Source organism: Epinephelus lanceolatus, chromosome 17, assembly GCF_041903045.1.
Source record: "Epinephelus lanceolatus isolate andai-2023 chromosome 17, ASM4190304v1, whole genome shotgun sequence".
Classification (NCBI taxonomy): domain Eukaryota; kingdom Metazoa; phylum Chordata; class Actinopteri; order Perciformes; family Serranidae; genus Epinephelus; species Epinephelus lanceolatus.
Window position 1 is genome coordinate 32315275 of NC_135750.1, and position 144179 is coordinate 32459453.

A 144179-nucleotide genomic window follows, 5' to 3' on the forward strand; every position below is an offset into this window, starting at 1 on the left:
AGAAGAGACTGGAGCACACAGATCAATTTACAGCCTTTAATACTGCAAACGGACCCACAATTCAACACCACTGTGTCTTCATCAGAGTCAAATGTACTGATGAAGACACAGTGGTGCTGAAATGTTAGTCTGTTTGCCTTAATAAAGGCTGTAAATCGATCAGTGTGCTCCAGTCCCTCCTTCTCCCTTGGAAAACATTTTGTTTTATGTTGTGTCAACTGTTTTAGTCCCATTCGCTTACCGTAGTTCAAGCCCACCCTCTGGTTGCTTAGTAACGCTCCCTAACTTCAGACACTGACGGTTGGATAGTAACGTAAAGGTGAAGCCAGTTGTTAATGAAAGAAACGGTGGTATATTTATATTGACAACGCATTTAACATTTGTACGCATGTCTTTTCTAGCGGTTTAACGATTTTGCATTCTTGTAGACTAGATAGTTTCACACACCTGTTAAGTTGTATTATGGTAGCGCTAACACTAACGTAAAAATTGGCTGTCGTAGCGTGATTAGTTTTATGCTAACTAGCTAACATTAACGTTAGCTAACGGACACAACTCGTTATTAGCTCAAACATATCAGCTTACGCCAGTTACTCTCCCCTGACATGGACCTGGATATTCGTCAGTATCTAAACAAGGCAAAGGAGCACCAAGGTTTGTTGTGTAACATTAACTGGGGCAATTGCAGGTTTAACAAGTTGTGAAGGTACGCAGTCACTGTGTAACATCGTGTAACGTTAATGTGTGTAGACTCTGGAGCGCTGCAGTCAGCGTACCGTTTGCTGAGGGACATACCTGTTGCTGGAACCAGTGGACGAACTCCACGCGTTGCACCTGAGTTGTACGTTGTTTGTGCGGAAGCAGCTCTGCAGGTGAGACAGAGGCAGGGATGAGTCACTGCCTGTTAATGTAGACTTTTTCAGGATATAGTCAGCAGGGTAGACATTAACGTTAGGCCATGAGTCCCCCTTAGTATGTGACTAAGGACAGGGGTGCTGGAGGACATACTGTATTTTCTGCGACAGTGAGTAATTTCCAGTGAGAGGAAATAACGTCATTAAGAAATAATGTCAGTATATACAGTACAGGCCAAAAGTTTGGACACACCTTCTCATTCAATGCGTTTTCTTTATTTTCATGACTATTTACATTGTAGATTCTCACTGACGGCATCAAAACTATGAATGAACACATGTGGAGTTATGTACTTAACATAAAAAGGTGAAATAACTGAAAACATGTTTTATATTCTAGTTTCTTCAAAATAGCCACCCTTTGCTCTGATTACTGCTTTGCACACTCTTGGCATTCTCTCGATGAGCTTCAAGAGGTAGTCACCTGAAATGGTTTTCCAACAGTCTTGAAGGAGTTCCCAGAGGTGTTTAGCACTTGTTGGCCCCTTTGCCTTCACTCTGCGGTCCAGCTCACCCCAAACCATCTCGATTGGGTTCAGGTCTGGTGACTGTGGAGGCCAGGTCATCTGCCGCAGCACTCCATCACTCTCCTTCTTGGTCAAATAGCCCTTACACAGCCTGGAGGTGTGTTTGGGGTCATTGTCCTGTTGAAAAATAAATGATCGTCCAACTAAACGCAAACCGGATGGGATGGCATGTCGCTGCAGGATGCTGTGGTAGCCATGCTGGTTCAGTGTGCCTTCAATTTTGAATAAATCCCCAACAGTGTCACCAGCAAAACACCCCCGCACCATCACACCTCCTCCTCCATGCTTCACAGTGGGAACCAGGCATGTGGAATCCATCCGTTCACCTTTTCTGCGTCTCACAAAGACACGGCGGTTGGAACCAAAGATCTCAAATTTGGACTCATCAGACCAAAGCACAGATTTCCACTGGTCTAATGTCCATTCCTTGTGTTTCTTGGCCCAAACAAATCTCTTCTGCTTGTTGCCTCTCCTTAGCAGTGGTTTCCTAGCAGCTATTTGACCATGAAGGCCTGATTGGCGCAGTCTCCTCTTAACAGTTGTTCTAGAGATGGGTCTGCTGCTAGAACTCTGTGTGGCATTCATCTGGTCTCTGATCTGAGCTGCTGTTAACTTGCCATTTCTGAGGCTGGTGACTCGGATGAACTTATCCTCAGAAGCAGAGGTGACTCTTGGTCTTCCTTTCCTGGGTCGGTCCTCATGTGTGCCAGTTTCGTTGTAGCGCTTGATGGTTTTTGCGACTCCACTTGGGGACACATTTAAAGTTTTTGCAATTTTCCGGACTGACTGACCTTCATTTCTTAAAGTAATGATGGCCACTCGTTTTTCTTTAGTTAGCTGATTGGTTCTTGCCATAATATGAATTTTAACAGTTGTCCAATGGGGCTGTCGGCTGTGTATTAACCTGACTTCTGCACAACACAACTGATGGTCCCAACCCCATTGATAAAGCAAGAAATTCCACTAATTAACCATGATAAGGCACACCTGTGAAGTGGAAACCATTTCAGGTGACTACCTCTTGAAGCTCATCGAGAGAATGCCAAGAGTGTGCAAAGCAGTAATCAGAGCAAAGGGTGGCTATTTTGAAGAAACTAGAATATAAAACATGTTTTCAGTTATTTCACCTTTTTTTGTTAAGTACATAACTCCACATGTGTTCATTCATAGTTTTGATGCCTTCAGTGAGAATCTACAATGTGAATAGTCATGAAAATAAAGAAAACGCATTGAATGAGAAGGTGTGTCCAAAATTTTGGCCTGTACTGTATATATATATATATATATATATATATATATATATATATATATATATATATATATATATATCATACTGTATAATGATGATTCAATATTAATATGAGACTGACATTATTTCTTAATGACGTTGTAACAATAGCAATAAAGAACAGGATACATACATACCGTTTTTGTCTGGTCTGAAAAAACGACCAACTAATAAATTAGGCTTGCATAAGATCTAACTCTTAATACCAAAACTACTACATGTCATACAGTAGAACTAATAAAAATAATGTCACCGGGTTCATATTGAGTCATATAGGCCACTGTGTAGGTGTAAACATTGGCCTAATGCTGCCATCAGAGTCAGTCTGATGCTGAAATCCTTTGTTTGAAAGATTGATATGAGAAAACACAATGCTCTGACTGTGCCTCTAACCTTGCCTCCCAAGTACTGTGAGGAGTGTTTTCATGTTGTGAGGAGTTCATGACTGCTGAGATGTCACATAAGACATGATGCTTCAAGCATTCTCCAGAAATGAAAGATTCACATCTGACTGTGAAAAATGTGGAGCTCATTTATATTAGTAAATGCCTGCTACTGTGATGATGCGTACACTTCTTCATCCGTGGAAACTTCAGAGTTATTACTGACATTATTGGCATATAGAGAGGATTTATTTGGTTTGATTAAATAAAGCAGGAACTAGATCCTTTTGGAGTTGTTGATTGAATAACACCAATGCTTTGTTGATGGCAGTACCTATAAGCACTGATATGGAAAATCATGGAAATAAAAACCTCAGCAGGACCCCGTCTGCTAGAGGGTCTAATCTCAAATTTCATGATGTCACTGTTGTCGTACAGTAACTTAGTTAGCTAAATCTATCTTTTCTCCCAGTCAGGGATAATGATGAATATTCACTAATGTAGACTGAACTGTCCTAGGGCGAATGAAACATATTTGAATAATGAAACACAGTGATATTCCATAATGTGATTTGTTCTTTATATCATACAGCAAGTGAAAATGCAGCTTGCCTTGGAGTCTCAAGCTTGTTTGAATACTGAATCAGTCCCCATCCTCAGCAGAGCTACCTCACAATATTCTTCAGTTTTCTGGAGAAGCATGAATATTCCTGTTGCATGAAGAAATTTTTTAACACACTGATGCAATGTTTATAACTGTTAAGCTCACCTTGTTTTATGATCTGCCGGCATGAGAAAAAAAAAGAAATACTTAATGATAAAGTACTTAAAAGCTTACAGTATACAACATTTCTGTTACAGGATTAGGTCCCCTGACAGCACTACAGTTCCTTGAATGAAAAGTACACCATGTGAATTTATCTAACAAATAGCAGGAGGCAATATATACCGCAGTACTGACATTTTCAGGGGCAACAGCCTGCAATTAGGACAATTTTTGTCATGCGTAAAATAAGTGTGTATCACACATACATTAAGCTGTCTCTGAATTGTTTTAATAATGCATCAAGCATTAAAAAAAATCAGTTGACACAACTGTGGATAACGTTTAAATATTTATTTTGTTTGGCCTTTATGAGTCTCTTTTTCTGTGTTTTCAGCTGGGTTGTTTGGAGATAAGCACAGCGTGTCTAAAGATGTACTTTGAAGGGAATCCGCCGGCTAATCAATTTTTGTGTCGAGCCTACCTCTGCCAGGGCCTGCTGAAGTCTCCGCCGGCCACTGGGAGTGTGGTGAGGACAGTAAATTGGCCACATCTCCTTAGGGGGGTTGTGTGTATTTGTGTGTCTTTGTGTGTCTTTGTCAATGAGCTACACAAACACAGTTACAGTAGAGATATACTGTTGCTTATTTGCACTAAAAGCGGACATACTAGCTTTGTAAACAACTGTTTTTTTCACAATGTGATTCTTCAAGGCATATAGTAGCTCTTTGTCTTTTCAAAGTTTAGTGCAGTTTGAAGTTTTTCTTGGTATTTTATGAAAATGTGGCATTTATTGAATAGTTGGATTGTCTGATCTTTGCATGTTTGTACGATGTGACAAGGTCTCACTTTCCCTTTTCCATTATTTTCTATTTTAGGAAGACTTTGAAGCGGCTGTGCTGTGTTTTCTTAAAGCTATTGAAATTTCAAAGAATGAACCAAGGTATGCAACCTCTCAGAACAGCACTTGGCTTTGTTCTAACAGTGTCAAGAAAGTTGACCAATTTATTCCATGTACAGCTGATCATCTCTGATATTGCTCGCAGTTGCCATTACAGTGCCAAGGTGTGCCTGTAAAAACATGCAATGAAAGTGAAATATTCACAACAGGGAATGTTGTTTTAGATATGATAGGTTATGAAGGTTCAGTCTGCTGCATAAGATATATGCTGGGACATGAAGGTTTGATTTGCAGAAAGCATTGTTGAAATATAACGTGATTTGTCATGCTTAACCCCGACCCAGTATTCACAAGTGGATGATATTCAGCATGTTTGCTTCTAAATTCTAACAGCTGACTCACAGTATCTGCGAGCTGGGTAAAAAGGATGATAAACATAGATATAATAATAGAAATTGTGAAAGTTCCTTGTTCCATGCTCTGAAAGATGTGTTGGGAGATAGCAGCTTAGCATTTGCAAGCAATCAGCACTGAATCCCTTTACTAATGAACTCATAACCTGTCAATAAAAAGACTGAATGGGCAATCTCAATTAACACCAATGGGAATACATATCTAATACATCCAGCCCAGACTAATGCACAACATACTTTCTGGTGAATAAATTAGCAGCACTCAAATAGTGTGTTCACACAATTTGCTCTAAAACAGCGCAGTGAGTACATTAATTTCCCTCATTTTACATAGGAAGGCTTATACAGGATGCTCTCCTGAGGCTCACTGGGCGATGGTTAATCCATGCACATTTGCAATTCACAGAGATTCTACATACAGAGTTGACACTGAATTGAGTTGTGCTTAGAGATAAAATGGCTTGCATGTGCATCATATAAATAATTCAGTGCCCTCTGTCAACTGATTTTGCATGTGGGTTATTTCTTGCAGATATTTCTACATTGTGTTCAATGCCTCAGTGCTGTACTACCAGACAGTACGTCCTCTGCTGCAGCCAGGGCGGTGCCTCCACCTCGTCCCTTCCTTCAGACAGGTGATCCAGAGTCTGGAGGAGGTGGTAGACCAGGACCACAGCTGGAGGGCTGAACTCATGATGCAAGTGACCCTGCAAATGCCCTCTTACTTCTTTTTCATGAATAAGTCCAGTCCTGATTGTGTCCAATCACATGGTGCGTTCATAGGGATGATGCACAGAGCTAATTAACCATCAGTCCATTTGTGACTACAGCTCTGTGGCTCTCTAGTTAATTTTTGAGCTTTATTTTCCTAAATGGAGTGGAGAATTGTTCCAGAGTTGTTCTTATGAAAGCTGTTTTATTATGTTTTCCCATGACACCTCATCCTCAAATGTTAGTTAATTATGTTCAGAGGTCCTAAAGTACCAATAGTGAAGTGTAATATCAGTAATACAGTTAGTCATGGTATTAAAGGGAAAATTCCCAACCTTTTATGTGGATGTCCAGTCAGTTTTGATGGTAAATGTGGTTGAAGCAAGAAACCTGAGTTTGCAGCTGTAAAATTTGTTGTTCCTCCTGCATCCAGCACCATTATTTAATGTGTCAGTGACATAGTTAGAGGCTAGAAAGAACTACAGGCTATTTCAGCTTGGATTTCTAGCCTCCACCTCCAGGTAGCCAGGGTGTGTGCACTGGATGTTGCTGGAAAACTGAACTTCCTTGTTCTCTTCTCTTGTATTACGAACTAGCTACGTTTCCATGAACCAAAAATGGCATCTCCAAATATGAGTGCAGAGGATGTTATGGACAAGGACACATTACAGTGTTTGGCTGCCAAAGAAATGATTCAGAAAGAGTTCGGACTTCAGAAGCTCATGCGCAATGCATCCTGGTACATGTAGGCACTGCTGGCATAGCTTCACAAGATGGATAACTCAGCTTTCTCCATCAATATAGCACGCTTTGAGGAATTTATTGCTCCAGTTGACTACATTTATCATCAACACTGACTGAGCATGCACATAAAATTTTCTCTTTAATAGGATTGGTTATAGAGTATCTGAAATTCATAGATAAGTATCCTCTGTGTAAGAGTGGCTGGCCAGCAAACATGGCCTCCTTACAAATTCACTGACAACAAAATATGGGAAACAGCTTTTAGTAGAATACAGTGCAATTCAACACCATTATATCTTATTACATTTGATATACAGGAGCTAGGTGTCTGTACAGTACTTAACAAGGAAATTGGTATACAGCATAGAACAATGGAGACTAGTAAAACGCACGAGTAGTGTCCATATGCTGTGGAAATACTCCAGTAACCATTGCAAAGCACTGTTCTTTCACACTGAAATAGTCTCATTTGCTCTCTGTTTCTTATACAGGCATCTTGTCAAATGTCTCGTGGACTCAGGGAAAATGGAAGATGCTGCAAGTTTTGCCAAAGTGTCAGAAGAATTTATCAAGTCCCATACGCCACATCTTTACCCAAGACTCTTTACGTTACTGGTAAACAGCATATCTGTGTGACTTAGTAAAATCACTTTTAGAGTTAAGAATTTTGTAGTAGCATTTATTTGGGGAGTTAATAAATCCAGTAAAAACCATGTGTCTCCAAAATGTAAATTTGTCATGAGAATATGACAATAAGAAAACCAGCTTTGGTCTAACCTTTGTAGCATATATTTAAATGCTGTTAAGGAGTTTTTAGGGTGTTTTTTTGGCAGGAAAATTGTCTCAACACACTAAAGACCATTTAATACTTGAATGTATCTGAATACCAAACAGTCATCAAATATATAAATACATGGATTTCATGGGACAGCATTGATATACTATTATGACTAACCTGGTAATACTTTACTGAAGTAGTTGGTACATGACCAACAACCAATACTCATTTGCCTATTTGTTGCATCTTCATTGATTGTGTAACCACAATCCTGACTTTACCTATACCTCAACCCTGACCCTTGGTTTAACCCATTCATAACCTGACCCTATTTGTAAAATCTACCCCATCCTGTACCAGCCTGAACACTGGCTTTGTGTGGACTATGTGGAATTCTGGAATGCAGTTAATTGCCAGAAACATTTTAGTAAAACATTGAGGACAATAAATAAAGAGTAACTTTGACCTTTTATCTTCTCTTTATAGGTACAACACAAGCTGACAGAGGATGATGTCCTCATTGAAATGAGCAGGCAGTGTACTACCTTAGCAGTCATTTACAAAATACAGGAGTTTAAAAAGTAAGGAAAGTTTCTGTTTTATATTTAGGTAATGGTGTATGTTTTGTCGGCTCTGAAATTGCCGGAGGATTTGCTTTGCGGAAGCATTATTTTGCTGTGCTTTCATGATGAAAGCAAATTCCATCTATCTGCAGTAAGATAAAAAAGGAGTACTGTAGCTCTATTGTTCCAAGGATACAACCTTTGATCTGCTTTAATTGTGAAGGCAAAGTTGTGTTTAAAGCATGTGTGTCATTGATTGATTGTATGATCGCTTTATAGAATCATTTTCTGCTAATGTAAGAGGCAAGTTCAGTCATGACCTTTATCAGTTATGACCTTATTAATGGTCAGCCATGGTTTGTTCATAGTTTTGCCATTTTGTAACTTGCAAAGTCTGTTTTTATATATGCTATATTTTCTTAAGCTGTAGGATTTACAGAGGGATATTGGTGCATTTTTGATCCTGAAGGATGTATGATTTCAGCTAACTTGGAAGCTCTTCAGACTTGATCCACTGGCTCTCAGCATAGCCTTTGGCAACCCATAGTCAGCAGGTTTATCCAGCTGTCTGCATACAGTAATGGTATAGTATCATGGTCTCTGGTGTGGCATAATACAAACCCAGTCCCAGCCCCCACCATCTTTCTGCAGGCATGTAGTCAACATGTCAGAGCGCCTTATGGTTCTTCAGCTCAGCTATAAATGCTGGCAGCAGTCTGACCCAGCCATCTTTGGCATTATATAGGTTATTGTGCTTTAGGTTTGTGCACTATTTGGTGTGAGTATATTAGGGGGCAGATGAAAATACAGATGCATGCATACTCTTGGATGAATAAGTGTTTGTATATTTTTGTAAACAGTTGTTTTTTCATGTTTTTTTTGTAGCAGGTTGAAGGAAACAAAGGAGGATGAGCCAACAAGAGAAGAACTTAAGCAGATTTTTCATCTCCTGGTGGATGGTGCCAAAGCATCTGCTGCACCCGTAACCTCCAGTCCTCTTCAGAGCTCAACACCCATCCAACTAGCTGACAGGTCTGTGACCCAAAGTGTCCTAAACAAATCTCCTACCCATCAAGCTTACCTTTGTTGCTCCCTGTCCTCTTCCTAAACCTTCCCCCATCATAAAACCACATATGGATATCCCAAGGGCAGTACATGGCTCAGATTACTGTACTGACGTGTTGTGAACTGTATAAATTATGTTTTATCTGGGATTTGCAGAGTTGCCTTCCTCCTGGAGTTGGCTCTGCTGGCCTTGCAAGTGAAGCATCAGGAAGTAGCAGTCGACTGTTTGAAAGAGCTAAAGTCGGCGGGAGAGGCTGTGAGTGTCCGATATTCTCTTAAAACCTCAGGCAGTAGTGTGGCTCCATGCCAAAACTGTACATAAACATGCAAATTTATGCATGGAATTTGACATCCCCTCTTAAGTAGCCACTTGACAATAGATGAGATTAATTAACTGAGCTCAAGCCCTAGAGCTAAAGAGGTTGCTGTACTTCTGATTTCTTTCAGCAATGTAGAACTTATGTCATGTAGTTTTAATTCATAAATGCCACTTTTGCTCTTACACGCTTTGAGAATTAGGGGAAGTGATAACATAATAGCAACATTGCATGCTCAATAACTTTGGCATAAAATATGAGCGCTTATTTGTAAATTTGTCATCCTCCTCTCTGTGCACTGCCGACACTTTTGTGTATTTGTCTTTTCAGAGTATTGGACAACGCATAATAATGGAATGCGTCAACTGTGAAATCAACCTCCTGAAAAGAGAGGCAAAGATGAATGACTATTCCAGAGCAAGTGTGGAGGTGCTCAATCATATGTCTGAATTATCAGCCATGTGTTTTTGCTGCATGTTATGCAGGCAGTGGACCCATTGTCAGAGTCCTGATTAAACAATAATTTCTATAATCTCAGTCTTTGTTTAAAGGCAGTGAATCCAGAAATCCCTCTTCACTGGAATATGTGTCCCTGCCTAAGAATTGTTAACCCATTTAGAGGCACTTTATCAGTTAGATTTTCAGTGGAGAAGTTCAGTTATCATACACCTGTAATCACCTCAGTATATTTTTGGGGAGTTTTTCCCTCTCTCACAAGAAAAACAATTCTAGGGGGATTCAGGATCATGTAATCTCATTTTGTACCATTTAATATTTTGGTGTGAAAACTGTCACATTTAAAAATTGGCACCACATATTCAATCTAGTTCAATCCAAGTATACTTGCCAAATGATAGAAGTGTTGTGCTGTCACTGCTACAGGACACACTCTCAATCTGTATTCGTTATCCCACAGGCCCGGCTGAGGGAAATAGGCAAGCTGGATCAGTGGCTGCAGACTGCAGTGAGGGAGGGGGACCCTCAGGCCATGCAGGCAGTGTGTGCTACCCAGTGGAACTTCTGTCTGCCCCTCTTGCAGCACAGCCTCCGAAAACACATCAAGACACCTCTGCTCAGGCTGGCCCAAGTACTGGAGGACATGCAGAGGTTTCTCACTTTCTTGAAATTCGTCGGTATACATGGTTTTGTATAAATGTCTCAGGGCGTTCCAGTTTTTATTGTTGTGTTTGCACTTCACTGAACATCTGTTCGGCATAGTTCACCAAAAAAATGACAGACCTTTTTTAACAGGCATGTCCAAAGGAGCACTATTTTTAGATAAAGTATACGGCATGATCATTTTAATCATGTTTTCTTGGTTTTTTAAGGTCATGCAGACAAAGAGTTTTAGCTTTGAGGAAAAACACATTCATAAATGCAGTAGCTGGATGTTGCTCAGGAGATAGAGTGGGTCGTCCACTAATATGAAGATCAGTGGTTCAATCCACGGGCCCTTCCCCCATTCTGCATTTGAAGTTTCCCCAAGATAGTGAACCCCAAATTGTCCCGACAGCTGAGTCTGTGTAAATTATAAACTGATGAGCACCTTGTATGGAGACCTTGGCCACCAGTGTATGAATGAATGTGTGTGAAAGGGTGAATGTGGCATGTAGTGTAAAAGCACTATGAGATATATATATGGTTTCTATTCATTTATACTATATTAGTTCATGCTGGAAGTGTTTGTGTGTTATTTTCCCAGCATGTTGCTGGAGATGCGCTGTCAAGTCCACTCAGAGCTGGCAGCGATTGAAGAGGAGGACGGGCGCCTTGAGGCTTCTTTGACTCACCTTCAGAAAGCCATGGCGCTGGATAACGGGACACAGCGAGAACGCCTGTCGTCAGCTCTCCGCCTCCTGCAGCTCAGAGGGAACCTCTACCAAACGCCCTCCCGGATCGAGGATAAAGCCGCTATGCTTATGCAGCAGGTTTACAGCCCAGCATCTGTGTCAGACAGTCTAACATTACAAAATGAAACAGTTCTTTAAAACCTAACAAGGCAAGACTTTTATGCAAAAACATACTTGGCCTATCAACAGCAATCATCCAGAGGTACCGTGAGAGCATCCTATCCCCCAGAACTTAGCTGTTGCTTGATGTTTGTGTGTTAAAGTCAAATCAGTCCAAGAGTTTACTCACATTCAGTACAGATTTAATGCAACAAGAGTAAGTGTAATTCGTATGCCATAAGATAAAACTTTGTTGTGTTATTATGTATGTTGTTGGACTTTAAAGTCACAGAGGAGTGTGCTTGCTTAGAGTGCTTAAGTAAAGGCTTCAAATTAATTCTGACATCAAACTCTTTCCTACCTTTTTCAGGCCAGGGACATTCAGCCTCAAGATAAGATAGACAGTCGTCCCATCCTGGTTGCTGTGGGTCTTCTTTTGGCCCCTGATGATTTCCAGATGGTGCTGGATGCTGACGACACATCAATAGGTACAGATTTCCCTTCCTCACTTTCAGTTTTCACTGAAACATAATAACTTTTTCTTAAAGGAATACTTTGGTAATTTTCAACCAGCTTTTTATCATAACAGCATGGTTAGCATGCGTAAATGAACTGTTGTAAACGTCTTCCATCTTATCAGTGGCCAGATCTCCCTGCTCATTTATCAGCTTAAATCTGCTAGATGAAGCATTTTGTGTCTTTCAGCAAATTTTTGCTCGTTCTAGGGCTGTTGCTTGGACTACAGATTATACTTCCCCATGATTTGCGCACCACCACTGACACAAAGGGTATAGAAACAGACTGAGAGAGAGAGACAGCACCTCTCCCTCTCTCAAACTCAAGACCAGACTCAGATAAAACGGTAAAACTAGGCAGTGCTCATCAGATATAAACCAAGATTATACTACTGTATCCCCTATTTTTCAGAAAACATATTTTAGTGCACTGTTTAGCTGTAATACAAGAATTTTTGATCAAGATATGGCTACCATACTGTTTACTGCATTGTAAAAACAGAAGCTGAAAAAACTGAGATTAGAAGGTAAAACTAAGCAGTGCTGCTCAAATTTGAACCAAGAGTCTGTCACTGCATTACCTATTGTTCACCTCACATGTTTTCAGACATATTTTAGCTCCCTGTTAAACTGTAATTTGAGATACTTTGATACTAGCTGCCCGCCACGTTGTTTCTTTTGGAAAAACAACCAACCACACATTGCATCACCAGCGGGACAGTAATTCGGTCTGGTGTGGTGCAGTGCATTCTGGTGTTCTACCTCTTGGGCAAAAGGAAATGCCTCAGCCCTTGTTCTCTGTTTTCTCTGGTCATGTAGCACTGATTTCAAAAGACAGCTTAGTTTTATCAGAAGACCATGTTTCCAGCAGTGAAGTATTTCTTTAACGCATCTCCCATTTGCAAGAAAATTTTCACTTATCAGGATAGCTGAACACACACTTGATATTTACTTAGCCTCCTGGCCCTTGTATCTCCATGAGGAATCTCACATTTCATTAAAATTTTGCAAATGGATAGTTTACTGGCCTGTAAGAATATACCCCAGATACCTCTTATCTGTTAAAGCACACTTTTTGCCTTCACACATATACAGTTACTGGAGAAACGAGACAATATGAGTATCTGACTACTTTATGGCATCAAACCATGCTGGAGCAAGGGCTGGTGGTTTTGTGTTCATTATACTTGAACTTAACATTCAGTCAACTGTAAAATGACTTTAGGCTTGTAATTTTATTCTTTTGATAAGACACTGTACATTTTGTTCACCTGCTCTGCTGACCCAGCTGCTCGGTCCCACATAGCTCTCTCTCTCTGTCTCTCTGTCTCAGCTATATTTGCACTCATCGTGGTGGCTTTGGTACACAGCAAACAAAGGGTTTGTGTCATTTGCTTTGAAGTGTAATCCAATGAGTCTTGTTGCATTAATGATAGGCATACAGATCAGGGGATATTACAAATTACTGAATAACAAAACATTGATCTTAGGTGTTGAAGTGTGGCATACGTAGATGTTTTGGAATCTCGTTAGTTCATTCATGAGTATTTAAGTTCAGTATGGAGACTTTAAAATTTCTTTTCTGTACTTGGGGATCTCTGATAAATCCCGCCACTTGCAGAATCTAACTGGAAGGCAGTCCTCTGTGCTGATTGTGCAATGGGCTGCTGTCTCAGTAAAGCAGGCACTGATAACATGCAGATTGTGTATGCATATTGACTTAACGTCAAAGAGCAAACATGTTGTGCACTATCTTGTATGTAAATTTGTCCCTCTGTCTTTAAGCCTGGACAGCATGTCGTTCAGTGGTTGTGTAAAACTTTTTTGCTAGTTTAAAAATAAAAAAAATTAGGGAATCAGTATGTGTTCCAGTGTACTGTAGCTCACTGCAAAGCCCCATCGACTGGGTGCAGTGGATCATGCAGCAGAGGGGCCTGAAGTCAGGGAGTGCCTTTGATCTTAGACTTATTCCAGGCTCCTTGCTCCACATCATCAAATGAACATTCAGCAGTCCTAATGACCCAGGGAAGTACTTGCCTCAGCCCTTAGACAGCCCGTCTTCTACTGCAGGCATGGGTTAAAAACTTTGGTCCTTAGAGACACCTCTTGTTTTTGTCTATAAACCTGAAGCATCCCCAAGATGACACCACTTAACCATTGTGTTTGGAGCTTCAAAGCCCGCACACCAAGTATCCCTTGAGCCTAGCGGGTTTAATTAATTGTGGCATGTATTTTTGCCACAACTTTGTGTTATCCCTCAGATGTTCATCAACAAGAGGTGTGTGCATGAGAATGTGTGTGTCTGTATCCTCAGGGTGAGCACACAGGAACTGGAGCATTTTATTTCTTTAAAACACTCCAGTCAAAGTCACTGACCTCTATTTATAATTCAGTCCATCAAACAAATGCCTGAATGTCCCTGCTGCTGCAGAGGGGTCTGAATAAAAATCTATTACATGCTTTTTTGTTTTTGTTTTGTTTTATGTTTTTGGTCTGACATGTCTAATCTGATTGTGTTGTAGTCGGTGACATCCTTGTTTGACAGAGTTGGTAGTGTTGGAAATGGGTCATTTACTCTTGTAGTCCTTTAGTCGTGTCTCTTTGCGTACATGGAAATGGCATAACAAGGATAATTTTGTAACTTCCAAGGATTCTCACTATGTGTATTAGTTTGAATTTATTCCGTGTTTTACAAATTGTAGACAGTTATTTAGACCTAAGGGGTTGTGTAACAGAATGACCGGAGATTTTGTTATACTAGCGGGAAAATTGTATTGATTCATTATTCAGAGAAAATGCAGAAGCTCCTCCAATAGCATTAATAAAGATCGACTTATGTATTCAGTCCTCCAACAATTGTCTAGTTCCCGTAGGCAGTCTTGGATGTGGACCAGTGGCTCAGCTCTCTGCTAAGGCTCAGCATCATTCTACATCTGTACGGAAGGTGGAGGGACACCTGGCCAGACAAGGAGATGACACAGTCAACACAGAAAGGTGTGTGTGTGTGTGTGTGTGTGTACATTTACATGTATTAATTAGGATTATATGTGTATGAATAAAAAATGAAAGCCTGTCTTCTTGCCATTGTAAAGTTTTCTTAGTAATTCTTTTTGGCTGTCAGGTCTCCCAGAAACCCAGTTGGAAAATTGCCTATATAATCAGCAACCTGATATAATCAGCCTTTTATGCCTTGTTGGATTTATCACTGGTTGCTGTTATTGAACATTACATACTAATGAATGTTCGATCTATTTGTCCTCTCTACAGTTAAAGTTGTTGGGTGAATAAAGGAGTCTACAACCTTCTATTATATCTCCTTATTCATAGTGCAGAGCTGAATTCCCCTGTCTGCCAATATCATTACAGTAAAAAGTGTGTACATCAGAAATTGCCCGTTTAATGGTCAGGAGAGAGCAGAGACTTGAATATTCCCCAAAGGAAAAGTGTATTATTCACGACTCTGCGAACAAATAACCTTAGATCATGCACGGTGTGCTGCCGTGCTGTTGCCCTGACCTTCACCTCCGAAAAAGGAATCATCTCTAAGTGTTCTGTATTTCTTGGCTGCTCCAGGGTGAAGTTGTGGGCAACACTGGTTAAGACAGCCAGGAAACAGGAAATTTGGGATGTGTGCCGAGCTGCTTGTCGATTCTGTTTGCTTTATGATGACGGGAGATGGAAGATCTCCAAGACTGACAGTAAGATGATGAATGATCCTCAGACTGACGGTAAAATAACAAAAATATTTCTCTAATTTTAGAATGATGGACAGGAAGTAGTTGCAGTTGTATTCATCATAAATCCAAGAAGGACAGGATTGACTTCATTTTGAGAAGTCACATGACATATTTGTTCAATTTGATCCAGAATGTACCTGCTCAGAAGAGGGAAGCTGTGCAGAATGTCTTCATGGTTGCAGTAGAAGCCGTGCCTGTGTGAGGGACTTGCTGCGCCTTTTAGCTGAAATCTGCTTCATCAGTGCTGAGGTGCGTGCTTATTAATTCAAGCCTCCCATACAGACATTTGTCTGTAACATCATTTTTTTCCTGTGTTGTTCCATGGTTGGATAATGTTGTAACCCTTAAGGGTTTTTGTCCTGGTTGATTTGGTGACATCTTTGGCTGCCATGGTAAAGGCAGTATGATATTGTAGCAAACACTCATTGAGTAGCTACTTTGTCAGAAAACCAACTGCTGAATATATTTATAAGGCAACCAATGAATGATCATTGTGATGGATGGGGTGGGTCTGTGGCCCCTATTCAGGTGAGGAGCCACGCCACATGAAAGTCAGCACACACATGGATTGCTCAAAATATATACAAGTCCACCAAGACAGCACAAATCCTCAGTGAAATGAAGAGATACCACATGGACATCTTGGGTATAAGTGAAAGTCACTGGACTTCTCCGGACATCAAGTGCTGCATGATGGATTTGTTATCCTTCATTCAGGTCATGAGAATACCCGGATGTGTAGAAAGAAACAACAATGGTGAATGTCTTGTTTTTAATGCTGCAGGAAAAACAGCCTGGTCATTGGCGGAACCATCTTTCAATTCAAAAGCTCACATGGAAGTCACCTGATGGTAGGACGTTCAACCAAATAGAGTACATTATATCATTGTCGTAGGTCAGTATAAGATGTTGGATTATACCAGGTTGCAGATGCCTATAGTGACCACTACCTAATCGCTGCAACAATTAAGCTCAGGCTAAAGAAGTCGATCCCACAAGGCAAGCAACAGAAGAAACTGAACATTGCTAAACTAAGTACCCAAAGGAAAAGGAAGGATTTGTGTTAGAACTTAGAAACTGCTTTAGCACACTAAATGCTGCCTCTGAAATGAAAGAAGAATCTACCATTAACCATATACCAACAGTAAATGGAATGTTATCAATACTGTATAGTCTGAAACAGCAGGAAGAGTCCTGGGCTTCAAACAAAAAGGGGCCAAAGAATGGATATCAGCTAACACTTGGAAGTAAACTAAAGACAGGAAACAGCTGAAGGCAAAAATACTGAATACCAAGTCTCAGCGACTCCTCAAAAATGCCAAAACGTCTTATAAAACCAAGGACAGAGTGGTGAAGAAGAGTACCAGGAGAGACTCGAGGGTCTTTGTTGAAAACCTGGCAAGTGAAGCTGAGAAGGCTGCAGCCTATGGAAATTTGGGCACTGTGTATTAGATCACAAAGCGACTCTGTGGCAAATGTACAAGCCTAACTACCCACTTTAGGGACAAAAATGGCACTATCTGTACAGAAGAGCATGAGCAGGCAGCCAGATGGGTTCAACATTTCCAGGAAGTGCTCAACCTCTCTGAATCAGAACAACCTGCCAACATCACAACAAAAGGCGATATCCTGGAAGTCAACATAAACCCTTCTTACTCTGAGGGGGGTTCTGAACTCAGAACTGCCATCCTAACCCTAAAGGGTGGCAAGACATGTGGCACAGACGCTATCCATGCTGAGATGCCGAAAGGCTGACATTAACACATCAACACGTGTGCTGACAGATCTCTTCCAAAACATCTAGAGCAGTGACACCATCCCTGAAGACTGGTCCCAAGGTCTTATCTTTAAAATCCCCAAGAAAGGCGACACCTGGTGAGGAATCACCCTTCTATGTATTCCATGCATAGTGTTTTGCAATACAACATTAAAACAAAGATGTTCTTGTATATGAGCAATGTCAGGTCTGTTCTGCTGTACAGTTGAGAGAGTTGGCAAGTGGTTAAAACATACAGTGGTGGAAAAAAGTTTTCGGACACCCCATGCATTTGTGAAATATTGCATTAAGAATCACTCTTAGGTCTTCAAGTGCAATCTCTTTTAGTACAGTCACAGCCAAAATACTAAATAAATCCTAAAAAAAAGCCATTAAAACTTAAAATTGATTGGTTCCATAAAAATACATAAGAAATTTTGAGTATTGGGTCATTTTGGTACCAGTGATGAAGGTTGTTCTTTTTATTAAAAGACACAATTTTTATTGCCAAGCTTCGTGTCTACATAAAGCCAGCACATTTGAAAGTTCTTCAGACACAAAAATGGCTAAAACAAGGAACCTAACGCAGGAAACACGCCTGAAGATAAAGATTCTCAGCCAGGAAGGGTACAGCTGCCGCCAGATAGCCAGGAAGTGCAGATGCAGTCCTTCAGCAGTTGGATACACTCTGCAGAAATACAGACAAACCAACAGCTAGGAAGACAAACCAATTTTGTGGTCAGATGAGTCCAGTTTCCAGCTTTATCTTCCTCCTACCAATATGAGGGTACGCAGAAGGCCAGGCGAAGCATTATCTCCAGCATGTACAGTACCTACTGTCAAGCATGGTGGAGGCAGTATCATGGTTTGGGGATACATGAGTGCTGCTGGTGTTGGTCATCTCACTGTCTGTGATGGCACATTGAACTCTACCAAATATTGTACCATTCTCGAAACCCACATGCTCCCTTCTGCGCGTGCACTGTTCCGTCGAGGTACACTGCTTCTTTACCACAGATTTTCAATGGGGCTCATGTCCGGGGATTGAGCTGGCCACTCTAAGACCTGGATACTGTGCTCCTGCAGCCAAGTTCTACTGGCCTTGGATGTGTGGCAAGCTCAATCCCCGGACATGAGCCCCATTGAAAATCTGTGGTGGATTATCAAAAGGTCTGTTTCAAAGCATAAACCAAAGAATTTAGAAGAATTAAAAGCAGTAATTCAAGAAGAATGGGACAAGATTACCCCTCAACAGTGTGAAAGGCTCGTGGGGAACATGCCAGCCAGGATTAGAGCTCTTCTACGTGCCAATGGCAGGACTACTAAATATTAATTTGATGATGTGATGGTTTATTTATTTTTTGTTCAGTTTTGAACACATTCTCTGTTATTTGTTGACTTTGATACCGACAATGTTGAGAACTGACATATTGAAACTGTCAAGAATTTAGTTTTGTTAGTTTTTCTTGTAAACAAAAACAAAAAAATATAATTTGTATTTGTTTGTATCTGTCTAATGCAGCCACACCTTTTGAAACACAAAAAAGATTTTTCCACAAATATTTCATGATAATATTTGAGATTGTGTAAAATTTTAAGGGTGTCCGAAAACTTTTTTCCACCACTGTACATGAGGAGAGTGGAAGTCTTTCAAAACGGATGCCTCAGATGAAACAAAATCTCCAGCCTTCAGCTGTACAAGAAACAGGTAGCCTGAGCATCATCAAGGAAATCACACACAGACGTTTGAGATGGCTAGGTCACGTACTGAGAATGTAACAGGGCCAGATCATGTCGCCTTAAAATGGACACCAACAGGCAAAAGAAAACCTGGGAGGCCCAAAAGCACCTGATGCAAAACTGTGACAATGCAGCTGGAATAGAAGAAACTCATGGGGAGAGGCAGACACATGCTGCCAATTACCGAATGCAATGATAAGAGCTCATTGGAGCTTTATGTCCCCTAGGGGATGAAGAGGAGTAGGTAAGCAAGTTCTTCACAGTAAAAGCTGCCCTGTGTTTTGCCAGTGGAAAACTTAATAATGTGAAGCAGCAGCAGTAGGATGTTTCCTGTGCATTAATAGTAACTTCTTACAGCCATGGTACATTGTATACAGAGTGAAGCTTGAACCTTATTAATGACATGTAATCACACTGGATTACATGCATGCATGGTTTCCTGTGGAGGTAATTTGAATCCAGTGTTGGAATGGCGGACCCTGCCACTAACAATGAAAACTACCATATAGAAAGGTAATGATTTAATGTGAATACACTGAATGGCTATTGCTGAGAAAAAATGACCATAAATAGTATGAAAAATGAGGTTTGAAAATTTTGAAATTAGAACCAAGGGGGCATGATGCCACATACTGACTGGTGACTGGTGGATCTTAAGAAACACAGTTACTGGTTTTGATAACAACAGAGAGTTACACTCAGTTTATCAGTTTAAATCTACAGATCAGACACAAAAACTTCAAGCTGTCTGACTTTTCTTATGTCCCTTTTCCGTTATTGATGCTAATGTGCATAATTTACCAAGAGCAGTGTAAAGTCTACTCAAGATCTATTGCATTTTCTGATCTACCAGCATTTTATTTCAAGCTTCTTTGGGTGCAGATGTTTTTGTACTGAGGTGTTCGCATTCACAAAAACTACTTTAACCATCTTAGATCATAGGAATATTTGATTTTTTTTCATCTTGAGCCCTACTTTTGAAATATGAGATGAGGAACAAAGACTGCTTGGAGTAGTAAACATGCATTATGGGATTTTAACAAGCCTGTGAGGTAGGTGTTGATTGGTTGGAGTCAGAGATTGTTGTGCTCGTCTTATGAGCTTGTCTTATTGTGTAATCCACCTCCCCATCAAGCCTGCAGCTTGAAGTCTTTATTAAGTCCATAGAGATGTTAACTTGACAGCACTTTGAAGAAAATGGAGACAACTATCCATAGCAACTTACATGACCTTGTCAAAACTGACTCGCAATGTAGCCTCTGTGCTTGCTTCTCTCATGTTCTCTTTGTTCCATGACACATGGGTATTCTTTTTTTAAAATTGGGTCATAATTCATTAATGTAAAAGATACCTACGTCTCAGTCTGATGATGAAGACAGGTTCCTCTTGTCTTACCTGAGATGTCCGCCACTGGAGTAAAATGCTCACCAGTCGCTTCTATTTCTTTGATCTATCACAGCTGAGCTTTTACGGCTCTAGAGAGACTGTCATTCCTATGGCGTGAGGTCTTCTGTTCTCCTTTTATTATGAAGTTATCAGAACAGGAAGTCAATGTTGATATTATCTTTTGAAGCTGAGAAATGAATGTACTCTGTCTTTCTCAGGCCACCGTCCAAAAGCTGCTAATCGATGGGGTGCAGCTTAACAGCCCTGCTGTCCCTGCAGTGGAAAGTAAGCTGCATGTGTCTGAAGAGGATCCACACTGGGTTGTTTACAGGTAAACATCCACGGAGACATGTTAACGTCATAAAACTAGAATGTTTTGTCTCAGTTGTATGTCTTTCGTCAAGGGTTGCAAATTGTACACAGTTTCCTTACTTGATTATTGGTAACAGCAACAATCAATTCATCGACTACTACGAATTAAAAAAAAAGTGTGGTGACAGCGAGGTTATGGACCCAAAATGCAGACAGACCGAGGGAAAAGGGTTTAACAGTTTTATTGAGCCAGAATGATGCAGAGAACAAAGGAGATCCAGAGTCCAGGTGCAGAGTGGGATAACCAGGTGAGAGTGCTGGGCTGTGGGCTGCTGTGAGGCACGGAGGGAGACACTGGAAAAAAGGTAGGAGAACGAGGGTTAAACACTCGACGAGCAAAAAACACAATCAAACTTGCAAGATTACTCAAATCACTGGAGGAATAGAGGAGCCCAGATACCACTGCGTGCAGTCGCAAATACTCTGGCACTGAGGCTAGAGTCGGTGGCAGTCTTAAAGCCCATTGATTGTAGATGACTCTCAGGTGTGCACACTCAGCCTCAGTGCAGGGCGGGGGAGGGAAGAAGCCTCTGGAGACAGGTAAACACAGCAGCACACAACCCACACAGGAAGTAGACTCCGGAAATGTTCATAAAATAAAAGCCAAAAATCCATGCTCACCACAAAAAGGACATAGCTATTACCAGACAATAACAAATTCGTTTTTTCCTCAGTTAAAGCTCACGGCAACATATTGCATATTCTCTCACAGCCTTAAACACATAAACATTAAGATTAGATTAAGAGGCCTAGACACATGAAACACATTCAGTATAACTAAGTAATGCTTTGCTCTGCCCGCTTCATTTTCCAGTGATGCGGCTGCGCTACGCTTCCAAACCCCCAAGATGGCTGCCTTGTTTATTTATTTATTTATTTATTTATTTATTTAAGTTAGAAGGGACAGTGCACATTAATGAACATTTGCATGTAAATATGCCGGATTATAGCCCCAGGCTAATTTTTATCCGTAGTCCCTTGGCAGGTTGATCTTAAAGAGTAGTAAAAACGTTAGAAGAAAGGAAAAGAAGAAAAACGTGATAGTGAATACATTAAATCACTGAGGACAAAAGGAGAAAAAAATACATACCGTATAAGAGAAAACATAACAACATGGTGTACAAACATCAAAAACCGGGGCCATTGAGGTGAATGTCTGTCCAGTCCAGTGTATGAAATTGAGTCTTAAAAATTGTTTGCACCCGTTGTTTACCAATGCTAGTTATTAAAACATGCTTTCAAAATACACCATTCTATGAGTCGCTAGAATGTAATAGGAGACTACACATTGTTAATATTTCAGAATCAGAGGTTTTTGGGGTTTTTTGGGGGCATTTTTGCCTTTAATTGATACGAAAGCTAAGAAAGAGGGGGAGTGAGAGAGAGAGAGAGAGAATGACATGAAGCAAAGGGCCACTTGCTGGAGTCGAACCCGGGCCGCTGCAGCAACAGCCCTGGACATGGGGCGCCATCCACTAAGCCACCAACCCCTTCAGAATCAGAGTTTTATTTGATTGATTAAATTTCACATGTTCGATCACATTCTTAACAACCAATTGATCAATCATCGATTTATCGTTATCGTCAGTACATTTGCCTTTGGCTATGTTTCTGCTTCATTATTTACATATCATGGAGTTTACACATTTTTCATTCACTCTAAATCCAAATTTGTAACACTGAATGCTTTTACGTTGTACTGCATTATGGTCGTACCATGACCATATCAAGGAGTTTTCAGGAGTCCAGAACGCTGGCTTTAGATAGGGTCATGCGCATTTTCGCATCAGCCACCTTCGTTCTCCTACAAACTTTGCATGTGGGAGAAGTTTCAGTTCTGCAACCTTGCCACCAGATACCATTAGATCCTAGACACTTGACCTTTAATTTAATTATAAAAAAATGTGTGGGTCCCAAAAAACTTTTAAACCCAATGTTCACGTAGATAAAATAAATAGTCATTAACTTATATCTCTGTGTGCATTGTTACCTGTATCATAGTCTTTGTTAGTATGGTCGTAAAAGGTGAGTGTATACAGAAACATTTTTTGTACTTTGGTGTCAGTGGATCCTTTGACTGGATAGTGAGCAGTCTTTTAATGTGAATATGTTAGCATAACTCATCAGAGATGATGACAGACAGTGGTGGAAATGAAACAGTCTCTTTAACTATACAGACCCATCACATCAAAGATTGTGTGTTTCCTTATCTCTGAAACCAAAACTGCACAACAGATCTGAAACCATTCCAACACCAATTACACAGTTTAAACAAGGCTTCAGACATCATCAGTAAGACCAAGATGTTGTAGATAAACACACACCAAAGCTCCAGGATCAAACTTAGTCTTAACAGCCTATAATCTTTATTGAGTTGTAAAGACCTGACATATCACATTAGTGCACTGCTACACTGTCCCTGAAATTGGCCTGGAGTTTACTTCTAGCACATTGTAACATAATGCGGGCTGAGAGCTACCGCTGTGCATCCAGGTGCTCAAACAAATTGGTGTTGAACGCCTCATTAGATAAAACTTGTTTGACATTGTCAAGGTGGGGTTCCACCCTCCCCTGTGCATCATGCTGAAAAAAAGTCAGCAAATGGGATTATTCATGTAAAAATCCTGCGCATTGTAAGTTTAAAAAAAAGCAACTTTTTCAGAATTCATTGACCTTTTCACCTTTAGTTTAATTGCTCACTTGAGCCAACACCATGTGGCCATATACCCACTTTCTCTTTCACACACAAACATGACTTTCTCTCTTCTTTTAAACTCTCTACTGTACCTCTCTACCTCTTTCACCCAGGGACTGGATTCAGGCTCTGTCTGCCTACGCCACCTCCAACTTTTTGCGGGCAGCGGAGCTTGGAGCAGAGATCAGGGAGCCGTGGGTGATAGCAAATGCAGCCATTTACTTGTGGAACTACAGTAGCCACTTGTTGGCAGCTGGGGAGTACCAACGCCTGCTTCCCACCTTCCAGAGTCTAGTGGCGATGATCCAGAAGACAGAGTTCACTGGGTAGGCCGGGACCATAAACTAGTATCAGTTGTTCTTACAGGGTATAGTATATACCTATTAGACAGAACAGTTTGCATGTTGGGCCTAGAGTTCCTGGAAATATGAATTTGTTCCTCGACTAATAAAGAGCCAAGCTGCTCCATGCATAAAAGACAAATGTGCAGTGGCTGATGATGTGAACTTTATCATACATCAGTGTGAATTTGTAAGCAGGGCTGAACCATGATATAATACAGTAATATGTTTGATAAAAATTCATTCACAAAATGTCAACATTTCAAGAAGCGTGACATACGCTGTTTTTAGACTGATGACTGTGCATTTTTTAAATTACTCAGTGAGTTTTGAAAGCATTTCATCAGCCCAGCAGTCATTTACTCAACCCTCAGTGGACTACAGTGCAAACATAGTCTTTCAGTTCAGGTGAAACTTGAAAACGATTTAATTTTCAGCTGATAACAGCAATATATACACTTGTCCTCAGAAAATCATTTGAGGCATGGTCAAAGTTGACTTGTGAAAAATGTTTGTTAATTTATTCTCTGTGGCACTGTAGCTCACTTACAGAAAAATGGCTTATGCTCTGCTCTTATTCCTGGCTATGGAAAGAAGCAGTGAGTGTTCATGAAAACAGACCAAACTGTCCTCGGGCATCGAAATAATTACGTGTATGTTGGGATTTAGTGATATCCCCCTGAAATGATGTAGCAAAGGAAACATACATTTTGCCGTCCAAATCTGTGCTGAGGGTTTTTACTTTCAGGAAGAACTAAACTATAAAAGCAAAGATGTTTGGCCTTCAAGCCCAACTTTCAGTCCTTGTTTTTCCAGATAATGTCAGTTTGGTGCATTCTTTGTTTTGCATTTCTCAGGAATCGGGCTCTATTTGTGCTGCTGTGTGATGCCGTGGCCCGGGGGTTGATCCAGCCTCTGTGTGGACCAGACAGCGTCAGGCCAACCACACCAGAAGACAAGGGCAAAAACAGACCTGAGAAGGGGATGGAGAAGGCTGCCAGTGTCCATGGGGTTTTCTTAGACCCTGTTGCCCTTCAGGATGTCCGCAAGGCATCAGAGGTATGTCTGTGTGTGTCTGTGTGTGTGTGTGTGTGTGTGTGTGTGTGTGCAGGAGAGGGATGTATGTGGACAATGGGCGGCTGCTTTTGTTTAGTTTCACTTGCATTATTGAATTCTTCAGTCACATAAAATGCTCTTTTAAACAAACCTGCCTTGTTGGCAGTAGCAGAAGTGAATCGCCACCTACACCAATTCCTGTGTCTGTGTCGCAAACATGTGCATAAAACCTTATATCAACATATTTTTGCATAAAATTCTCTCTGACGCCATATATGTTTATAAAATCATGAATAAATGTTGGATACAAACTCTCTATGTCACAGTACATTTGCATAAAAGCTGCACACATCACTGTACATTTGCATCAAAACACCCTCTCTTACCATACAGTTACATTAAAATTCCCTACATCACCATTCATTTCCCCCTATGCCATTTCATTCATTCATTTGCAAAGCAATTAATTATGTCGTCACATTTGCATAAAAAATTAAAAAAACACAGAGAACTACTTACAGGGCAACTATCTGGTGAGGCTCTAGTGGTAATTGCACAGTCACTAATTCTGTCCAAAACCTCTGTAGAAGAAATAATCAATCCTGGAAAAGGACTGATGAGGTACAGAGGGTTTAGAAACCTCTAAATATTATGCAACATGAAATGAAGACATCTCAGAAACCAGCTTTTCTGGACATCACAAAATAAAATTTAAGGAAAACATGTTTAGTTTTTTGTGTTGACTGGTTACATTTTGTTGAAGCAAACATGATTGACCCTCAGTTAAATCCCTCCCAGACTGATTGGGGTGTTTTGAGCTGCTCAAACATTTCTTTCAGTTTCTGATCTTTCCACTGTGAAAACAATGTCTGAAATTCCAGCATTCAAAGCTTTAGACTCTCTGAAAAGAGCTGAAAGGAGTGTGTTGAGACTCTGAAAGGAGTGTGCGTATAATCTCTGAATGGAGTTTGCTGAATCTTTGTGTGTTCAGAAACTGAAATTTTAATCTTTCTTACAGATATGTATGAAACAGTTTACACACTGTCAACTCTTTCAAAGTCTGAAACTTTCAGATTCCACAATTATTTTTTTCAAAATATAGTTTAAACCAATGACCTTTAAATAACATCACCTCCAATTTTCCCCTTTCCCCGTTCATCCATTTACGAAACAGATGATGAACAGCCTGAAGTGTCTTTTAAGTTCAGTTCAATATCTCAATCTTTCCACAATCAGTCAGTCTACCACTCACTGTCATTACATGTGCATTTTTTTCATTCATTTCCACTCGTGTGTAGTGATGCTTACATAACCACACCAAACAAAAAGCTATTGCAGAAACAAGTGAAAGGTGTGTGTCCATTTAGCATTTTTCTTTGCCAGAAAAGAAGAGAGCTTCATTCCAGTGCCTCATATGAAAAGAGCTCCCAGTGCTTTTCAAAATAAATGACACAGCTAACAACAAGCTAACAACACGAACAGTGATAGAAGCATGACACTCACCAGCAGCATTCAGCGTCTGGCCGATCTGCTCCCACAAGTGGGCTTTTCTGTCTTTGTTGTCAGACATAATATACGACCTGAAACAGACAGTAGCTAAGGGAGCATTTGTGATGGCACTAGTACCTTTCTGAAAAGTTCAGAGATTCTCAACTAGAAGTGCTCAGAGCAGTCGCACAAAAAAGCCAGCCACAGGCCCTTTATTATTCCCTGCTTTACAAACCATTACCCAAATTGAAAGGATTGACAGTACCATAGTAATAGGTTTCCACCAATATTGTTTTTAGACAGAAGTCAGATTGTTTTGTACTAAAGCTGTTGATTAGCAATATTTTGCACAATACTCAATATCTTTAAAGGAGAACTTCCCATTTTCAAAATTCATACGAAAATCCTAGGGTTTGAGACAGTCCAGAAGTATAAGTAAACATGGATATCTCTCTCTGAACCCCAACAGCTAAAGTGGTAGAACTCAAATTTGTGATGACAAATTCAGGCCCGGGGGCCAATTGTGGCCTGCGGAGCAATTATAAACCGCCTGGGGCTCATTGACCAAATATAATGTATTCAGCCCACTACACAATATTGTTTAATCAAGTAAGACCACCTTTCATTTTATCCGTTCACTTCAAGATGGCATGACTGTCATACAGGTTGTAAACATGCACCAAGTAGGAACTATGTAGGTGGAACTATTTTCTTTATCAGACAGTAACAAGCAGTTAGTTGAATGACAGTTTGTGTCATTTATGGTGGATAGTCTTTTAAATAACCCGTATGAAGCGAGAAGCAGCTGGATCGTACATATTATCTCATTATATAATCTGGCCCCCATTCAAAAAAGTGAGCTGGTCCGTCGACAGTAATTTAAGAAAGATGTTCTAGATCAGAGTGAGAGCACCAAGGGGAGCATTCTAAGCATATGGGTACATTTTCTGTTTCACAACCGAGAAAACTACAAAGAATAAAGCTCATTTGCGTATAAAAAAGAGAAGATAAAGAAGAGAAGAAACATTTTGTGGGTCCACAAAATTAGTCTTCTATTCATTATCTGTGGGGCAGTTTCAGACCTTGTACTCGATAACATCAAAGTTTGAGACTTACTTCTTTGGTTTCTGACTTTGAGAGAGAGCTGCTCATGTTCACCAATATTGATTAAGGCCATGGAAATAACACAATGGAATTCTCAATTTAGGTGGTGTTCCCATTTAAATATGACCACAATATGTATTTATTGATTTTTCAGAGAATTAAACTTGCATCTGAAATTTGGCACCACTTAGCCTTCACAAGGGCATAGATATTGCAGAGTTATCCAGTGGGCTGGATAAGAACGCTTTGTCCTCTTTGCTGGTCCTGGTCCACAGGCCATTTGTTGGACATTTTAAGCCATCACATCTTGCTTTCAACCTTCAAAATGGGCTCTCTTCATTTCATGAATTGTGAAACATCAGTTTTATACTGCCCTGTCTCATAGAACTTTTTTCAATGTTATTATGGAGCTATCAAACTTCATGTCATCCTCCATAAAATGGGGCTGGCAAGTGAGCCTCTCATACATCCATCTCTGGAATTAACTGTATTTCAGCCTGTAGGTACAGTATTATGATGTCAAAAAGGATATAGGGTTCAACAGCAAAACAACATACAAGAATGCAAAGACAGAACCCTATTTGCATAAGCTGAGGCTTAGAACTCAAGGCAAAAAAGGATCATAGACATGTATCTGTATTTAAGATCTATGAGGCCTCTCAGGAAGCATTGATTCCGCTGAGATATGATATCATGACAGATGTTAGAGCAGCACAGGTGAAAAGTTGAAGCAAGTATTTTGTTATCTGCTTCATCCTTTGACACACACGCACATATACATACACATTCACATGTAGCTTCCATGACAGTGAATGTCTCTGTTCTCTGACTATGCCACAGTTGCCAATTAAACCCAGTTTCCTTACTCCTTTTCTATTCAAAGGATCCACCATGAATATCAGCTCTAACTCCAGATGAAAGGCACTTTATCAGTGAATTATTAATTAAATTTCATCGTGTCTGTTTCCTTTTTGAAGGAAAGATAAAAAATGATCCGTTCCACTACATTTTTTCTAAATAATCGACAGTACAGCAGGGTCAGATGCAGTGTCTGACTTGAACAAAGTCTTACTGAATTCTGAGTCTTTAGTGTATGTCTGTCGTGTCTGCAGCTGACAGGCTGGCAGAGGGCCTTGGGCTAGAGAAAGTCCTGGATCTGCAGAGTCTTGCAGATATGTATCATAGTGCATTTGATAGACACTTTGATCCATATTAACATTTTTAATATAATTTAGGATTATGCATAATCCTGACTATGTTAATGTTATGTTCTACTTATTGAGCTTCTCAGGCTGCCAATACTCCACCAAGCGTAGAATTAGATTTTTATCATTTCAGTGGTACCATGTACTTCTAGATGATGGAATGCAAGCTTATTGTTATTTTCTACCCTTCCTCCTAGCTGTGTGACTATGCCCTTTGCATTTCCACCTGCAACATCCCAGGGGAGACAGTTCCGATCGCAGCAAGGAAACAGGTGGTGGCCACATGGGTGCAGATCAAGAGGCTCCTGCAACAGCAGATTGGCTCAAAGATGGACACCAAAGATGAGGTATCATTTTTTGCGTCATTACAAACATGTCTATGGTACTTTGTGTTAGGTACTAATCCATTTTTTGGTCCTAATTAGCATTTTAAAGGACATTGTTGTCCAGGATTGATTTGCTCCAACTATTTATCAGTCATTACTAAATCTTAATGTAAAGTCCTTCCAAAGTTCTTAGTAACTACAAGGTAGTTTCAAACTGTTTATTTACTTAATCAGGTAGCATCTTTAAAAAGAAGAAATGTCATAGGAAAGATTCAAAGTCCCCATAAAATGGATGCTTGAGCGTTTTTACTTCTGCACTGTGATGTATTTCCCAGCAAAACAGACTATATGAGCAGTGTACAGTTACAAGAGGCATTTAAATCAAATCATTTACATGTGATTGGACCCCTAAAAACGGGGCAGTCTTAGAGTTAACTGTGATAAGGAGCAACAGTGGAGTCCGCTGCTGGGTGGACTGTTGGCTCCTCACACACCTTCCTAGCTGTTAGATCAAGAGGAGGATAAGGGAAAGATGAATTAGATCTCAGCCATATTGTTTTGGAAATGAAAACAAATGTTTTATCCACTGATATCCTCACATACATGTCTTCCTGTCTCTCTTAATATCACTCTGTTAGCTACTGTACAACAACCTACAAGTGGTGAAGTGTGGTTTTATGTGACCGGTGTGGCTAGCTAGTCCAAAATCTCATTCGATTGGATGAGCTTTTGTAAATGCCCGTGGGTGCAGGATGAGGTGAACACCATTTTAAACCATTTTACCTGGTGTTACAGGAAGAGAAACAATAGTGATTTTGATGTAAAAAAATATTCAGATACTGATTTTTTGACATGGTTGGCATGCAGCAAGAGATGAATGCTCACTTAACACAGGGAAACAGAATTTATTTTAAGTTCACGGTGTAGTGTAAAGTAATGTGTTAATAGCATCACAAGCTTGCATATCCCCTGGAAACTATTATTAAACAGCATTTATCAAGTCTCAGGTCAGATGTGTTGACCATACCGCGTATTACCTCATTTATTCTCCACTCCAAATGGGTGATATTTCAGCAATGGGTGATATTTCAGCAAGCTTAGTTTCGTCAATTGGTTCATTTAGCTACACAACAGTTACATCTGGCAGTTAGAGTTACAACTAATTTCTACATAAGAAGTAGTTTATATGATGCAACGTGTTTTGATCCAGTGAAACTTCACTTCGTAAACTCGACTAAGTTTGAACTGGCAAACATTTAGTGCAACCAGCTTCGGGGGCTGGCAACAACCTTTTCTCTGCTAATGACTGTCAATTTTTCACAGATGAAGACGCCTGGTGTGCCAGAGGCATTTGTTTACACGCACATATTTTTTCAATGTATGCAATAATAGTCAGTTAAACTGTAATTGTTAGTTTGACCTTGTTTATCCAGTAGTAATAATAGAGATGCTGGGCTATTATGTGCCCAGGATCCCCTCTGTCAGTTACTTATTCACACATGAAAAAGCCAGGTTGTGATGTAGTATACTAGTGAGTGAAATGTAAACTGGGCTTACCAATTAATGCCATCCCTGTTCCTGCCTTTTCCTGCTCAGTTATGCTATGCCAGGTCTGCACTCTCAGCCACACACCATGCCTCTTAATGGCCTGTTGTCAGCCGGCTTCAAGATGGATTCAGCACAGTCTTGAAGTGTAAAAAGATCTGACACGTGTAGGTGGATCTGAATGCAGAGATTAATGCAAACGCCTCCTTCTTCAAAGAAGCCTTGAAGTCCGTATCCTACGTGCAAAATGTTGCTTTACACTTGACATTCCATACACCACATGATTTTAGAAGTTTGATGTTGTACAGACCAGGATTTTTATGCAAGAGTCATGTGAAAAGTAAAGAAGCAGAAATAGTTAAAAGCTAAGTAGATGCACTGTATCGCTGCATGTGCAGTTTTAGAACATAGTTGTGCATCAAACAGTGATGAAAAAATAACAAAATTGATTTAAAAGAAGTGGCAAACACACCAACAAACTTCAGTATTGCAAATTTATACTATTTGTATGTTTTCCTATGCAGTTATTTTTGGCTTTCTCTTGTTCTTTTTGATTATTTCTTGCAGGGGCTGATATCTTGTACAGTATGTGTACTGTGTCTAAGATAAAAAAAAAAAAACCTTTTATTGCACTACAAAATATGTAAAATGGAAAGGAGGTTGAGACAACTGTATAGCTCATTTTCATAACACAATCATGTCACATTCATAATGTATGCTCTATTATGGTCTTCTCACAGTTCCTCTATAATGTTCTTATAATATTAGAGGCTGATGATGTGTGACATTTTTATTAATCTTCTTGATGCGGTAGGTGTTACTTCAGCCTTATCCCTATTACAGCATTGTGTCCACTGGTCTGTGATCATCTCCACATGTCATATTTCCCGATTGTATGGCTTTACAGTGGGACAGAAATGCGGGGAAAATGCTCATTACAATTTGTCAGTTAAACAGACTGTTTGATTAGTCACCATAATCCTGCGACCATTTGTCAGCCAAGAATTTCCTGCCCTACATTAGTCCCTTCAGCCTGATGTGCTTTGAGTCACAGCTAAATGAGGTTTGTTTCTCGCAGTGCAAATTAAGGAATGCAGTGTAAACATAAATGGGATTTATTCTCTAATCTCGATAAATCATTTATCAACTCATTTTCCACACAAAAGCAAGTCATACATTATCGACGAGGTTATCTCTGCGCTATTTGGGACACATACGGTATGATAGTACTGCAGGTCCATTTATAATTTATAAACAAATAGTAATACATGTATATGTCTTTTCTATAATTAAACTTAAGGAACTGCTGTATACTGCGTTGCTCAGTATACATTGTTTTCCTTCCCGATTGCAGTGTGAGAATGAGGAAGTGTCAGTGATGACGCGCGTGTTGGTTGGAGTGGAGATGCTCCAGTGCAATAGGAACCCAGGGCATATGGAGTTCTCCGTTCCCAGTCTCTCGACAGTATGTACTTTTCTGTTCATGTTTTCCTACAGTAGCTGTTGCCCAGATGGTAACAACAGATGCCAAGACGGCCCATGAGCCCTCAGACCCCTTTTGCATATCATCATGTGTCAATATCTTCAAAATACTGTAGCTGCCTTGATCACCATGCTTTGGTCAGAAATAAAAAGTTCCTTGACATGAGATGTGCTGCATAAATCTGTGGAGAATCCCTTTCTCTGACATTTTGGCCCTTCGGCTTTTTTCCTCACCGATATCATCTTTCACTCTATCTCTCATCCATCTATCTCACCCTGGCTCTCCTCCTTCCTTTTGTCCCATTTTCATTCACTACTTCCTCTCCTACATTCTGCTCATCATCTCCTCTTATGAATTCTATCCACTTTTCCCATTTTTATCACTCTTCATTCCTTTTTTTTCATTGTTCTTCTTTTCGTCATTTTGCTTTTTCATTTTCACTTGTCCCTAATCTTAATCTTCTCCATTCTAATCTTTCATTTTCTATGTACATCATTGCACCCCTGATATCTCTGCCACCTTCCTCTCCATCCCTGATTGCCTCCCACTTTTGCTTTATACCTTTCCTCTTCTTTTCCTTTTTCTCATGCTTATCTTTACTTTTTTTACCTGAACCCTCTTCTTCCCACCTCCTGTCTTTTCCCTCGCCAATCCTTTCCTAATTTCTGTCCTTCTCTTTTTTCTTCCTGTCCTTCATCACCATTTTTGTTTTTTTCCTTTTTACTAATGCCTCCCAATTTCCTCCATTCTCTGCTTGTGTTACTTAATCCCCCCCTCCTCTGCGTTTTCCCTCACTTGTTTTCATTCCCTCCTTCCTTGCCTCTCCTCTGCACCCTCTCTCCTCTCATCTTTTCTCTCACTCAATCCTCCCCTCTTTTCCCACACCCCCACTTCTCCTCCGCCTCTCCTTTTTCCTCACCACCTCCATTTTCCTCCCCTCCCCTCTTCTCTTTCCTCACCTAAAGCTGGTGAGCATGGCGTCTGAATGCAGCTGGACCGACGCCGTGGTGGAGTTGCAGGTGTGGTGCCAGCTGGCTGCCTTCTGCCATTATGCCAAGGACCACAGCTTGGTATTGTGCTGCACCAAGAGTGCTCTGCAGCTGGAAGAAGCAGCAGCAAAGAGCCTCAACACCATGCCCTGTGTTTTGTAAGTGTAGTTGGCTGATTACATTTTATTTAAACAAAAAGAGAATTTCACAAAAGCCTGAGAAAATATGTTCTTTTTTTTCTAATTCTTTAAAAATTAGGCAAGAGAGAATGCTCTTGATCTGAATGTGTGTGCTTTGTTATGGAAAGCTCTATATGTAGGTGTTAGGTATGGTTGAGATATTTGCTTCCAAAGTTCTCTGAGTACCAGGTGACATCTTGTGCATATTGAAGAGTATTGCACTTAAATGAGTGAGCACTGCTTTCCATTTGTGCAAGAAGTCACAAAGTATGAATAAATATGCAAAGTTTCAGATTTTCTAGGGCATGCCAGTTTTACATATTGGTTGTTTGATTGATTGACAGCTAATACATTTCCTCATATCCCTAGATATGGCCTGACGGCTGTGAATGAGATGCTGAGCAGTGCTGCTTGTTTAAGGGGTTTAAGTTTAGTCCATGAGTCCAGTGGAGATCTGCAAACTTACAGAGAGGCTTTAAAGACGCTTCTGTGCAGTGTCAGGTGATGTTTACAGTCAGTATGTATTGACTAATGCCTCGGGCAGCGACAAACTTTTTTCTAAATTCTCTGAAACTCTACATTTTTAATACTTTACTGTAAATGTGCTTGCTATCTTCTCTTGTCCACAGCCATGCAGAGAAGGCTAAGAATCCAGCATTGTGTGTCACAGCTGCAAGGCATTACTGGAACACCTGTCTACCCCTGACACAGACTCCTGAGGAAAGATGGCAGCTCCGAGAGCCCCTGAAGAAAATCCTGATGGCTCTGACTCAAATGAACACGAAACATGCCAATGTATGAATCTGAATTTAATTCATATAAGTTCTGCCAATTCTGTGTTGGTTGTCATGTGTAAGCAAGAGCCAGAGTTGATTTTTTTCTTTTTTTTTATTGTGATACTCAACAGATGTTGCACTAGACATTCTCATTGTCCCTCATTTTAATGGACAGGGTTGTAAAAATTCTGTCATAATATATTATTACCCATCATTTTGATTTTTATTTTTTAATGATAATATGTATTTAGCATCCTTTGATTCTCTCACTCTCTCTCTCTCAACACTTTATTTCCCAATAATAAATATACAGAACAAGTTCATAGATTATGCATTTATGGGCATGAAGTGAAAAGATGAACAGAGACACCAACCATTCAAAGAGACACTCAGCTGCTGTGATATTTTGCAATGGTATATAGCTATAGTATATCGCCTACCAGTGTGATGGCTTAAGCCAGCTAGACAACAAGGTCATGCACGTGAGACCAAAGACAAGACTAGACATTAGCCAATTAATATGCACATGCCACAAACTGGTGTGTGAATTACTTAATTACAACATCTAAAATACTGAATTACTTAAAGTTACTGTAGATTGGTTCGGTCAACGCAACCTTTGATTCTCCCACAAATATTTCCGTACATTTTCCGTACACAAAGCAAAACTAAACAATTTGTGAAAATGTATGTGATGTTTGGACCCTCCCAGGTCATCATTAGGGAAATGGCCAACATCACAATGAACAATGTACTGCACATATAGGCACAACATTATTGGTATGTTGTAGTCATAGCCAAGTGATAAATTAGAAATATACTTACAGAAAATAAAATAGTTTCAAACTGCAAAATGTGCAAGAGAAGTACAGCATTGTCTCATACAGATTTTGGGAGCTTTAATTCAGTGTGCAGATACTCTATTTTTATTCAGCATCTGTCTTTAATATAGGAAAGCACACAACTTCCTTTTTGCAATTGTGTTATGTTTAACAGGTAAACATTATTAGTGGTGCAACTTAACTCCTAAGTAGGAGCAATAAAGCAGCACAGCAACAAGGGAAACCACAGAAACACAGAGTCTGCCCCTCTGTTATGGGAAATGTCCCACTCCCTTCCCGGCCCCGGCATCAGATAAGTCTCCAACATGTTCAATTTTTAATCATACCAACTGCTGACAGGACAAAAGTTTGGCCAAAAAAAGTTCTAGCAACAACATGAAGTGCAAGTGAGCAAAACAAGAACTGAATGACAGCCAAACTGACCTGTAATGCTCTGTGTTTTTAAGAATATTTTTTGCGCATTTAATGCCTTTTTTTTTTTGATAGTGGAGAGATACAGGAAATGTGGGGAAACACAGTAAGGGAATGACATGCAGCAAATGGTTTGGCTATTTGGGAATCGAACCAATGACTTAGTGGGGGCACTTGGGCCCATGTGGTATTATGCACATAAGAATCAGCTGTTGGATGGCTCATGTTTTGCTGTTTTCAACAACTTTAGTTTGGTTGCTGGGTCAAATAGACTGCAAAGTGCTAGATTAGTCATATTTAATTAATGATAGAATTGACGTAACATTTTCTCAGGGGTGCTACAGGAGAGAAGTGTGAGAAAACATCTCCATAGTGCTGCCTGTGGACAGCAATCCAGCCAGTGGGATAAACACTTGTTCAAATGCAAAATAACTGAAAATCTATAATTAAATGCAGCTTACAGTATGTGACAAATCAGAATGTTTATCCGTGGTGTTCTTTCCAACTTCACACTGTGTAGTAGTGCTGCAACCCACAATAAACAGGAACAAGCCGTCCCACACAACTGCGTCTTGTCTTAACCGGCTCGAAGTGATGTTGTTTTCCTGTATTGGAACTCAAATGTGAACATCAAAAATGACGACCTCACCCGTAAAAGTGAAACCAGGAATGTTGCAGGCTCTGGGTGTGGAGGGGGATTTACAGATAAAAGGGCGGGGTGATGTACAGGGCAAGGTCAGATAGCAATTCATCTGATACTGTAGGCTTTGACTACAACCAACCATCCACCACTACTAGCAACACTCTCCTCTCACCCTTGTAGTGATTTAAGTATTAATCCTTTCCCTTTTTATTTCAGAAACATGGCAAAGTGAAGGGCTTGCTGGCCTCGACAGCATTGCCTCTTGGGAGTTGTAAACATGAAGCAACAGGTGAGTCATAAAAAGACCCTGATGTGGTTCTGCTGTGAAATTCCTTTCTGAGATTTTGCATATGGCTTGATGTTTGGTTTTGCGTCCTGTTATGGAGCTGATTGGTTTCCATAGACTGTATAAAGTAATAAACATATCTATCGTGATGTCACCCATTGATTTTGGGACTCCCATTTAGATTCGTAAAGTGAGGCATTCTGGCTGTAGCTATGTTTGAATTTTGGAGCCAGAAGATACCATATTTGGGCAACAGGGTGGAGCTTATGTTAGCTCCTAGTTTGGTTAGCGCAGTGAATTTAATATGGGTGACTGGGATAATACTAATGTGAAAGCTAATTTTTGCTAATGACAAGAACAGGCTTAAAACCATTAAAACAAAATGCACTTACCAGAAAAAAACATAATACTCGACTCTTCAGAAGGTCTTTCAGTGCAACCAATTGCTGAACAAGACGTTTTTTAGGTGCAAGCTGAAAACGCACTGAAATAGCCTCAGCTACAGCTATACTCTGTGAATCTGTGGTTACACCGTAGTTGTGTTACCTAACCAACATTACTGTGGTTGTAGACAGACCACCTGTCATTCAAAGCAGCCATACCCTTTGCTATCCATAACTTTAAGCTTTAATAATATTTAAATGTGTGAGTTATATAAAGTTGTACTGAAAGGGGGAATTAGCTATAGAGACCAAAGCAGTTTTGTATAACAGACTGTCAACATGTTTATTTCTGCTTCATAGTTAGACATTTTAACATGGGGGTCTTTGGAGCCAGCCTCAAATGGCCATTAGAGGAACTGCAGTTTTTGCTACTTCCTGATTGGCTTCATTTTTCAGCCCCAGAGGTTGCTGCTTATTGGTTTCCTGTGTACCTCTACTTTGTGAATAATGGACGGAACAAAAAATGTTATTCATTCCATGATACACAACTAATCGTTGGCATTTTTTATTTGGATGGGCTATTTTTGACAGCAAACACGTTATGAATACACATTTGCTTAAATTACATTACAGTGATCTATTATGCATTTCTGTGTATCTATTTATGTGCCTCTGTTAGTAGATAAAGACAACCTGACCCTGAGAGCAGCCATTTACAATTTCTTGCTCCACATCCAAATTGATAAATCAGACTGGAAAGGTGCTCTTCAGCTGCTGGACCAAGCTATAAGAGACATGCCTCGCACTGAACACCGGCTGTGAGTAAAGAAAAGTAACACTGTTGAAGGGAGGCTGGGGGACATTAATGAGAAGGACTGGAGACGAAGAGAGACAGACAGTAAATGTATTGTCCTCTGTGTTTTATCAGAACTCTGCTGAAACACCGAATACTGGTAAAAGCACGCCTGGGGGAAAATGTACTGATGGACATGGAGATGTTAGAGTGTGAAGGAGAGCGGTGCTGTTCATTTACGTGGCGCCAGGTGGCACTATGTGCTGGCAGTGTAACTCAGCAACTTGCTTGCTACCAGAAATCCATCACCTCTCTGTCGGTAATACCTCTGCTCTGGCACCATTTTCACATCATCACCCAAACTTGACATGTCAGCAGATTCCTGCAAATAGAACATATTGAAATCCGTCACACTCAAAAATTTAAGTCATGAAGTGCATCATTTTAATTCCTGTGTAGTCTTTTGCACTGAGCAAAGGCAATATTTCTAGTAAAGTCTTTAGCACCATCATGTGGCGCCTTCACATCATTGCATCTGTGTTTCCAAGTGCCCTTGCTGTGGCCTGGAATACGGGAGAGCTTGTTTGGTCATGGTTACGTTTAGTGTAAGTATTAGGGAAAATATATATACAAAAAAAATAGAGTAAGATTTTACAAAAATAGATAAATAAATATATATTTATAAAAATATGCATATACAGAAATAAATGAAAAAATAAATATGAAAATAAAGCAAAATGCTTACAATTATGTTTTATGTTTTCATGTTTCATATTTTGGTAATCATTTTTATTTTATATTATTAGATTCTTTTTTGTAATGTATTAATTAATTTATTTACTTATTACTCTATATATATTTACTTTCTTATTCTTCTTTATGGCAGTCCTATGATTTCATAGTTAATAGTTAGGTTTAGGATGAAAAAAATCTTTTATACCATCCAAAGATGTCCTTTCATCCAGGCCATATACAGTATTGTTTCCCATCTACTATCAACAAAATGAAAAAGAAAAAAATATATAACATGTGATTGCCTTTTGTGTTTGTGTTGCCACTTGTAAATAGAGTGAAGAGACTCAGTGGCAGAAGGTCGGCCTTCTGCTGGAGTTTGGAGAGTGGCTGTACTGTCACGACTTCCCCAAAGTCGATGCCCAACACCAGGTTCAATGGGCCATAGACATCCTTCTGCACTCGAAAACTGAACAGACAGAAAGAGCAGGTAGAAATTATTGGCTCATCTTTTTTTAATTTCATTTAAGACAGAACTGTGTGAATGACCAGTTAGTTTATCAAATTATCTAACTAGAATCTCACTAGTTGACAGATTCTGAGAATTACCCTTGAGAGTATGTGGGCATGAAACAGACATCTCAGGGTTTTTTTGCTGTATGGATTCAGTTTGTGTGTGTGGTTTCACATGAACATGTGCTTGTGTACTTTTGTTCAATGGCAGCCCTGAAGTTTTACACTGTGTTAGTCTAAGGGGAATACAGTACCTTCTGATCTGTTAGATCCAGAAAAGAGCCATTGCCACAGTTTTTGATAGTTGCATCAGCAATGGAATTCAGTGTTTGTACTTTCAGTCGTTACCCCGTGTAAACATTAAACCAAGCAAATATTGTTCAGAGGAAAAGGAACTGACTGGACAAAGACACTGATTTCTCAACATCACACGTGGGTATCCACTGAGAATAGCAACGCACTATTTAAAAGGCTGCTGTGAGAAGTGTTTTTAGTCTCCTGCTATGAGCCCTATTAACTACTCCCTGAGAGACAAACTGAACGCTCAAAAGAAGAGTGGAAACTCATTTCAGAGATATGTGCCTCTGTATTATAGGCTTTATTTGTGAACACCTAACTTCCAAACCATTATTTGTAAACCCCTAACTTAAAACCCAAACACTTAAATTTTAAAGATGCTGTTAAATTATATTTACAGATTGTATCTATCTGTCTTGTTTACTGTTAAACTCTTTGTCATAGTAAATGTTATTATGTTATCTTTCCACCAGCGGATGAGTCCAAAAAAAGACATTTGAGCTCAGTGAAATGTGAGTCCCTGGTGGGAGTCCAGAGCTTGTTACCAATACAAAGTTTATTGAATCTGAAGGAGGTGCAACGCCTTGACAGTTTGGTGCGAGCACACACTCTGCTTGCTGTCATGGCAGACAAAGCTTCACCTGAGCACCAGCTCAACCTACTCAGAGCCTACATCTTTGTTCTTCAAATATGGCAGGTACTGCATCTTTACCACCAACACACCTATTACTCAACTTTGTCAGTGAGGATGAGGCATTTCTCTTCAAATGCAAATTTTGTTTAAGCTGAGTAGGAGTATGCCTCTCTGTGGGCTGTTTGTCCCTCCAGGTGTCCATGGCAGTGTGTTGTGTGATTTCCAATGAAATGGTAAAGAGCCAGCCACCCCAGCATCCTGCCTCTGCAGGATCCAAAAAAGGCAAAGACAAGGGCAAAGGCAAAAAAGCAAAAGATGTAGGTCCTATAGCTCAAGTTTGATTCATAATGTTGTTGATTTACACAAGTTCTAGTAAAGTGTACTAGAGTACTGTACTAGATATTTACTTTTAAGAATTATACTTGCCTTGTCAATAACTGTATCTGTGTGTCTGTATGATGAAAAGAAAAATAGTAAGGCTCAGTTCACACCTTACCTCTGTTTTGTGGGTTTTTTTTTTTTCAAGCCTTCCCCTTCAGAAGAGAGACCTAAACCTGTTGTCTTGGATCTGGTACTTCCTTCCACCCCAAAGGACTGGGCTCGTTATGCCTGTCCTGACCAGGCCAGGCAGATCTTCAGAACCAACAGTAACCCCCACTGTATCAACACACACAGCATTACAAAGCAGGCAAGACCACCTGCCTCTCCTTCACATTTTCCCAGTGTCATAGACATCTACCTTCTGTGGTATTGTCTCTGATTTCAGTCTTGTTTTCAACACAGCAGGGTTTGTATCTGTTGCTTATGTGGGTTTACAGGCTAAGTTGCCAGAAGCGTTGACTTGGTATCAGTGTCGCTCTAAGAAGCTGTCATTTGTTGGTCATTGGTTGGTTTGTAATCTGTGTGGGTTCAATTAAGATGTTGTAAGAGGGTTAAACCTCAGTATTCAGAATTTTATATGTGTTGTAATTCATTTATGGATCTACCACCAGAATGGGATGGAAGTATGTGATGAGGTTGGATTTATTTAATTAGGGAATGGTGCAAACAGGTCCAATCCTATCCTATTCCGATAAACAGTGGATAGTTTTAATATTTACATTGTTTGTAGGAATCTAATATTTATTTCTTTTTCCCCCTTTGTTGGTTTGGCTGTAGACTCAAAGCCTGTTTTATCTCAACCTGCTGGAAAAAGAGCTTCACTCACTCTCACTCAACCACCTGACCCTGCCCATAATGCATCTAGCTGAGACCATTGCTCATGATCTTTTGGACAGGAGGAGCCTCTCTGACCTCTACCGACTAAGGTAAGAACTCTGATCAGTTAAAGGGGTAAACTCCATGGATTTGACATGTTTAAGTCTGTTTATGAGTCTTGGGGAGGATAGCAGCATATGCAAGAATAATGTGTAAAGCCTTTTGTGGCACCAGAGGGATACCAGGATACTTCAGCTGCTACTTACATCACACGCCCGAAATCCAACCAAGCTGTCCAGTTCCATTGGGGAAATTATAGGTCTCAGGTTTTGCTAATGAAGAAGAATGCATGGAATTAAAAATACAATATCTGTGGTTCTACTACATCAATTCATATCCTTTTTTTTCCCGGCTGTGGCTCAGAGGTAGAGCAGGTTGTCCACTAATTGGATGATCAGCGGTTCACTCCCCGGCTCCTCCAGTCTGCATGTCAAAGTATCCTAGAGCAAGATACTGAACCCCAAATTGCCCCTGATGGCTGTTCCATTGGTGTGTGAGTGTGTTAAAAACAGAGTAGCAGGTGGCACCGTGTATGGTAGCCTCAGCCACAAGCATATGAATATGTGTGTGAATGGGTGAATCTGACTTGCAGTGTAAAAAGCACTTGGAGTGGTCGTAGGACTAGAAAGGCGCTATACAAGTGCAAATCAATTACTGTACAGTGCAAGTCTGAAAATATTATAGAAGTGTAATGCTAAAAAGAAGTACCGTACTCTTGATATTTTATAGGGATATCATCAGCACTGAAATAGGTCTGCTTTTTTTTTTCTTTTTTTTTTTAATTCAGACCATTTCACTTCAGTTTACTTTATTTAAACTGTGTGCCACTGCAAGATAATGATTTCCATAAAGTCAGCTGTCATCAACTTGGGCTGCACTGGCTACTTCAGAAAGCCTATTAACCCTTAATAATTACATTTTATTTAGTAACTTTGTGTGTTTGTTGTTCTTTCTTTTCCTTCATTAGAATTGTGAGGACCTGTCGTCAGCTGGGTTTGGAGACACTTTCACCATATCAGGAAAAACTCCTGAATCTGTGTAGAATCCAAGAACAAGAACAGATGGGGTATGTTATCTCAACTGTTTGTTCCTTTTCCTTTATAACCTATGATGATATTATGTTCTTGTTTCCAGGTGCCACAGAGCGATTGCTTTTTCACAGGAGAAGAGAGGCCTTCACAAAGCTTACAGTCAGGTCAGGCCTGCTTCTCACAAAATGAATATGTCTATGTTTTTAATTTTGCTTCAGGTGCTCTACATTCATAAGGATTTACAAGTTTAAGAGGTGATGGATGATTGGCAAGTGCTCATAAGTGAATTATATTGATGAAGGATGTTTACTATATGCTGCAGTTAGTACTTTTATGATGTTATACTGAGTGATGGTGGACTAATAAATGAGGTTTACTACAGTCAAATTACTTGTCTCATAAAATTAAAATGAGTCTTAACTCTCAAGTCAGATATGTGAGATAATCAGATGATATTTTATGATAGTTAATAATGGTTATAACTTATCTTGTTCTTCTCCTTGTACAGTACTCTAGCCTGTTAATGAGTGACTTTCACATCAACTACACACACTTTAAAGCTTTAAAACCCTAAGAGAGCACATAAGAAAGGTTTTCTTTGGCGTTGCACCCATTCCCTCTCATGGCAATGCATGTGTGTGTTTTTGCACCTATGTATGTGGCCCTTTCCTGGATGATGTTTGTGCATACAGTACTGTATGTCTTGCATGTACTCAAACTATTAACAGGTTGACAGCTTTAAAATATATATTACCTGTTTACAGTGTCAATTAAGACAAAAAAGTGAATTGTCCTGTTTTTTTGGTGATTTTTTAGAAAGTTAAGGTGGATGAGAAGGCTGTGTCTGAGCAGCAGAGTATGGATGTGCATGCTCAAGACATCTGGCTGGACAAAGCTGAGGTCTGCCTCAGCATGGGGCTGTTTCAACCAGCCAGGCAGCTGCTGGCTGAGGCCCACTTTGTGGCTATGGTGAGTTGAAACAGAAGTAGACCACAGTGTCAGAATTAATTTTGCTCACACTGAATTTTCAAAAACAATATTGTTTTACCATCCTGAACCTTGTACACATCTTTATACATCAAATTGTTTCTGTAGTTAAGCTAAAGAAAATGTTAGCCTACTATGTATAATCAAAACTGATACACTAGGTATAGGCCAATAATTTATGACCACTAAATCATTAGAAGTATTTACTGTAATTGTTCTGCTAATTTTCCACTCGTTTATAACTTTCTTTTTCAATGTCCCTTGTTTAGGAGCTTGGAGACCAGAAAGCAACAGCTAGAAGTTTGCTCAGTCTGGCCAATCTGGCTTGTGAAGAGCAGAACTATGCCCAGGCTTTGATCCTGCTGGACAAAGCCCCACCCCTGGGGGGGGATGAGGAGTTCTGGTACCAGTTCGTCCTCACCAAGGTCAGAGCTGTAGTGGGCCAGAGAGGCAAAGATGCACACACCAAGGTATAGAATCCTTATTTTTTAACAACCCTCGATGGTACATTTACTATTTTTTCTAGTGACTAATTTTCCCATCATGCCTTTTTCTTTCCCAGGTTGAGAACATTATAAACCAAGGCTGTGGGACTCTAAAGCTGCTTCTGGAGCAGCGGGTAAACCGAGTCCCAGAACTCACATTCTTCATCACCTCATTAGAGATGAGGTAACCCCAAACTTTTGTTGTCAAACCTGCTAATATAATTTTTTTCTGATTAAGATGACCTTTATCACCGTGTTGCCTTCGATTAATATTTCTATCACTTTTACATAAGTATTTTAAAAGTTCCACTGTCTTTCCTACACTTACATTAAACCATCTTTGTAAAACCTGTGATCCACACTACTTTATAAGGGTTTGCAGCCCTGTTTTAGGCACTAAAACTTTAATGGGCCGACATGTAATCCTGGTCTAATGGGATGTATTGTTTTGTGTTCTAGAGGTGCCATTGAATGTATATGTGCTGTTGGTGGTAGTGAACCTGGAGAGACACTCAGCACCGAGGCCATTCAGAGGATAATGGACGCCTGTGATACACTCAAAGAATGTGCCAGTGGTTTCACTAAACTCAGCTGTAAAGAACACGCAGCAGATGCTCATGCAGAGTATGCATGTGGTCTGAGGTTAGTCAGGAGTTATTCCACATTTGAATGTTTCCTTTAAACCCCACTATATGCTGTATGCAGATATTTTTTTAGTCTACAAAGGTGCATGTAGATAGCTTTGTCAATTAAATTTTGAAAGTTAGCACATAATATTTAAACTAAAGAATAATTTCATTCTTCTCTTTACACCTACAGCAAAGTCACACACAATAGGCCTCATGCAAGAACACGTTCTCTTTAACTTTCTTCTGTGAGGCCTTATTCATTTGAGTGTTCAAAGTTGAATTCACCAAAAAAGAAAAAAAGTGAGTGCTGCACTGGGTCAAAATTGTCAAGAGACAAAAAAAACACTCAGGTGCTCTTCAAAGACAGGGAATGAAATAGTAATAAAAACAGTAGGACTGTCCTCATTGTAAACTGAAAGTTTCAAAAGATGTTCAAAAATGCAGTCCAAACTGAAAAGTCTGAGGCACTCCGGGGTAATATTAAAAATCCTTTAATAAGCACAGGGATATCAACGCGTTTCGACTCAACGAGTCTTCATCAGGATATGAACCAGTCAAATTACAGGTTTAAATCACTTTAGGAATGTGTGAAAAATCATGTGACTGGATCATGTGACAGATCAAACAGCCTATGCTGAAAATAGAAGGAAAATAAGTAAATAAATGTATAAATGACAACAATTGCATGACTGTGTGAATCACAGCAGTCGTCAGAATAATGAAAAATACAAATACAAAATTTATACACATGTGACTGTCAGGTTTCAACAATAAAGGATGACAAGACATTGATGCAGAAATATATAAAAAACAGCATCAAAGGAACCTGTGACCAGCCGTTCAAAATACGACCACAAGTAGAGACAGGTAGGAACAGTACAACACCAAAGTTAAAATATCATAAAAGGGTTGTCAAGCAGAGTATACATAGGCAACTATCACAAGATAGTCAGCACAGTACATATGTAAAAGGCCATTGGTACGTCAAGAAAACCCACAAAATATACTCAGTGCCAAAAAAGGCTGTCTATAATAAGCAGAAGGGCAGAGAGACTAAATTAACGGAGACAAAATGTCAGTCGTACTGCAAATTCAAAATGATGATATATGAAATATTTAGACTGAACATTTCATAACAAAGACTACAGTGACTGAATGATCCATGTGACCCTGCAAATAAACAAATAATTCCTGTCACTTTAAATATATTGAGTAGTCCATATAGTTAAACATATTAATACCTGTAACAGAAAACAATTATTACCAGCAATATTACAAGAAGGGAGAAAAGTCTATCTCTTCATTGAGACCAGGATGAGCAGTGGCCTTCAATGTGTAAATCCAAAAAGTCTCATGCTGTAGGAGGTGTTTCAGTCTGTCCCCTCCTCTTAGGCTACTGGGGACTACCTCAGTGGCCATGCATTTTAAAGTGTCAGGACTGGTGTGACCAGCAGTTTTATAATGTTGGGCCATAGGGTAGTTTGGGTTTTGAGTTCATATGGCGTATTTATGTTCAGCCAGTTTTTCTTTGAACTTTCTTTTTGTGCGGCCAACATAGAAGCAGCCACATTCACACTCCAGTCGATAGACAACATATGTAGTGTTACAATTAGCAAAACTGCGGCAATGAAATGTCTTTAATATAGTCTTTAGTATAGTATTATAATAATACAATAATTGTAACACTGTAGTGTTACAATTAGCAAAACTGCAGCAGTGAAATGTCTTTTGACTGAAAACATCAAGGAAGGTATTGTCTCTATTGTCCCACACCTAAAAGTGCCTTAGGTGTGGGACATGCAAACACTGCCACAATATGAAAAGAGAGAATACCTTCCTTGATGTTTTCAGTCAAAAGACATTTCATCTGAAACGCGTTGATATCCCTGTGCTTATTAAAGGATTTTTAATATTACCCCGGAGTGCCTCAGACTTTTCAGTTTGGACTGCATTTTTGAACATCTTTTGAAACTTTCAGTTTACAATGAGGACAGTCCTACTGTTTTTATTACTTTTTGAATTCACCAAACCTACCTGGACAAACTTATCAAAATCACTTGTTTTAGCCTGATGAATGCCACCTGTTCATGAGGAGGTGCATGTACATGAGATTTGCATTAGCAAAATCAATACCTCTAAAGCTGCAATATAAGGATAACTGTTCAGCGTATCCTCGTATAACGGTTTTTATGATATCTTACAAATTGGCGGCCCACAAATGATATTACGTACTTAATGTAAAGTTGCGTATGTTAGGTTTAGATAAAGAAACATGGTGACAATGTACCTTAAAATCACTCAAAATTCTCACGGTTCTAAACACTGGTCTCCACTGGGAAAGCCCTGTGTTTCCTTGACCAACCCACCACCAACCTGAATCCTTACACGGACTTTATATGGTCTTTACACTTCTTTCATCTTTATTTCCATCAGTCTACTGGTCACGTGATTCACTTCCAGATTAAGTGGGTTATACACAAATTACTGTCTCATAATTACATGGGTTATATACAAAATGTGGCGCATTACTTTTCATAGTTATACATACGAGCAGTGCATGACAACAGCCTGAACTGCTCTGCATCCATAGTACAGCTGTCCATTTGAGCAGCGCTGTACTGTGATGCAAATGAAGACTGAATGGTTTGACACAAAGTAAGATTGTTTAGTTTTAAAAATGTCTTTTGTGAAGCAAAGCAGTCCATGACTAGTACGAGGTGGTCAGAGGGATGTCACAATAATGGAGATGTTTTAGACAAGAGAATATTACAGGTGTTGTTACACTATCAGTGCAACAGAAGGTGATACTGGACAGCGGGCGGCATAAAGACCCTGAAGCAGCTGTTGCAGTAAAATAATTTTTCAACACTGAACTTACTATGTTGCTGTGCTGAAATATGCCATATTTCTTAAAAGTAGTTTGGCATAATATTTTCACCAGGAGCAGGACGGGAAATAATTTTAAAAGAAATATAGTTGTAGTCTTGCAAATAGAGACCCTGCAAGATCTTCAGTCTTTGTAAAATCTTACTGTCTGTAACTAAAATCTCACACTGTCTTTAGATTTGATAGAGGGACAGACTTTAGTCTTTTAAAACTTTTTCAAAGCCTTAGTGTATGTTAGGAAATTCTAAGTACAAAGTAATTAGTAAATGCCACAAATTCTTTAAATCACTCACACTTGCTACATAAGAACAAATCTGTTCATGTAAGTGGCTCTTGCTTTGTTGTCTCAAGCACACAAATGTACTTTGTTTTCTCTGTCTTTGTTCACCCTTAACAACATTGCTCTACAGAATCCTAGTCAACCATGCTACTCACACAGAAAACAAACAGCGCTTCCTGCTTGATGGCCTCTCCCACATGCAGCTTGCTGTTACAGAGCAGGAACATGTGGCGCTGAATGCTCAGAGGCTGCTTCCATCACAGGAGGAGGTAAATAAAGTGCATGCATGTTCCTTTAAAATCCATCTCTTGTTGTGACGATGCCCTTTCAAAAACCTCGGGAGGCATTTCATCTCTCACATGTTCTGAGAAACACTGTGTCTTCTATTATCCACACTTTTAACCAGTCACAGCCACTCTACTGAGTGTCTTTTCAGGACACTGATCATAAGAGAATGTGGCTGAAAATGAACATCAGCAACAGGGGACCGAGGAGAAGGCATTACTCACTGTAAAAAAAGAAATTGCTTTGAAAAAGTACATTTGCTCAGCTTAGAAGTTGAGTTCTGGCTAAAATTTCTGGCCCATTAAGGACATGTGCAGATGGCAGAATGTTTGATCCTATTTAGAGAAGTATCTGAGAGTGATTTCAGTGTTGAGAGAAGAAAGGATTTTCCTGTGAAAAGCCCATTTTATGGCTAAATGACAGAGAGGCTTTGTTTGTGCTCTCCGCATTTCATTTGCTAAAGAGTCTAATTGACCGAATTACAATTAAGCTGCTGCATGAGGTTATTAAGGCCCTGTTGTGCCACTGCCATATTCCAGGGTTCTTGGCTGTGTGATATTCTACCTAAATATTTGTGTGTGTTACTGTTTATATCTCAGAGATGTTCTGACACGAACAGATAAAGCCTCCATTACTGTTACTTGTCACCAGCAGATGGGTGTTGGGATCCTATTTTATCCAGACACTACACAAGCTGTCATACAGATGAGGTTATCTGAGGGCTTCAGTGCCGGGTGTGACACTAGCTGCAGCCTTGATTTACATGTTGATAGAATCATGAAAGAGAGATTGATTGAACAACTCTCACACCTGCTGCAGAATCTTGCTCTATTGAGTTTTTGATTAAATTGTCTGTGGATGTTTGATTGAGCTGTTTGAGGCTGGATTGTAGCAGTGTGCTTTCAGCAGATGGTGCTGCTGCCCTGGTATGTTGTGACACCCAGTCTTTATTGGAAACAAGAGTCAACAGCTGTAATCACTGAAATCATTTATTCATCTTCATGAGCCTGGCTGTCTTCTTATCACATATTCAGTTCTATCTTGTTTAAATTAGTGGTTCTTAGTCTCATTCAGATCTTTGCTCAAATGTCTCATTTGCTATTTCTCACAATATCTGATCACACATCCCATCTAAGTTGCAATTTGTCTGTGAACTCATCATCGCAGCCCACTCCTGCACCCTAACCTGCCACTTAAGAATGATTGTTTCTGATTACCACTTTAATAGTAGTCAGACTTTTTAATATTATAATGAGGAGGTGCTTCTGATTTCAGGTTGGCAGCCCATTTAAGTGGAAAATCAAATGGACTGCTGCAGAGTTGTCTTTATCATTTAAACTTGAGTTCTTTGATTTGGTCCCATGCCTCACACATATTGACGTGCATGTTTCAGGCATGTGTTACATTTTCCTTTATCATCTACTGTATGTGTGTGCCTGCAACTTTGAGTGCATTTTCTCTCTTTTTTTCCATGCTGGCGCTGTCATCCTTACTAGGGCCATGACCTGTCACTGGCAGCCATGCGAAGGCTGCTGCGCCTGCGGCTGGTCCTGGCAGAATTTTGTCTTTCCATGCTGGAGGAGCACTGTGCTGAGGAGAAACGCCGAGCTCTGGCCCGCCAGAGGAAAACCTCTGCTGAGATAGCACTGGAGGAATTTACACGCTGCACACCTGAGCCCAACTCTATAGAACAGGTCAGACAGTGCACATGCACCTTTAACCCTATATCTATTAATATATAATCAAACTTGTCTAATGATGTACTGTAGTCTTCTCATATAAGTCCAATTAGTTTAATTAATTACCGATTATGCCGAAGTTGTAAATAACTAATGCATTAACTGGCTATTTCTTTATTATAAGGATGTAGCATCTTACTTTAAAGGATAAGTCAGTATTTTATCTTCTCATCATTATAGATAAAAAGACCAATGCTAACAATAGTTGGGTTTCCATCCACCTATTTTTATTCGCATTTTCAACAATTGCAAAAAAACTTGACTGGAAACGTCAGAAATTTGAAAAAAATATCGCAAAAAAGTTTTTACGCTTGGAGGGGGTGGAAAAGTCAGCGTATCGATATTAGGAAATGCGACTTTTGGCAGTGGAAACAGATTTAGCGAATAAACAATGACGTAGGCTACCAAATCCTACTTCTACTTCACACACACACCTGTGTGAACTTAGAGAGAGGTAATTACTCCAGTGTTAGGTGAGTGTAGGCTACTTCACAACTTACCTGAATAAACTGGACGTGTTGAATACTGCTGCATCATGTCCTGGTGTACCAACACAGACATCACGGCATTATGTAGGCTACGCTGACAACGCTGATATGAGTGTGATGAGAGCTCTCGCAATAGCCAAGAAATTCCCAAGGAATCTCTCCATCTCGTCGTAGTCATGGATGTGCCGGTAATTGCTTACATCAGTTGTGGACATGAGACGCTCTCAATGACGTCATGTCACGGCGCCCTCTTCTTCTACGGGTGTTCTTTTGCATTTTTATTTTTCATGAGAAGCGCCACCTTCTGCTCGACCTGTTGACTCCCAATACTCGCAAAACAATAATGAATGGAAACGTGCATAAATTTGCATTTTCTTTTGCCCATTTTCACAAAATTGGCTTAAATTTTGCGATACATTTGGATGGAAACCCAGTTAGTGACTTTATCTTATTTAGAAATACAGTTTATACCTGTGTCCAGAAGAACTCCATTGGCCTTGAATTAAGTCACATATTTTGTCATTACAACAAACATGACTGGTTTATGTCAACACATACAGTGCCCTCCAAAAGTATTGGAACAGTGAGGCCAATTCCTTTATTTTTGTTGTAGACTGAAAATATTTGGGTTTGACATCAAAAGATGAATATGGGACAAGAGATCAACATTTCAGCTTTTATTTCCAGGTATTTACATCTGGATCTGATACACAACTTAGAAGATAGCACCTTTTGTTTGAACCCACCCATTTTTCATGAGAGCAAAAGTATTGGAACATGTGACTGACAGGTGTGTTTTGTTGCCCAGGTGTCTCCCAATTACATTGATTATTCAAACAATAAATAGCACTGAATGTCTGAGCTCAGTTTCAGATTGGGTACGATAGGTTTTGCCTGTGCAGACTGCATTTAGAGATGGAACCAACATGAAAACCAGAGAGCTGTCTATGGGTGAAAAAGAAGCAATTGTGAATCTGAGAGAAGATGGACAATCAATCAGAGCCATTGCACAAACATTGCCCATAGCCAGTACAACCATTTGGAATGTCCTGAAGAAGAAAGAAACCACTGGTGTACTAAGCAATAGACGTCGAACAGGTAGACCAAGGAAAACATCAGCAGTTGATGACAGAAACATTGTGAGAGCTGTAAAGAAAGACCCTAAAACAACTGTTAGTGACATCAGCAACAACCTCCAGAGGGCAGGACTGAAGGTATCACAATCTACTGTTCGCAGAAGACTTCATGAACAAAAGTACAGAGGCTACACCAGAAGATGCAAACCACTCATTAGCAAGAAGAATAGGAAGGCCAGGCTGGAATTTGCCAAAAGGTACAGAGATGAGCCTCAAAAATTCTGGGAAAAGTTTTATGGACTGATGAGACAAAGATTAACTTTTTCCAAAGTGATGGAAAGGCGAAAGTTTGGAGAAAGAAAGGATCTGCTCATGATCCCAAACATACAAGCTCATCTGTGAAACACGGTGGAGGGAATGTCATGGCTTGGGCTTGCATGGCTTCTTCTGGGACGGGCTCTTTCATCCTCATTGATGATGTAACACATGATGGCAGCAGCAAAATGAACTCAGAAGTCTACAGAAACATTTTGTCTGCTAATTTAAAGAAAGATGCAACCAAACTGATTGGGAGATCCTTCATCATGCAGCAAGATAACGACCCAAAACACACTGCCAAAACAACAAAGGAGTTCATCAGGGGCAAGAAGTGGAAGGTTTTAGACTGGCCAAGTCAGTCTCCAGACTTAAACCCAATAGAGCATGCATTTTACCTGCTGAAGAGGAGACTGAAGGGAGTAACCCCCCAAAACAAACAACAACTGAAAGAGGCTGCGGTGAAAGCCTGGAAAAGCATCACAAAAGAAGAATGCAAAAGTTTGGTGATGTCAGTGGGTCACAGGCTTGATGCAGTTATTGAAAGCAAAGGATTTGCAACTAAATATTAAGTCTCATTCACTTTAATCTATTTTAAGTTTATATGTTCCAATACTTTTGCTCACCTAAAAAATTTGTGTTCCATTACAAATAATGCTATCTTCTAAGTTGTGTATCAGATCCAGATGTAAATACCTGGAAATAAAAGCTGAAATGTTGATCTCTTGTCTCATATTCATCTTTTGATGTCAAACCCAAATGTTTTCAGTCGACAACAAAAGTAAATGAATTGGACTCACTGTTCCAATACTTTTGGAGGGCACTGTATGGATGAACTCGATTTTTTAGAGCTATAGTAATCAATACATACAAAAAATGTATACACCTGTCTGACAACAAGGCAGGCGTGGAGCAGATAAAAACATTCCATCCAATGTAACTCAGATTTGCCTTGTGTCTAAATTATTTCAAGTCTCAGACTCCTACTGTAAGGATAAAATGTCCTTAGGGCACAGGAAGGGACACATTTACACTTCAAAGAATTCAAAATATTACTCTAAACATCAACAAGTGAAAAATCCATGTTGATGAAGTCTGGCTTACTATGTAGGTCAGAAAGTTGGTTGCGTATCATTGCCACTTGGGGACACTAACATGCAAAGTAACACCAGGTTATTTTATACTTTGTAACCCTTATCTGTGACCAGTCTTGAAAACAAATATCATGTGGCTAGCCAACAAATTACAATGAGTGTTTAGCTCACAGGGCGTTCTCCCTCACAGCACCCACTCTCTGTCTTCAGATGATGACATAAAGTGCTTTATTGACAGGTAGTTGTGTGGTACCATCACTGTCATAACTAAACAAGTGCAGCAACATAACATCACTCTAAGGTGGCTTCCCACCAATTTGTTCATTTTGGGAACCACTGCCAAGGATTTAACTTATTGGTAGTGTTTCATTTAGAATATCTATGTACTATTTCTTAATTAGAGCTCTGGGTTTAGGAGAGTTGTGTGTATAAGATGTTTGAAAAGTTGCCAACTTGAGATCCATCTTAGATCCTCCTCAAGAAAACAGAGAGCTAAATAACAGGAAGCAATGGATGTGCTGTGTATCAGCCTTCCAGAACATTGTAAAACAACATATGTTGCTCTTTACATTGTAATTTTGAAACAAAAATAAGGTTTGGATTTCCAGAATTGTCATACATACCCATCTGACAACACTAAAACGCCAGTCTCATGACAGTTACTGGAAGTAAGAATATCTTCCATTCTGACTGGGCTTAGTGCCGGTCAACAAAAGTTTGGAAAGCCAAATAACTTAGCAACTGCAACACCAAGAACTCTAAATTAGAAATTTCTCATTTAATATTAATAGTTTAGATTAGGGAGCTGAGAAGGGCTTACAGGGCTGTGAGCATGGCTATTACTATTTTATAGTATTGAAAAAGAATTCACACTTCATTAATCCTTTGAGAAAATTACATTTTTTTTTACAGACACATGCACAAACACCACTATGCACATGCATTAATGTATGCACCTTTCCCACTGTTCCATACATGGTCTGAGCTGGATTTGAACTCTCCAGTTCCCAAGCCAATGAACTGAGCTACTTTGTGACAAACAAAACTATTTTCTTCGTGTTTTCTCCAAAGACACCACCCATCCCTCCGCTCTGCCAATGCTGCTTCTGAACAGCTTTTATAACAGCTTTTCCTGGTAAAAAAACAAACAAAAATAAATAAACATGGGTTAGGATTTGCTTCCAAAATGAGATTCTGTTCAGCCAAGTACTGAACATCAATCAATGTGTCCTGTCCAGTTTAGATTTGTGTATCCAAAAACCTGTCAGATGGAAGTACAAGTAAGTTCATTGTTTGTCCTCCCTCCATCTCCTCATATGACCTTTACTTCCCTGTATCTTGTCCAGGAATGGGGGAGTGTGGGCAGTACCTTGGGGCAGGTGGCTCTGGGCCAGCTGGCTGCAGTCACTTCTTACTCCCTGGACAACATGGAGACCAAAGCTCACTGCCTTAGTCTGATGGGAAAGTACCTCAGACTGCTGGCTGTGCAGGAGGACCCCGTTTACCTGTGTGCTCTCTGGGACAGACACAAACAGGTAGACAACACAAATTTACACATAATACTCATGTATACATATGTCTGGTACGTAGAGGGTTCTCGTGGCTGTAATACAAACGGAAAACGATGGATTTTAAAAGATTATTTAGAGAATGACGGACGAATATGAGGGAATTTAACGATTAGATGTGAAATGGAAACCAGACTGTTGGCAACACAGAGCAGTATATTAAATTTTCCACTTTCTTACTATTGAAATACAAGTCCAGGGCCAAATAATTTTGTGGCTCTACCGTTTTAATTCAGTAAGTCCCCCTTAATAACAACTTTAATGGATTCCAGACTAAATTATTAAAAATCACGACAAAACTGTCTTAAAGGGCCACTTAACTGATAAAATGTCTCCTGTGGCTCTGGAGGAAATTGTGACAGAGATTCTACATTGTAAAGGGGAGTTGTGGGGTTATGCAGGACACAACATATGTTTCCATCCACATGTTGTTATGTGCATTTTCAATTTGCACACAAAAAATCAGTGCCAAAAATCAGTTTTCACATTTATGGAAGGCAAGAAAGTTGGTGTATCGCTAAAAGGTAAAGGAGATTAAGTGCAATGAAAACAGATTAAATGAATAAATGTTGATATAAAGTGACCATCATTGCACAGGCCAACGCAGGGTCTCTTTGTCTTCCCTGGAGGGTTTTAACACGCTTATGCACAAGACTGTTATCAGAAATCTTCCAAGAGTTCGGGGCTGCAGTATTACTCATTCAAAATTCTCTATTGTCACTGTCCACTGTTACATAACATCTGTTGTTTACCTCTGTTTGAAGTTTGACTGACGCTCTTTTAATTACGTCATCTCAATGCACCCTCTTATTCTTGTGTCTTATTGACTGCTGCTTATCTCGATGACAAAGACAACAAATCAGAGAAAAACAATCACTTAAGTTTCGTACACGCTATTACTTAATGGTTGGAAGTCATTAAAAATCCCACTGGGTTTTATTTGCAGGCCTTTGTGGGAATCCTTATGCAGACACACATGCGCACACACTTTGTAACCTGGAAAAAGTTGCTACACAGGGTGAAAAGCTTATAATGATTAGAGAGATGGATGTCTGCTTACATAATTTAAGACAGAAGAGCTCAGGTCTTCATGGTTTGTGATTATGAGGGGATTTTATACTAATCATGATCATTGTTCTGTGACCTTGAAATAACTTTGTGCAGAAGGAGGCCTGGACTGACCCTAAAGCTGTTTCCATGGAGGAGGAGAATTCAGAGAAAGAGAAAGATGGAGAATCAAGCAGAAGAGTGTCGAGGGTGACCTCTGCCAAAAGTGCTGAGCTGCAGGTACATACCTCCTGACAAGTGACCCTATCTGACTCATCTCTAATCTGAGGTCTTTATTCTGAGGTTCACCTCGCATCCCAAATCCCCCAGAGGTAAATCTCTGGGCGCTCTGCATAGTTCTCATATTGAAAGTCAGCGCAGAAAGATCTACTGTCCACGTCAAACTTGGTGTGGAATAAAAAGAGGACAATGTATTATTAATGTGGCAACATTTTGGAATATTAAGCAAGATACAGTAGGTAATGTTGAAAAGTTTTGACTGGGGTGTCTGCATTGAGATTAACTCTGATGATACAAAATGTATTATGTCTTTTGAGCCATATAAAAATGAGATAAATGTTTTCACAGACAGCTTTATTAGTTATTTGCTGTGCCTTTGTCATTGGGGGACTTTGCCAGACAAAATCACATTCTTTTGAATAGCATAAAACTCCACAACTTTATGAAGAAACATAACTATAAATGTGAAATACTATTTTTTTTAAAACTATTTGTCTTACCTACAAATGTAAAAATATAGCATTTAATAAAGCCTTGTTACAGTGAACACCTGACTGAACTGCACATCGATGCAGGAGAGGTCTTTATGTCTTGGATAGAGAGTCCCTGTTTTGGCTGAAAAAACACCAGTGCAAGATTTAATTGTCCTCTCAGCTTGACTGAAAAAAATTGAACCATGGAAAAATGTTAGAAGTATGATTGCTGTGACTTTCATTGTGTGTTGTTGAATAGGACTAGATATGTTCGTCAACAACCTTTTTTCCATGATGATGACAAGATGGCACCAACGCATTAAATGCTAACTGTGATTATATCAAGATGCAATATCATTGACGAAAAAAGATGAGACTAAAATGTAGTCTGAAGGATAATGACTTGAGTACTATACTGGCTGCACACGATGAGCACAGTCAGGGGGACTCTGAGTAACTTAAGTTAAAGTTAAGAATAAGGACAGGGTAAAGCAGAACATGACTGAATGTATTCCTTAAATTGATACCAGCAGATCACTGGACCAAAAACTTTCTGTAAAGTTGTATTCTTAATCATTCAACCTGTTTCTGTTTTTTTTTTTATCATTTAATAAGGCTAAATCTTGTGCGAATTTAGCTTGACTAAAATGAGAAAATTATGGGTTTTGGCTTGGCTAGATTGCCTGAAATGTTCAATGAACACAGCCCACAGACTCTGAAAAACAGCTTAAAAGATTTGTTTGGTTTTTTTAATTTGATGGAATGGAGATACCACAGGCAGGCAGGGCAGTGTGACTGTCCTTTTGGCTGACCCAGTGCCTGAATGGACGGGAAAGAAGAGATGGGTTTGACACCAGAAAAGGCAGGCAGGGCCCAGTTGTTTAAAAAAATAAAATAAAAAAAATCTTGGATCAGATTTGAAAATCCCATGTTTTGCTGCCCAGGATCAGTTGATCCATCATACTTTTTCACTGGTTTTTCAAAGCAGCACTGGGCTGGATCACCCTGATCTTGACACAAACTTTTCATTACCAAGTTACCAAGTTCCGATAACCACCTACACATAACAATGTAGGCAGTCTGCCAACAAACACACTGCAATTACCACTTATCGCTAAAGGTGATCTTCAAGATTATAGCTTTGAATAATTTTTGTTTGATTTTGACAGCTATTTGGGGGATTATTTTATGGGAACAACATTTTTTTTTACTGTAGTTAAAGGCATCGTAGGTAGCCTAATGTCTACTTTATCTACTTCATCACAATAACTGTTAAACAAATCAAATGCAAAATGAATGTAAATAAATGTATACATATTTGACCATTTTAAAAGTTTTATAGATTTTGTTCCTGAAATCCACTCTGAATCCACTCTTCTACTGGGATCAGGATAATCTGGATTTTTTAGATCAAAGGTATCCCAATCCCTCTGACAAAGAGCGTGAAGCTCTTAACATCACCTGGGAGCATAGTTTAGTGTGCACACTCTGTTTTTTCAACCCAATCCTACCAAAAAGTTCTGAACACATACTGACATTTTGACCTAGATCAAAACCAAAACTGGATTATGTGGTTTTATCTGATTTAGAATCCTGTTTTCTTTTTCTTTTGAACAACCCATTTTAAGGATATACCTATCTGGTAGCGGAAATCCGATCAGATTACATCTGAACATCTGGGCCTGGGAGACTGGGGATCCAGAATGGCAGACTGGCAGGCAGAGGAGAATTTAAACACAAGGAAACCGGATATTAACTCAGGAACAAAGTACAGGAACACAGCAAAGTACAACTAGGCCTGACAGCGTGACTACCACTACAGTAGCTGGTATGATCTGGGGAAGACTGGATGGAAAACCAGGGCTGATATACTGCTGCAGTTGAGTAGATGAGGACACTCAAGTGTACCAGCTGCCAAGGCTCAGGAGATGGAGTCACCACGCCCATGAACACACACACATACTCACACACACACACAGGGTGAAAAGAGGTCAGGAAACACACACAGGAACACATGGCAAGGGTAGAGGAGAGGCAGAGACCACAGTGACCAGACCATGTTCCAACAAGGACATTTAACATAGGACAAAGACTAAATAAAAAAATAACAACATAATTAACACTAGTGCGCTCTTAGCATGGCGCTCACTTTGACATGAGATGTAACACAAAAACACTAATGTTGTCATATTTTTCAAGTCTGTCCATATGTACATTTGAACAGTAATTTGTTGCTGTAATTGTTCCTCTTGGTCATACTGGACTTAATGTTATTCCAGTGCAAGAGGTGGGGGACAAAACCCACAGTCATCACTCTGTGTTAAACACATTATAAAATTCAGTTAAAGCTAATTTGAGGCTTCAGCAGTTTGTGTCAGACAAATTAAGTTGCAGTCTCTTCAGTCCTAGATTTCCATTTTGTGTTAATAACCCTCTCCCTCAGCTCACCAATGAAACACTGTCCAGGGAAACAAAACAGTATTATAATAAAGCCAGTAGCAAGCCTCATATTAGCTTCAGCTGAACATTGGAATGTATTTATGCAGGAAAAGAGGACTGTGGATATTTTTGCCCCATTACTTGTGTTGGAGACAAGTTAGGAAAGAATCTTTTAACAGTCAGTACGGAGATGAGGAATGATAGCAGCAACTTATAACTCCTTTAATGTACTAATGGTATTGACATTCTAGAAAAGATTTAAGATAGAATTGATAGAATAGAAAAATGCAAACCGAGCATTTAAGAAGAGAGACGTTAGATAAATACATTTGCATTGCAGTGTACGTATATACTGTACACAGTGTTACATGCATGTATGTGTACTGTATGTTTGATAGATTGATTTTGGACTTGGATTGATGGTCATAGTGTACATTGATGTTACTGTAATCTGCCTGTGTGTGTGTGTGTGTGTGTGTGTGTGTGTGTGTGTGTGTGATGTCTCCTAGCAGCGGGGGAGACTCAGAGCCCAGCAGCTGTTGGCACAGGCCAGTAAGGCCTTGGCTGAGGCCATCAGCCTTTGTCTCCAACACAAGCTGCCCTCCTCCATCCTTGCTGATGCCTCTCTCAACATGTTGGAGTGTCATGGCCAGTCTGACCCTGCAACAGCAGGTCAATATCTTGCCCTGTTTCAGGTATTGTACATCAGATCATATGTGCCAGACATTGTTTTTTGAGTATGCAATGTTTGTATAATGAAGAGTAATGACATGCTAATCATCAGGTTTCACTTTTAGTCTCATAACTGGTATGTATATGCACACTGTACAAAGTTATATACAGAGTGTATTGTATGAAACAGTAGTCCATGTACTGCTACTGTCCAGCTGTATGCAGGTGGCTCTATGCACAACACAGTCCATTGCATCTATACCCACACATCATCATCACTTCCTTAATGGTGTTTCTCAGGATATCATTGCCCACTATAATTCCTAGTATTACCAGCAGCTCCTTCATCCATCTTCTGTTTTATTCCCAGAGCTGCTGCACTGTTACTATGATGGCTGAGGTCCTAAGTTCAGCTTGTGCTGGCACCACTTTGTCCCAGCTCTCCGCTCTGCTCAGCCTTCGCAGGAAACTGCTTCTCTCTCACGACGAGAGGCCCAGCAGCATGCTGAAGGGAGCGGAGGACTCCCTCAGTAGCCTTTCCAAGGTACCAGGTCACCTCCCCACACTTATGATTTATGGATGCTGTCGTACTCAGCTTGGTAAAGTCCCTTGATGAGGGACACATTATCGGTACTACTATGGCCTTTGTTCTGAATGCACTTCCAAAACCACACAGTATTTGAGCTGCAAACACAAGGTTGCACCAACATGTACAGTAGCTGGTATGTGGGACACCTTGGTGGTGTCTGCCGGCTTGGGATCATGATACATCAAGAAGTTGCGCCCTAAAGAGAAAGATAAATCTTTCAAATATTACCAGTAAAAATAGAAATAAATAGTTGCCTCATAATTGACCTTAGTAGCATTACTCATTATCAGATATATCATATGATGGTGACTATAGTTCTCAGTTCAACTCAAATAAAGTTAAGTTGCCCTTGTTTATGTTAGGCACAATTATGTCTTCTGATGTACTTAAAATTACGTTTTGTAATTTTGTAAATCTAAAATGAGGGTTTGGACATCTAATCACATTTGATAATTAAGGTAATGAATAGATAATTTACTATTGTTGTTTTAATGCATTGCAAATGATTTCAAAATCAAGGGAGTAGGTTTGGTCCTTATTTTGGTTCAGTATATTTTTGTTGGATGGCTGATATGTACAGTGGTGTATGAGAGTACTTGCTGTTCCTTTTTTCCCCTCACACAAAAATAGCTTGATTGTGAAAAATGTTTACTTCATTTCATATATCATTATTCAGATTATTTTTTCTTACAATGACTTTCTGGTTTGCAGGCCTTCAGCCACCTGACCATCTGTCCCAACCACCTAAATATCCTCGCAGAGCTCCCACCCAACCTGAAGATCCTGCTGCTTCAGCACTCTGAAGATGGGTAATTTCTGATTGTCCTTTTCTTTTTCTCTTGCTATTTCCCTTTCTCTGCCACGCTATACATTCTGTTCTTACCTGCCTCTGACAGTTTTATGGTTCATAAGTAATTGTCTGCAGGTCACACAAGTCACAGTAGGTTTAGGCTGAAGTAATACTCTGGAAGAGAGTGTGCCTGCTGTGTGCTACATTTGCCACTAGAGGGCTGATGGTTGAAACTGCTGTAAATGTACTGTGGCTAGAGATGAAAATCATCTATGTTACTTGAAATGTAAGGTATTTAAAGAAAACCTGTGAAGCAGTGCATACAGTATACAAGTAAAGGGTAAAAACTCTTTTTGTGTTTGTTTTGTTTTTAGGTCAGAACTTTATGGGGCTTTCTATGAGATGACCAAAGCTCCAAATCATAAGGGAAAGACTACACAAGTTCCAGGTTAGGGGTTTGTAAACCTTTAAAATCAGTGTTCACAATATAAACAGCTGTCAGACTTCTGACTTGTATGAGAGATGTGAGCCATTTTAAACCAAAGATTTACTGCATTTATGTATTTTTATACAAAATCTAATTTGTTCCATAGCCCTGAGAAATATTGTCTTCATCACACATACATTGTTGCGCATAGCATTGTTGTCAGCATTTAAATGGAGCCAGATTAATTTAGTATTCCCATGTAACATTTATTTGCAAGGCAGATGAAAAGTTCAGATTTAATGAAGACAAGGAGAGAGAAAAAGACGACAAAGTGTAGAACAAATCTGCTGAAATTCCCTCTCACCTCTGTGCTACTGGCCTGGCACGGAACACCGGCTTGCATAAGTCATCACAGGGTATTAGCATACTGTATTACCTGCTCGCATGACCTTTCCTGGGACTAGTCTGACATAAGAATTTGTAGGAATTGCTATTGACTATAGCTATTGAGAATGAGGATATCAAAGACTGCAAGTATTCAGGCACGAGCTGAGAAGATCTACACTGTGAATGAAAATGCAGCTACTGTCATGCTATAATCTTGTCTTTCCAAATAAAGATATAATTTAAAAAAAAGAGAGAAAATGAGGATATCAAAGAGAAAAGACAGTGGGGAAAAAAACAAGTTGAGACGAAAGAATAGAGAGAGGGAATTTACAAAAGGACCAGGAGTCAGAGGGAGTGGAGATGCTCATGGGGACCAATTACGAGGCCTGTATATGTCTGTGAGTATACAATGTCTGATTGTGTCAATACTGTTCTTGCAGGTTCCCTGACATGCTCCAGGGTGGCAAAGGTTTCAGTCTGCCCACAGGCTCTGCTGGCACTGAGGGAGAAGACTCAGATCTTTGGCCTGGATGCTAGACATGCCCTCCTCAATCAAGTCTGTTGGCACAGTGCCAAGGGCAGGCTGGAGGCCTCTGAGGAGCTTCATGTTTTTCCCTGTGTATGTCTTGTTGAGACCTCGGCTCTTCTCTCACTCTGTTAACATTACACACTGCAAGCATCATAAATAAGCTCACTCCACTGCAGTTACTATCATCTTATGTCTCATCTCACTTACTGAGGAGTCTTGGGACATCTGACTTTGACACCCAAGCATTGTGTTGCCACAATACAGACATATATGAAAGTAATCAGTGGCCTGAAATGATTAATACTTCATTAACTGTGGCTGAAAGTCCCTTCTGCTTTTTCTTATATACAGAAAACTGCTGCAGAAGAAATGCTAGCACCTCGCTTCAGAGAAATTGTACAGGATATGAAGGACTACTTGAATCCACTTCTCACACAGTTTGACTTCACATGCTTCAGGTGAAACACTGTATATGTCATCAGATTCCCCAATTTGTCCACTACAAAGGTATGACAACTTTGATTTAGTTTTCGTAGCCTGAGGAAGGAAAAATTGTTGCTTTGAACAGAAGATTTTTACCACTGTAGCAGGTACAAATGTCCACTCTGGGAAAGGTCTTTTCAAATATGTGTGAGTTCAAAATGAAGTGAGACTGCTTTGTCTCTTAATCTTGGTCTGTCAGGTTTGTTCCTCTGTCTGGGTTCACAAACGCATGCAGCAAGCTTACACAAGCAATTTATACATGTCTGTTTCCTACACTGGACTACATTTTACGCCATCTGGTTCTATCTTGTGTCCTTGACAGACCTACTGATCCTCACTTGTCCTTACCTCCCTCAGGCCCCAGGCTGCATCACTACCACTCTCTGGGATGGCCAAAACCAAAGATAAAGAAGAGAAAGGCGGCTCAGGTAAAGGAAGAGTATGTTGGGTGTGAGCTTTCTTGAGTCTGTGACGCCCTAAGGGCCATGTGGTTATCTTAGCAGTGTGTCATATGAACCACTATTCCAACATCTGCTGTGATTCCTATCTGTTTATTGCTACCCCATCAGCAGGTTTCTATTCGAGCAGGCTGCAACTCATCCCCCTCGGGCCAGTGTTGTTGCTGTATATGCGATTTGATGTGATAAACGTTGATTTACTCACACAACATGATAACTCAGTACTATTACAAGGCACAGTGCAGATTATTGTGCCACTAAACTGTTCTCAAAAGACTTCATTCTAAATTGTTGGAACAATAATACCCTACCAGATAGAATTTGTGGACTTCCGGAGTGAAGCAATAGCTTCTTAAAGGTTGTTGTACATCATCTTGAGGATTTTAAGTTCAAAAGAAAAAGGTTACACTGTCATAAATACAGAATATATGAGAAAATGTTTGTACTTGTGTGTGTATACAGATAAATTGCCCGCAGAACCAGGGGAATATGTGGTGTTGCTGGCAGACAGAAAGTTGCTGGAGTTGCCACTGGAAGCCTTGTCCATCCTGCAGGGCGAAGGCCTAAGTTCTGTGTCACGAGACTTTTCCCTCCAGCTTCTCCACAGTCGCCTGAACAAAGAAGAACCAGGCAAAGGTACCACGGACAAGCATACACACTCAGTGAGAGAAACGATTGCAAGCACTGCCCAGGGTTTCATAACCGTTCCAAAGAACATACAACTTTAAGAACAACATAAAGCAGTTAGTCTTGTAGCTTCTAAATCTCTCTTGACTGGCTGGCAGCTACATCATCTCAGACAGGTCTATAACCATCAGGAGAATTTCTGCCCAACATTATTTCACCCTGTTATTACTGCCCTAATTAAACAGGCACCCTGTTTAAATTGTTACTGATACATTTTCAGTAGTCCCATGAATGGTTAATCCAGACCTTATAGATTATGACCAATGATCGATTATCAGTGAGTTACTCACGGCTTGCAAGAAAAAAAAAACAACAGACCAGATGCTGAAACTATTGCTGCAGATTGGGAGCTGGCCAGAGAGCTTGGCGTTGTGGCACATACAGAGTTAACAGCCTAGTTGGTTAACACAAGAAATCAGTACACTTCACAGCTCTTCCACGTCCTGTGTGAACCTGGCATAAGACATGCTTCATTAGAGCTCTGTCACTAACTCGCTCATTTTCTTTTTGTTTTTTGTTTAATTAAGTAAAATTATGTAGCATAGATACTCACAAGTTCTTAGTATGTTTCTGTAAACAATATTGCATACAAGATAGTAGCAGGAAACAACAAAGAACATCTATAGATAGGTCAGAACTACAAAAGAGTTTTTAATGTGATTTACCTCACAGTGATAGATACTGTAAGAAACAGCAGGTTTCTGAGTGGGGAAATAAGACTGTGCAGTATAACCATCTTATCTATTAAACTGTTAATAATTAGAGTGGGTTTTTTTGCACTGTGTAAGTGGCTGTTTGCCTCCCATGATCCCCCATCATATCTTACTGAATAATAGCTTACACGTATGAAAGCATCTTGATGCCTGGATCTAGACTGCAGGCAGCCATCCGTAGAATTGGAATTTGTTCGGGAGAGAAAGGTCATTTCACATCCTGCTAGCATGCAGAAGTTCATACGGACATCCATGAACACCACGGCATGCTTTGATCAAGTCGATGCCCATTCAATGTAGCCATTCTCGCTGTGCCTGCCAGAGCTATTCAAAGTCAAGAGTATAGGTTTGATTGTCCAGGGGTAGTATATGGAGGCCATGTAAGCAGACCGTGTAGGGAAAGAGTTAAAGTTTAATGCACAGAGTGGAAAAGATGCCTGACATCATTGGCTTTTTTGCCATTGTTAATTGTCCAGATGAGTTTGGTTTTCTGTGGTGATGATTACGTGGTAAGTGGTAGCTTTCATGGTGCATGTGAAACGTTAGCTCACTTTCAACGTTGTCTTAGGCAAGCTGCTACACACATCTGCACAAATTGTCGCCTTGACTCTAACATTTTACGAACCGTATTTGGGCCCAAACAGTTGACAGCTGATTGTCAAACTGACTCATCCTAAAATAAGCCTTGAACCAACCACCAACCAGTCGAAGCTCTAGGACCAGATGGTGGTACTCGCAGTGATTTCTTCTCCTCCTCCTCTTTCTCTGTTTCCCTGTGACCACCATACTTTTTGGGAACCACCTCACAACCTCAATCATAGTCAGAGCAAGTGCCCTCCACCTGTACACTTTTTATGCAGATCTGAAGGTACAGATCTGTGAGTTTACTTCACAGCAAAATAGCGGTTAATCTAAGTATAGGTGATGACATGGTTGCATAGCAACCATTTATAAAAACATTCAGCAGCTGCAAAATGCATCTGCCTGATGAGAGCAAAAAAAGTCCATGTGGTGCATCTCACATTTTGCAACCTGCAAAACGTGCTCTGACTGATCGGAGCCTACAGTATTTTCTGCCTGATTTTCTCTTCACTTTGATACTGTATATTGCAATAATTGTTTACTGTTTTTTATTAGAGCAGAAAACAAACAAAAAAGCATGTATTAGTATTAGTAGTATTTTTTTTAGTAACAAGTATTTTTTAAAAGAATAAAAATCAAACATTTTGTCCTTCTGTAGTCTCGTAGGGTTGCAATGGTGCTTCAGTCCTCTGGGGAATTATGCACATTAATATTTTGAAAAGAAAAGAAAAGGGAGTAGAAAGAGCAACGAATCTGATGCTGCAGACATCTTTACCTTTTTAAAGGTTGAATCATTTGCATAACTTGAGTGAATGTTCAAAGGTTACTGTTAAATTTGTGTGTGTGTGTGCGTGTGTGTGTGTGACTTGACTATTGCATATGACAGAGGAAGGAGACTATAAGAACATGTGTTACCTACGTCTTTGGGTGCCTGAAACAAATATAGGCGTCTTTTTCTGGATCATCAATTTTACAGTGTACCATTGTGTCAAGAAGACAAAGTGTTTGAGAACACTTTTAAAAGGGTTATTTGTTATTCTGTTTAGTGTTTTGCATGAATTTTGCACAGGACAAAATAGCACAAACAATAAAAAGACTGCTTTGAGGCCGTTAAAGTTTGCCTTTGTGATTTAAACTACACAGATCTCGGTAAAGCTTTTACATTTGCTGGCTTGTTGGTCCTTTTAAAAAGTTGTACATATTAGCAGTGATAGTGAACAGTGGGAGCTACAAGTGGTGGTGGCTTGTCTAGTTGTAATAGCAAGAAAATACTGTCAGCATTAAAAACTCTAGTAGTACTGAACACACTGATGACATGTGATCAGTAATGATCTGATCCTTATTATGTGCAGCATGGTCTATGGATAGAAAAGATGTGTAGGCACTAAGTTAATACATCACTGGAGTTGCACCGAAGTGTAGAATCAACAAATCAGTCATGTCTAATTAGAAGCTCAGTAAAGGCATTTTTATTTAATAATATCAAAATCATTTAAGAAAGACATATTGTGGAGAGAAAAAAATACATTTTTATGTTGTGGACCATTTTACTTAATCGCCTACTTCACTGTATGTGTAGGATTTTAAAATTCCTGACACACACTGAAGTAGACATAGAACTGTGACCTTTGTCAAATGTATTCAAGCATTGTGCTGCACAGTGTTCACTGTGGCAAACTTAAGAACTTAGGGCTTCGTGGGCAGTAAAACTACCATAAGCTGGCTAAAAGTTCTGGCAGAAAGCAGACTGAAAGGTCTGAAAAGTTTGTCCTGTGCTCAGCCTAATCACCAGAATGAATATTTGCATTGTACAAATCTGCAAACCACAGATATGTTACAGTTGTGCGTTTCTTTATGTTTCAACAAAGTCGTGGTTAATGTGTGGTAAGGTTTAGACACAAAAACCACTTGGTTAGGGCTATGAAAACATGTTATGGCTTACAATATCCAGTATTGGTGGCACAATCCTGACTGGAAACACAGTGATGTCTTGGGAAAAAAACAACCACTTTTGTGGCACTATTGTGGCTGGAAATGCAGCAATGACTGTGGAAAAAAATGCTTTCTGTGCTAATAACAAGACTGGAAACATTCGGATTTCCCAGTTAAAAAATTAATAAATAAATAAATGCATTTTGGGGCACGGTCCTGACAGGAAATGTGCCAATGTCTCAGTAAGAAAAAAAGAAAAAAAAAAAAAAAACTCTTGTCATGGCACTGTCCTGGCTGCGAATGGAGCAGTGTTTTGTTTAAAAAAACAACAAAAAAAACAAGGGCCTTTCATGGCACTATTCCAGCTGGGAAAGCAGTGATAAAGAAAATGCTTTTTAGGGCACTATCCTGGCTGGAAACATGGTGATGTCGCAGTAAAAAACAAGTGCTATTCAGAGCACTATACAAAGTGGCAGGTCACCGAAAACACCCATGTTTGGTGGCTAAAAACCCGCTATAGCTCCCTGAGAAGCAACCAGTGTTATCGATTGTTTGTTTTAAACACTGGTCAGCAGCTTGGCAGCTATCTCACTTAGCTGTTACACCATCTGCCATTCTCTCCACACCCTAGTGACAAAGTCAGCTCATGTAGTACGTCATTTTAGAAACACTGATATGGTATGTATAAAATTTACAAATGTAACATAAAATCATTGATTCATTCTCTTTACACATAAAATTTAAACAGAGAATGTTGTAAGAATTCAGTCATTAGTTTTCAGTGAACCTTTGATGAAATAAAGTGTTAGACGGCTGGAGGTTTGGTTCTGCTGCTGATGGTCGATAAAAAAACGTCAGCATTAATTTTAATACATCCTCAGGTAACTTTAAATGTCTGCTTAGTTTCAAAGCATTGTTATACTGCATTACATTCCTTTGACAAACACTTTTGTAAATGCAAGAAAGTTGTAATAAGTGTACTGTAACTCAATAGACACGAGCTGGATGTCATCCGTAATGAGAAGTGTTTGGAGTGGTACAAGTGTTTAGGGATTTTCTTCTATATTTTCATACACAAGGACGTGCTGGCATGGGGTGAGGAGAGGTAGAGGGTTTTTATCTAGTGGCAAAAGATGGGTAGTCAAGTGACAAGTGTTGGACTGATTGACCAACAGATGGACTCCTCTCCAACAGTCCCGCTGCTGGCATGGCCTGAAATGAAATGAAAGATCACAGTCATGGACTTTAAGATAACTGCTTCAGTATGTCTGCAATTAGCTGTTGATTATACCTATTTATTTATTAATGTGTTTGAAAGGGGGGGGGGGGGTGTTAAAACAAATTAATCTGGTAATTTAATTGGTGATCAATGCTTAATCAATAGTCAGAGCTTTCATTTGCAGAGGTTTATAGATGTTGCAGCCATGGGGAAACTTTCAGAACTGTTCTTCAGTCACCAATAAATGTCATTGACTTTGCAGATACTGAGAAAGTTTTTTTTTCTTTTCCCAGTTCAAATGCTGTGTAATCTACCCTGCAGACAAGTGTATGTATTAATTCTGCTTCCTGTCTGTGGCAGTTGAAAGTGACAACAAAAAAGAGACCAAAGGTGGCAAGCCAACTAAGGGGAAGGGAGATCAAAGCCAAGCCATCAAAGTGGTGAGTTCAGTAAATTAATCTGGGCCTGCCAGATACAGACAGCAATATTACTTTCACCTGCTGTCAGCACTGGCAATTATTTAAGTTCCTCTCGCCTCCCTTTTAAGTGTGTTTTTTCAATCAATTACATAATGTGTTTTCATAAAGATCCTATTTCTAGCTTCTGAGCATTTATCCTCTGTCATGCACCACTTCTGTTTTTTCCACCATCCCCTTCCCATTGCTTCTATTTCTTGTGCTCTGTCTCCTCTGTCTTGAAATCCACTCTCTTGCAGCTGGTGTTTGCAGATATATTTGCATGTTTATTGCATGTATGTTTTTATACTGCATACATTTTATGTTTGTAAATGTCTTTGGTATAAGCTGTAATAACTCTAATTTATTTACCCAGGTACCTGTGAATCGTGTGTTGCCTTCTACCACCTTCCCAGTGGATATGCGAAACGTCAAATGTATCCTTTTTGTTAAATATTATACCTATTTCCACAGACGCTAAGAACGATTGTGCCTTCAGTTACTTTTCAATGCCATTATCGAGATCAGGAGTTCATTATTTTGTTGTTGTTGTTGTTTTAAAAAAGCTATGTTAACTAGTAGGGTTGTCACAATACTAAAATTTCAAACTCGATGTCGATACCCAGGAAAATATTCAATACTCGATACCAATTTCGATACAGCAGCAAAAAATTAAGAGGCATGTCATTTTTTAAATAAAGATCAGAGCAGTAACATCAATGATAAAAACAAAAAATCCCCCCAAAATAAATAACAACCAGACAAGATCTGTCCATACAAATGTATTTATCTACAGCCCTATTTATTTTGTGTGCTTCTGGTGAATTGGCAGCATATTTTCGTTGCTGATCAAATAGAGTTGGTAGTTTAGGCTCAGGATGCTCTTGTTTCTACCTCACTATGTGATCAGAGAACCAGGGGTTACGGGATAAACCAAACGTTTTTTCAGCTTCTATCTGTGACTTTACAGTTGACGTAACTTTTCAGACACATAATTGTGTTGTCCTGTTAAACTAACATTGTCTATTAATGTTACAGACGGGCATGACTGATAAAGTCTTGTGCTTAGCTCCCACATTAACGTTAGAAGTTATATTTTAGTTTGATGCTGGCGACACCAGCTGCTCAGCTGCTAGTGAGGGGAGGGGCTGTAACTGCCGTCTGCAGCGTGCTGTGTTCACTTCACTAAATATTTCCAAAAAGCGCTTTTTCCTTTATCATTTTTGACCAAAACTGTCTGCTCTGATCCTCCTGCAGCCGCGCTGGCCATATTACAGCAACAGAAATGTGTGCATGCATGCACAGCGATGACAACAAGCCGGGTTGCAGCGAGGGCTCTGTGCCTGCCAGATGCTGCCTGCACAGTGCGTGTCCGTCGGACCCGTCGCGCACACCCAACAGGCGCTGAGGTGGCGTGCACTGTTAGTATCGATACTTTTGTTAATTAATATTGTATCCGGATACAGCGTTTGAGTATCGATACTTTTCAGAGTATCGATACTTTTGACAACCCTATTAACTAGAGATAATGACTTAATTATGTTGTTATCTTGAGACAACAAGGTTTGTTATCTCGAGATAACAAGATAATATATCAATTATCACAAGAAAACTAAAGGTTGTTATATGTTGTCCTCCCAACAAAATGAATTTTGTAATCTTGAGATAACGAGGTAATTACAAAAAGGTTGTTTCTTTTTATTGAGCTACTTACAATATTTATTAGAGATCAGGAGAGCCTTGCCAGCATGTATTGATGGGGTCTTGACAACTGAAGCAACTGATTTAAGCTGAAAATATCAGAACAGGGAGTACAGTAAAGGCCCAAAAATTATTCCAGTCCCAATTCCAAGAAAATAATAAATTTCATCTGAGTAAACCTCTACAGGAGATTCCCAAACTGATTGAAGTCGTATGAACAAAGGGGGTGAATGGGGAGTGTAATAAGCCATGATTGTCACAGCCTCTAATTCATCCGCCAACAATGCATTCTTTTTGATCCCACCCATTGCCCAAGTGTGCTGCAGGTGTGTCACGATAGCCTGGCCACAAAATTAGTAAAAGTGTGTTCGGCATGCACTCGATGCACTTGGCAAGGCGCACCTGACTGCGATATGGCCACTCTTGTGAGGACACAGAGGACACCGCGTTAAGACCTAATTACCATTACCGATCAATGAAGCGATCAATAATATCTATAATGTGTGCTCCTTGATCTGACATTTTTAGCTTAAATCTGTTGCCACAGTTGTCAAGATGACAGCTATGCATGCTGGCATGATGTCTAATAAACATTTTAAGTCGCCTAATAAGAGGAAACAACCTTTTTGCAGTCATCTTGTTATCTCAAGATAACAAAGTTTGTGATTTTGAGATAACAGGATGAAAAAATAACTGGAAGCATGGGCATTGTCGGTTTGTTAAATAGCCTGTTTTATTTTTGTCATTGAAATATAGTTATAGCACTTATAAGATTATTCTACTTAACATGCCCCCACAGATATTGTTGACCCTCACAATGAAGGCAGCTTTGGTAAGTAACTGTAGAGGATTCAGTCACTTTCTTTATTATATACCTTACATTACATATTTGCAGAATTAAGAAATTAGTATACTGCAAGTATCAGTGAAGGTGGAAATGCACTGCACTGTGTTGTTCTTAATGATCAGTGACAGTACTGTATAGCTTGAGCTGCTTTTCTTTTAGGTTCTGTATGGATGCTGTGTTTTGGACTCAAGTGTAGGAATGCTGGGAGTACTTTTGAGACCTAAGTTCTGCAGTGATTAATGTTGTCTTTATACTGTATTGTAGTCAGGCAGTGCCACAGCCGGCCCTGGATGGCCTCTTCTCACCTTGTAGCCTCTCAAAGCATCCTTCCCTCTCTTATAATATACTATTTTACAAAGTCTCTACTTTTGTGACCTTGTATGAGTCACATTTCAGCCCAGCTAGTGTCACCACTTCAGTGAATGGAAGGTTTCCTAATATTTGCATGTTGTTGTCTATCTGGCACAGAGGGGACCAGTCTGAGCATAAGGATGAAGGAGATTTTAGAAACCCACAGCCAGCATTTGACCCATCTGTGGGAGGGCTTCATGGGCAGCAAGCAAACACCCAGGTTAGAAGGCAGTGCAGCAAGTCTTGTTTGGTTTGGTTCTCAGTATGCTCAGTACAAAGTGTATTTATTACAATGCAACATGCCTGATCATTTTTTAAACCGCTAACCTTTCTCCAATATCTGTCAAGTCTGTCTGAGATGGAGCAGCTGCTGTGCAGATGCAGTGCCTTCATTTACCTGGGGATGGAGCGCTTCATGGCAAACATTCCACCTGCCAAAGTGGCAGCCCTCAATCTGTCTGGTACTGTGCACCCATGCAGCATTTTTATTTAATAGCACGTATGTTGGTTTTACAAAATGACAAATGTTAAATAAGCGCTGTGAATTTGTCCCCATTCTTGCATGCAGATATGACACAAGCAGCAGCCCACTTATAAATCACATGAATTCATTTCAGCTTCACTTATCCAGTCAGCACCACCCAACCAGTAAACACAGGGATTAATCAACCACGTGAACCCAACCTGCTAACTGTCAGGGATGGGCAGTATTTCTTTTACTTGTATTTAAAATACATATTTCAATTACATTTGAGTATTTTGTAATTTGTATTTGATAAGGCTGATAAAAAGCAAATGTAATTTGTAACAAAATACTTTTGAGTGGAGTAATTTTGTATTTAAAATACTCAAAATACTTTCTCCATGAATCAAAAAACAAAAACAATAGGCTACACATTCTTATAATATTGGATGTAACAATATTTTGTACTTTTTTTTAAAATATATTTATCTATATGTTTTTTTTTGTTTTGTTTTGTTTTTTTAAACTTGGGCCATTCAGCTTGCCCTTCAATGACCTAGTGGTCTGTTTTACTGGACTGTGCATAACATAGGAAATTGTTTGTTGTTATGGTTGATGCTTGGGATGAGTATGCTACAAAATTAATTGCCTCATGTCAGATCAATAAAGTTGTCTGAATTAAAATCTGAATCAATAAATAATATTTTAGGGTAGCCTACACCAAATTGTGAGAAATGCTGCTACCAAATTTGCTAATATCACACCATTAATGGATGAATCATGGTTGTTCTTTCTGGCATAGTTAGGTCTCATATTGCACCATGTAAATTTTGAGCATTTTTGGTCAAGAACTTTTTGAGTTATTCACAGAAAGATTTGAATTGGTTAGTATAGCGCCACCTATGGACAAATCATGGGTATTCTTTCTGATATAGTTACTCATGGTCTCTAGTTGCAGTATGCAAATTTTGAGTTATTCACGAAAAGTTTTCAGGACCGACTGACCGACCGACTGCTAAGAAGAAAAAGGGAAAAAAGTATTTTCTGTGTTTGAAAATACAAAATACATGTATTTTTATCTTGATACATTTCCTGGCACCAGTATTTTGTATTTTATTGTGATACATTTATTTGAGGGGTATTTTGTATCAAAATACATTATGATGTATTTTTGCCCATCTCTGCTAACTGAACTGAGAACTTAATGCATTATGGTAGCATGATTGTCAGGACTGAGGACTAAGGCACAGACAGGGACACAGAGTGTGTTGGTTGCATGTGTGGTTGATATGGTATATGCTTCTGTAAGTCATTAATAACTTACTCAGGATGCTGCTTTCTCACTTTGTGACATTTGATATTTTGACATTTTTGTAGTAGGCCTAAGCACTGTATCACTATCGCTATTAACAAGCTGTCAGATGGATTTATAACAATCTTAGTTTTCTGGCTCTATTAATATACTGCAGGCTGGATGGAAAGCTTAGGCGGCCCGTTTGTGGCCAGTCGACAATCACTGCCATAATGTGTCCGTCACTTTGCTGTTGATAATGCCAGTCTACTATCTGTTTTAGGCTAAACACAAGTAAAAATGTCATTTAGCGTTGTCAGTAAAAAAATAGAAACGAAAAACAACTAAGATTTCACTTGGTATTGCTCAGGCTTATGTCTATGACCCCCATTACTGCCTTTACTGCATTTAGCTCCCCTCAAACAAATAGAAACAACAGATATAAACATTACTACATCATATAAAAAAACAAAGTGATGAGAATGATGGAGAAGCAGTCTATGTCACTGAATGTCTTTGAGTATCTGGTGTCCCAGTAACGTACAGGATGTTATGAAACCACAGCTTATTGAGTTTTCTGCAGCCTTTAGTATGGTAAATTACGAGGAAAAATGGTGGCAAAATACTGAAGTGATTGAATAACAGACATTTGGAGCAGAGCTGTTTGTAGGTTATGTAAACAGTAAATGGAGCAGGAGACTTAATCTCTTCAAACCCATCAATCTTTCTCTGGGTGGGTATATATATATATATCCCAGTTCTGCAGTGAGAAATCAATGAGGTTTTACTTTCAGATCTCTGCTATAATATTTCCACAACTTCACTGCCTGTAAAAAATAATTTAACTGAGAAAATCAGAGGATTGCTTCAGAATACTTTATTTATTTCAGTCTGGATCCCACCAGGTTTTTTTATATCTAAGAAAAATGAAAAAACTCTGGGATTGTAATTCATTCTGGATGTAAAGAGCGGCCGTCTTAAAATCTTTAAATTCCTTTTATATGGGAAATTTGATTATGCCATGAAGACATAGAGGATACCACTCAAACTTTTGATTTTTTCTTTTTTTTCTTGGAGTAGTCTTAAAGAACCCCTGGCCATTGTAATTTATTGACAGTCTGGGGACAAGAAGACCCAGCTCCCTCTTCTCAATTATTAGAGGAGGCCTTTTCTCTCCCTAAGTCCTCTTTAAATAAATAATAACCTGCCCCAAACCACCTTTCAGCTCTTCCCACCTTCAAAGATATTTCACACAACCAATATAGCTCCATCTTCATGGCTTCTCTCCTCTCTTTCACCGCCATACAACTGTAGTCTGAGAATGGGTGGACTTTGAGTGGACTTGAGTGTGATTGACAGAGTGTCAGGTTGGCCTGACGCATTGCCCCAGGCCAGACACATGTGCCTCCCGCTAGCCTGGCGTTAGTGCTGCTAACTATAGTGTGGCTGACACCATGGTCTGAATTCCAGCTGTTACCTGCAAACAAACCAGAGCGTTCCTATTTAATTGGCCACCAGGATAAGATAAGGCGATGGCAGATTTGTGTTTCTCAGAAAAAAAAGGTGTCATGCTTTACATGCAGCACCATCTGCACTCATATCCTCTTTGGGAATAGTGCTACTTAAACAAGATACAGATGCAGTGATATAGTAATAATATTACTTCCTAATAGGGCTGCCATGATTAGTCGACTAATCGATGACTAATCGACTATCAAAATAATCGGTGACTATTTTAGTAGTCGACTAATCGGTTTGTGTCATTTTTCCATAGAAAAGTACTATAAAAGTACCCTAAAATACTCCTATTGCAGCTTCTTATGTTCAAATATTGGCAGCTTCACACACTCTCCCATTACGGTGAACTAAAACCCTTTGGCGTGAGTACGAAACAAGACATTAGATGACATAATTTTGGGGTTTGGGAGAGACAGACCGTCATTTTTCAACATTTTAACACATTTTTTGATAAAATGATTAGTCGACTAATCGAAGAAATAATCGACAGGTTAGTCAACAATGAAAATAATCGTTAGCTGCAGCCCTACTTCCGGCGGGACCCAATCCCAATGCAGCCCTCTATGTCAGAGTACAAAAGTTACCCGGGCCATGGCCCCCCTGGCCCCCCCAGTTCCGCAGTCTATGGCAAAAGGGCATGGGGGGCAGCAGTGTCTTGCTTCAGACAGACATGATTGTCACTGTACACACACCTGGTCTCTGACATTTTCTCACACCTACAGGTCTAGTCCAATTGCTTGTATTGTAAAAGCCTATTTTGTGTACCAATAAATAGATGGACTGTATTGAAGTTACAGTGTTTAACAGTGTGCTAAAGTCTCTTTGGCTCTGTGGCATGACTTATTGCTACAATATTCTGAAGTGTTTTTCATTGGTTTGTTTCATCTCCTTGTGTAAAGTATGCTGAGCTTCCGAAGAAGGCCCATGGCTAAATGTTTGACAAATAGTGTTCTACAGTAGATGCGTAGTGCCTCGTTCTCCCACCTCGAATTGATTCCAGGAAATATGGAACATCAATAAAACCAGAAGTAGCAGAGAAAAACAAATGCTCCCACTGAGTTCTGTCATTTGATACACCTTCACATACTGTACATGCACAACTCAACTTTACCTATAAAGTTTAAAGATTCTGTATATGACATTCAGATCATTACTATAGCAGCAAACCACTATTTAATATGTGAATTGTGTATTGATATATCGAAATAATGGTGTCCTCAGCAGAGAAAGAAGTCACACTACCTCTGTGTGTCGTAATCCGAGCTTTGTTGTTGTGATAGATGCATTTTAATACATGTGTGTATTCCACTGGCTAGTTCATCGCTGCCGCTCTGCACTACACTCAAACAGCTGATATCTAGATGGTGTCGTCACGGAAGCATAGAGCCCACCCTCCAGTTTCTCCCAAGATAACACTGTTAGCTCTGTCAACAATGTTGCAGTTGTTAGCCTCATTTATAGAGTAGAGTAAGCCCCGTTAGATGCTAGCTGCCAGCTAAGCCACCTCAATGTTGAAAACCATGTACAGACAATCCTGCCCCTAACTCTGAATCGACGGATTATCACCAAGTCTGAAGAGTAAAACCAGTGTGGAAGTACCTTAAACCTGCATTCTTTCTAATGGCCACCAGTTGGTTACTCTACTAGTTGCAAAAAGAAGTCCGACTGTATACAAATCAAAGAGCAAATGACCCTACTTTTCACTTGATTTATTACTTCAGTCAACAATTTACTTTTGAGTTTATGGTCTCAGTCACTAGCAAGGCATGCTTTAGGACAGGGCTGCCTTGTGATCAGCAAATTGCTACCACAGTGGTGTCCTTGGGTTTTCAGTCAGATCCACCCCTAGCTCCTCCACAGCTCCTCCCTCTCATCCAAATGTGGTCATTTCTGGCTCTAAATAACTAGGGTTGTAGTCAACCAAAGAAAATCTTGGTCGACTGAAGTCGTAGCACAAGCCTATGGCATTTTACATTGTATGAATTAGCCTAGCAACTAACGATCTTTTCCTCTTCTCATATAAAACCAGGGACAACAGCAACATTTAACAAAGCTAAAGGCACTCAATTTGGCCCCACTACAACCCACAACATTCACCAACAAAACAACTGTCACACTATACACGTTTCCCAAACAAATACAACATGCTAACGTTATTAGCACCAGCATATGGCATTTTACATTGTATAAATTAGCCTAGCAACGAGCGAAGATTTCCTCTGTCCATATGAAGCCAAAATAAATCCCGAAGTGTTAATCCCTAAACAATAAATCACAAACATGACTTAAAATGCTATTTTAGTGGAGGCTTATTGTCTTCACAATTCATTGTTTCTTATCTGTGAAATACAAGTAAATACAAGCTTCGTTTCCACTGAGGGAAATGGTTTCATTATAGAGAAACTGACAGGAGGTCTGCGTCACCGCGACGCTGAGCGTTAGGGTGGGCGAGTTCAACGTTGTGTAAACAAAGGGGGAGTTTTCAAAACACCCCCATTCTCACAGGTAACTTAGTCTGTCCCTCCCGTCTCAGGAAATAATGGATTCATTCTGGAAAGCTGTTGATGTAGCACTTTTCTCCTTATGAAAGTAACATGGCGATTATTTGACCAATGAGAATTTGGTCAGACGAGCATATCGACCAAATAATCGACTAGTCGACCAGGAGACTACAGCCCTACAAATAACCAAGATAGCGAGGGACAAAATGCCAAATGGGTGACATCACAATGGCTACATCCACTTTTTTATACAGTCTCTGAGGCTCTGAATGTTGCATACAGCTCCTTTAAACACTTTAAACACATCCATTGATCCACAGAGAGCAAAGAGAACAAAGGGCAGGAGGAAATGATAAACTGAAACTAAATACTGTACTTAAACATTAGCAAGGCATCTGCATTTGTGTCTGTTTAATGTGACAGTTTTTGTCTGTGTCACATTACAGGAAAATGGCTTATACAGCATATTGTGTTAAATACTTATTACTTGTCCAGGCAGTATCCATGTAGAATTCTCATAACTGTTTGTTTTTACCACTTTGCTTTTCATAATAGGTTTTGGGACAAAGGTGTGTTTCACCTTTAGTATGGCCCTTTTCCATGCCTCTGTTTCATTATGTATTTTTGAATGTTGTTTTTCTTCTTAAATGGCTGAAAGATAGTGTTTGGGTTTGTTTATCTATATTTTATATTTATATATATCAAATTAATGTGTTATTATTATTACTATCATCATCACCATTATTAAAAGCACCTTTGATATTTCTATCACAGTTTTTTTTACAACTGTGCTTTTGTCTTTAACAATCTGGCTCTCTTTTAAGACTTCAGTCTGCCTATACACACTTAAACTCCAGCTGTATCACCTTTATTGAATTAATATGGAGCTGAAAACAGCTGGTTATTTGGGACAGAACATGATGGGCATCCTCAAAGCTGTGTTTGAATGACTATGAAAAAGTTTCATATTCGCTGTTCTAGAAAAGTTTTACTTATTCTGTGGTCGGATAATAACAGTGATGTTTGCTCTCCTCAGAGTGTCGCATGGCTCTTCTCTTTGACTTGGTTCAGAACAATGCCAGTGTTGTCCGCCAATCAACCCTTGACATGTACAAGAGGTAACGAAATAACTCAGTGAAATAAAGCTCAAACTCTGTTTGTCAAATTAATTTATATTTACCACTTATATCTGTTGCTCTTTTTACCTTCTTAAGTTGTTTTTATTGGATTCGCTTACAATAGTAACAGTTGGTGATTTTTGTCTTTGCCTTTGACAGTATTTCAGCTGTTTACTTGGTCACAGTTTGTAGAAACAGGGCTTCCCCTCTCTGTGTCTCTCGTGATCTCACTGTTTCTTTCCTTTGCAGTGCAGGACAGTTAGCCCTGGAGAAACCCCTGGAGACTGCTCTGCTGTTGAGTTTGGCTGGTGTTAGCTGTATTGTCCTCAACCAGTGGCACAGCAGCCTTCAACAGAACACACACAATATGGTCAATGTACTAGATAGTAAGTCTTTGACATATCTCCTCTACTTTTTCCATTACTCACTCTCAACCTAATACGTTGTAATTTAATCTGTTTAAACATTTACTTAATGCCTGTCAGTTACAGTAATGCAATCTGTATGTGCCACCATGTGTTACAGATTTACTGAGGGTAAGACAGACCTCTGGCCATGCCATCCATGCCCTGAGGAGAGGGGAGAGCCCAGAGACACCACATCACAAAGCTACAGGATCAGGTACTATATATCCTGATCATGTCCCTATTTAGCCTCAAATTGTTTACTGTAAACGGGTATTTAGATTTCCTTTTTTATAGCTGCATCACAGACACCCACACATCTGTCTGTCTCTGTATGTGAGGCTTGTTTTTCTTTGCAACAAGAAATACATAAACGTCAAGCAGAATCATTCAAACTATGAATCCAACTGAGCTGGCTTTCAGTATACCTCTCAGATATAGTTATTGTTTTCTCTGGTTTCCCTTTGCAGATCAAGTGCTCCCCACCAACTCAGAGGAAGGTGATGTTCACCACAAAACGCTCCTCACACCATCAGCTTTCAACTGCATTCTTTATGGACTCCCTAACGTAATTGTCTCATAATATACTTTCTATCCTCAATATTTCACGCTTATATTTCACAGTTGTGGATGATTACAGGCCTACATGTCATCCAGCTTTGCAAATATTACTGTATGCAAAAAAAGTAAAGCTACTGTAGTATGAGGGGGTAGATATTTCATTAAACATGATCCTTGATTCTTCGCTTCCACATTTTTCACTATATCATTTTATGAGAATACAGATTTTATCATTGATGTTTTTACCCACAGCAGACATAAGACACAATATATAACATACCTGATTCCATAAGATAAGGCTAGAGCTTCGTATGCTCTGAGAGAGGGCAGCTTATAGAGATTCACCCTATACATGTCTTGTATTATTAAAATACCAATGTTTCTACTCAGGTTGTCCTGACAAGTTGTACCTGCTTTGCAGATAACTCTCAACATATTGAGTGTTTAGAGTGTACTGTCCGCTTCAGTCACCATGATTACCAATGTGTTATTGATGTGGGTTACTGTCAGACTGAATGAGAGAAATGAATTCAAGCCAAATAAACACTCTGACATGACTAACAATCCTGTTGTGATAGAACAAAAATGAATGAAATCCTACAATAAGAAGACTGAGCTCAAAAACAGAGGCTCTCACTCAGGTGTGCTTTGACTGTAGTAATGCAGCTTCATCTTGCAGCTGTAACTAAAGTTCTGTTCCTGCCTTGTTTTCTTAATAATTGTAGCGTTCCTATCAGTTACTGCAAATTAAGTCTAGTTGACAGCATTTACTACAGTTTTGTTGTCTTGACTTGTCACATGAAATTAAATCTTAAACAGTTTAAACCGGTGACCCCACAAGAGGGTGAACTCATAGTTTAAACATGCCGTGTCACACTGGGTCAACATTAAAACCACAAGACCTCACTTTAGTTGACTTCATTTGACAGAAGCTGGATTCATCCTTTCATGAAAATGAAAAAGGCTCAAATGAAATGTAATTATTTTATTTAGAGAATACCCTTATCAGGCATTGCAGTGCACACTTAATCCTTATATTTGTTGTTGTATTTCACTAAATGCTAATTCAATACAATTCTAAATGGTAAATACCCCCCTGCTCTGTTTATTTAAGTCAAACCCTAAATAAGAGGAGAGGGGAAGTCAGTATTGCCATATTAATGCTTAGTTCCATAATAGATTTGGGTGCCTATGATTACTAAAACATGTTCCTATGTTACTTTAAAGGGGGACACTAAATTAAGCATTCCAGCATGGGAGGTTCAGTCAATACTGTGAACATGAGCTGCTCTCTCTCAGAGAAGTAAGTCTCTAACCAGAGAAGTAAGTCTCAAACTTGTGATGTCATCAAGTGTAAAGTCTGGAGCTGCTCCAGACTCACAGAATGCTTGTTTTCTTTTTATACCCAAATGAGCTTTATTCTGTTGTGTTCTCAGTTCTGAAGTAGAAAATATACTCAGAACATTCCCATGGTCGCTCTCAGCGACTGAATTTGAGTTTTAGCACTCCAGTTTTGGGATTTGGGAGAGAGTTGTTCATGTTTACTAATATTTTTGCAGTGTCTTAGACCATAGGAATAATGTATACATTTTGAAAATGGACAGTTTCCCTTTAATGTGTGCAAGAATGGAGAGATTTAATTCTTCTTCAGCTGAAGAATTTCCTTCTGATTGACACACACAAAACCACTGGTATAAATGCCATTTAATTTATTTTTCAACAACACTGTTGTTAACATGTGGTTAGATTTAGGCACAAAACCACTTAGTTATGGTTTGGAAAAGATCATGTTTTGGCTTAAAATACCCAGTTTTGGTGGCACAATCCTTGCAAGGAAAATTGTCTTGAACACTTGTCTGCTGTTGTCTTGGCATCTGTCTCACTTAGGTGTCAAGCCTTCCACCATCCCCTCCACCTCCCAATTACAAAGTCAACACCATCACTTTAGAAATGTTGATATGATGCGTATGACTTGGCTGTACTGCAAGCAGCCGCTTAGCTAAGCGTTAAGACTGGAAACGAGACAAAATAGCTAGCCTGCATCTGTCCACCTAACAGCACCTCTAAAGCTCACGAATTAAAACATTATACACACATTAAAAACCTAATTTTTGTGAGGTTGCCAGACAACCAGTGGAGAGTTTAGAAAGTTGCTGTGCCTGGCTAACATATCAGGCACATAACCCTCCATAAAACCACAATTTGTTTTTACACTTTGGTTTTTGTATGAATTCTAACAAGTGAGATTTAGAAGAGTTGGTTGGAGGATTTTATTGCATTAGATTTGTTTTGATTCAGCCAGTCTCTAACCCTCTGTCCTTAGCAGCATTCAGACTCATACAGCTGATTTATTTGTGTCAAGCCCAAATGTTGCTCCATGTCCATAATCGGATATTGATGATGAGATTACAGAGCTCGTCCGTGTGTCTGTGTGCTGCGATGGTGCTCATGAATTCACAGAAATGTACCCTGATTATTGAATAACATTTATGAATTCATCCTCACTGAGCCCATGCCTGCACTGCTGATGTCTGGACAGCTTGCTGTTTAGCTGATGACATTCAGAGGAAGTGGCTGGATACCACGTTTCTTATTTTCCCCTATTCTGATAAACTGCTGCTAACTGTCTGTCGCAGCAGTTTTTTTTTTTTTTTTTTTGCCTGTTCACCCAGGGACAACTCGGCTTTTCACCCCTCTGGGCAGCCAACATATGTTTCTCAGTTGCTGTTGTGCTCCTAAAGTTCAGCTTGCTTATGCTCAGATCTCAACTTGAAGACAGCATCCATGTTTGAATACTGTATACATTACCAGTAGACGCTATATTCACTTGTTTAAAAGCTGTTTGACATGCATGGTTATGTAACTACAATTTTGCGTCTTTTCATCATCAAAGTTGACTCTTACCCTAATCAATTAATGCCCTGAATGAAGCAATGAATTAATCAGATTAATGGTTTCATGAAATGGTCTTGTTGATTGACAAAGTGTAGATGAATTATGTACTGAAAACATATCAAAACAGTTGCATGTAGAGCACACTTCTATACTTAACGCTGCTGTTTTCAACACATTCCTCCTGACTTTGTCATGTGCCGTTGGAGGAATAGAGTCTATGTTATCATTGTGTTTATTTTGACCAAAGAGAAGGAGAACTATAGCCAGAGGAAATTCTTCCACAGCCTGTTGTTTGACCTTTGTCTGCACTGTGTGTACGCTGTGTAAGTAGGTCAGAGAGAGCTCTTTACTGTGCTGCAGTGTCATCACACACTGGAGGCAGCAGAGATAGGAGGAAAGAGGGCAGAGGCCCAGGTCAACTGCACGCTCACGCATTATTAATGCTATGATTCTGGATGGCATCTGCAAGCCGTTGCAATTACTTTATGTTGTGGCCTTCGCTGGTATAGCTACAAGGCCCCTAGACATAACAACAAATTATCTCTCCAGTAGTACCTGCGCCATGACACTAAGAGGGGAGTCTTCGGAAATCCCATGATTGGATTTAGATTCTGATTTGATTCTTGATGAATCAAATTGAATATGTGTGAGTACGCAGGCTTTTGATTTTGAAAAAGTGACTGCACTCATTTGGAAGCATGCTACAGTCTTTTTGCCTGTTTGAGAAATGTTAAATGAAAATGTGATTTCCGGACCAACATCACAGGTTAATGTCTTTTGCAAAAACAGAGAGTGGTGTGTGTTCTGGAGTAAGGATGGAAAAAAGAAAGCAAAGCACTCGGCTGTACTTAACATTATTACCAGCCAAACTCATTGTTAACTACAACTTGGTACGGATGCAAGTCTTTTAAATGGACTAAATTAATAAACAGAGTTGGCAGAAGCTTTGTTAAGTGCTGCGGTGTGTGTTGGTTGGATGGCTTGTTTGAAGCAGATCTCTGCCCCAGTAACATCCAAAGTGAGACTGTAAATGACTTTATATTTTACATGGTCACAGTCAGGGTCATCCTGAACCAGATTACATTGAAAATGTTGGCAAACCGCAGAAGATTTTTATGAGGGTTTAAACCCGAGGACATTGTCAGTGTGTTATGTTTATTGAGCTAACTCTCCCTTAATTTTCTCTGAAACTGCACAGTAAAATAACATCAAATTTTACATGGTCATAAACAGAGTCATTCTGGAAAAGATTAAAATTGAACATTTGAGCAAAACTCTGACGGAAGATAATTATTTATTTAATTTACGAGAGTAAAGTGGGACATTTTTTTGTATTTGAGGGTGCTTCCCCTGTACGCTATGTGTAGTAAAACAATTTATGTTCCTAGACGGGGATATTTTGAGCAGAGATCCATTGTACTACTTAGCAAAGCTATTATGAGAACTGCTTTATAAAATTAGATCTTTATTGCTGACAATTTTATTAGGTGTATGAAATTATTGCTGAGATGCAAGATGGGGTTTCAGCAACCAACAGTTCAATTGACCGCAGTGTTTTACATCTGCTGTGTCTTGTCTGCTGTGTCCTCCCGTGCCCCGACATTATCGGTAAATTTGGTTTTTCGTTGCATGAAAAAATGGAATGGCATGAGAGCATGTTTAAAGTGTTTATTGTTTGAGTCTCATGGTCAATGCATAATTCCCAGTTCAGACCAAAGATTCACAATGAGACCAGCTGAAACTTGCAACTGCTTGCAATGCGTCAGCCTACAACATTCTAAAAAAACAGCCAGTTTACACTAATGCACTAGATGAGATGGTGTGTTGTCTCCATAGCAACCACTCTCTGTACTGTCATTTGGAATTTCAGCTTTTCAGGCTTATTGTGTAGCTGACTATAATTTGTAGCTTCCGAAAATATAATTAAAGAGGGATGTACATGAGACGGACTCCAGCTTGACGGGAACGGAGGGCTGACTAGCTTATGAAACAGGTGACTTGCCACATGCTCTAAAACCAGCTGCTAGTGATTTGACCAGCTAAGTCACAGCTGACATCATCAGCCGGCTTGAGTCAAGCTGAGATGGGCCAATTCACACCACTGTAACTTTTCTCTGCAACGTCTTAAAACAGTTTCATCTTGCTGTGAATCTTTGGTGTGAATGTGAGGGTTGGCAGTCCTGCAGGGTATTTTCAAAATCACCATAGTCTTTAAAGGCTAATTTTTAAGTTAGAAATTCCAAAATGTGCCCAAACAAGGGTTGAGCCGAATACTCAGATGAAACAAGTATTTGGTACAGATAATGTGCTTTTTATGTGTATGATCCGAGTAAATTATCTGTACTCATACTGAAGGAATATCCTGATTTGCATGGCTGTGTTCGATTTCTTACTCTCGTGATCAAAAATGATGTGAAGCTCAATTCTGAGGCTGTTCTACAAATAGCTTACTAATAAATAACAGATATAGCAACCCCTATAAATTTTAGGCTTAAAATAACAACTTCTGGTTAGGTACCACCCACTTCTGGTTTAAACCCCACCCATTCTAAGTCCTAATACACATACAGGTACAGTAATTAATTTGTTGGAACAAATACAGATAATGGTGTACTTGCTCATCCCTACCTCAAACACTTGCCCTCTTTGAAGAGGTACTGTAAGATGACTTTAGCGTGAGTGTGCTCAGCACTGTGGGGGTTCTGCATTGTGTCTATTAAGTTGAGTTATTCGTTCAGCCAACATGATAAAAATAGATTTTACATAATACTTCGGTAAATCAATTTTTACCCCACTCCTAATGTACTTTTATTGGGGTGAAACTGCTGTCCAGAAATTCAAAAAATCAATTTACAATAGCATAAAATGTAGGAAAGTAAATAAACAAATGCATCTCAGAAGCTGAAACCAGAAAAATTGTCATCTTCACAATACCAAAAATATAACATTATTATATATCCCTTCAGTCAATTCTTAATTGGTTGAAAAATCAATAAATGGACCCCGTTATTCAACTCCAAAGGACAGTCTAATGAATAATGTTGAATACATAAAAATGATTTATTTTATGCCAATGTTCATCCTGTTTCCTGTGAATGTCTTCTAGGAATTCAAGTCATCTTTAATCATATAGACTAGTATCAGACATTTGCCTGAAGGGGCTTTACAATTTCTAGCATACGACGCCCTCTGTCCTTTGACCCTCGCTTCAGATAAGGAAGGAAGGAAGCAAGCTGCCCATTGAGTGTTCAGCAGATCTGTACAGTATACTGCTCTGACCAAAAGTCTTGAGAGACTGAATGGATTACGCTCTTTCCACTTGAGAGGAATGAATGTTGTAATTGATAAGCCTAGTGTCCACTGATATTCCTCTCTGGTTTTTGGCTAAATTGATACATTCCAGGCCACCTGAAGTAAAATATATAGCCTTTGACCAAACAAAGGCCTATGGTCACTTACTTTTCTGTAAAGGATCATCTAGTTAACCAAGGACTGAGTTTATGTTCCCACAAAACCTGACTTTGCTTGATGGAGTGGCATAACATCATCCTCCCACACATCTGTCATTTTCTCTCACATTTCCATCCTCGGACAGCACATAGTAAGATCTAGCATTGTACATTCCATGAGTGCCCACTTGCAGAGTGAGGGGGGGGGAATCCAAGAAGATGACACTTGACCTTTGAGCAGGCCTGTTATTGACAATAATGAATGATGATGATTAGGCACTTGGAAAATGTGATGAAAAGGTGGATTACGGTAAGATATACTTTACTGATCCCCCAGGGGGGAATTTCAAGTATCACAACAGCACAAGACAAAATCAAGGACATTAAATAGAATAAGATTAAAGAGAAGAAATAAAATGTAAAAATTAAAGATAACAGTAGATAAATAAAAGATCAGATAAAATTGCTACATCAATAAAAATGCTACAACAGATGAATAAAGTGAATTAAAAAAAATGAGCGTCTGAATCGTTCAGTTCTGCTCCTGGATGGGATAATCCGCTGGCTGAATGAGCTGCCCATCAGCCACAGCTCATTGTGCAGAGGGTGAGAAGGATTGTCCAGGATTGCACAGATTTTGTCCTTCACCCTCCTCTCAGCCACTGTCTCCAGACTGTCCATTTATTTATTTCCTTTATTATTTCATGGATGAGTCTTTGAACATCTAAATATTTTATCACTTGGTCTTTCATCACACTACATGTAAAGGAAAAGTCACAACACTTGAAGTGAGGTGAGTCCTTGAGTGCAAAGCATTGTTGAATCACTCTCTGAGTCCTTGAAGTACTGATCTCACAATAGCCCACGTGAGTTTTCACAGTAATGAAGTAGGACTTGAGATGCTGTCAGGGATTCTAAAGACATTTGAAAGAGAACAGTTGAAAAGCACCAGTAGCCTTGAGGCAACAAGAATACTAAGACACACCAATGCCCTGTTAAATGGAAAGTAATTGTGGGACCGACCTTTTCCTGCTGTTGTATTCTTCTATCTTTAGGTATACGTCATTTCTCTTTTATCATATCCCCTGTTCACTGTCCTAGCGTGATCAGGAACTCAGTCAGGTTTGCCATCCCTACATCTACAGTATATCTGCTTACTCTTAATGCCGCACATAAGAGATGGAAGAAAGGAAGCTTTCTAGATTGCCTCAGCGAGAATACACAGGATGCAGCCTATGTGGAAGGTGACCATCAGTCAAACATCTGTTCATTGGTTGTTCATCTGTTAGTGATTGAATACTGCAGGTGGTAGAGTGGGATGCATTGGCACTGCATCACCTCAGCCACTTAGATAGCTTAGCATAAAGACTAGAAAAGCTTAATCAGCTAACCTAGCTCTGTCAAAAGGTATCACATACCAGCATAAAGACACAATCACTTTATGGATGTATAAAGAGAACTGGATACAGTGTTGCAGGCAGGACCCCTTTCGTTCCTGTGAGAGCTGCTCTGTGGTGCATGAAGCCAAAAACATTCAACTGCCATGTTTATAATTACCCAGATGATCGGCGCTGCTTCCACAACACTCGGCCCATAGAGCAGGTGCACTAGAGACTTTCACAGGTCGAGCTAGCTACTTCCAGTTTTGCACTCTGCTAACTTGAAAGGGGAATGATGTAATTTTGCAGCTCTTCAAGACTTTCCAAATGTTATCGGACTGAATGGATCAAATCCTGACAGTCAAACAAGTCATCATGGAGGTTGAGACACTCAAAAACAATGTATTCACGACATACTTCCTGGGGTCCTGGGTCACACATAAGCAAAGCGGAGTAAATTACATCTTTTCAAATCAATTTTGCATGCCGCGGCTTCAGGGCACTTGGATTCAACGGACAAGCCGTTCTGATGTTTTTGAAATACATTAGCGAGTTTTATTATATTTTCAAAATGTGGGTTCCATGCACTTCAAGTGTAGCTGTTATTCCGGCTAGCTGTTATCCTCCGATACCCCAAACAGGTTTTGTGGATTAAAAAACTACACTGGACTTCTTGTTGGCATGAGGGTCAGTAAGTACTGTCTGTATTTTCATTCTAAAGTGGCCATTTGCTTTAATTTTCCATTCTTATACATCAACACCTGTCTACCAACTCACAAGCCAAGTAGCCTCTGTCATGTAGGGCAATTTGTATTTTTCATCTTTCAGTATTGGCTGATTATATATAGCAATAACCAGTGTCTCCTCCACACACACTCCTACCATATGGAAATGATGCAGCCGGTTGGAGCTCAAACTGAATGGGAAACAAAGTTCAGTGTTCACTTAGCTGGGCGTAACTTAGCTGGGCGATGTCTATCGATAGCTGCCTCCATGAGAAGACAACAGAAGGAAGGGAGGGGGGCATCGCTGTCCGAGGGCTGCCATAGCTAGGAATGAACTAGCAGCCAGTACAGTACAGTCCTCTCTTGTCTAGCTAACATTTAGCCGTGTTACTTACTGATCCATTAGAAAGAAAGCTAGCTGGACGTCGGTGTTGAAGCCTCTTTGGTCACGGAGCTCCCTCCATCTCTTAAAGCCTGACTGAGGTTTACTCTTGTTTTTCCTCTTCTTTTATCACTCTCCTTTTTGCTCTCCTTTGCCTCCTCAGACAGAGGAGCTTGTTTTCTTTTGCCATGCCATTTTTCACTTCTCTCCAAACTTTGTCCGTCTGTCATTGTGCTCGTGACTCAACTATCTCATGCCCAGCTCCTCATAAGGACCAGCTCCAGTCCCTGATTGGCTGACCGACCAATTTCACAAAACATGACGCATTTCCAAGCAGATTTTTTCCGCGAAATTTCGGCACGGGCGGGAGAAGCTTATTGCAAAGATTGCAAAGCCACTAAGTAACCTATGTAAACGCTGATAGTCTGATTTTACTGTGGCCACTACCCTGTGCAACCCACATTATTTTCATAATGATATATTCAGGAAAAGATGCTATCTGTTGCCTCTTTAATGCTAACGTCAGCATCATGGATTAGACATGGATACTGGAATCCAAGATGGCACCTCTTCAGTCCAATGAGAATTGCTCGCCTGTGCATAAGCCAGATAATTTGTAAATCTAAAGTGATTTTTAAATTGCTTTTCTCAGCTCAAGAAAGGTTTTAAATATATAAAATGGATCAAAAACACCACATCAGTCATAATTGACCTTGTTTGCAGTTGGAGGTGTCATGTCAACAGTTTTACCGACATCTCTTTTATAATGGTGTTTTTTTTGGGGGGGTGGGAAACTGCTTTTTGGCCTGAAGGGCATTTTTTTGGTGCAATGCCGTGAGTTGCCACTGGAAAAAATTGGAAGCAAAGCTGAATGGTGTTCCTCAGAGCCTGGTCATTATGCCAACATACTCGCAATAACAATTCTAACATGCTGATGCTATGCAGGTAAGCCTATGGTGTTTGTCGTGTTCAGCTTCTAGAGTGCATACTTGCCAACCATCCTATATCTCCAGGGACTTCGTCACCATTCTCATATATTTCTGACAAATTTTCCTCGTTTTTTTTTCCCTTTTCATTATCACATCCTATATCTGGCACTTTAAAGTGTGTAAAAGCCCTGTGACTCTAAAAGTGTACTGTTTTCTACCTGTTGGTGCTTCCCCCTTTCTCCCTCCTCCCTCCTCCTCCTCCTCCCGACCTCCTGGGGCCAGAAAAGGGGGCACTGGAAAGGGGTGCCCATCGGACCTGTATTAGTTGGGCACAGCTGCCAGAGAACAGCTTGTATCCGTGCTGACTGCATTTTGTGTATGTAAGTCTTATGAGATGCTCTACCAGGGGACTGATAGATTGATGATCAGGGGTTGGGGGGTTCCCCACTCGCCCTCCTCCACTGCAGCAGGGTACCTAGCTGTCTTCCAGAGATGAGCCTTCCATTCTTCCTCCAGGTAGGCATTCAGGACCCAGGTTTGTGGGTTTTTGTTTGTATTTTTGAGATCTCAAGGTAAGCAAGTATGTTAGAGTGTTAGCATGCTAATATTTGATAATTAGCAATGAATGTCAGTTGTTTTGGGGGGGGTTTGGGTCATAAACAAATTTACATTTTTAATCTGCTGCTGGTTTAAAAAAGAAGTCAGTATCAACAAAGTCTTTAGGATACATTCTCTAGGGACCATTAAAGTCTGTACCAAACTCTTTGACAGTCGATCCAATAGCTGTTGAGAAATTTCAGCCTGGACCAAAGTGGTGAAGTGACCGACAGGCTGACATCACAGGAACCATTTGTGTAGTTATAAATAACCTTCCATTAACTCTGTCAAGAAAGGCTATAGCGGTCCTCCCAGTACAATGACCAGCTTTTTGCCCCATTATGTACGTGACAGAAGCAAGGTGAGAAAGAAATGAGATGCACATCTTGTTTGTGTAACCATGGGCTGCATAATGTGAGGGCTGCTGCGAGTCTGCCAGTGCGTGCAAGGGCAGGGATACAGAGTATACAAGTGTGATTCAGTAAGACGCATCTTTTTAAACGTGGAATGTTAATATTTGTTCCTCATGCTACAGTATTTCTAACAGCCAAGGCTTGTAAAGCTCCCCACTCTATTTTCCATTTTTTTGCCACAATGTGCAAGTAAATTATTCCTGGCTAATTCTGATGTGATTGTACCTTTAAGAGATGTGTTTTATTCCCATAAGAAGACTTCCCCCACCATTACCCACCTTCTCAACCACGCCACCTAGTCCATGTAAGGTATGTGAGCACTGGAGGCTGCATTTAGACTAACTGCAACAAGCCTAGTTGAGCTGCATGACTGTGACACAAAGCCATTCCAACAAGCAAGGTTGATTAATGTAGCCCTGTGAAGTATCCATGAAATCTCAGCTTCTTTATTCAAGGCCTGAGCAGTCTGCTTGCTCACCATGGCTACTCAGACAAAGCTCTGATTTATGGTACTGCTTTATTTGACAGCCACCTTTCCTTGGCAATTTTTTTGCATACCAGAGACATCCTTAGAGTTGCTCTGTTTCGCTTTGCAGACAGACACTTGTAGTTTTTTTTTAGTAAGTTCACATCATGGCCAAACCATAGGCTAACGTGCATCTTCCATCCATCAAAATCACTAACTGGCCTCTTGCCCTACAAGGAAAATAATTATCATATGTTTGTTGATATCAGGCTAACTGAATACAATATATGACAAATATGATGGCCTGGTGGTCCAAGAGAGAAACAAGCAGACCGGCCTTGAGAGAGAGGTGTGTCTTTTAACCTTCATTATGCATTGATAATATCTGTGCAGCCATTGCTGATAAAAGGACAAAAGGAAATTGGCTTGATATTTGCAAAGTTAAACCCTACATGGCATGACCAGAATGACCTCAATCAGTCAATCAATCATTTTTATTTATAAAGCCCAATATCACAAATCACCGTTTTGCCTCAGAGGGCTTTACAGCACACGACATCCCTCTGTTCTTAGGACCCTCGCAGCGGATAAGGAAAAACTCCCCCAAAAAAAACCTTTAACGGGGCCTTAAACACCCCCCTAGTACATGAGATGTGAGCAAGTGTGTGTGTGTGTGTGTGTGTGTGTGTACTGTATGTATATGTACTTTCTGGGTTTTTCACCACCACTGATGGTGTTATCTGCCGTTTGTAACCTTGCGTTGTTGTACTTGGGATTGGCCATGGTCTGAAAGCTATTTTTTAAGGTCTCAATAAAAGGACTCGTTACACATTATTACTCACTCTTGTTTTCTGTCCTCTGATATCAGAAATAGACAACTCAGGACTTTACTTCAAGAACAGTCAAGACCACAACTTCGCAAAATGCGTTGCTCCTTAGTGTTTGTATTTGTTTTTCTCATAGAAAACTTTATCTCCTACACACATACATGGCAACAAAATAGGTGAGGGAGGAAGAATTTGTTTTCAGTAGGTGTCTTTATGAAAATGTTGATCTTTCACATCTATTTACAAAGTGCCTATAGTTTGCATGTTCTACTTTTTATTGTAAGTGTGTTATTCATTGTGGGATTTGCACTGCTCTGGTCTTGGTCTTTACTCCATCTCACCCTGCCTTGGTCTTTATCTTGACTCAGTCTCAACTCCTTAAAGTCCCCTTCTAAATATAAGGTATGGTAGCTACTGATAGTTCTCTCATTTATTTATTTTATTTATTTTCACATTTCACTGAAGTGATGAGAATAAATAATGAATGGGAGTCTGGCCTGGTATTATCAGGAGGAGGGTCACACACAGCGAGATGTTCAGTTAATGCCAGGGTAGTTCTGCATGTAGGACTGTAGAAATGAATACCATCCATATCCTAGTTACAAATAAAGGAGTTGTACAAAATGCATCTCATTAAGAAAATGGCAAAACTGACAAAGAAAGGATGTAGTTGAGGCGACAGTTCAGACAGGCAGATCTTGACATTGAATTACTGAAATGCAAGTAAGAGGTGGGTGAATGCCTATCAGATGGATTACGGTAATTTTTGGAACAATATAAAAATACTACTGCTTTTTATTTGTAAGAAATAAAAAACACCAAATGAAATGTGAATGATTTGTCTTCATTTGACTGCTGGGGTAGTGGTAGTTCTATCTGTAGACTGATTCCAGCAAATTATGTCTTGGACAGCTCTTCCATCATCTGCAGTGTGTAACATTAGAGATGTAAGGCCAGAGAATGTTGTCCAGATCAAAGATGTGGTGCAACCAGAACGGTAACATTTAATAAGGTAGTCATCAGAAAGTGACAGGGCATCTAATCAAGGTCTCAGAAATCCTCAGGTGATGTAAGGCTATGCAAATTAGGCCTAATTCAGCTTCAACATTGATTGGGTTGACGAGAAAAGGACACCTCATGGCCAAGAGCTCAGCAACAGGGAAAAACTCAATGGGACCTATTATGCTTCTCCTTATTACCCATCATATATTTGTTACCATGTTGTATGTTCATAATAAATGTGGCCAGAGTTATAAATAAGGAGGTAAACGCATGTAAAAGTAATCCTTGTGAGCAAGGAGCCCACACTGCTACATACAGCTACATGCTAACAAACAGAAACATGTAATCTTGCTTGTCAGTGTTGTTAATTTCTGCCTAATTTCAGACCATATTCCTGCTGGAACACTTGTTTGAAAGTTTTTCTTAAGGCTAGAAAGTGCCACGATACTCTGTTACAGTCATTCAGGAGGGTATGTACAGAGTTTGGCAAGTGAGCATTTTTGTATGCAGCTCCTTATGTGTGGAATCTTCTGCAGAGGGACTTAAAGTTGCACTCATTGGTTACTCAGCCTTTTCAAAGCACTGTTGCAGGATTTTTGTACACAATCTTCTGTATGTCTATATGTGTTTTTATGGTTCCTTTCTAGTATATGTTAACATACTTTTTGGCCTTTCTTTGTACTTATCTTATATTGTGTGTTTTTTTGTGTTTTTAGTTTTTTTTTTCTTGTTAAATAAAGGTTAAATAAAATAAAATAAATGTTATTATTTTCTTCTTATCTTGGTTTGTTCGGGACGTTTTGGGGTTTCGGCTTTTGGGCAGTGGTGTGTAACCCCCAGCCAATAGCTGCGCAGCAGAGGGGTCTATAAATACAGAACAACCAGGTAACATCGCATCTCTGTGTCTCTTCTCTGCTCTTTGGATGTGTTCTGCAGGTCTCTGTGTCTGTTTGATATAGAGAGCAAGGTTGAGCTCCAAACAAACATGCACACACACACACACACACACACACACACTGCTTTGGTCTTGTTGACACCACTCTCTCTCTTCATCCACTCTTTACCCCGCTTGACTACCGCTGCTCTTTGAGTCTCTGTGAACAGAGGAGGAGGGGGCCGAGTTTGAATGGTTTGTTCTCGAAAAACAACCAACAAATCTGGTTAGTATGCTTTTAATGATACAGGCCCTAAAACTGAGTGTCTCAGACTGAGGGTGAATACAGGTGTTCCAGCACAGTTTGAGGGGAATAAAATGTTTTTTGAACATTAAAGCATGTTCTGAGTTTTCACTAAACCCTCTTTGTGAAACAGCCCAGGACATCACACAGTCACCAGCTTAGACTACTGCCCTCTGGGCACAGGTTCAGAGCACAGAGCTGCACAAAGCTTTGGGAAAAGTCTGATCCACGCAGCCATAGCAGCCTTAAACAATAAGCCTCGCTCAACAGGCCTGAGTATGTACATTTGTCTGATGTGTACAGTGCTGTTATTATTATTACCATCAGGACGGAGGTACAGAGTGCCGCCTCTTAAGACTTCCCGTGCCCAGAGGTCCTTTATACCTTTTAGCATAACCCTGTTAAACAGAATGGGTGAACCTGGGTGATGCTATGTGGGCACTTTGGTTGTTTTGTTTGTTGTACTGTTTGATGGATGTTTAAATTGTCTTTATTGTAATGTCCAATGTTATGAATTGTCTGAGGGTTTTGTCTGCAGTGTTAAGTGTTTGTGTTGTGGTGTCTTCATTGTAATTTTTTATGTATCTTTTTCTGTTTTTCTGACGGCCACAGACACAAGAAAAATTTCTGAAAGGACAATAAACAATATATCTATCTATATCTATCTGTGGAAAGGATTTTTCCCTTAGGGGGTGTTTAAAGTTCAAAGCAATCACTCCAGTCAGAGAAATAATTTGATGAATGTATGTTTGCTGCTTTAACTGCTTCTTGGATTGTGGGTTGCAACTCACTTGAGAAGTCTTTTATTTACACAAACACATTTCATGAAAGTGGACTGGTCTTAGCTGGTGCTTTTGCTTTCCTCTTCTAAAAGTGTTGTATAGGTTGGACTGGAACTGCAGATGTAAGAGGGCTGGAACTGGAGCTCTGCAGCTGGATGATATTCAGGGAGCGTGGTTTTGAGTGCTGGCTTTCCCTGATATGCACTCTCTCTCTCTCAAACATTCTCTCCCACTGGCATTCTGACCAAAATATTAATATGGATATTGGTTATTATTTGCATCTTCACTTTGATCCGCGAGAGAAAAAAACAGCCGGTGATCAATCATTTTATTACCAACAATTCCCTCTCCAGGTTTAAAGGAAGACTTGGGCTTTTAACATTTGGTCTTCATAATCCTAATCATATTATCCGCGCTGAAAAATGCAATTAGGTGGTAATCACAACAGCACAGCAAGGACAGCAGCTCTAAGTCTGAGCACACATGCTTTTATTGATTTTATAACTGAATGTGTTGAGCGATGCTACACACAGTGAGTCGTGACTTTATGCGTTAGATCACACGATGAGCCACTACAGAAGAGTTTAACATGTGAGGAGGAGGGGAGTAATGGGGAAATTGTTACAAGTCTCATTATTTCATGCTTCAGAAACTCCACAGAAATGTGTTAGCATAAAAGTGATACAGGGACTAAGGCAATGTCATTACTGGCAGACAGTGCACAAGGATGTAACATTTATTTGCATCGTCTGCTAAAGCAGTGCAGAAACACAGCACATGAAAAGCAGCAGAGTTTTCATCATGTGTATTACATGTTTCTATCTATGAGTATTATTAAAGCATGCTGTGCTCATATCTGCTCCTTTATTGTACCTGCAAAATGAGGTAGGAATGCAGAGAAGAGATGATCTCTCATTATTATTCCCTAGACAGAGGTTACCTTACATTGCAAACCTGGTTTCTTTGGTGTACTCCAAATATGTGCAAATACAGTATATAGAATATGTTTCATGTTTATGCTTAACTTTTCTGTCATGCATGCTTTATTCAAACTTTAGTAATATTAGTAATGACTAAACTAATGCAGCAAAATAACACTGAAGTTTGCAGATTAGCCTTGAATAAGTATAATTCCTGACGACGAGTTCCAAACTGATAGATAAGCAGGAAAATATAACACTCTTACACACCACAACATTATATATTTGCATGTATATAGAAAAACACCTGAACAACCAGGTTGCAATTAGCACAGCAATACTGCTATGCTAACATTTATGTATTAAGGCTAGGTGAATGAATGCATTTTGCTCAAGGGCAGAGCAGAGCAGCAGATATTAGCAAGCCAGTGTGACACTCATACACATGGTACTTGTCCTCAGAGAATCCCTGCCACCATCATGAGTGTCATTCCAGTTGTCTGAAAAACTGAAATGAACTTGGTGAGATCGACCCTCAGAGGGCTGAGGGAGCAAGTGAACAACGGTGGTCACTCCAGAGGTCTATATCACCCACAATGCATTGCAGTTATGCATTTGATGCAATTTGATGGAAGAAAATACATCCATGGTCAGGTGGCGGTAAAACTCTGGTTACACCACCAAAGAAGAAGAAGATGACGAAATTGGAATATAAATAAACTAATCAATAAAATTAAATATATTCATTATATAATATGCTTTTCAGTTTAAGTTTTTCTAATAGGTTATGTGTATAGGTAGAGATACGGGTATATAGATTCACTCATCTATCAGCAGATAGTTTCTCAAGAAAATCTCTGATAGCTTGGTATTTAACTGAAAAAATGTCAATTAATTGCACTTAGTAAAGAAAAAAACACATATGTTGTGGCTACATACCGCACACAAGACAGGACTTTGAAAGAGGATCAAGATTTAATAGAGCAGAGCAACGCGTTTCGCTTACAGCTTCATCAAGCTCATAGTGAGCACAGGAAGAAATTTAAATAGTAAACAGCACTCTAAAATGTACATATATAATTGAACAACAGAAAAGAATCAGTACAATATATACACTGTTTCAATGGCAAAATTACCATTATATCATATTATACCAACAGTGTGTACACCTGCCGCAGCGGTAGTTGCCCTTTAGTTGTAGCCAGTTGGTCTTAGGGCTGGAGGACATGAAACTGGACAAGACCAGATGGTCCTTGAGGTTCCTTGCTCTCCTGAAGCAGAATCTAGGTGGAGAAGAGGCAAGCGCTTTAAGGTTCGGGTCACATTTAAGTATTTTCCAGTGTTTCATTATGATCCTTTTGATTTCCTGTGATTTGTTGTCAAATTGAGAGACAAAAATATGGCTCTATTATCCCGGGTTTTGTTGACTGTAGTGGGGATAAGAAGAACATTACGGTTTTGTTCCTTGGCTTTGTTGTAAGCTTTTATTATTGTACTTTCTTTATATCCTCTCTTCTTTATATCCTCTCTCTATGAAACGTCTGTGCATATCTTGTGCTTTCAATACAAAATCTTCTTCACTGAATCTGACTATGTGAGGCTATATACACACTTTCCCTTGTTAACTTTCAGCCCAATTATTATTGCTACAGGTTTATGATATACTGCAAAATAGCAAATTTTCCATGTGTCTTCAGATGTTGAAATAAAGTACTTACACAACAGTACAACAATTAAAGTAAATACTAAGTGTGTTCCAAATAAATCCTCCCGACCCACTTTCCCTCCCTGCAGCGTAAGCTGTTACATTATACCAAGGGCTGAGGGTACAGTAAGTGGACCTACTAATGAAATTCAGCTTTTTTTGCTGCTACATCAGTGTTCTGAATGTCATATACAGAACCTTTAAAGGACTGCTGTGTTGCCAAATAGATCTTTAACTCTGGCTGTATATTTCTGAGGAGAGGAAAAATCTTTTCAGAGGGAAGATTGACAAGAAGTAGAAAAGATTAGATTCTAAAGAGCAAGAACAGAAAAATGCAGATGCTTACTGTGCAACTCACACAGGTTTATATTCTCTCAATTTCTGCCCTCCTTCTATATATCTGTCAACACCATTTCTTAGCCTCTTATGGGTTCTTTCACTATTTCACTGTTTGATGGGTCTTTAATGTGTCCTCCTGTATCACCTCTGCCTTTATAATTTTCAGCTCTCTTCCCATTTCCTCTTCTTCAGCTGTCTGTATCAACAATATGGTCTTCTGCAGGATCCCATATTTCCACCCTACACTCTAACAAAAATGAATTCATTTTGCATCTAATTTACATTCCCCATAACAGCCCATCACACTCAATTTTCTGTGAAGGCTCTGCAGGTCTTGGTTCAGTGATGGGTTTGCAGGTATGAGTTCACTTCAAGGATCCGTTACCCTCTGAGATTATAAATTTATCCTGTACACTGCTTCATTATTGTAGCATAGCTGTGGGTCCTCTAGGTTCATGGCAGTAAAGTGGTGCAATCAGTGGACAACATGTGGTTGCTTTGTAAATGTCTACTTTGAAATGGTTATGTGCTGGTAGCTTTCATTTCAGTACTGTTGTTGCAGTATGGAAACATGTTAACACTGCACTCTACTAAGCAATGCAAGCAATAAAAACACCAAAGATATTTGTTTAATGCTTATTCACAGCCACTGCCCAGGGGTTTGAAGACACCAATTTGAACAGCTGGGACCGAGGGATGTGCTCTTAATTAACTTCATCTCTTTCCTGTTTGTTCCCCTTAGAGCCCCTCTGTTCTCTGTCACGGCTCCCCTCCAGAGTGGCTATGCAGGCAAAACTTTGCTGGTTCCAGCTTCTCAGAAATAAATATTTTCTAATTTCCTTAGTCCTCTAACAAGAAAGGAAAGTGAACACCTTCAGATTTTAGCCAGTTGGTTGGACTGAACAAGAAATTTTGAGACACCACTATGGGTCCTGACACCTTATGATGGGCATGTTTTGTAATTTTCCAACATTCTGTAAATCAAATGATTAATCAAGGCTGGAAAAAAATGTAAGTTGCTAAATGCTGTGATGTCACTCCCATTTTGAAGTCTCAAGTTCAGCATTTCAGCTTTTGCCATATGAAGCTCTAAGTTCAGTCGGGACAACAATACTTTCCATGCTCAGACTGTAAGATTTTACCCTGCCATTCACTCCTTGCACGTATGCTCACTCAATATCTCTAGGTGTCATTGCCTGGGTAGGTCAGTTGAGTCATCAGCTGATTAATAATCAACCAATAGCACTGTGACACATATTTTCTCTGTCACCCTATCATGTTACTGCTCCTCATTTTAAATATGGTTATTTCTCTGCCAGTTCTTCCTTGCTGCCTTTGTGAACCCCTTCCACCCCCTCATCACCACCTAGTCTTTATGGATTCATCCGCCTCATCTGCCTCAGCAGTCAGCAGCCTCAGAGTCATCTTCCACCACCTGGCCTCCATAGAGGGATTTATCTTGCTGCCGCTTGGATGTCTTTTGATTAAGACTTCTGTTAAATCTTAATCAGCACAAATCATTTGTTAATCTGTACATTTATATTCTGTATTAAATTGTATCTTTACTTCATTCTTCTGCCTCTCCTGATTGCACTTGGGTTTTTGGAGCCAAAAGTGACCATACTTGGACAAGAGGGTGGAGCAAGGGGTGGATCTGACTGAGAACCTGAGAACACTTTTTGCAGACAGTCTGTCACTTCAAGCGGCCACACCCTTAATAATGCATAACTTTAAACCTTAATAAAATGTAAATGAGTGAGTTTCATAAATATTCACCCCCAACACAGTAAACCTGAATGTTGAAAATAGCTCTAGAGACCAAAACTGTTTTTGTACCAGGTTGTAAACATATTTTTTCCTGCTTTCTGCTGCGATAGCTCAAATTTCAGGGGTTCACCAAAGATACAAGAATACATTGTCTGAGAACCCTACATTTCTGAAAAAATTGCAAGCCAGTCTGTCTAGTAGATGACAATCTATTTTCACCGAATAAGTACAAACCTTGACCTGCAGGGCGCCCACTAGCTTACCTAGTAGAGCGAGCACCCCATGTGGTGTCGGTTCAATTCCAACCCACAGCCCTTTACTGTATGTCATCCCCTTCTCTTTCCATCTTTCACACTATATCTGTCCTATCAAATGAAGACAAAAAGGCCCAAAAATATATTAAAAAAGAACTCTGACACATGTGTTGCTCTAATCAGAATATCACCATTAGAATTTATCCTCTTGGGGCCTTTAATCTAAAGCAAATTTTCCTGCAACACTGCAGTTACGTTAGTGGCTTAGATTAAAAAAAATATTCTCATAGAAAATTAAATACATGAATTTAAAGAAAAAAAATGTTGTTTGATGAGCTTGATTGAACAAGTTGATCGCTGGAAAACTTCAATCTGTATTCCCACCACATTGCTCCCTGTAAGTCTTCAGGCAGATGGGGAAGTTTATTCTTGAAGTAGACAGAACTACAACTAAGTGAAACATTTACAGGGCTTTAGCAATGTGGATACTGTCTGGCTTCTCAATGGCCTTGCTTGCCTTGAAAGTTCAGCTCTGAAGGTGAACAATATTTTCAGGCAAAGCAGCGCAATAATCAATACAACAACACTGGGCACGTCTGTAAAATGTACACAAAAATAATACAGAAGTTGTGTCACTGCAAATTGCCTTTATATGCCACTAGAAGAAGAATGTTTACTCTCTTAGTTTAAGATTATTATGTCATGCTATTGCATTATTACTGCATTATTGTATAATGGAGCAAGAAAAAAAATCAATATTACATTAAATTACCACAGAGGAAAAACCTGAATAAATGAGTGATGAAACATAAATGTAAATACTTCCATACAGGATGAGGAGCCATCCAGCAGTCTGATGAGCATGAAAATGATGCCAATTATTAGCTGCGGTCTTCACAGCCACCAGATCCCAACCCAATGAAAAATGTGCTAAACAGCTCTCTCCACTACCTGCACCATACAAACACTAAATGCTGGAATACCTTTTAGAAGAATGATCTTTATACCTCCAGCTGAGCAGCTCGTGGCCCAACATCTTATTTAAACATTTGTCTTACTATGTTGTTTTTGTCTTTAATTTGCCAAACAAACATTTTCCTGACACGTAGTCTCCTGTGGACCTTTTCATTTTCCACTGACAGTGTCAACATTGAAATTATAATCAATCAATAATCCACTCTATGTTGGAAACAAGAAGTCTTAGCAGAATAAGAAACTCAATATATTCTCACAATGAACAGCTGTATCTTATACTCTTACCCAGTAGTTAGAGCTCAGCTCTGTTTAACAAACATCTCAGTGCTTTGTGTAAGAGACAATCAATATATGTAGAATAACCAGAACAAACATTACTCAAAATATAATGGTGAAATTGAGAACAATAACTACAATATGTTACACTATTTTCTTTATTTACTACACAGAACACTAGGATGTTTGCTTGTTGATGCTAACTTGTTTCTTGTTCTTACCTGGTTGAAACCATTTCCCTCAGTGGAAACAAAGCTTGTATTTACTCTTATTTCACAGATAAGAAACTATAAATTGTGAAGACAGTAAAGCCTTCACTAAAATAGCATTTTAAGTCTTGTGTGTGAGTTATCCTTCAGGGATTTATACATTATACGGGTATTATACAGGCTTCATATGAACAGAGGAAATCTCCACTCGTCACTAGACTAATTTATACAATGTAAAATGGCATAGGCTGGCGCTAATAAAGTTAGCATGTTGTATTTGTTTGGAAAACATGTTTAGTATAAGACAGCTGTTTTGTCGATGAATGGTGTGAGTTGTAATGGAGCCAAACTGTGTGCCGTTATCTTTGTTAAATGTTGCTGTTGTCCCTGGTTTTACATGAGAAGAGGAATGTTGTATGCATGTTGTATTTGTGGGGAAAATGTTTCCAGATAAAGACAAGTGTTTGTCTGTGAATGCTGCGAGATATAGTGAAGCTGATTTGTGTACTTGTGTTTGAAATTGCCTCTATTAAGCCATATTTAATGTGTTTTGAATCATCTAAACTTTATAGCACTTCACGGAAATCTCTGCCGCCGACAAGTGTTTTGGAGGTGTAACTGCAGAGTGACACAGACACACCACCACAGAAGTAAAAATGCTCACAACACAGCAAAGGCGGCGTGCACTGTTTATGTGCGTAGGGTCTACGCACAACTATAAATCCCCCGCAGAAAAGTCCGTGACTAATGATGTTATACAAGTTCATTAGCGGAGCCACAGACCCAATTCCTTTGTCCTTTTTCCAAAATAAAAGCCTTCATGCGTTCAGAACACAGTCGATTCACACAAGGTTTGAGCTTAGCTTCCGTTTTAACATGCTGCGGTGGTAACAATGTTTACACAGTGACTGACATTACCACGAGTCAGTGACCACTGGGGGTGCCACAGAGTGGCCAATCAGATTGCCATGCCACCATGGAACAATCAAGCTGTGAGAGGATATCGACTCCATGAGAGTGGAAACTATATGTATTTTTGTCAGTTAGTGACAAGCTAACTAGTGGTGTGCCTAGTTTATATTGCACCATAAATTGTAAATTAAATTCTTTTTGTGTCAGAGTCAAAACTGTCACGGTTGGTAATGCAGAGAAAAAGGATCTAGACCTAATTGCAGTCAGTTTAGAAGGCAGCAGGATGAATTCAGTCAGTACATTTACATGACATTTAATTAAATGGTTCTTTTTCTAACTTCGTTCGGTGTTTCAATATGTGAATCGCTCTCGGCGTGACCATTACGGAAGCTCCAATGACACAACGTCTGTCTTGACAGACAGGTCGACTTGTGGGAGGCCCCGCCCCCTCTATATATCACAGTCGACCCCCCCCCCCCCCCCCCCCCCCCCCGACCAGGTCATTCTTGCTTTCTTCCCATGCGGAAACATTACTGAGCTCCCTCAGTGCATCCAGGAGAGTTGGATACCTGCTTAACAGCTAATAGACTTCCCGTTATAGGAGCACGTCGCCTAGCGTGGTACTGGCAGCGACTTGGATTGTGTTGGTAAGCTTTGTAAGAAGTGATTTAGGGACTGGGAACAGTGTCCGCGTTGTGGCAAGCTATTCCTGTGGGCTACAACATATTTATTTACAAAGTAGCCTCATTAGCTTTGGGCTAACGCCTCAAAACGCTAGCCCGGTCAGGTCAGCTAACATTAGCTTGTTGGCTAATGGGACTTTCGGAGCACATAGCTATCGTGTAGCGGTGGGCTATTACACGGATATAGCTAGGCTTACACCAGCTTTAACCGGCATTTTTCACAAGGCTAATGTGTCGAGACGAGCCGTGTATCCTAGGCTAACACCTAGTTCGTTGTGTTCTCTCTCCAGTGGACCATGTCTGCGCCCGTGGCCCCCACCAAAGGGTCTGAGCCGAAGGAGGCAGGGGGTGCCTCTCGCCTGTGTCCCGCGTCGTGCGGAGCGTCCATCTCGGGCAGGGATCCACACCCGTTATGCATCGTGTGCATGGGCGCTAAACACGCCCAGGCCTCACTGTTGGACCGCCTCGTGTGTACTCACTGCTCCGCGATGCCGGAGAAAATCTTGGAGAGGAGATTGAGAGTGGCGGTGACTAGCGCTAGCGGCCAAGACCCTAGCCTAGCTGCTCCAGCCACCGGAGCAAAAGCTGACCATCAGCTGCAAGCCTCGAAGGGCTGGGCGGACTTGATGGAAGAGGCTGATGCTCGGGATGTTCAGGTTATGCCCCCGCTGTTCGAGAACGAGGGTCTCATCGGACCGGGAGGCGAGAGCAACCCCATGGCCAGCGGCCCAGGACACGGACGGAAAAGAGAGGGACCTGTACAACGGTAAGCGTCTCCCTCCGGCCCATCCTCCAGCCAAACAGATGCTTCCAGCGGTCCCGGCCTGCATGAAAGAAATCAGCCATTTTTGGTCTAGCCCGTACAAGAGCAAGCTAGCTACACAGGGCTATTCCAAGCTGGAAGTGCACGGCATGGGTGATCTGGGGCAAATGGGTCAGCAGCTGGACTCAGGAGTCCCAAATCCAGCACTTTGGGACGAAATATGTGTGGTTAATGATCTCCTCCTGCACTCCTCTCAGGGAATGGTGCAGGGCAGCGGCCGCATCATGGGCCTAGCGGTGTCAGGAGAGAGAGCTCTCTGGCTGAACCTGTCTGGGCTGGGGGATGCACAAAAAGCAGAGGTGATGGACGCTCCCTACGACCCCACCAAGGGTCTCTTCAGCCCGGCTCTGCAGAAGATGAGGGAGACGAGCACCCTCAGTAAGCAGGAGGGTGAGGCTTTCGACCTGTGTTTGCCTCGTAAGCAGGCGCCGTGGCGGTCGCGAGAGGGAGGCAGCCCGAGGCCAAGACGGCGCACAGACACGCGTCTGGCCGCAGCGAGCAGCAGCCGAGAGTGGGGAACAACAAGCCGTGGGGAAAACAGTCTTTCGCTGCGGTATCGGCGAAATGCCATCCTCCACACCCCGCAGAGGGGAAGAAGAGGCACTCTACCTAACACACCCAGCCCCTCTCTCACCCCCTCCTTCTCCGGAAAAAAGGAGAAGAGGAGAGGAGGTGAATTCTTGCCCCGCACAGTTCAGCGCTGCGGCTCTTGGTTCTCAAGCCAGCAGCCAAGGTTTTCCTCCCCTCTCTTCATGAGAGGAGGAAGCGGGACTGTTATGTCAGTGCCACCAAGCACTTTCACCCCAAGTGTCGCCAAGCACTCACACTCTGTGTTCTCAAGCACTGGTTCATGTCCCCAGGTTGACAGAAATAAAAGCAGCAACTTCGCAGCCAGGCAGGAAGCCAAGGGCGAGTTGCACCCCACAAAAAATGAAAATAATAAGCAAAATGAGGGAGAGGGGTCATACCTCTCCCCTCCCTCAAGAGGGTGCTATTGCCCCTCTAGAGGGACGTCTCTCCCCTCTCACAGAGGGAGAGACGGCACAGAGAGGCTCCGTAGGACCTCTCGCTACACAGGAGGGAAACTGGCGCGCATGCGCAGTTCACCCTTGGGTACTGTCAACTGTCACTCGGGGATACAGACTACAGTTTGCTATGAAACCACCGACATTCAACGGTGTTTTAGAGTCAGTGGCGGAGGGGGAAGCTGCAGGTGTTACAGAAGGAGATCACATCTCTTTTAACCAAGAGAGCAATCAGAGTGGTCCTGAGAGAGGAGAGTCAGCAGGGTTTCTACTTGCGGTACTTCCTCATTCCAAAAAAGGGGAGCGCTGCGCTCCGCCCTATTTTGGATCTTCGTGTATTAAACAGTCACTTGAGAAAATACACATTCAGAATGTTAACACACAAGGCGCTGTGTCAGTGTATCCGCCCGACCGGTTTGTGACAATAGATTTGGCAGACGCATATTTTCACATAGACATCCTCCCTGCACACAGGAAATTTCTCAGGTTTGCGCATCAGGGCATAACCTACGAGTATCTAGTTCTTCCGTTTGGGCTGTCACTAGCCCTTCGGGTGTTCAGCAAGTGTGTGGAAGCAGCGTTATCTCCATTAAGGGACAGCGGCATCAGGATTATTTCATACATAGACGATTACCTGATATGCTCTCGTTCACAAGAAGAAGCACACAGAGATGCAGAAACGGTGACGTCACATCTCATGAGCCTGGGCTTCAGAATAAACTGGTCCAAAAGCCGATTGCAACCCGCACAATGCACGGTTTATCTGGGTCTCAGCATAAACTCCCTCTCGTATTGTGTCTCACAGGAGAGGATACAGGCATTCACTCAGTGTTTGGCCCGTTTCCAGCTTGGTGCGGCTGTGCCATTCAGAGTCTGCCTGCGGCTACTGGGTTTGATGGCATCAATCATATCGGTAGTGAGGCTGGGCCTCCTCATGATGAGGGATGTGCAGAGATGGGTGGCATCATTAAAACTGTGCCCCCGGCGTCACCTCCGCCCTTTGGTGACCGTTTCACCAGAGGGCATGGCGGCTCTCCATCAGTGGCAGAACCCGGCGATTTTCTCTCAGGGAGCGCGCCTGGGGACAGTAGCGTCGAGGGTTGTCATGACGACGGACACGTCGCTGACAGGATGGGGAGCGACCTTTGAGGGCAGAGCTGTGAACGGCATCTGGCCATCGGAGCTGACCCATGCTCACATAAACTATTTGGAGTTAATGGCAGTATTTCTAGCACTGAAACATTTTTTGTCGCTCCTCAGGGACAAACATGCTCTATTAAAGTCCGACAACTCCACAGTGGTGGCGTATGTGAACCGTCAGGGGGGCACATGATCGTTGCAGCTACACGAATTGGCTCGCAAGATTATTCTGTGGAGCAGCTCTCGGCTCAGGTCGCTGCGGGCGACGCATGTGGCAGGAGTACTGAACAGAGGAGCGGATCTCATGTCAAGAGGAAATCCTTTGTTTGTGGAGTGGAAACTTCATCCCCAAGTTGTGGCTCAGGTGTTTCAGAGATACGGCCAGGCTGCCGTAGATCTGTTCGCATCGCAGGAAAATGCACAGTGGCCTCTGTATTTCTCCCTGGCAGACGCAAATGCACCATTGGGTGTGGATGCATTGGCTCACCCGTGGCCAGAAGTCCTATTGTACGCGTTCCCTCCCCTAAGTCTGATTTCCCCCACTCTAGCCAGAGTGAGGGAGCAGGGTTTGTCACTGATCCTGATAGCACCACGGTGGCCATCCAGACACTGGGTGGCAGAGATAGTGCAGCTGTTGTTGGGCCAGCCGTGGCCCCTCCCGCTGCGCAGGGACCCCTTGTCCCAGGCCGGGGGGGAGATTTACCATCCCCACCCTGAACTGGTGGCACTCTGGGCCTGGCCCGTGAAAGGCTGAATCTGGATGCAGTCGGACTGCCCCCCAGTGTGATCGACACTATTCAGTGTGCGCGGGCCTCTTCCACCCACTCGCTATACAGTGGTAAATGGCGGGTATTTGAGAAGTGGTGCGAGGAGAGGCAGATTGTCTCCTTTCAATGCTCAGTGAGGGATATCCTCTGTTCTCTTCAGGACCTGTTGGACAGAGGGAAAGCCTTTTCCACAATTAAGGTTTACTTGGCGGCTATCTCAGCATGCCATTTGGGCCTGGGTGATAAAACACCGAGCCAACACCCATTGGTGGGCAGCTTTATGAAAGGGGTGCACCGCAAACGCCCTGTTTCTAGGCCCCTGGTGTTGTTATGGGATCAATTCAATCAATCAATCAATTTTATTTATAAAGCTCAATATCACAAATCACAATTCTGGTTCTAGCAGTGGTGCTAGATGCCCTTTCTTGACATCCATTTGAACCTTTGGAAGGTGTGGGATTGAAGTTCCTCTCACTCAAAACTGCGGCGCTCTTAGCTTTGACTACAGCAAAGTGAGTGAGTGATCTACAGGCACTGTCGACACGCTCAGCCTGTATGCAGTTTGCCCCAGGGAGATCTAAGGTGTGTTTCAATCAATCAATTAATCAATTTTATTTATAAAGCCCAATATCACAAATCACAATTTGCCTCACAGGGCTTTACAGCATACGACATCCCTCTGTCCTTAGGACCCTCGCAGCGGATAGAGAAAAACTCCAACAGTAATCCGCATGACACAATGAGACAGAGAGACAGAGAGAGAGATGCAGGTAATAACAGTAGCTTACAACAACATTATTGAAAGTAATAATATTATAGTTATAGTTCTGGCTACTGTGGTACAATATGTTGAAAGTATGTATTAATATCTGGCAGTATACATGTGTGACAATAGTCATATGTGTATAATAACAGTAGAAGTATGACTAATGACTAATGATGGCAGCAGCAGCAGGAGGCATCTGGCAGGACCACGGCAGCAGCACAACCACACACGTCACGCTGTCCAGGCACCGCTGCGATATGAGTTAATCTGAGAGACAGTGGAGCACAAAGGCTCCGGAGAAGAAGCCGAGTTAGTGACATCCAGAATGGCCGAGTTAGCAAGATGCAGTAATAGAATACGAAAGAGAGAGAGAGAGAGAGAGAGAGAGAGAGAGAGAGAGAGAGAAAGAGAGAAGGTGCCCGGTGTATTATAGGGGGGTCCTCCAGCAGACTAGGCCTAAGTCAGCCTAACTAGGGGCTGGTACAGGGCAAGCCTGAGCCAGCCCTAACTATAAGCTTTATCAAAGAGGAAAGTCTGTTTAAGGCCTAACCCGGCCTTTGTACCTAAAGTAGTGGAGTCTGCGTACAGGTGCCCCACAGTGGAACTGGGGGCTTTTCACCCTCGCCCGTTTGAGACAGCGGAGGATCGCAGACTGAATACTTTATGCCCAGTGCGGGCATTACGTCTGTATGTAGATAGGACAGCAGGGTTCCGGAGGAGTGACCAGCTGTTCGTGTCCTGGGCTACGCCCCACAAGGGGAAACCACTGTCCCGCCAGAGGTTATCCCACTGGATTGTGGATGTCATAGAGCTGGCTTACAGATGCAGGGGCCTGCAGCCTCCTGCAGGGTTAAAAGCTCACTCCACCAGAGGCATGGCTATGACATGGGCTCTGTTTAAAGGGGTCAGAGTTGAGGACATTTGTGCTGCCGCAAGTTGGGCCACACCACACACATTTGTGAGATTTTACAGGCTGGACATTTCTGACACGTCCCTAGCCCATGCGGTGCTGGGGACGGGGGCTTCGGAGGCCATTTAATACGTCAGACTGGGTCGTGGAGCCGGATTGCTTCAGGAGAACATGCAGTCCGGGAGTGGGCCATATCTCCCATAGTGAAACACTGAACGAAGTTAGAAAAAGAACGTTGGGTTACTTAACGTAATCCCTGGTTCTTTGATAACAGAGTGAGGTGTTTCACTAACATTTCCCTCCTTGGGGGGGGGGGGTCGACTGTGATATATAGAGGGGGCGGGGCCTCCCACAAGTCGACCTGTCTGTCAAGACAGACGTTGTGTCATTGGAGCTACCGTAATGGTCACGCCGAGAGCGATTCCCATAGTGAAACACCTCACTCTGTTATCAAAGAATCAGGGATTACGTTAAGTAACCCAACGATTTATTGTGTTAGTCCAACTAAAACCAGACTTGTGAATACATGTAACCATGTTAGTGCAACTGAAATTTTACCAAATTGAATTTCTCAAAGTTAGACTAACACACCCAGTGTGATTTGAGTTGATTACTCCTGCATGTAAACAGTCAATCGGACCCAAACTGGCCAAGGCGCTCTGTGCATGCTCCATAGTTTCCACCCCGGGCTTTGACCTGGAAGTCAAATAGTATTAAATTCGTAACAGAAGAAGAGAGGAAAAAGAAAAAGTAAAGTGTACAGCATGTACAAAATGTACAGACCTGTAAAGCTGTCCATAGTACCAGCTTGCAGCTTGCTAACAATAGCTAATGTATTTGTCAATTGTTTGGTCAATAGCCTACAAACAAGCTGAAAGGGGGCATATCACCACCTATTGTGGCGGAGTCTGATATACCTTGGTCAATAAGTCAATTCCGCCCCTCTGCTTGTATACTGGGACAAGGACAGTAGACCAATTAAATGGCCTAGTCGAGCTGTAACCATAACTCAACTTAACTGTGCATGTAAATGTACTGAGTGATTTATTACAGTAAAGCTTACAGAGTCCATGTAACACCAATCATGAAACTGCATTGCAATGAAAACAAACTGACAGAGTAACTAAGGAAGTGGACTGGTTTATGTAACTGAGTGTCAGATGAGACAATGTAGGTGAGGAGGTGAGCAGGGAGGTTCCAGGTAATGCAGAGCAGATGAGAGAAGTGGAAGCTGGTGTGTTGATGGTCGAGGCAGTCAGGTGATGGGGAAAAGACAAAAAGTCTGTGAACATCTCGAGGAAAAGAGGAAACTGACAATGTATAGTCCATGAGGAAGTGGGGATGTGGCTGAAGATGAAGGACAAATACTGGGCTGTAAACAACAGAATGGATGGCATGCTGAATGTTCAATTTGAGCAAAATTTAAGATGTCTAAACCACGGAAAAGTTCTGCAGAACGTGTGGAAGCTCCAAAAACTCATAGAGGACTTGTCAGCAGAAAAGGGTGAGTTATTTTTAGAAACTGCAGTTAATAGGTGGTGAAGATCCGCACCAGCTGGCTCCTTGGTCTTGGAACGTAGGCCAGACACTTTTGCCTTCAATTTCCTATCCCACCATTGCTTTTAATACAATATATGTTTTAATGTAGCAGACTTATGGGGCTACATTTTAGGAAAAAATTATAGAAACTATAGTGTCAGCCTACTACTGTAGTAAGCTATGAAATGAACTCAGAATCAGATGTTCAGCTAAGAATGCAAGACAAAATATTTAGATATAAATGTGCTTGCATACTATTACACTATAAAATCAGTTAAGAGTTGCTGTTATTAATATTTCACCTCATGTTACTGGGCAAGAAATGCACAGAATAAATTTGAATGTTGTCAAGATTCTTGCCCTGAATGTCCTGATTCACTTTGGCCAACCACAATAGCCTCCTTTCCAGTGGCAGCTCCTGCCAAATTTCTCAGGGGGGGGGGCAATTGTTGTGATGATTGCTGAGGTGATCCGTTCAATGGGTAAATTTGAATTAATTTGGCTCTACAATGACTGAACAATCCACTGTGGTCATCAACAGACTACTTTTCATCAGTTTGCCCACATAAATACCGTTGAATGTAAACAGAGGGAGTTTTACCATTAATCAAATAAAACTGAGTAAGGTATTCACTGAGTCACTGTCAGTCTTAATCAGAAAACATTTTATTATAGCTAAGTGGAAATTCATTTTGTGTTCTGATTAAATGCAGGCATACCCTACAACTTAATACAATGCATATTACATAGTATCACTGCTCTTTGACCTGACCTGAATGTTTTTTGTTGTTGTTTTTCAGTTTCAGTTATATATTGGGGGGCATTTTGGGCATTGGGGAACGTGTCCCCCTCAATGTATATGGTGACTACGGCCCTGTCAGCATGCATAATTAGGCTGCAGTTGTCTGGGTGCACAAAGGTGAAGTGCGCTGGTCTTGTCATACAAAGTTTGATGGAGTGTCAGCTGGACAATATGGAGATATTTGCATCTTGAAAGCCGGACTACAAATGTGGATAGACAGTGGGAAACACACGCAAGCCTAAGACGTGGTAAGATACGATATTCCTCACTATATGAAGTGACTGACAACAAGATCTGTATAATGGATTGTAAAGAAATTAGTCAGGTGTTTATTTTGTAGACAATTAATCTGTATTTATAGCGTGATGGGATGACAGCACAATGATGTGTGTGATCACTGGAAAGCTCCGGTCCTGCGCTCTGGTTCCGCTGTTTCACATGATATGCGTGGCTTCTCGCTAATGGTCGCAGAGAATATCCATAGAGAAGAACGGGTGTGAATTTGGACGCACAATGTGTCGTTACTTTATAACCTATATGGTTAAAAAGCCTCTTGGATCAGCTGGAAACGTTAGTCATGTTGATCTTGGATGTGACCGCTGCGCAGTGGCGCTGCCTCATGTGATGTCGGAATAATCAGAAAAATGAGTTTCTGACCATAAAGCAATATTTCAGTGGAAACGGTTGACGACGTGTTTTTTAAACATTTTGAGTGATAAAATACAACACATCTTCTTTGTAATGTCCATGTTGTCTCCACATTAGGACTTAAACGCTCATGAACACACAATGAAGTAAGAACGACTTCCCAACTTGGGAAAACGGACCATCCGAGGAGCACATGAATGATACTTGGTGGTTTACGTATGACGAAAACACGTTGGGGCAAGCCCTCCCGGAACCCACAGAGATTGCACTGGAGTGCCTGCATTTAGAAAAAAAAGCATTTTACATGGAGGTCTGTGAGAGTGAGTCGGGGCGATCTCCTGCCAGGCTGATATCGCCCCAAAGGGCCGGAACGTGACTTCACACTGCATCTGACTGGATATTCAGAGGCAGGACGAGCTGTTTCAAGTGAAAATTATCAGAATGATTAATATATTGTGTGTATATATGACAATAATGATGATGATAATCATACATTTATTATCATCATCTTTCTTTTCTTTTGTGGCTCGAGGAGGGGCGGCGTCCTATCGCCCTCTGTTGGCCAGCCGCCCCTGCTCCTTTCCTCATACAGTTTTTTGCACTCATCTCCCTGATGCACAACAACTTTTGGCAATCTGTGATGCTGACCGATTAGTACAGCCAAAATACACAACAATAATCTACAAATTGTGTCTCTAAAATGTCCGACTTCAGATGTGATGATGTGCCTTGAAAACCAGGCCTCCAGGAAGTGCACCAGCCTTTGAGGCCAATTTTTGTTAGAGTTGTACCGATACTGATACCAGTATTGGAAATGCCTCTGATACTGCCTAAAATGCGGCATCGGGCATCGGGCATCGGGCATCGGCGAGTACAGCCTGTGACCAATCCGATACCACATACACACGCTATCGTTTGAACATCGCCATCGCAATGTGTGTATGTGCGATAGTCACATCGCAGGACATGCAATGTTTTGTCTTTTTTTAGAACATGTAAACTTTTCTTCAGAAATGCAGCTCTGAAGCTACGCTTGTTGCTCCACTCTGCTCGCCTCTCTCTCTCTGTCTCTCCCTCTCTGACAACAGCAGCCCCTCCCCCTCTCACGCACAAGCTGCAGTCACACACTGAAAATGAGCGACATGCAAGAGGGAGAAACGGTAAAGGAGGATTTATGCCTGGTACACACTACACGACTTTCCTGCCCATTCTGAAAGTCACTATGTCACATTACACGATAGTGGAGTCATAAAATCGTGCCGTGACTTGGCCGACAGACATGACACACTACACGATGTTACTCACCAATTATCCCTGGTTGTCTTTCACGACATGTGATGTCATGGGGTTATTCTTGTCCTATTTTTATTAGCTTTACTATTATTTCAGTCACTGTGTCTGTTCATGTGCCAGCAGAAATATTGTTGTAGTAACATAAAAAGCGCCAGCAGATGGCAGGTGGTACATTTGAAGTAGGCCTACTGTACGTAAACATAAAAGTCACTGATTTCTCCACAACAAGTTCCTACAAATGTTTCACAATAAAAGCCTATTTAGAAAATGGAGGGATTCTCTCAGCTGAGGTTATAAGGGGCTTTTAATTTGAAACAAGTTCAAGAAGAGTTGAGTTTGAAATGACAGCGCCATGCATTAACTTTATCAAGGCAACGGGAGCGGATAAAAAGTAAAAATATAAAGAGACAGAGGGATTAATGAATAACGGCCCTTTTATAATGTAGTCTGTTTCAAATGAAGCTGGGAGCCTCTGCAGTTGTGGTGAGTAAAAGCCCTGCCACTATTTTTAATTTTCTTACTTTAATTCATCTGATGAAAATTCTTGTATTTTTTAATATCGCAATATTGCAAAAAAAATAATAAATAAATCACAATGTCAATTTTTTTCCAATATCGTGCAGCCCTACATTCTACTGTAGCCTTTAAAATATCTTTTTTTTTTTAATCAGATTGTGTGGCTGCACTTTAACCTGTGTCTTGATCTGTGTAAACACTGGATAATAATAATTAAAAAAAAGTTTTATGGCATTCATTCTACTATTATGTATTTATGTCTTAATATTTTTACAGTTTTAGGAGTTGAGACGTATAACAATTCATATCCCATCCATTTTTATTTTACGCCCTCGTATCAGATCGGTACTTGGTATCGGCTGATACCTAAGGTTCAGGGAGAAGAATTGATATCGGGAAGGAAAAAGTGGTATCGGTACATCTCTAATTTTTGTAGTCACCAAATGGTGGAATTGCAACTTCCAGGTCCATTTTGTGATGCCATAGGGCCCCAAAAGACTTTTTCCCATAGTTACATTATAAAAGAGATGTCTGTTAATCATTGGATAAGCATTACAACCCCTGCAAAAGAACTCGTTTCACTATGAGGATTTGATTAATTCGATTTGATGACATTTCCAAAGTCTGGAAGAGCTGCATGATTATATCATTTTATCTCCACTTAAGTTAGCGGAGCCCTAAACCAGAAGTTAGCTGCTTGGCTGGCAGAAGTTAGCCACTTGGCTCACAAAAGCCTGTAGTGTGCCTACTCTGTGGGCCTAATGATGCAGAAGATCTGGGTATTTTTATACCCAGAAGTTCAAACCGTTTTGGCTTTATGTGTCACTTAGCAACTTTCATTGGAGTAAATGCTGCATTCAGTTCTTTTAATACAGCCATGGTGAAAACTCTCAATACAGCAATAGAGGAGGAGTGTATTGGATGAAGCCATTGAACACACTGGTAAAAACCCATTCTACATGTTCTCTGCTTTCTTTCCTTTCCCAGTCTTCACTGGTTTAATTTGCTTTCCTCAGCCATCAAACACTTATTTAGACATTTCAGGGTCTAATCTGTAGCAGCTCAGTCCACATGAGGCTTGGACTTCAAATTACTAGACTTCAGTTTCACCTTTCCGTCATGCTTTGTATGCTTCTGAGGTCCCATGAAGATTTATCAGAGACAGCTAACACACACTGGTCCTCGAAACAAGGCATTAGTGTCAGGAGTGCTCATATATTAGAAGCGACTCTGACATCCTTCCTGCTCTCTGCTCATAGGAGCAGTGCCAGAACATAATCAGTAGATACAAGACAGTAAATAATCATAGCAACAAGATATGGGAGCTATAGCATGTAAACAAAATGGGAACAGTTCCTGCTGTAAATGAGCACAACATAGATTTTCTCATATAGTGCCTCTGCCGTTTTCATCTTTCTCACAATGAGCCAACAGTACATTATGACATGGCAATGTGACTTGATGGATTTCTTAATCTTTGAGCAGGAGTACAGTCACATAATACATGATGGCATTGCCCGTGATATAGCTTGCTAATTCACATGAGGGAAGTTTATCTTTGTTCCTCTTGTAGATGTGTACATCAAGCGAACAGTTTCATTAGCACAGATGCTCTAATATCTTAGCCCCAAGGCTATTGTACCATGCAGTCACCTTAAATGAAATCACCCCTCTTGTGATTGCCTCCATCAGCGACCTTCATATTGCTCACCTTGTGTTTCTACCGTTCCACTGCCTTATCGCTGCGAGTGTGTTTAGGAGAATTCTGATTCTGATTGAGAGGGCTGAGCTAAAGAGAATCTACTGGCCTCTCATTAGAAGAGTAAAATAGCTACTTAGTCAAGTAGAAGAATTTCATTTACTGGCAGCTGACTGTGTCTCTGTGCTCAGTGCATTGATTGCGTTCTCATTTTGTTAACTGTTCCCCATTGGCTGCAGGAGTCCACTGTGTTTTTCCCTCTCTTTTATCCATTTGAGCTCTTGATTGCTTGTGTAAGGCTGTGAATCCTAATGGCTGCAGGTATATTGTTGCTGATGTTAGACATCATATGTGCCCTATTTGAGACTCAAGAGTGAAGACGTTGTCGCACACAGCACGATACCAGAGCTGTTGTCCACACAAAGGTGAGATCTCCGCCAAGACACCCATGTCAGCGAAAAGGCCACACCCCCCACTGTGGCAGTGTGGGGGACGTGTCCAACCATCACCTTGCGAGTGTATGACATCTAGGTTTTTGATTTGTAAATTTGTTGTGTGCACAGCATGTTTGCAGTACAGTGACCAGTAAAAGATACTCGCCATTTAGATGTACACTTCAGCAACAATGTAGCAAGTAACAATACAGTTATTATGCATGTCAGTTCACCTTCAGCTGTTTTTTAGTGCATTTTCTCAAGAAAGTTAATTAATTAATTCAGTAAACTAAGGAAACAAATTAATTTGGAAACACATTTCAACCCACAATTGGTTATGCTGTTTTACTAAAAATGTGACATTTTCTCTCCTGAGAGCAGAAGCACACTATCCTAGAAATCCCAGGAAATTGATGTTTTTAATAATGTCAGGCTGCCCAATTACTTTCCCAAAATCCGTTCCTTTTCCTTTTTTTACATTTTAAAGTCTGATACTTTTTGCGAAATTTAAATAAAATTTAAATAATAAATAAATAAGTTTTTCTGTGCCTCTCTGTCATAGCACATGTACGTTCGACAACTGCTGCCTGCCCCATGAAACGCCTCTTTAGTGCATTACCAGTCTAATGCTCTGTTGATACTATGAGCAATACAGCAACAGGCTACAATTCATTTTGAATGGAAGCCGGTGACATGACGCTACAAACTGATGCACAATACTTGTTGCTGCTGATGGCCATGATGTGTTACAAACACAAGTTGAACTGACCTCAACTTTTTACAGCACTCCAATGACATAGTGAAGTACCAGTCAGTCATATGTTTTTTTTAGCTGTGGTACCATGTTATTTAGTTAGCTGATGCTATGCTAGCTTTATGTGCATTGTGGTGCACACAGGGATGCAATGAGGCAGCGAATTGCGATGTTTAAATGGGGCTTGAATAACTATCATAAGCATATTTTTTTATCACCAAACACAACCTTTAGATGTCATTCAGTTGAGGTGCTTTGTGGCAAGTGGCCGACACAAGACAAGCCTGTGATGTTATTACTACGTTAATAAGCGCTTAAGCAACACTTTAACAGCAACTCAGCAATAATTCAGTTAGGCACACTGTTGCTGCTTTTAAATGCATTGATTCAGCATCTCACCTGCGTGTAGGTAAGCTATGTAAGCTCAATAGGATGTTAGAGAAATGTAAATAAAATACAACACATCATATTTGTAGCATCTATGCTGTACTTAAATTACAAGTTTAGGCTCATGAATCAAAAGAATGATCATCCATGGAGCATGTGAATGCACCCTTAACCTTGGCTGGCAAGGTCGGATTTAATCGGTCCTTGCTCATTCATTGCTGCGCTACTTTACAACACCATGAGCACTTGGTCACTCGACAGACTAACTCTAGTACATACCAGAATCATTGAAAAAGATCATTGTTTATTTTTGCCCATTGCCACTTTTCAAGATATAACTCCAGCTGTGGTCAAAAAACACTGGTCATATTTTAAAACAACAATAAATGCAACAGGGAGGAATATGCATAAACCTGTGGATTCCAGCTATGACTGCTCTAGTGTGTTATTTTGTGGTATTAATTATCATTAAGCAAAAGAGCATTATGTTAATTAACACTAGAATAAACAAAGATTGGCGCATTTTCCCGAACTGTTGAATGTAAATCCATCATGTACTGCCATCCCTGCCAGTATTTCACCCAGGGAAGGGTTTTGGATTAAGTATTAATCCAGTGCACTTGCACGCTTTCGTGACTTTAACTGGGAAATTTGTCATGCTGAGATTTCAAATGTTGCACTCTTTGACAGAACACATACTTAGCACTAATGTTGTTGTCTTTTGAAGTATTTCCATGCAAAGCTGGTTGCAGACATTGTTTTACGTTAGCCTAATTTAGATAGTAGAGCCTACAATTGATTAAATATTGTTGACGTAAAGAAAGTTACCATTGTGCTGCTAATATTTTCATCCTTCCAAGAATTGTATCCACGCAGGAGAACATAAAGGACTTACATAAAGGACTTATGTACTGTATTTCTGTAATGATACGTATCATACATATCAGGCTGTTTGGTTTAGCTCTAAAACATAGAAACTATAAACTAGTTTCTCCCCTTAATATATTTCTCGGGAAATGGGAAATAATTTAGATGTGAATTTCTAGAAATCCTGTTTCCTGGGATTTAATCCTTCTCCAAACCAATTGTTTCAAACATTTAACAAGGGCCAGGTAATGCTCATACTTTCTCAAAATCAATTCTAAAAAGAAACTGATAAACAAAAAAAAAAATTGCTAAAACATGGAATTATCAAGGTAAGGTTTTATGTTTCTGTCTGGCAATCGGATAAGTGGGCTTGACCAAAATATGCAACTGTCAATTATCAGCCAGCAATATAAAGACATATAATGTTACGCAGTGGTAGTATACTGTCTTCAGGGGGAAGAAAGAGAATTGGTCCACAGACTGAGCCTTGTGGTACTCCTCATGTCATCAAAGACTGAAAAAGTCAATTTATACACATATGAGGGGAACCAATCTGATGCCTACCTTACTGCAGATAGTATTAAATGCATTTAGCATTAAGTAGTTGACCACACAGTTATCAGGTTGAATATTTTTCTGTGATTGATCACACAATAAACACACAACTGGCATTCCATGAGCAGGAGGTGCATTAAAATGTATTTTTTCATTGAAAGAATCTGCAAGGTTTGTCAATTTAAAAGTGATTTTTATATCCAACATTAGCATCCAAGGGAGTCAAGAAATGGCATGGTGGCATGACTGGATTGACTCATAGATGGAGAGAAGAATCGCCTTAATTCTGTCTGTCACAAATACCCTTTGGCTTCCAGTCTATGATCCCATCTCATGGCCCCAGATTCTCCTGCAGCTACATGCAAACTTCTTCTTATTAACAACTGCATCCATTATACCACCTATCCAGGAAAATAATACATTTTTCTATTACTGAGTGGACCTGAGGAACGTATCCAGAGACAGCAACGATCTCATTGCATCAGTGTGGGGATGAGCCCCGCAGGCAGTGCTGACTGACGGGCTAGGTCAGTCTCACTGATTAATCAGCCAGCAGCATGTCAGTCATGGCTGAGGAGAAACACACTGATGGATTGTGGTCGACACTATGTGGATGGAGGAGTGGCCCTCAGGCAGAGAGCTGCACTTGTGGCACCCCTCTGGGGGTGTCTCACCCCACTTTCTCTGCTCACACCCCTCTGCGAGGCCATGGTGAGTCATGACACAGTGGGAACTGTGGAGCTGCGGCTGTGGTGCTAGGAGAAAAAGTACACTGGAGGTTTCCTCTGAGTTCAAACACTCAGTGGATGTCATGGACCAACCTCACTTATCATAGAGTTGTAGAGATCCATTAAAGCTGGGATATGCGGTTTTCTGGAAAAGCCAAAAAAACTGGTAGAATGTGAAAATAAACCCTCGTCCTACAGCTCTCCCCTTTCCTCTCTCTGTCCAAAGCTGCTCTCACTAGACAAGTAAGGGTATAAGCACGCACTTTATACAGTATTTATTTTAAAGCTGTGCACACTGCATTCTCTCAATCCCTCCCTACCCTGCCCTCTCTGTTTACCAGACCACAAATTAGACAAGATTTAGCTAGCTAGCACCCTGCAGTCCCTCCATCTTGCTCCCTCCTGCTGTGGAAGATTGGGCAGCAGCTTTGGGGACACACCTGGTGGCCAGTGGCAGCACCAGATCTTACCTGTTTTAGGGCAGCAACAGACAGTTTGCTAATCTGGAGTGGACCAGCCCCCTTACGCAGGGATTTGCACTGGCTGAATTCAAGTTGCTGCAGCCACTGGCTAGGGGTCCGTCTCTAGAGCTACTACTCGCTCTTCTCCCAGCAAGGTGGTGTGCAGCAGCTGTGAGTAAAGGCGCTTGCTCATGATTGCCGATTTGCCATCGCCACATCGCTTGCCATCAGTTAGCCCCTACGCTGATCTCTCCTCCATCCTGCGGTCGGATCTTTAAATTTTTCCACGCCCCGTCTCCGCCCCCGCCCCCGTCAAACAGGGTCGAAGTTCAACAAAATTTAACTTTCGGCGTCGCACCAAAATGATGCAAAAGTCGACGCAGCAGCGTTGACGGCAGCTTCCATAGGAAAACAATGGCACTGATGCTGATATTTAATGTGTTTTATTTCATTATATTGTCAGGGTCTCTTTTAGAGTCCCTTTTTTATGAATCCATCTTCCCTTTTTGAGTTGCTTTGCAGTGTGAGCAGTTGTCAAAGCTGGAATATCAACGTTCTCTGCAGGATTTTATGGCACTGAATCAGGTTTTCACCAAAGGAATGTGCACGCCCATGTGCATTTGTAGACAGCCAACAAGAATGCCCTTTCTCTGAAATGACCTGAACACTGAGGGTTATTTTTTGAAAAGACACTATGCATGTAACAAGAGGAAATTAAGGAGGTTTGCGGGGATTTGAGGGGAACCTAGAACATAACAGTGTGAAGCATGGGACCACTGACTTGGCTGCTGTATTTAATGAGTTGGGAGTGAGAACATGTTGTGGAGACAGTTCAATGAAACAGAAATTCCCACCTGTGCTTACTTAAGTTAGGGATTCATTAGGAATTATCCTCTGGGGACCATGAATGCCTTTAACAAATTTCTTGTCAATCGTTTCAACTTAAGTCTGGATCAAAGTGATGATGAACTGACGCCCCCTGCGTGACTAAAAATTGTTGCTAAATCCATTCTTACTTTAAGCTAATAAATGGAAAAATGCTGAGACAGGAAGAAGGAAGACTGTAATGCCATCGTTAGTTTGTATATTGTAGCTATGGAGTGTGTCAGAAACAAATGTATAACACAGCTTTAAAATGACATTTTGCTGCTTTACTCCTCCTTGTAGATATGATCCTTAATTAGGGCTGTTGTGAGTGCTTCACAAGCCAAAGGTGTCCTTTTCAATGTTTTGCCTCTTACTCTGCACCGCTCTGAAGTAGCGTTACTGTTGGACAGCTGCAGAGCCTCATTAGCTGTGAAAAGGAATGGCTTTTTGTCACCTGAACACAGCGTGAGTAATGAAGTATTAGGTAGCATCATAGCTTCATTCCATTGTCCTGTTTTTAAATTCAACACCTTGGGTTTCATTTTACACCAGAGATTTTACACAAATGACTTTGTGTAACAGTCACCATCTGCCACAAGGAAACGGACTCTTTCTGTCCAGTGACTGCTCTTTCTTTGAAAGGAGAAAACTCACTGTATGAATCAGACAGCACATACATTTTCCAAAGTAGGCAGAATGCCAAGCACATCTATACCTTTATTAGTTTCAGAGCTGCTTTTGTGTGCTGTGCTGTGCTGTGCTATACATAACAACCGAGATGGACCATTCAGGACACATATATGTCTTTATAATGGCCTTATTAAAATGGCCTTGTCAGTGAGCCTGTGCTGATAAAATGTATTGAGACCCCGTAGACTGTTTTGTTACTATACTGAATCACAGTGGGTACAGTAATGATTTGAAAATAAAATAGCTGTGTGAGTCTTTGTCCTCTTTACTATGACTCACCTAAATCACCACTGGCTGTTTTAGGAAGTCAAATAATTGTCTGGGTAGATACCATTTTTGCACAACCAATGTGTGATCTGCAAGGACCAAGGGGTGGTTTGCCAATTTCCAGATAGATATGTCATTCTTCATCATGAGCAAATACTAATAACTACATGACAGTTTTACTAAAAAAACTACCGGTTGATGATAGCCATGGCTGGAGGCGTTATGTTTTCATTTTGTGCATCCACCCTATTTTCCTGAGTGAGACATCATAAGAATGCCTGGAGAGAATTTTTAAAAATTTGGTACAAACGTCCACTTGTACTCAAGGATGAACTGATTAGATTTTTATTGGTCAAAGGTCAAAGGTCACGGTGACTTCACAAAACATGCTTTTGGCCATGGGACAAAATTTCACACAAATGTCTGATACAATAAAATAAAGTGATGACATTTTATATTCAAAACATCAGAGGTGAGCTTCACTGTGACATCATAGTGTCCTACAAAAACACTTTTCTGGCCAATACTAGACATCAACACTCAGAAACAGAAGGAAAGACATTTGGTCAAATACTGAATTGATCTTGAAACTGTGCTGTCTGTATAGATCATCTGTGCTTCCGGGTTGAAGATGTGTGTGAAGCATTAGCATTTTAGAATGCATGGTTTCTTTGCAGCAACATCTATATTTATTACCTGTCTGAACTCCTTCATCTCTACACACCCTATTGCACTCTTAGATCCTCTTACATCACCATCTGCCCACTTGACTACCATGGGTTCAAGAGCCTTCAGCTGTTCTGCCCCCCCAGCTCTCTCCCCCACAACATTCGCAATATTGACCCCCTTTCCACTTTCAAATCCCATCTGAAAACACACCTTTTCAAGCTGGCATACTCAGTCTGATTAAATGGTGACACATACATATTGATGATGATTTTATTATAATGATTTTATACGTAGTGTTTATAATTAGGATTTATGTCAAATCATTTTATTAACTTTTGTTGTAGCTTATATTACAGAATTGTTTGACTTTATGATCTATGGATACATTGCTTCTTGTTTATTTTTTTTTACTGTATCTTGTAAGGTGTCCTTGAGTGTCCTGAAAGGCGCCTATAAATAAAATGCATTATTATTAAGTATTGTCTTCTGTCATGGCTGCATATGAGTCTGGACAGACATGGATGTGAACTACAACTTGGCTGGCGTGCAGAGGCACATAACCATAAGGTGGCAATTCTCCTAGCTTGTCACTTTTTTGATGTTTGAACTTTAATTCAAACATGGGGAAAATATATAAAAACTATGATGACCTGTTTGAGTTCAAAATTTGCAGGCAATAAGATCAACAGATCATTTGATGGACATCGCCTTGTAGTTCAGTAGTACAGCCACTTTTTACTGCCTACTTTTCACTACACTCATCCTCAGAACCTTCGCCACAAGCTCATAAAAAGGCCATGACTGATAAGGTAGCAAGATTTATATACAAGGATATGTGGTCCACTGGCGTTTCCGGATACGGTTTTCAGACAACTGAAGTTGCACTATAAAAGTCCTATTTACACAGCAATCTCAAGACGCAGTGCAGTTGTATAACAAAACATGGGAAGACTATACTGAAGGGGAAGACCCTTCAAGGCTTCATAGCTTCAAGCAGGCTGTCCATCACTCAAGTAACATACATGTCATACACATACGTACACATCTCATTCTGGCTCATTCCTCTCTACATTTCCCCTCTGCGATCCTCCCTGCCTCCAGTACTGCATGACCTTGAGCAGGAAAGACCAAGAGAGAGAAGGAAAGCTACAAAGTCAATACATATAGCAATAGGGTTGTCGATCATACATACACACACACACACACACACACACACACACACACTGTCTCAGTGATTAGATGAGACTGTAGCTATTCCCATGGGAAAATTAGGTAGTCACCATTTTAACTTGCAGATACCTTTTCACAGCAACATTTTAATCAGTTTCACCAAAATGAGAACAAAACAAAACAAAGCACAGTATGTAGGTTGTAAAGTCACAATGCATGTAAAAGTCTGCATATCTGAAAGTCAAAGATAGTGTTATGTTTCTTTTAAAAAAGTTAAATATTGCAGATATAGTGGCAAACTAAATTGTGTTAGCGGCCTTGCAAATTTCAATTTCCTAGGATAGCAAGATGTGACCCACCCTACTCTACCTTACTCTTACCCTAAATTTATTACCCTAACCCTAACCAATCTCACCTCTGTTGGCAGAACTAAACCAACCAAACCAAAGAAGCTAACGGCAGGTGCGGCTTTGACTTAGACATAATGATGTGGTAACAGGTTGGTTCTGGTACTGAGCTTTACGGCTATGGGCGGGTGCAGGTTTTCAAAAATGGACAATCGATTCAAAAATCAATTTATTTTACCCCAACCATTTTTCCCCCTAAACTTAAACCAAGAAATCACTTTCTGAAAAAAAGAAAAGTCCCACAAACTTCTCCGAACGTCATGTATTTTGCTTTTCCTGCATTCCTTTTCTACAGCAGCAAGCCCGTGTTTGCTCTATATTAGTCCACAGCGTCCCTCTACAGTGTCAGCAATAGCAACTCCTGCATGGATGAGAGTGTGGCAGACAGAGGTCACATGTGTATGGAAGATCACACATGGGTCTTCACACAGACCACGCTGAGAGCTTAAACCTAATTACACACAAGACGCAGGATGTGACCCCTGGTCTCTGTTGTCAAAGTCCTGCACTTTCTACAAAAAAATGCAGCAGTTCCTTTTTTCAAAAAAGTGTTGCTTGTGATTCTAGACATTAACTTCCTTTACAAAACATAACTAATAAAATAAAGTAGCACTGAATGTAATTCCTAAGAGATAGCATTTTTGTCTGCAGTCAGACTTTTTTTAAATGCTGACCTTATTTGTCTCCATTGACCTGAAGTAAACCTTGTTCATGGGCACTTTGTGAGTAACTCAGTCAGTCCAGTTCAAATGATTAACCCTCCAGTCATTAAGTCATTAGCCCAATTTTCTACCTTTCCTCCAGGCTACAATTACCCGCATAACTATATGAATTATGTTCACACAAGCGGCTTTATTACTTAGAGTGGAGTTACAACATTGAGATGGCTCTTGAAGTGTTCTCAGACCAGCCAAAACATCAAAACCACTGACAGGTAAAGTGAATAATACTGATCAACCTGTTACAATGCAATGTTTTGAGGGGAAACATTGGGTCCTGGCTTTCACGTGGATGCTCTGGAATACCTCGGGGGAATATCACAGAGAGCTCATAGTGTCAACCTGGCCTCCAAATGTCCCACATCCCAATCTGATCAAGCATCCATGGGACCTGGCGGTACTCCAGAGGTCCTGTGAGTGTCCTCTGAGTGTCTTGTGGTGTCTGGCACCAGGGTGTTGGCAGCAGATCCTTTGAGTCCTGTGGGTTGTGAGGTGGGGTACTAGCATGCAACACAGATGCTCGATCAGATTGGGATGTGGGGAACTGGGATGTGAGGTCGACACCTTGAGCTCTTTGGCCAGTTGTTCGAGTCTTTCCCAAACAGTTCTTGCAAAGTGACATGGTGCATTGTCCTGATGGGGGGTCACTGGCATTGGGAAGTGCTGTTGCCAGGGTTCAACGCTAAGGTTTTTTATCACTTGCACGGTCAGGCAAGTTGGTCAGAGATCTACTTGCCCGAAGTCAGTTTTTACTTGCCCTATAAAAATTGTTTAATTTAAGCGGCTATCAAATAACAAAGACTGCAGTTATTTTTATGTTATGTAATCTTTATTCACACTGTATTTATTAATTAAAATAACATACAGTATGTCATGTATTGTAGCTTAATTCCTACACAAAAATGACAGTGTCAGGGCTTAAAGTGAAAAATTTGTCAGTCGTTCTCTGTCTATAATTTTGCACCCTACTTGAGCCATGCCCACCTCTATTTATTTTTCACCCCTCTCTCCAGTTCTGCTGTATTAACACCGGGTTTAATATATTTTGCTTCCATCTCTCTGCCCTGCTCTACTCTACTTCAACGCTACTTAGCTCTCTCTCTACTCTACCAGTAGACTACCACATCCACCTGTTGCACAAAACGCACACAGCAGTGTTTCCCCTAGGATGGAGTTGTAGCAGCGGAGGTGAAGCACACGCATGAAAAATAATTTTCACATGCGTGAAACTTTTTTGTATGCTTGCAAAGCACAGCCTGCTGGGATGTTTCTATGTATCTACTGGCACCAGAAGGGCTCTTTAGGACTAAGTACATACAGTACATGTGTGCACAGTATGAGCAGGTGAAATGTCTGTCTAGCTTACATATGAGGTGTCTCAAGATTTAGGAACATACAATTTTATTGAATATAATAAAGTAAAAAGTCACTTGACATGCTGCTGTTTTGTGCTATGACCTATTTAAGTGTTGGAAGTTGTTATTTACATGACACTGCCTGAACGCAACACAAGCTCAGCATGAGTGCTGTGCTGAGCTGCTGTGCGAGCAGCGTGTTTGTCTGTGCGTAACAGCAGTCTGTTGGTTATTTACACACTGTCCATTTCAATAACTTTGTCAGCTGACAAACTGCACCGGGCTCGGGGTCAGGTTTGGTCCGGAAAATGTGGCCCGAGCCGCTCTAGCATGCTCACCTGTGTGTGTGTGTGTCGGAACTCCGCCTTGCGTGATACAGAGAGGAGAGGAGAATTGTTAATGCGTGACCATGTAGAGAGAGAAATGACACGATGGCATAACACCATAAATAGTATATTGTTATGTTATTATATGAAGCATCCATCGCGCAAAATAATATCAATGGGGGCTGTGGGCAGGACATTGTTACACAGCTCTGCCTGTGACTGCATCAGAGCCGAAGAGCACATTTTAAAATACATTTATTTTATCAATTAGTTATTAACTTTTACTATTTTTAGCAACTTGCCCAATCGGGCAAGTGAGTTGTTAGTTTACGTGCCCAACCGTGAGTTTTACTTGCCCCGGGCAATCGGGCAATCCTTATTGTTGAGCCCTGGCTGTTGCCCAAGGGGGGGGTGGGTTGGGTGGGTTGTGCATGTCAGTGTTTTGGCTGATTGGTCTGTGCTACATAACAGCACTTTAGATAGAGATGATGAAAATCCAAATATTCCTCTCACACCCTTCTTCCAGCCAGTGCCAGTTCACAAGTGTGTTTAGTTTGTGTACAATAATAGCACTCAGTATTTGCAATAATATATCCAGACAGCCCCAGGCATTATCAGTTCAAGAACAGAGGTTGGTCATTTGGTGTAGCCCTTGGGAAATGTACTCCCTAAACAGGAGGAGACAGCGAAACCAAACTAAGGCAACTCTGGAGCACCCTGCGCCCTCAATTTGATACAGACCCTGAGCAACGTTCTATCCGACAGCAAGCTGCGGTGTTAGCTGTTTACATTTTTACTGAGATATTTATGGGGTCCCAGCAAGGCAAAGTAGGTCATTCGGGATGGAATCATTTCCAAAACGTTGCACACAATAATGAGGTCATGATTTCATCTTGAAATGATGTTTCATGCTCAATGGCCAGAGAGCTGTACTGTGCCAAATTGAAATTAGTATATTATATTTTCTTCAGATCAGTTTTAGTAGAGGAGAAGCTGAAGAGTGAAAGGTAGAAATAAGAAAACAGAGGGGTTACAGAGAGTGGTCTCCTTCTTTGTCCACTTTATTCATTATTATTGAAGGTCAAATGACTCACCTGGTGGCCTTTTTGGCTGCAGTGCCAAATGAAGGTCACAGTTATTGTACACTGGCACAGGGGGAATTCGACTAATTTGATTTATATGTTTGCCCTCAGCCTACAGCTTCTTTATTTCCTGCACCCATGACATTACTTTACAGAATCTAGGAAAAGCTACAGCCCCTTAAAGTCTGATTAATATGACACTGACTACCATGCTTCTGGTCACAAGCTAACTGTGTTTGTATGTGACGGCATGTTTCGGAAACCAGTTTGAGTATTATGAATTCTCAATTGAGAAGACTTTTACAAGTGTGTATGTGTGTGTGTGTGTGTGTGTGTGTGTCACAGATGCATATTATGTACATATACATACATAAGTATATAATTAATTATTGCATGACTGTATAGTACTGTATGCTTGAGCTGACAGGTGGAGGACACAACTACAACTAACACTGTTTCTCCTGCCTGCCTTCCTTTCCCCCCCCCCTCTCTCTCTCTCTCTCTCTCTCTCTCTCTCTCTCTTACACTTTAAATAAAAGAAAATTATAAAATTGTCTATTGTGCTTAAATATGGAGGATGAAAAATGACATAAATACAGGTATAAATAAATATAATAATGAATACATGCACACACTGACATAAATGCATAAATGAAGAAATAAATGCAGAGGTTACTACCTTCTACCTTATTGATAAAGACACCCAAATATATAAATGCTGTTTTACAAAAAAGAAGAAATGATTTTAATTATTCATCCATTTAATATTTATTTCAACATTTATTTATTCATATATTCTGTTGATTATTTGGTTGTGCATTTTTTAATTTATAGATTTCAGCATTTATTTCTTTTCTTTTATAATTTTTCTGTTGATTCATTCCCATATTTCTATTACATTTATTGATTTATTTATTGACAGTCATTTTTCATTATCCATAAATGAAACCCCAATCAACAAAACTGAAAAAAAAAAGATAAATATAATGATATTTTGGGAGATGCTCACACATGTAGCACACAACAAAAGATTTTTAGATGTGTTCTCACCAAATGGAAATACTCTGTTCAGTTTAGGTGAAGGGTGTCAGAGGCAGGACATGACCTGATTTTCACCAGAAACAACCATGTCTAAATTAGCTTGTTGTGGCATCATAATCGCTGCCTGGCTTTTGTTCAGAGACAATGTTTCTTTAAGGTTACACAACTATACATTCATTACCCCTCGGCAGGGGCGCTGCCAGGAATTTTGGGCCCCATGAAAAAAACTGGCCTGCTGACTGCTATTATGCACCGGAATCTTCACTGCCCTAAGGCAGGACCAAACCATTTCATGCAGATACAGGGGGGTGGTCAGTCAATATGGATTACTTTTTACTTTTTGGTCAGTGGGGATATTTAATTAATTAATTAATTAATTTATTTATTTAATTTTATTACTATATTTGAAAAAAAAATCTAATAATAGTTTAATAATTTTATATTAATTTGTACCTATTTTTGGGGCCCCTGTCCTCCCTATACCAATAGTGGACGGCGCCACTGCCCCTTTGCTTTGGGAAGAGGTGGCTGGGGAAGATGCACTAAGTGTGGGACCTCCACACCAGAACCCGTCTTGGGTTTAGGCAACAAAAACACTTTAGTTAAGGTTAGGGAAAGATTTTGGTTAAATATTAATTTAAAGAAAACCCTTCGAACAAGGACTCCTGTCTTAGGTTTAGGCAAAAAAGGCACTTTGTCATAATTTAGGTTAAATGTTAAAATAGAAAATAAAAAAAGAAACAATGCTTGAATCCTTATGAGTGGATACAGTATTGCAAGAGTACCTAGTTTGTTAGAAAACAGCTGAAATATGTTGTCAGTAAACACTGAAACATGAGGTACTAACATTTTTGCAACTTGTCAGGTATTAATTAGCAAAATGTTCCTATTATGTTAATAGAACACTTCTTTAACTTAGCATCATCAGTTTATTTGCTGTTTAAAATTAGTGGTATATAAAAACAATTTCAAGGAGACAGGGATGCCAGGATTTTAATGGCTTTTATTTTATAAGAAGTCACAAGAAGTCCTGTCTCCCAATAGCACTACCTTTACAGCGGAGCATTCACGCCCAGTCAAAACAGCAGCTTAGCAGCTTATTCAGTGCCAGCCGCAGCTGTGGATGACAGGGGAGTTGACTGCTGGAAGTCAAAGACGTCATCTTTAAGTTTATGTTCTGCTTGTTCAACAGTTGTTTGATAAGTTGATGGATATAAATTGCTATTTTTATTCTCAATTCTTAATTTAGTTCCTGGATAAAATCTCTTTGGGGTGCACCAAAAACTCCTCTATGCAGAAAAAATTCCTGCACATTTAGCATTTTGAAAATGTCAAGCCAGAGACAGGAGACTGATTTGACTCGATGATGTGGGTGATATTTTGTCTCGCTCTGACATAACTTACATCATAGAGATAAAGATGACATTGTTTTTGTCACATCACCTTTTTTTATGCTGACTCACTTTTAAAACTGTGAGACTGATTTTGATCTAATCGTTTAAACAATGAAATCAATCTAGGGAAAAAAATGACCCATTAAATCTGAGGGATTTTATTACTGCCCTGTGGTTTTCCACTTGCTGTTTGAACAGATGCCTTTCATCTGGCTGTTGACCATAGCTTCTTTTCTGTGTTTGCTGGCAGGAAAAGAGACACATCAAATGCGAATCAGCCAAATGATGAGATGTCATCATCTGATATTATTAGTTTAACATGAGTTTCTGTTTAGTTCTTTCGGTGTACAGGACTAAAACTTGGCAACATGAGATTATTTAAGAGACCGTCCAAACTAAGATCAGAATCTCTCAGAAATACTTTTAGCTGTACCGAACAGACTTCACCAAATGCTCTCTCTAAACTAAGATTAACTTTCAATGATCAATGATCAATTAGAGACCTTAGCTTAAGAACTCCATCATGCCAGCAAGTTGAACTACATTACTGATTGTATATGGTAGAGTGTGTCCTTGAGTCTGCCATGTGGAGATAGCATGGTACACTGTCAGGGTCCCACTCATTACACGCCTCTCTCTGGTGATGAGAAATGAACACAGTGTGCAGTGGCAGCACTGTGGCTCACTGACTGACCATTTCAGCTCATCTCCCGCCATCTTTCCCCACACCTGCCATCTGTCTTGGTTTCTTTCTAGCTCCCTAAATAGTGTGACTCACTAACGGCTGCCTGTCAGAGATCACGCTCCACGTCCTGCCCCAGCAGCAAGTGTCAGTCAGGCAGTCAAGCAACCATGCTGTGGGAAATGATCTATAGGAATCACTGGGTTTCTGATTGATTCTTTTAAGATTTGTTTACTGACTTTTATTCTATATCAGTGTAAGCTAATATCTGTTGCTGCCATTTAGATTGCATGGTGGAATTGAGAAACAGAGGAGGAGGAAGTGCTGAGATCACTCACCAGAAAATCCATCTACAGTGGATTCTTTTAAATATACTTTGTGATATTCAGCACAAAGAATACAACTTTTAAGAGTGTGGGATGTTTCTATAAAAATAGGATCAATGCTTTGCCTTTAACATCTGAACAAGTGTTATTTTATAGCTGCACCATGGATGAAACCTATGGGCTGTTGACATAGTACTTTCAGATATCCTACGACCTGCATCACTGAGTCTTTGTAGAAGTTCTGGGGAACATTGTTTGTGAAAAAGCCACAACTTTCTCCCAAAAATCACACTGGACAGTCTGTTTAACATATTTCTAGTAGAAGTTTCCTTACATCAGCTAGATGTGTTTGAACTTTAAAGCTGCACTAAGCAATATTTTTACATTTGCAATGGCTCATATAACTACACGTAATGTGAAATGGCTTGCTCGTAATGATGAACCCACAGGGCATTATCCCCTACGCTGCAGTTGCCCTCAGCTTTATAAAGCATTTTAGTATCTTTTTATGGCCCACAGCTTTACTGTTTTGATTTAGCCTCACTGGTCTCATGTGTTTCCCACAGCAGCAGGCAGCTATAAAAAGCTCTAATAAACACCCTGTATAGGCTGCTACCTGTCCAGCATCGAACAGCAGACAAAGTTGGCAACAAACTGGTGTACATAGTGGAGTATTTATCAGCTAAAGAGCTGAATATTTCCCTCAGAGGCTGGTGGAGTCCAAACCAGAGTATAAAGGAGTAAATATTGGACTTAAATCCATCAGGTACCAGATACACGACTCCAAATGAATACTAATGTTGCTTATACAACAGTTAATTCCGACCGAGTAATTTGATTGGATGAGAGGCATTCCATGAGCGCTGATATAGAGTACAACATCACCGGGACATGTAACAGTAAAATCACTCCGCTCACAGGTGTGATAAATATAAATACAACCGTTAATTAACCAACTGTCACACTCACTACACTGACGCAAACTGACACTATAGCGTTACACCAAGAAGATGGATATGATTATTACTGATGAGGATGAGGGAGAGTGGAAGCTGAATCCGGCCGTGCCAACATCCAGGTTTTCCAACGTTTCATCAGCTGAACTGGACGAAGTTACACAGTTGCAGATCAATGTAAATACAAAGTAGCTTGTGAGTTCCTGGTGTGTGTGCTGCGTTGCCTGGTAACAGACCGGGGGGACTGGGTTTTTTTTTCGCGGAGCTACATAACATACTTAAAGGAGCAATAAGCGAAATTCATCATTTCTAGATTGAAGGAATTAAAAAATTGCTATGTGAAGAACTAGAGGTATAGCATGACCTCACACACCCTCTCTCTGTGTTGATCTCCAGCCCATTGTTTACAAGCCGGTCCGGCTGCGCGTTCATGTACATTCATGTGACTCCCCACCCCCCCCACCCACCCCTCTCGGAGCCCTTGGCCCTCCCTCCCTATAAAAGGCTACAGCCAGTGAGCAATGGCAGCGCATATTTTCGAAATGAAATGGCAGAGACAACCTGATCTCACAGAAATACGTGAAATGACCACGACCTATTAACACCGCATTCCGTGGTGGCAGCACGTAATGGGTTGAAATTACGTGCTGCCACCACGAAAACAATGCCAATGTAAAGTCAATTAGGATCCTCTCCCGTGGTGGACACACGGATTCCCTGATTCAATCACGTCACGTCAACCTCGTTTTCCTCAATGATATCTTTAACATTCCTGTACACACACAAAAACGCGGAAGTGTCCTTGATAACTCAACAATATGACAGGTTAATGTCAAGGCCATAAAATAAAATAAATGTATTTTGCCAGCTTTTGATAGCGTAGGGCTTTAAGAGCATTGTGCTGTGGGCGGATGGGGCGCGTTCCACTACTGTTTTGTAGCTGCTGTCCGCCGTCTGTGGGCTTCATTCCATTTCAGATTGCCATCCGTCTGCCGTAACTGAATCCAAAGGCCAGTAATAAATAAATAAATAAGAAGATAAAAATAAGGCTGAGCACGGAAGAACCAGAGAGGAAACACCATCACATGGAGCCGTCTGCCCCTGGCAACCCGGCCACCCTCCACTCCACCAGGGGAGAGTGGACCCCAAGCCAGCGCCACAGAACCAGCGGCTGCCCCACTGGTTATACCTCTGACCGTGGCAGCTGTCACACAAACCGCTGCTGAATATTATACATTTTGATACAGGTAGGCTATATACATATTGCAAAACTCTGTAAAAGTACACCAAAGCATATTTTCGTTTCCAAATATTTATTTGAAAACGAAACCATTCATATGGTCAATATAAAACATTTTGTTAGTAATAAAAAACAAATGTAATCTCAATGTGAGCCAGCCGGCGGGACTGCAGCTGAACCACTTCCAATGTTCATTCATTCATTCATTCATTCATTCATTCATTCAATCGCGTGTTCAATGTGTGTGTGTGTGTGTGTGTGTGTGTGTGTGTGTGTCAGAGAGGAGTATCAATAAAAAAAGTAATTATTTCGGTGTTTATTTCTTTTATTCTTCCGTTTTTTTTATTAAAATGCGTAATATAGCCAACAATATTATAGACCAAATGTTAATCTAATTATTATTGTAGAATGTATTTAGCAAATCACCACTCTCAACTGGAGACAGCAGCAAAAAAAAAAAAAAAAAGGCATTATAAAAAGCTGACAAATCGTGTTAATTAATTGACGTGAGACATTGAAGAGGTTGTCTCCTATAGTCTGTAATTTTTTATTTTTTTTATCATAACTTCTCGGAAATTACTCAAAAGTAGAACATGCTAAAAGTAAATACAATAATAGGCTAAATAGTAGGCTATCTAAGCAATAATAAAGTGTCTAAACAATAATAAATATTATCTAAGTTATCTATTAGGCTACCATTCCACTCTGTAAATAGATTTTAACATTTCAATATGATTTTAATATTATTTTTGCTTATTTCATTATTGTTATTATTGGTTTTACTTTTTAGTAGTATTGTATTGTCTGAGGATGACTCATGTTAGTAACTATCTACAGTAAAAAAAAGAAAAAAACAAGCAAAGAAACAAACAAAACTCATTTTATACACTGGGCCTTCAAAGTGCTCTCTGAAACTACACCTGGCATGGCTTGTGTCCAAAAAATGAAAAAATCTAAAATTGGTCGTAGAGCTAAACCAAATACATCATTGGAAAGGTCTCAACCTGGAGAGTGACATATGTCAGTATGAAGATTCTACATGGCTCCTGCTTTCAGCCATTGACCTTTGAACCTTGACCTCAGTGCATGTTTGAGGGCTTATAACTCAGCAACGAAAGGGGGTACAGACATGGAACCAACTGTTATAGAGAGCTCTTGACCTCAGCTATCATGTGAGTGTAGTCAACAACTGTGGGTGCTGTCAGATATGGATAAAATATGGATAAAATTAATTTTCACCCATTTAGAAATTAGAAATTTAAAATCTGATTTCACAAATGTGTTTACCATCCCCTTAAAGTCCACAGTGTACTCTCAATTCAATATTTACAACTTCCAAATCTGGGAAAAACACGCCATGCAGTTTGATACATATCAGCAACATAGTTGTAGTTCTTCTGATTTGCAAAGTAGGGCTCTAAATAGGGTTGTAAAAAGATATATCTACTGAATATATCTAATATCAAGTAAAGCCGAACGAGTTATTACACTCCACCTAGATGAACTATGGTAAGAAAAAGTAAAGATGTCGGCTAATTTTCGATATTTTAGCTAATACACTAGAAACGGCGTTCTTGGGACAGTAGGTTCGTTTGCGGCATGTAAAATAGGGTTGTAAAAAGTTAGATCTACTGAATAAATCTAATATCTAGTAAAGCCGAAGTAGTTATTACACTGCACCTAGATGGACTATGTTAAGAAAAAAAGCAAGGATGTTGGCTAATCGTAGTTATTTTAGATAGTACTCTAAAAACGGCGTTTTTGGGACGGTAGGTTTTTTGCAGCTTGTTGTAAAACAGGGTCGTAAAAAGATACATCTACTGAGTATATCAAATGTCTAGTAAAGCTGAACTAGTAATGACACGGCACCTAGATGAAATATGTTAAGAAAAAGTAGGCACGATGGTTCATTTCAGATATTTTAGCAAGTTCTCTAGAAACGACGTTTTTGTGATTGAATATTTGAATAGGCTATAACAAATATCTAGAACAGCCGTACTATCACGTTATTATCATTATTATTATTATTATTGGTGGGAAATTATAACAGGGGAATGTATTTGCCGTTTTACTATCAAGAACGCTTCCGCGTTTTTGTGTGTATACAGGAATGTTAAAGATATCATTGAGGAAAACGAGGTTGACGTGACGTGATTGAATCAGGGAATCCGTGTGTCCACCATGGGAGAGGATCCTAATTGACTTTACATTGGCATTGTTTTCGTGGTGGCAGCACGTAATTTCAACCCATTACGTGCTGCCACCACGGAATGCGGTGTTAATAGGTCGTGGTCATTTCACGTATTTCTGTGAGATCAGGTTGGGCAGAGAGCAGAACGAAACCGGGGCTAACCGGTGCTTCCTCCTCAGGCTCCACTTCACTCAGCTGCCCCACAGATCTGCTGCCTCTCCCACTTAAACCTCAATAACAATCCGGAGCTAGCTGGGAGCAGCTGGCAAGGCATTAGCCGCAGCATGAACGGAGGGAAGCACAGCCAGTTAGCCTCCGCTAGCTAGGGGGAGCAGTGGTAGAGGGAGGAGTGGCTCATGACACACTTTGTTTTGGTCTACAGGCTGTGCACAACAGCAAACCTAGCGGTGAAAGGATTTCGCTTTTTGCTCCTTTAAATAGTTTTATTTCATCACCTTTTGTTAACATTTCCTTACTCAGCATTGCTGTTTAAGCTGTTGTTGAACTGCTGTATAAAAGCAATATCACACTCGAGGTTGTGACGATGTACTGTATATCCTCACAGCTACGACCGAATCACAGCTGGACAATATACAGTACAACATCACTCCCTCTCATGTGTTATCGCTTAATTATGTCATTGTTATTGTCGACTGCTAGTTCCACTGACCACTGGAATGGTCATGTTGGCTCAACAGGTTGTCATAAAATGCTTCTCTGAATATGAATTGTTGGGCTTTAAATTTACTTAGACACTTAGACACTCTGTTATCCATTCTAGTTGATACCTATTTCCAGATGGACAATGGTGCACAAACGTACATGCCCTGCTTATGGTATGCTCTACAGCCTCCTAATTCTGTTTGTGTGATCAGGAAGACACAAAAAGGGCAGCCCGTTTTCATTCCCAAGTCGTCAAATACCACTATAGTGATTTTGCCGTCAGATGCCGATGCAAAAAGGCACCTTTCGTGGCGGTGTGATATGCCAGTTTGAAAGCACGTCAGTTTGTAATTACGCTGGTAACAATGCAATATAAGGAGCTGGAAACTACCTATAGGGCGGGCAGGAGGGTAGGTGGATGGGTCCAACAAACCCCGCACTTTCACCCAGGAGCCAGCTGTTTGCTTCTTGTGTGAATGTTGAGCCAAACCATGATGTTTTTTCTACTCTAAACCTAACCACAGGCTTTCATTGCACAAGGAAATTAGTGTAAATACCAGGTGTTTTACTGACTTTGTAAGTTTAATTTGTAAAACACTATGTGCATGTAACGAGCATAAACTGCACACAAACGGAAGTGCATTTTGAAAAAACACAATGCATGTAAATGTATAGACATGACGTCCTGGAAAGTCAACAATCAACGCAGGAGGATACCTGATTATATGTACATGCAGATATGAGAGTCCAGTGACAAAGTTGGTTGCTCTGCAGGTTGACAGAAAGCCTGAGAAGATAAACAAGTGTGTTCACTTGGGTGATGATAATTGTGGGACACCATCATGATGTGTACGGAGTGGTAAATCAGAGATTCTCTTCCACCTCAGACATTTGCTGTGAACTTTATTATAATCTAATCATAACAAACTAATTACAAAACAGAATTTATATTGTAATTTGTTGTCTCTGTAACTTGATTAGAACATCACAAATAAACCCAGAACAATGTAATTAATCCAGGAGATTAGTGCTGAGGCAATGCCCGCCTCTCAGCAAGTGAATGAGAATATTCATATAATCTCTCAAGACTAATTATTTTAGAGCCCAATTTAGCAAGTAGTTGAATTCATTACCTATTCAAGCTAAAATCTATCACTGACATTCAGATTTATTTTTAGTTTCCATCTGAATCACCCAAAGGTACCAACAACACGTTGCCTTTCCATTCAGGCCTGTTTCATTAGGATTCACAATTTTCTGCCTTTGCCTTTTTCCTGGGATAAAATATTAACGCTGAAGTCTTGACAAAATGATGACATCTTATCAATTAATGATGGCTTTCAAAGTGCAGGGGAAATAGAAAATCCTAATGTCCTTTTTCATCTTGTAGAAAAAAAGATGTTGTGGAATATTTATACAGCAGCAATTAGACCCAGCCTTTCAAAGATGGACAGCTCTGACAAATCAGTCATAACATGAAAACAGCATTCATTGTGTTGTTTTGTAAAGCAGGGCTGACTTGTGAGAATTACATTATTTGCTTACAGGGATTCCCATGCCTTCTTTATGTTTTGATTCTCTTATTTTGCACGCACCCTGAATTAGCACTAATAAATTCAAATGTTAGATTATCCATTTTAGCAGTAAATGTTGTTTCCACCTTGTTGTAATACCCACTAGGAGGCCAAACAATCAGTTAATGTAGAATTAATAGTTCTGCTGTCAACATCAAAAAGCAGGCAGAGCGGTTAAATGTCACTGCATTTCCACAGATGAGATGAAAGCAGCTAATCAGCAAGGGAGGAGAGATTCAAGATTATAGTCAAATAAGTCAATAAATAATTTGGTCTGTGTGTCACCATGCCTTATGTTGAGTTATTCACTTGGATTCTGTTAACAGGCTTTTTTGGTCTTTTTTTAACTCTAGTTGAAGCTCTGAAGATCTATTTTTCCCTGTCAGCGGCTGTGTTAAGGCTTACATGAAGCTCTGCCACCTAATTTGATGAGTGTTATTTTTATTGTGCTGAGCTGACTTGAACATCAACAGTTTTTCAGCTGATACAGTAAGACACAATTTTAATTACGTGCACTATTCCTTTAAAACCTCTAATTCCTTCCTATTATAGCTGAACTGTACATTTTCAGAGTTCAAAGATTAAAATGAATGTGTCACTAACTGAGTGTATTGATCAGTTTGATTGGCGGCCCATTATTGGCAGTGTAGCCAGCGGATATCAAGGCCAGGACTTCCTCTTCCGTGTGCCGGTCATTTCAGCTAATCTCTATGAACAGATATCTGCATATAAATGAAAATAGATTAAAATAGTAGAATGAAGCTGATTAATCGTCATACAGTAGCTGATAGGTTGCATTTTGGCCACCTCTGTACACAGGCGATGAGATCGGTCAATACTACTCGGACTACAAATGCAAACCAGAACTCTTTCTATACCAAAGTCTTGTCCCTTTGCCTACACATTAAAGCGTTCACATCCCAGGTCATCAAATACTGACGCTCACACCTCTGTATGAGTCACACCCTTTAAAATCTAGTATATGTGACGCACAGCTGTCTCCTTGGTAAAACTTGCAACACAGGCTTAAAGTTCTCAGACAGTTTTGATCAGGTTTAGGCAACAAAACTAAGTTGATTAAGTTTACAAAAAAAACATCATGTTTAAAATAATACATAGTGACATGACATCAGTATGGGACAAATACACAGTTAAGTTATATAATGTTACATTCAAGCTGTATTGAATTTGCGTAAAAATAGCACTGAGTTTTGTTTTCACAAAAGACACAAACAACTGTGTCCTGGGTGAAAGTCTGTGTTTGTTTGACCCATCCACTTTCCTCTCCACCCACCCTACACAGACTATGTCTAGTTCTTTACACTATGATGGTTGCTCTGAGCTTCATATGTTAAATATTTGAAGCCATAGTTTGTGTAGTTTGATGGATTGTTCTAAACTGTACTGTTAGGTAAAACCTGATAGAGGAATTGAGTTGTATGTAGTTATCGGTAGGCTTTTAAATGCATGGAAATACATTGATGTTATGAGTAAAGATCATATCAACAACAATGATCCTATCCTAGCTAACATTGGGTGAGAAGCAGGGTACACCCTGGACAGGTCGAAAGACTATCACGGGGCTGACACATAGAGACAGACACCCTTTCATGCTCACATTCACACCTACAGGCAATTTTAAAATTTTCTGCATGTCTTTGGACTGTGGGAGGAAGCGGGAGTACCCAAAGAAAACCCACGCTGACACAGGAATAACAACTCTGCACAGAAAGGCTCCCCCACGCCAACGATGCTAACCAGTACACCACTGTGCAGCTGTTTTTCAAATTCAGTAGTTGTGCATTTATTCAGCTGAGAAAAGATTTCTGGTCTCCAGCTGATAACCAGATGTATAAAAGAGCAGTGATCTTTTTAGGAGAGATTTTTGGCTGTCTACCTGTAAATGCTACCATTGTTAAATAGTAGTAGTGTAAAGTTAGTTTTACACCTCACAAAGCCTCCTCTCATTGAGCAGGAGATCAGGCCTACAGTTAGTACCTACATAAAGTGGTGGTACTAAGTGATATATAACTATACTCATTTAAAAGAAATGTCATTTGTCAAAAAAATAAGCCCAGCTGAAATGTTTTTGTGTGTTGTTATACAATATAAACTATCTCACTACATGAAGACTTACAGTCAAGAATGCGGATGAGTCAAAAAAGAGGACCATGGGAAATTAAATCATTGCAACTGTGTATCACTCTTGCGCTTGACATGTACAAAATTGCTTTCACCATGACAAACTTTGTCAGCACCTGGGGATGAAATGATTTCACCTGGAGGTGATGAGAGATCGATTTGCTGTGGCTGAACTTGGTTTCTGAAGTGACGCACAGTGACAACAGCAACATGAAAAAAGTTGAAAACATATGTTAACTGACAGTTACAAGAGATTACCATGCACTTACAGTCACAAGGTACAGCCTTTGCTGCAAATTGCAGATACAGTAAAATAGATATGCACTTTAGAGTCCTGCCTTTTGATTGCCCTCTTCTATACATTTCAGCCTCCTGCCACTCTTTAAATCAGGCGCATGCACTTCAAAAACAGATTAGAACATATAAATTTGCCGTCACTCTCTTGCTCCCACTCTTCCATACACACACAAACACACACACTAAAGCACCTTATAAAACACACTTAGACACCTTTCTGAAACACATTTGTACAGAGCACTAAAAGCTTATCATCGTAACTGTGCTTACAACAGAAAGCTTACTTTGGATCGGCGGTGTTGGATAAATCAGTCAGTCATCATCATCAGTCTTTGTCATTTTCCTCACTAGTTACCTCAGTTCCTCTGCTTTGTGAATGATGCTCCTCTTGACACATGAACAGCACTCTGTCACCACTTCCACAAGTGCCACAGCACTAGAAGAGGCAATACAATTTGTCCTCTGTCACTTTATTTAGAGAGTGAATCTGAAGCAACAAGGAGCAAAGGGATCCTAAATCACCTGTGGACTGCAGGCTACAAGGAGGCAAGGAATGCAGCTCAAGGCATTAGATGAGCGCTCAGCTAACTTTGGGCCCCTACTGAGAGCATAATGGCACCCACAAAGTCCTTAAATGCAGCTATCAGTCCATTGTTAAAAAGAGCCCTGTGACTAGATGGTCAGTGAGAAGCTGTGTCTGCTTTTTTACTGATTGATTTTATTGATTAGTGTCCAGGTTTTGCGATCTAATGTTCTAACCATGGCTGGGTTTTGTCTAATTATGTTCTTTTCCTCCTTGATCTTTCCATCCAGTCCTATTGGGTCTTGAGGTCGAGCTCCAGTGGTGGATGATCAATCACATAGCAGGTAGTGGCTAGTGCGCAGTGGGAGTCCCCTTGACAAAGGATGAGATATTCTATTTTGTGTCTTGACAGCCCCAAGGGTGCAACCAAGGCAGGCAGCGATGAAAGACTGGATTATCACATGTGTACAAAAAATGAGAGAAGAGTCGAGAGTCAAACTTTTTGACCCATCTGGATTTATTCTTATCGATAAAACATAGATGGTACAGTTGTGTGGGATTTTTTTGCCACGTTAGCTGTGTGGCTCTACGGGTAACACCAATGGCGGATTGGCCATCGGGACGTTCGGGACGAATCCCAATGGGCCGATCACCAAGTCGGCTGGTGTGGGCTGGTGGGGCCAGCCTGGTGGTCAAAGAAAGAAAAAAAAAAAGACTAGTGAATGTCAAACTAGTTAGTTGCTAGCTGTCAGTACTGCAATGCGCGTCCCTCCCATGTTGTTTGTTTGCTGTGAGATGTTCAGAGAATGTAGGTGTCAATCTTATGTTTTGATGCTTGAAGGAGGAGATAAGAGTGGCCCTTTTCCAATACGAAAGAGGCTCTCATTTTTCTTGAAATCTGATTGGCTCAGCCGCAGTCATCAATCATTACTCACGGCAGACCAAGCTAGTTTGATCGAGACAGAAAACATGGATAAAGCCGGTAAAAAAAACAAAAACTAAAGGGTGGTGTGGAAAAAACTCGAATAAAAACTTCAATCTTTACAAGAAGAGGCAGCAAAGTGCTTCAAAATAACCAACCTGTTTGGCCGCTTTGACGGTTGACGGGCTGAGACTGCTGGTGTTGCTAATGATGGAGATGGAGATGGAGCCGACAGTGCCATTATAGCAGGTGCATTAACGTTAGCTAACGTTCGTGAGTGTGTAATGTGCAAGGTTGGCTTTGGCAAATTGCGTATTTCTTCCAACTAGCCTACTAGGTATTGCGTTAAGTCATTATAATTTAAAGCTGAGGGACAGACTAACCCCAGTCGTGATGATGATGAGGAGGATGAGACCAGGAATATGACAGGTGCAATGTGAAGGCATAGCCTACTATGCATTATATTTTAGCCAGAGGAAAACCTTTTTAGTAGTATTAAGTGGCATTTTTTTTGTTGTAGTAATAAGTTGACTAAAAGTTGACTATAGGGCCTATTGCCCAATTTATATCTCCTTAGTTCATGGCTGTTAGCCATGAAGATACAAATTTTTCTGTCCATGTCTATCAGCCAAAATATATCCATTATATCCTTTGGAATATACAGGAGAGTATTCCAACTACCTCCTTGGTGCTCTACCAGTCTACCTAATAGTACACCCACCTCATCAGCTACAACTACACCACTGTCGTTGTGAGTATGTTAGCATACTGACATTACCATAAGCTCAAACGACAGCTGTGCCTAAGTACAGCCTCACAGAGCTGCTTGTAGGGATGGATATTTTAAGTAACTTCCATATTCAAGTACTACGTTGCTGTGACACAGACTTCCTGGCTATTTTTGTAAGCCGAAACCATTTCCCTCAGTGGAAACTAAGCTTTTATTTGCTTTAATTTCACAGATATAAAACAATAAATCATGTAGACAATAAAGCCTCCACAAAAATGCTTTAATCTCCTCCAGACTAGATTACTGTAATGCCCTTCTTGCGGGACTCCCTAAAAAAGACGGTGGGACGTCTCCAACTTATTCAAAATGCTGCAGCCAGAGTACTCACTGGGACTAGAAAAACGGAACATATTACTCCCATACTCAAAACACTTCACTGGCTTCCAATAAAATACAGAATTCTAAATACTCTTCACCATTTACAAAGCACTTGATGGTCTGGCTCCTCAATACATTTCTGACCTGCTCACAGCATATACCCCCAGAACCCTCAGATCATCAGACATTGGTCTCCTAACTGTGCCCATGATCCAAAATAAATTTGTTGAAGGTGCATTCAGCCATCATGGCCCCACTCTCTGGAACAAACTGCCTGATGATCTGAGATTCTCTGCAAGTGTGTCATCCTTTAAAGTCAGGCTTAAGACCTACCTGTTCTTCCAGGCCTATGAATAGTTAGTGCCTCTGTCTCTCTGTATCTGTCTGTCTGTCTGTCTCTCTCTCTCTCTCTCTCTCTCTGTGTCTCTATTTCCCCTCTGTGGTGTTTACTCTCAGGACTGTTTTTCACACATTGAGACTACTTTGTATGAAATGTGCTATATAAATAAAATTTGATTGATTGATTGATTTTAGCATTGTAGCAAGTGAAACCAAGTAGAAACTCTAATAACCATATTGTGTAAGCCAAGAATACTTTAGTTTTTCCAAGGCAGTGGGATATATCAGCATCTAAAGTAGAGAAGACAGGTAAGTTCAGAGTGCTGTCCTTAGCTCTCACCTCCATTCTACCCACTTCTTGTCACTGTATTCAGATAAATGATGGACAACACCTCTCAGTGTTTTGACTAGATGAGAGTAGGAGCATTAAAATGATTTATTGGAGGGTTAAAAAGCTCCCTATAGGAGAATTATCAAGTGAGCGGAGAATATAGTGGCTCCTATAGTTTGAGCATCATCATGAAACAAAACCCATACAGTAAACACAGAGGCTAGTCACCTTATTTTTAACGGAAACATGGAGGCAAAACAGAACCAGTTTTTTGTGTGACACTTCTGGTCCAGCACTCTTGACCACTGTGTAAATGGGAATCGCCTTGTTGTTTACCTCATTGAGTTTAGCTATAGATATATATATATATATATATATATATATATATATATATATATATATATACATATCACAATTTTTAATGTCAATATATCACCATTTAGACTAATCTGATGTTTGTAAAGTCTATAAACACAATGACTGAACAAACATTACTATTTCTGTGTGCACGTTTTGTAATTAATAACATGGTTATCGTAGATTAGCTGGGCTAACCGTTAGCTGTTAGCCATTAGCAGTGTCTGTAAAAACTCAATAAACGGTCCTTGAAAAAAATATTTTTTCCAGCGGATGTCTTAGTTACAACATGATTGAGCTAACTGGAGTAGTTTCATGTCGTATCCAACAACGGGAGGCTTTTAACAGATGACGTCCTGTTAGCTTTGCTGCTAGTGTTAGCTGTCCCTGTCAGCTGCAGCCACTGATGCTTTCTAGACATCGTGATTTCCCAAAACTGAATAAATACCACACATAGCAACACCAAACTGCTTTGCTAGCTCAGTCATGTTGTAATGGCTGGATGGTTGATGCGTACATGCTGATTTGGGTGCTATCAGAGCAGATCCGCGCATCACTATGGCTTAATAATCAACTCAATAAAAACAACCCGTCGTGTGTTAGGAGTGTATGTCGCTGACAGAAAGAAAGAAAAGGAAAAAAAAGATAGAAAAGCAGCGTACACCTCACATATTTATTTCTCACAGGTGCGCACATGTTTGGCTGGCATGCAGAAGCATCGTCTGTGTGTCTGTGTGCCGAGGGTGCGAGCCGCAGCTTCAGCTGCTCAGGTAGAGAGGCTGTGTAGCCCGGTGTGTTTTTTCGCTGATTCGGTTCTGCAGGTTCTCTGCTGGTACACTGGAGACGGGGATCAAGCAGTTTGTCTCACTCGGGATAGATTGTGCTTTTTGGGTTCATAGTTTTTGATTGACGTGCGATTTATTTGCGTTTAGAGGGAATTATTTTTACCGGCAGTTACCGGATAACGGAAACGTGGGCACAGTTATCTATATAAAATACACAGACTAACTAACTAACTAACTGATTGACTAACATAAACAACTGAAAATTGAAAAAATTAGCTTGCACCATTAGCTCCGGTAAGGGAAAGCATGAGGGAAAGCGGCTGACCGGAAGTCACGCACTATTTACTTCCGTGTTTGAAAATAAGGTGGACTGATGGTGTTGATATTTAATATCCGTTGATGTTCTTATTTACATGTGAATGATGGGCCTGTCATGTAGTGGTGTTATTAGATGTATGTCTCCACTGCCCCTTAATCAGAAAAGAGCCATAGAACACACTATGAAAACTGTATTACAGCTGAGCTAATCAATAATTTATCAGTGAAAAAAGGGACATCGGCCTATGTAAAAGGAGTCACTCATGATGAGGAACCCAAAGAGAGTTATCACTGACTCTGTTCCCCTCAGCTCTGCAGGGTATTTTAGTGTCTTTCAGCCTATGGTTTTGGTTTTACAGTTTTGATGCCGTGTTGGGCCCACATTATCCTCGTTTCCAGCCACAGGAAGCACATTTTTTCAATGAAAAAGCTCTGATAAACCTACTGTGTGCTACCTGCCTAGTGTAAGACATCACACTGACAAGGTTAGTAACTAGCTGCGGAACATAGCAGAGCATTTAGCAGCAGAATCAGATATTTCCCTCAGGAGTTGGTGGAGACCAAAACAGTGCTGAAAGGGCAGTGAATATTGTACATTTTATTGTATCATAATATCAGCAATATTTGAGTCTGAACTCCTGCATCATCTGTAGACTATGGTCAGCTCCAAAGCATCATCAGCGAGCTGGGATGAAATTTGGAGATTTCAAAATCAGTATATGGCAGTGGATTAAATTTGGTTAAACATTACTCTTTACTTTTCAGACTTCATGGAATGTATTTGTTATAGTCCCCAATTTTAGCTGTTGTGAGGAGAGGAAGAGAGCAAGAATAGAGATTGAGAGTGGGAGGGTCTGTGGTTTGGTTGGATCAGTGAAAGTAGGAAGTGTCTCTAAGCTGTCTATACTGGGGGCAGTATTATTTTTAACAAATGACGTCAATGGGACAGTAGCTGCCTCCAACTGAAGACCAACTACTCATTTTTACCACTGGAGAGCAAAATGAGCCAAGTTTATCAGATGAATACTGTAGAGCAACAGCATATCAGTATTTTAGTTTTAGTAACAACTAGAAAGTAACATGATGATGGTTCTGCTACTCTATATTATAGCCTTATTCTCAGTGGTAAGGCTATTTTAAGCTTTACCTTCTGGGACCATAGCCTGGGCTACTATGTTGAGTGTCATTCTTTTCTTTCCCCTGCTCTGCCTTTGCCTGCATCAACACTTTTATCTCAGCTTTCATCCTTGACTTGTGGTTTGAGTCTTTGTAAATATATTTTTCTTATTTCTTTTGCATGATGGATATGGGGTCACTGGTGTCACTATTGCTTCAAAGAATGGACTGAAATCTTCCAGTGAGTAGGAGAGAGAGGAAAGACCACTTGAGAGGAGCAGAGATGTTGATGAACAAAGACCCTTGAGCAAGGCACTGAATATCAACTACTTCCATGGAGCAGCGGAGGCTGTGCTCCCACAAAGCAGGCCTTTCATCTGTGCACCAGTGCAGGAATAAACAAAAAGAGACTCGATCAACAGTTACTTGAAAAGGAGAAAAGCACATGACCCAGAAATCTAATAAATGGAAAGCAGAGAATTCTTGGTATTTTAAGTGTTAAAGAAAACAATTACTTTATCGCCCATATGCCCTCAGTCAATCTTTTTTCATTTAAAATTTAATCATTTTATCAGTTTTAGAGGAAACTCTTAAATTTGATGGA

At 40.3% G+C, this 144179-nt stretch overlaps 1 protein-coding gene across 3 annotated transcripts; it reads left to right on the forward strand.

The window, feature by feature from the left end:
- The first annotated feature begins 319 nt into the window (after positions 1 to 319).
- On the forward strand, positions 320 to 79104 carry cfap46 (cilia and flagella associated protein 46). Of its 3 annotated transcripts, XM_078160820.1 has the most exons (59): positions 320 to 654; positions 751 to 872; positions 4273 to 4404; positions 4754 to 4818; positions 5722 to 5886; positions 7136 to 7259; positions 7909 to 8003; positions 8871 to 9017; positions 9207 to 9306; positions 9698 to 9796; positions 10284 to 10474; positions 11070 to 11295; positions 11687 to 11804; positions 14696 to 14825; positions 15405 to 15529; positions 15699 to 15817; positions 20669 to 20781; positions 23631 to 23843; positions 24716 to 24917; positions 28909 to 29058; positions 31937 to 32047; positions 33031 to 33212; positions 33603 to 33734; positions 33863 to 34028; positions 36122 to 36194; positions 37254 to 37392; positions 37503 to 37686; positions 38436 to 38589; positions 39383 to 39606; positions 39738 to 39860; positions 40070 to 40231; positions 40702 to 40850; positions 41768 to 41866; positions 41935 to 41995; positions 42648 to 42800; positions 43088 to 43288; positions 43381 to 43487; positions 43763 to 43945; positions 47229 to 47367; positions 48880 to 49077; positions 53442 to 53630; positions 54828 to 54950; positions 58372 to 58557; positions 58905 to 59078; positions 59835 to 59932; positions 60288 to 60361; positions 61168 to 61346; positions 61608 to 61714; positions 62097 to 62167; positions 62660 to 62833; positions 67691 to 67770; positions 68162 to 68222; positions 70286 to 70318; positions 70802 to 70904; positions 71033 to 71145; positions 77494 to 77575; positions 77825 to 77961; positions 78101 to 78196; positions 78450 to 79104. In XM_078160820.1, the coding sequence occupies exons 1-59, from the start codon at positions 606 to 608 to the stop codon at positions 78560 to 78562; spliced, it is 7818 nt and encodes a 2605-aa protein (XP_078016946.1). In that variant the 5' UTR covers positions 320 to 605; the 3' UTR covers positions 78563 to 79104. The 3 variants fall into 3 exon arrangements, with proteins under 3 accessions (XP_078016946.1, XP_033469721.2, XP_078016945.1); XM_033613830.2 differs by lacking the exons at positions 320 to 654; positions 751 to 872; positions 4273 to 4404; positions 4754 to 4818; positions 5722 to 5886 and having other exon boundaries at positions 7145 to 7259; positions 58375 to 58557; XM_078160819.1 differs by lacking the exons at positions 320 to 654; positions 751 to 872; positions 4273 to 4404; positions 4754 to 4818; positions 5722 to 5886 and having other exon boundaries at positions 7145 to 7259; positions 37257 to 37392.
- Positions 79105 to 144179: the final 65075 nt, after the last annotated feature.

What these genes read in the sequence shown, in the direction of transcription:
- cfap46 (XM_078160820.1), top strand. Translation starts at nt 606, where the DNA reads ATGGACCTGGATATTCGTCAGTATCTAAACAAGGCAAAGGAGCACCAA. An exon ending in GACACAGTCAACACAGAAAG is followed by an intron (nt 14,826 to 15,404) that starts GTGTGTGTGTGT and finishes TGGCTGCTCCAG; the next exon opens with GGTGAAGTTGTGGGCAACAC. An exon ending in TTGTAAACATGAAGCAACAG is followed by an intron (nt 36,195 to 37,253) that starts GTGAGTCATAAA and finishes TGCCTCTGTTAG; the next exon opens with TAGATAAAGACAACCTGACC.